The sequence below is a fragment of the Mytilus californianus genome, unplaced genomic scaffold (assembly GCF_021869535.1).
Source record: "Mytilus californianus isolate M0D057914Y unplaced genomic scaffold, xbMytCali1.0.p SCAF_2, whole genome shotgun sequence".
In the NCBI taxonomy this organism is placed as follows: domain Eukaryota; kingdom Metazoa; phylum Mollusca; class Bivalvia; order Mytilida; family Mytilidae; genus Mytilus; species Mytilus californianus.
The window spans coordinates 3,285,390-3,407,285 of record NW_026262668.1 but is presented as its reverse complement, the minus strand read 5'-3'; the positions used below and the strand labels follow the sequence as shown (position 1 = coordinate 3,407,285).

Genomic DNA, 121,896 nt, shown 5'->3' with positions numbered 1-121,896 from the left:
AATACCCTGACCGAAAAGCTTGACTCATCAGATCGGTACCAAGCACACAAAAATACCCTGGCCGAAAAGCTTGACTCATCAGGTATGTCCAAGACACGATGTATAGTAACGATATCGATAACATAATCACTATATACCCCATTCATCAGTTGTCCTGGTTCATCTGTATGTGTGGATATCGGCGATATCGATGTTCAGGTAACTACTATAAATTTCCATTTATCTACTTCATGAATAACAGTAAGTTGTCTTGGTTCATCTGTAAGTGTTGATATCAACGATATCGACTCGATATCGACATTCCAATTTCCCTCGTCATTTGTTGCTTTGAATCTTATAGGTTGTATGCATCTAAAACTAGTGTCGATATCGACATTTAAATTTTCCCTCGTAATGTGAAGCATTAATTCTGTACTTTAAATACATTTTAAACAAGTGTCGAATTTTGCCTTTGATTATGTTGTCGATATCGTCGATATCGATTCGATATCCACATTTAAATTGTCCTTGTAATGTGTAGCATCCATTCTTTACTTTGTATTAATCTTAAACTAGAGTCGATATCGATTCGATATCGACATTTAAATTTTCCCTTGTAATGTGTTGTTTTGATTCATAACTTTGTATTCATTTCAAACAAGTGTCCGAATTTTTGTTTCGCTTAATTCATATGTTTATGCTAAAAATTTCTCGTCATAATTTTTTCCTCTTAATATGCTTACTTTGCAAACATTTTATGCAAGTTTAGATTTTGCCTAGTTCATCTGGCAAAATCAGCATTGTGAAAATTCCTTCTTAATTTGTTCTTTTTATTTATCTAAAACGTTCCAATATCTTAATTTGTTTCATTTGTATCCATTTTTTTTTTGCAAGAGTCTCGTCAATAAATACATATGTAACATTATAGTTGCTCTTAGCTCGCTTACTTATATGTACGTTAAAGGCACAAATTCTACAACCTCAAATTTAATCAGTCAATATCACTTGAAAGCTGAAACATCTAGTGCTTATTCACTGTGATAGCAATGGTTTAAAAGTAATAAAACATTCCGCTTAAGAAGTTGACGACGAAAATTAACAGTATACTCATAAAGATATTATTGATATTTAGGCTAAAATTTCCTTCTACATTCAATCTCCACGTATATGTCTAAGATGCACATATCATCAGTTAAAAACATGAAAAATTTAACAAATGTTTTACCAGTTTACCTTTTTACATGTTTTGGTATATTCGTCGTTTTCAGTTATTATATCAACAACTCTACCTGAGACCAAATGACATAGAAGTTAACAATTATAGGTCACCGTACCCAAAACCTATACCGCATAGTAGACTATAAAAGCCCTGAAATAAAAAATGTAAAACAATTCGAACGTGAAAACAAACGGCCTAATTTATGTTTAAAACAAAAACATTAACAAACCACAATCACTAAATTACAGGCTCCTGACTAGGTACAGGCACACACAGAATGCGGAAAGGAGGGGGGTAAATGATGTTTGCAGGTGCCGACCCCCTCTTTTTTCCCTCTAAAAGGGTGGGGGGAGGTCAGTGGTGTTACAGTAGGACATATACGATCAATTAAAAAGGGCTAACTCATCAAATCAATACCAAGCATATAAACACCTTAATAAAACACAAAAGAACTGAAAGTAGTAGCAGTTACTGAAAGCTAGTTCAAAGCCATTACAACTAATAATTGGTGTTTCTCAGGTTAATGGCTCTTTTCTGTTGTAATCTCTATTATAATTAAAAGAACTGTCCTTTAATTTTTTTCAATAAACATTGTAAGAGAAAGTAATACTTGTATTATTTCTTTTCTAAAACATTTTTTTCCTAATGGAATAAATATTCTATTTAGTAACATATTTACATTTTCTGTTTTTCAACCAAATAGGTTTATTTCGTGTCTAGGATTCATATATTTTGAACATACTATTTGGTATATAGTGATTAAAATATAAATACAAATCCAATATACAAATGATAATGTTTGTTATAAGATCTTTACCCCTCTAAACTATCATTTTAAACTGTTTTCTGTTTCTTTGAAGGGCACAAAATATTTTTTCCTTAACGTCCCTATACTCCTCAAGTTTTACTTCAAATAAGTTAAGTTTTATGTAAACTCCATCGCAATGTCCATTGTAACATCCGACATATCAGTCTTTATAAAAGCAACTGTTGCCCTGCCTCCGACATATCGATATCGATTCGATATCATGACGATATCGACATCTTGGTATGTCTTGGTGTGTCATGGATGTTTAAAGCAAACATCGATATCGATTCGATATCGTGACGACATTGCAGATACCGACGATATCGACATCTGGGTACATCTTGGACATGATTGGATACCAAGCACACAAAAATACCCTGACCAAAAAAGCTTGAATCACAAATCGGTACCTAGCACACAAGAATACCCTGACCAAAAAGACAACAAACACAAGGTACAAATCTAAGTCAGGGGCGGATTCAGGCGGGAGCGTGGCGGCCGTGCGCCCTCCCCCTCCAAGAATATTTCGATAATTTTACCTCACGCCCCCCCCCCCCCCCTTTCCCCAACCTAAAATCCTGGATATGTCCCTGGGAAGGTGAGCGCAAAAGTTGTGATCAATTTTTTTGGCACCTGGCATATGTATGAAACTAATTATATTAAAATTATGTTTTATTCGTTTATTGTTTTCCCAATTTTCAGTCCTACGGTTTAAATTGTAGTTAAAAGTTCATCTTTCGTGCAACTGTATTCAGCCTGTTTCAGTTCCTTTACTTCTCTACAGAACCTGCAAAAGAGGTCATTAACAATAAAATATAAAACATGTATTAATATTTGATTTTATAAATGTCATTATAATGGATTATAAAAGAGGGGCGAAAGATGCCAAAGGGACATTCAAACTCATAAGTCGAAAATAAGCAGACAACGCTATGGCTAAAAAAGAAAAAGACCAACAGACAAACAACTGTACACAAAACACAACATAGAAAATTAAAGACCAAGCAACACGAACCCTACCAAAAACTGGGGGTGATCTCAGGAGCTCCGGAAGGGTAAGCAGATCATGTGGCACCCGTTGTGTTGCTCCTTATAACACATGTATAATCATTTGTTCTTTTTTTTTAAGTCTATGTTTTCTTCATTTATCAGGTTGTGTGTTGGGTTCCTTTTTGTTTAATAAAATAAAGTCAATTGTAGTTCTAGATTGCCAAATGTTTCCATCGACCTTTACTCCTACTACGAATTCATATATCATAACAAAATATTGTTCCATGTAAGGCTTGTAATTGCTTAAAATCTGAATCTCAACACAAAAGTCCATACATGAAATACAGGTTATGGATTCAGGTTTGAATCTTCGCTCCTATACACATGTGCAATCTGTTAAAAATACAGATGCTGTGTCCAAACTTTGCTTGTACGCGAAGCGTGGACATCGGATCTGTATTTCAATAAGATTGATTATACTGTGTACTAACAGATTAGCACTGTACAACTTATAAGTGACATGGCTGACAGTAACCGTCCAGAACTTGACAAGTTAATATTTGTAAATTCCAAAGGCGTATTGAGTATTTTACGATAGGAACCAACTCAATATGGGATATTTTAAACTTGCATGCAAACCGGGAATTTAATTGATGCCACTCAAACGTTGCATGAAAGGCAGTTTTACCTGTTAGTTTACACATTTCATAGAACATGTTTATAATTTATAGACTTACAAAAACTGCATTCCTCTTTGACACGAAGATGAGAACATCAATATTAACGAATATTTTAACCGGAACGAGTAAATCCAACTAACGAATAAGAAAACACCTGAAAAGAAGTTTTACCATTCTCAACTATTCAATTATGTGACTATTAAATTTATATTTACCGGTTTTGGTATGCAATAGAACTTAATTCTTTTCTATCTACAGACGTGAGTACGCTGGAATGTCTGCTTTAGACTATGTTCAGTTCATCCTACAATGTATACAAGAATATTCATGATAAAATACTGTCAGATTAAAATTTCTACTATTAGTAATGTAGACCGTATATTTCTAGGTAGGTTTACATCTGTCGAAAGAAAATATAGTATAGGATGGAGTCATTTTTGATGGCAGTTGGATTTATCACCCATAAATGTCAGAAGCGATCATAAGTGTATCAATTACAAAAAGGTAAAATAAGTTCATTTGCAGGATTTTACAGATTTGTGTATTGCTAATTTCAATATTGGTGGTGCTTTGTTTGATCGTGTTTAAGTACAAAGGGGATCAGAAGCGTATAATTCACCAAACTTGGGTAGCAAAATGTCGGTTCCGAATTTTGAACTTTAACTAGAGGCTCTAGAGCCTGTGTCGCTCACATTGGTCTATGTGCAAATAGACGAGAAAAGAGTTCATGACAAAAATCTGTTTTGTTGATCTTGCATTGCTGATCATCTAGTCTGTTTAGTTTCTCTCTATCTTCTTTAGTTTTTTGCTCAAAACACAAGAGGGTAAAAGAAATCCTCATTTAAGGGCAATCACTCCTATAAAGAGTGACAGTCTACTAACTATATCGTCAAAATTTGAATTGTTAGTAGAGCTTGACTAACTGATCATTTTTGTGATTTAAAGTGTCTATTTATCGATTACAATTTGTATCATATAAGGCAAAGCGCAAAAATAAATGGTGAAAATCGTCATTAAAGGGCAATAACTCCAATAAGGAGTCGTCGGACAATTTCCTCCATATTTTCTTAAGTGTAGATCTTAGTCCTGTTGATCATTTTTGCTTTTTTAAGTTTCTATCTATTATAATTTTTAAGATACAAGGCAAAAACGCAAAAAAATGGTAAAAAACGTCATCAAAGTGCAATAACTCTAATAAGGAGTCGACTGACGATTTCGACCATATACTTATTTGTAGAACTTGTCTTGCTGATCATTTTTGCAATTTAAAGTTTCTATCTATTATAGTTTTCAAGATAATAAGCAAAAATGAAAAAAAAGGTAAAATTTGTTATTTAAGGGCAATAACTCCTACAAGAAGTCGTCTGACAGTTTTGACGTATAAGGACGATTGGTAAAGCTCAACATTCTGAATATTTCTGCCCCTGTCAGATTTTCTCTATTCATAACGGTTTTCCAAACAATAGACAAAACTTGCAATTTACCCCTATGTTCTATTTTTAGCCATGTCGGCCACCTTGGTTTGCAGGCGGTGTCATCGGACAGTATTTGTTAACTAGATACCCCAATGATGATTGTGGCCGATTTTGGTTAAATTTGGCCCAGCAGTTATAGGCGAGAAGATTTTTGTAAAAGTTCGACGGACGACGACGACGGACGAAGTGATGAAAAAAGCTCACTTGGCCCTTTGTGCCAGGTGAGCTAGAAAAAAAGGCGTAGCCAAGGTATCTTTTTCATAAAGTTTTATAACTAAGATTTTTACAGAACTTTTTATATCGTCTTAAATGTTCGATTTTTTTTTTAATGTTTTGGAACATCGAATTTACATTTACAATTTAAAATCAGAGACAATAGTGTTGCAAAGCTTGGTTCAAACTGTCTTAAGTATAACCCCATCGAATAACTGACCGAGGAGGGTCAATAGACAGATGCAAATGGAGGAGAAAATTCCACAAGGGCCTTTCCTAGCAGCTGAGTTAAAAATGTCCTTAGCACCTCATTTGACAATAAAGACTTTTAGTTCAGACTCTATAACTATAAGTTTAAAATTAGCAGACACCAAAGTCGTCTTTCTACAGAGTGAAGTGTTACCAACAACTAAGCCGGTAATTTTGAAAACACAGCTTATTACAATCCCATTCAAAGTTTTATAAAGCGTCAGATTTCAAACCTATTAGGATGACATGGATACTATATTAAAATTAGTTTAGTATAGTATCTATGTCATCCTAAAAGGTTTTTAAATGACAAATGGTTTCAGTGTTTTTAAAAGTTTAACACGATGATTTATTGCATATGACTGCGACTGTGGATGATAGGTGGAGTTTCCGGTCCTCTCTGTCACTTGTCCCTAATAAGAAGAGGGAAAATAATAAAAAGTTGAGTTTTGAAACTGTATATTTGTTACGTTATTTTTTCCCTCATATTATGAACTCATATTCTCATTTTTGATTTATAACCCATGTAAAACATTTATCCAAATTATAATAAAATGCTCCGCTGGGCGCAGCTTGATACGACCGCAGAGGTCGAACCCTGAACAGTTGGGGCAAGTATGGACACAACATTCAAGCTTGATACAGCACTGAATTTGGATTGTGATTAAATATTTGACACAGCATAGGTTTCTGCCACAGAATGAATGTGGTCTAAGAACTTAAAAAATTTTAATTTACCTATTCAAACCATATTATTATTTGCTTTTATATATAAATCAGAAATAACCAATTTAAAATGGAAACTTTTAAAGAAAAAAAAATCCCTCCCCCCCAAATTTTTTGAACCCCCTTATGATTCATCACTCCCAAACTCAATCCCAGCCTTCCATTTGTGGTATGGTACCTTGCAGTACAATTTCAGAGAGATCCATACACTTGAACACAAGTTATTGTCTGGAAACTAGAAAAATGCTTGTTTTTGGCCCCTTTTTGGCCCCTTATTCCTAAACGTTTTAGGCAATTACCCCCAAACTCAATTCCAGCTTTCCCTTTGTGATATGGAACCTTGTAGTACAATTTCAGAAAGATCCATACACTTACACACAAGTTATTATCATGAAACTAGAAAAACGCTTGTTTTTTGCCCCTTTTTTGGCCCCTAATTCCTAAAATTTGGAGGCAATTACCCCCAAAATCAATCCCAGCATTCCATTTGTGATATGGAACCTTGTGGTACAATGTCAGAGAGATCCATACACTTATACACAAGTTATGTCTGGAAGTTACAAAAATGCTTATTTTTGTCCCCTTTTTGGCCCCTAATTCCTTAACTGTTGGTACCATAACCCCCAAAATCAATCCCAACCTTCCTTTTGTGGTATTGAACCTTATGGTAAAATTTCATAGAGATCCATTCACTTTAACTAAGGTTAAAGTGTGAAAACCAATGTGTCTTCGGACGACGACGACGACGACGACGCCGGACGACGACGACGCGGGACGACGACGACGACGCCAACGTCATACCAATATACGACCAAAAAATTTTTAATTTTTGCGGTCGTATAAAAAGTCTAAAATAAACAATTTACAGGGCATGGGCTCGATAATATGTAGCTTTGTTTCGTGTGTATTTTAGTCTTGACGCCATCTAATTAACTATCGAGTTGACCTCCGGAAACCTTCGATGATATAAACATAAATATAGATATAAATAGAAAGTAAACTCGTGCAATTGGATTTTTCTAGGCAGGGGCGGATCCAGGATTTTGGAAAGGAGGGGCTAAGTATGAAATTTTTTTTTTTTACCTTTTTTTGGCTAAAAAACATAAAATAAGTGTAAAATGCACTTTTTTAACGGTTCCTGACGTAAGGCATGTATATTTTTTAGTTATGTGTAAGGGTTGGACATATTTTATGCCGTATTCTCCCCATTAATTGTCTATTATAAAATGATTGGATGGATCCAAAGCTATGTAATAATATATTTGATGTGGGACTTGTCTGTAAAAAATTGACATGGACATTCTCGTTTGTTGTATGTTTAGTTAGTATAACGTCACGGATTTCTTGTTGTAAACAAGATATACGCCGGGCTATTCAATGAAATTTGCAATACGACCGACACGAGTTAAGAAAGACAAACAAGCAATTTTTATCCAAATGTTTGGTTGAAATGTTTCAACCAACAAGGGAAGTGAGGGGTTCCAAATCAACAAAAGGCTACGAATGAGTCTGAAATGACAACGAATATATCAATGAGGGTCGACAAATTGAGACATGAAAAGTTCTAGATCCGCCACTGAAACCGAAAGATTGAGCAAAACGAACCTCATAAAAATTTGGGGTACACTTAGCTGGTGAGGAAGGCAGTGGTGTAGCTTGCCTTCTGTTATAACTGAGGCAGGGGGTCGGGGGGGGGGGGGGGCGCAGCCCCCAATAAGCTGTTGAAGTTATGCAATTTGAAAAAAAAGAATCTATTAAAAATAAAAACGATAACAGTTCCAGTGAACGTCCTAGATTTTAAATTCTTTACGAATAAAAGGAAATGGGTATGGGGTTTATTTTAATGACATGCACAGCAAGTCAGCAATACATCTGAGAGTCCTCAAAGAAACCATATCAACTGACTTACAGAATAGTGGACTTAACAACAAGATTCAAAATGTGCGCTTTGCAATGCAGATATATGCTCTTGATTGGATTTGCTGTAAGCGGGTTTTAATGCCAGAAACATTACCAGACATCACGCTTGCAGCATTTCTTAACTAGGAAATAAACACATGCTACATGTGAAATGCACCACGGCACTTTTATTGGTTGTGTTTTGTCCTGATATTTTTTGGATGGTCTTCAAATTCTTATACGGTTTTGAACTTTTTCCCATTGTGAAAATCACAGCCGGTGAAGTACTAACGGAAAAATTTACGTTTTTTCTGAAGTCTTCATAATAAATGAAAACAGTATTTGGTTGGAAATTTTATATAGAAACTGATATATATTGTTTATGTCGCTGGAATTAATGACTCCTTCAATTATTTAAAATTCCCTGCTAGTGAAATAAAATGCTTCGCTGGGCGCAGCTTGATACGACCGCAGAGGTCGAACCCTGAACAGTTGGGGCAAGTATGGACACAACATTCAAGCTTGATACAGCTCTGAATTTGGATTGTGATTAAATATTTGACACAGCATAGGTTTCTGACACAGAAAGAATGTGGTCTAAGAACTTCAATTTTTTTAATTTACCTATAATGGTCCAATGTCCAAAATCAAAATACATGGTTAGATTCAGCATATCAAAGAACCCCATATATTCAATTTTTGTTGAAATCAAACAAAGTTAAATTTTGGACCCCAACTTGGACAAACTTGAAAACTGGTCCCATAATCAAAAATTTAAACACATGTTTAGATTCAGCATATAAAAGTACCCCAAGAATTCAATTTTTGTTAAAATCAAACTAAGTTTAATTTTGGACCCTTTGGACCTTAATGTAGACCAATTTAAAAAACGGGACCCAAAATTAAAAATCTAAAAACACAGTTAGATTTGGCATATCAAAGAACCCCAATAATTCAATTTTTGATGAAATCAAACAAAGTTTAATTTTGGACCCTTTTGACCTCAATATGAACCAATTTGATAGCGGGCCCACAAATAAAAAATCTAAATACAGGGTAAGATTCAGCATATCAAAGAACCCCATATATTCAATTTCTGTTGAAATCAAACAAAGTTTAATTTTGGACCCCAATTTGGACCAACTTTAAAACTGGGCCAAAAATCTAAAATCTAAATACATGTTTAGATTTGGCATATCAAAGAACCCCATATATTTAATTTTTGTTGAAATCAAACAAAGTTTTATTTTGGACCCCAACTTGGACCAACTTGTAAACTGGGCCCATAATCAAAAATCTAAACACATGTTTAGATTCAGCATATAAAAGAACCCCAAGAATTCAATTTTTGTTAAAATCAAACTAAGTTTAATTTTGGACCCTTTGGACCTTAATGTAGACCAATTTAAAAAACGGGACCCAAAATTAAAAATCTAAAAACACAGTTAGATTTGGCATATCAAAGAACCCCATTAATTCAATTTTTGATGAAATCAAACAAAGTTTAATTTTGGACCCTTTTGACCTCAATATGAACCAATTTGATAGCGAGCCCACAAATAAAAAATCTAAATACATGGTAAGATTCAGCATATCAAAGAACCCCATATATTCAATTTTTGTTGAAATCAAACAAAGTTTAATTTTGGACCCCAATTTGGACCAACTTTAAAACTGGGCCAAAAATCTAAAATCTAAATACATGTTTAGATTCAGAATATCAAAGAACCCCATATATTCAATTTTTGTTGAAATCAAACAAAGTTTAATTTTGGACCCCAACTTGGACCAACTTGAAAACTGAGCCCATAATCAAAAATCTGAACACATGTTTAGATTCAGCATATCAAAGAACCCCAAAAATTCAATTTTTGTTAAAATCAAACTAAGTTTAATTTTGGACCCTTTGGACCTTAATGTAGACCAATTTAAAAAACGGGACCCAAAATTAAAAATCTAAATACACGGTTAGATTTGGCATATCAAAGAACCCCAATAATTCAATTTTTGATGAAATCAAACAAAGTTTAATTTTGGACCCTTTTGACCTCAATATGAACCAATTTGATAGCGGGGCCCACAAATAAAAAATTCTAAATACATGGTTAGATTCAGCATATCAAAGAACCTCATATATTCAATTTTTGTTGAAATCAAACAAATTTTAATTTTGGACCCCAATTTGGACAAACTTGAAAACTGGGCCAAAAATCAAAAATCTAAATACATGTTTAGATTCAGCATATCAAAGAACCCCATATATTCAATTTTTGTTAAAATCAAACAAAGTTTAATTTTGGACCCTTTGGACCTTAATGTAGACCAATTTGAAAACTGGACCCATAATTAAAACTCTAAATACACGGTTAGATTCGGCATAACAAATAAATAAATGTGGTCAAAGATTTTACAAATCTAATGCGCCATACTGTGCAATTAAAGATTACTTCTTGAAATTTTTCAATATTTGAAATTTGAAAAAAAAACAATATTTGAAGAATAATTCTTTTTAATTTCTGAAATCTGAAATGAGAAAAAATTGACCCCCACAATTTCTTTTTACCCCCCCCCCCCCCCCCCCCCCCCCCCTCTTTCCCCCAAAAAATTCTTTCCCTCAAGATATGGTCATAATCTCAATTCAAATTTCCAATGGAATTTGCAGCCATAATTACCCATTTAAATTTACCATAGTGCTAACTTAATCTATTTTATAATAGAATTTAAAATATAGTGTCAAATCTTTCATATGGATTTTTTTGTAAAAAAAAAAGATGCAACATTTGCAGATATTTTTACTGGTCTTCCTTTATAAATATGCATTTCTTTAAACATAATTTTAAAGCAGTGTAATGGGAAGTAACCAAAACGTTGTATTTGGATTACCTCCCTTACACTGTTTTAAATTATCTTAATTGTTCATTAACCATTACTTTATACATAATTTAAAAGCAGTGTAAGGGAGATAATTTCAATGATGTATTTGATTTATCTCCCTTACACTGCTTTAAATTATGTTTTGTACTAAAGTATTTGTCCATTAACCAGGACAACCTTGTTTTTCCCCCTTTTTTGCCCCTAATTCTTAAACGGTTTGAGCCATAACCCCCCAAAGCAAATCCTAACCATCCCTTTGTGGTATGGAAACTTGTAGTATAATTTCAGAGAGATCCATACACTGTTCCACAGTTAATGTCTGGAAACAAAAAAATGCTTATTTTTGGCCCCTTTTTGGCCCCTAATTCCTTAACTGTTGGTACCATAACCCCCAAAATCAATCCCCACCTTCCTTTTGTGGTATTGAACCTTATGGTAAAATTTCACAGAGATCCATTCCCTTTAACTAAAGTTAGAGTGCGTAAACTAATGCATATTCGGACGACGAGGCTGGACGACGACGACGACGCCGGACGACGACGACGACGACGACGACGACGACGCCAACGTCATACCAATATACGACCACAAAAATTTTTTTGCGGTCGTATAAAAAACTATAAATTTTAAATAGTGATAACAAGGATTTGTATAGTAAGACACTATACTATACAAATCCTTGGTGAGAATAAACTTTAGAACAAAATAGCAAATTATTTTCTGTGCATGTTGATTAATATAAGTAATTTTTATTTCAATTGGTATCAAAGTTTAATGAAACTCAATGTACTAGCTGAAGTATTACACGTCGGGGGAAATTTCAACACACAACGAAATTTCAATTTTAGACGTTACCAATTATATATGGGGGTTGGTATGGGCGTCCTCAAATATTTGTTTTTAATTCTTTTTGTCCATAATGTGATTTTCCTTTCTTTTATATTTATCACCATTCAAATCTCTATTCTTTTAAGTTTAAATCAATTTCAGGATATTTTTCTGTATTCTGTAAACCTCACCCAGACCCTCATATACAAGAAATTATTCTTGCAAAAAATTAATAATTTACCTGAATGGTCAAGTGATTCGATTGGAAAAGGCTTGTGAGTTGGGTAATCATCTATTCTACTGATTTTGCTTGGGGTAGGATTATATAGATGTGTCAGCTTCAATTGTCGATTTCTTTGACTTCGACATATTGAGATTACTGAAAACTATCGCAAAGGGATCGGGATTTCCAATTAGAGGAGGAAAATGTTTTCATAAGTCTTGAACTCGCAAAGGGTATGAATCAATAACGGTAAAAAGACGATACAAGTCGGTACCTTAACGTTTAGTAGCGAGTCCGCTGCTGTGAAAATTGTTTAAAAGAAAAGTTTTTTTTTATTTTTCATTTTTTTTTTACCGAGGCAACTGCCTCGGTTGCCTCAACGTAAGCTACGCCAATGGAAGGGTTAGCAGATTCTAATCTACTAGTGACACCCGTCATGCTGCTGAATTCACAAATGCACTTCTTAGCATCGTGATTGGTAATATATTCTTGTTCAAAATCATAGAAAAGTGACAAATTTCATTTGATTATATATCCACTCATTGTGGTAGGCAATTCTACTAAGTACACTGCCGAATGATATTTAGAGAAAACGACTGCTTTCGGTGAATTAGTAATCTGCAGCAATTACATACTTCTTTGAATCTTTCATGGACAGACGGTTACGTTCGTAACCTCTTAAAACAATGACAGATTATGTGTAGTCATTCTATGGTGCATTGGATAATTTAAAAATTTGTTTATTATTTTTTTTTTAATTAGACATAGTATATAAGAAATGAAAATAAACCTACCTCAACACAAAAACCTTAACCTTAAGCCAGCCTATCCATGCTTCTTATGACTTCTTCTATACCTTTGAATTTGTACTCATTAATTGCATAACGTTATCAAAGGTATACCGACAGTGAATGGCAGTTACATGTTTATATTTCAAATCCAGGTCTTTCATCTTTTTTCTCTAAAAGAACTGTAGCAAATGATATATGATCCTTACAAAAAAAAAACACTAGCTACTGTCTTTCAAAAATACTTCAGGATGTACTCGGGTCAGGTTTTATGATTTTTTGTCAGATGTTCGGACTTCTTGGTTTTTTTTCCTACGATACAGGGTAAACTATTTTCACTACGGCGGTGGCATAAATATGTTTACACTAAGATTCTGAGCTTGGAAAGCGTTTATGCAGTTTGTGATAGTGAATGAATTTACTGTAAAAATCTATTGTTGTTTGCTAAATGAGAGTATTTCATATTATATTTAGGATGAAAACCAATGTATTGATTAATCTATATTGAGGTTTGAAAAGTGGATCACTATGCGTACATGAAATATAATACAGTCGGGGAATCTGACTTTCACCAAAATATATGTTCATTTTCAAACGGTCAAAGTATTCTCTTAATCACTCTCCTACGAATTGTTTAATGGGTTTTACAGCGTAATCTCTAATTACACCGGAGCGGGGCATAGGACTTAACTTCATTTTGATCGGCTGAACCTGTTCCTTTATATCTCCCAGAGTCAATGAAATAACATCATTATAGATACCAGGATTAAAATTATGTACGCCAGATGCGCGTTCGGTCAAACGGGCACCTGTCATGTGTTCTACTCACTGGTGGGGAAAACCAAAATAGCTTACCATTTTAAGCCACCATATTGCTATCAACACCTGTTACCCCAAGGATGTTTAAAATTTCGAATGTGTAATAACAAGAGGTCGTGTGAATCTTATAATAATGTATTTCCCATTTTTCTAACTGTTGGGAAATTGAATTTGAAGTTTAAAGTGCAAACAATTAAAGCTTAGTACAACAAAGATAATTTTGACAAATATTTTACAGCAAAAATACCTGAAAAAATAGTGGAGATACAACACTATAAAAATATTTGAATAAGCTAGTATAATCCAATGGGATGGTGATGATGATGATGATGGATGGCTGCTTAACGTACAGCGGCAAATTAATATGCATATTTAGGACGAGAACATGTGAATGCAATATGAATATTAACCCTTTGTACTAGACCGACACGCTGTCGCTGAGCCGGATTTTTTAACGTGCAATTATAATCCAATGGGTGGATGTAGAGATAGAAGTCTAGTTCAAACAAAATCCTGTATAGTGTAGAAATCGTGTATTATAGTTGTATAGGGAGACTGACCATTGCACTTGGATATCAAATACACTTAACTGCGGCCAAGTTTAGCGAAAGGTCGTGCGACATAATCAGTCAAACAAACTTTATTAGATTAACTCGTAAAGGAACGACCGTTTTCATTGGTCAATTCAAACCTTCGACCTCACACCGGCGAAAATAGAACACGCGTACTATAAAGTTGAATGGACTGATCAGTATTCACGTAGCCGGTCAAGGTTGTTCAAAACTTTCATCGTCGTATTCACGTATATATATGATTGTGTTCTATGACAATTCTAGCTTTTATACATGTGCATGTAAAATTCATTAATTTTATAATTTTGTTCAATAGTAAAATTTTAAACTTTAAATCTTAACAGTTTTTACGTCGAAATATTTAATTCAACTGTCTCCTCTCAGTTGGTTCTGAATTAAGGGAGCTACAATTTTATTTTGATGGGGGGGGGGGACTTGGATGAAACATGTCCAGTCTTTTTATTTTTCAGTCTATTCGGTCCTGCCTTTTTTTATTAGTTTATCCTGTTTTTTTACATAAATCGTCATCCTGCTTTTTTTTTTGCCAAATTGCTCATCCTGCCTTTTCTTTTACTCAATTGACTCGATGAATTAACGTTGTACTTGAAATGAAACCGTACTTAACTACGAAAATAACCAAATTACATGCTAAAGATATATTTTCGATTTTTATAGTAAATGGGTTTGTGTTATAAACTGTCATGTTCACTATTCATATTCTTTCGCAAGTTTTAGGTATTCGACTAAGGATAGTGTGATTTTTTTCTGATTCAGTTAACTTGATTTTGAAAAAAAAATCCCGAAATTCAAAGTAAATTCAGAACATGTAACCATCCATGCTTGAGTCATGCTTTGTTTGGAGAAAAGTGGAGATGGCAAACCATGGCACAGTGGAAAGAAATGTACTTTATAAACTCCAGCGATATACTTCATGAATTTATAATTAACTGTTTTGCTATTCTCGGTTGAAAAACGAACGTAAATTATATATTGTAAATTTTTAAATAGTTACATAGAAAACAATCAGTTTTAAAAACGTGTTTATTCATTATATGTATTGATAAAAAGGTGAGTCCCTTCTTAATGATGAAGAAGTCAAACATTCACCTTCATTCACGGGTACATGCATTTAGTCATCCTTAATTTCTTAATATTTCGTTTATCAGTTTATCATACATGTATGATTTTGTATTTCATTTTAAATACGCATGCATACTACACGTCACTTTGGCGGATAGTTCAACAATGTTATGCAAAGCTCTATTCTTACGGTATGAAATTAAAAGATAAATTGTCATCCAATTAAAATCGAAAACAGTACATTTATATTGTTCCTTATAAACTACGATATTTCTCACAAGTATTTATTTATTTTTTAGTTCCACACATGCAAAAGAAAAAAATCTTCGCCGATGTAACATTTCAATCCTTTTTACACCAACATGCCTTCACTGAATTCATTTCAATTTCGTGGTGACCATGATAGTACATTGCATACTACGTCATCATTCACGTGCACAAATGATACGGTTATTGTTGTTTTGTTTCTATCTTTCGGGGACAATTTGCTCCGTTTATGATGCGTTATTTCTGAATGACCAAACGCAACTGTGTGACGTTCTGTGTGATCGTTTCATAGCATGAAAACAATAAAAGAGGAATGTGCAACCCATCATAAATTATTGTAATGGATCAGTATTATAAAATCCTTTATACTATAAGTAACTACGACATTGTCAGGATAATAACCTAGCGTCAGTATGAAAGAAATTAAAAGTGGTTCATTATTCATCCGTATAAAAGCGGCACATGTATTTTAGTTTATCCTTCTATTTTTCATAATGCGGTACAAGATAATTGTGTTGCTGCAGTATAATATTTCGACCCCACTATTTGAAATTCACACTGAAACATTTATTTAATTCTTTTGACCAAAGATTTGTAAACTATACAAATCCTTGTTTTTACGTTCGTAGTAAAATAGTACATTCCATTGTCAGTCACCTGTGTCAATTCACGTGCACTACGATTGTTGTTGTATTTGAATCTTTCGGCCAATGAAATGAGACGTTACAAGTTGTTTGTTTGTGATACGCCAGAATGTCATCAATGAATTATCAAACGCTAAACTTGACTGCAGTTCAGTGTATATAGCTATCTCCATTTTCATCATAAGTGGACATATAACTTTATCAGATTAACACAACGAAATTATACATGCTGAAGAGTTTGTAATTTAAGAAGACAAACCAAAGAACTAGGAGATGCTATTTACCTTGTATTGCCAAAGTCACAAACTTGTGCTTGTGGTATGGATTCTCCATTTTTCTTCTCTTTTTAGATGTTCCAAGATTTTTTTAATTATTCTATAATGTTTCAACTCATTTTTCCTAATTTAATGTGATCATGCTCTTATCCATATAGTTTCACGATAACAGTTGTTTATATGTGCAGTAGAAAATAATAGTAGCGGGCAGCAAGTTGTAAACTAGTTATAGCAGGATTATATTGGATTGAGCAAGAATACATAAAATGAGTTAAAATATTTCAGAATATTTATAAAAATAACACATTAAATGAATTTTTTTTAAAATAAATAGGGATTGTGTCCATGGGACTCCGATGATGCCCCCGCTTGCATATAATGTTATAAAGGGATATAACTCAAGAACAGTAAAAGTGATGTCACACATATTCGTACTTGATCTGAGTTTTGGGGTAATAAGCATTGTGTAAAAGTTTAATAATATTTGGTTGAGGCAGACTGATGTTAGAGAACAGAAACGAAAAATTCAGCAATGCTTCCATCTGTAAAGGGGAAAACTCTAGAACAGTACAAGTGACGCCACCAATATTCAAACTTGGATCTGTGTTTTGTGGCTATAAGCATTGTGTATAAGATAAATATTTGGTTGAGGCAAACTTGTGGTTATAAATATAAAACAGAAGATGTGGTAGGATTGCCAATGAGACAACTCTCCACAAGAGACCAAATGACACAGAAATTAACAACTATAGGTCACGATACGGCCTTCAACAATGAGCAAAGCCCATACCGCACAGTCAGCTATAAAAGGCCCCGAAATGACAATGTAAAAAAATTCAAACGAGAAAACTAACGGCCTAATTTATGTACAAAAAATGAACGAAAAACACATAAACAAATGACAACCATTGTGTACAAGATTCAAAACATTTGGTTGAGGCAAACTAAGTGAGAGAACGGAAACCAATTTCAGGACGTATGGACGTACAGACGGACAAGGGTAAAACTTAGCATAAAAAAATGGGGGATCCATGCCCTAAGCGACTGTCAGAGAAACAATTAATATACTCATTACATAAATCATTATGTCATACCAAACCTTTGAGTTCCATACATTTGATGTTTTAGTCACAAAAAGATAACTCATTTTTCAGTCTCAAATGTAAGATCGGGTCCCCGCTAGCCGAGAGTAAAAACATTTTGAGAATACCTTACAACTTAAATAAACAGGCTAACAAAGTTAATTAGATAGTGTGTGACAATCTGTTTCGCCGATAAGCTAAAGTTACCACACTAGGTAATTACCTTACAAGAAATTATATATTTTGTTTCAATATGGCAAGAACAAAATTTTACTACAAATGCAAAACTTTGACTTATCATTTTTGTTTGAATGATTCAACTGTTTTCAATAGTTAGGCAATACAAATACCTATACATGTATGATGAATATCTAGAAGCTCTGATCATGATAGCCGAAATATTCCTTAGTTGGAAACCTGGTGTGTTTTTAAGTGTTTACAACTGACTGTTTGTATGTGGTGACAAAAGATCACATGGACTGGTCTTTATTCAAGTGACCATATATCAGACCTCAACTTTTTATAAAGAAGCTTGATATTTCTTAAGTAATGTTAGTTGATTCTATTTAGTAAAGATTTACTTGTTAATGGTAGGCTAACTCTCCAATTTGATGTGGCAGTGGTTCTACCTTCATTTTATATCATCTATTTTAAGTAAGTTGCCTCGATATAGCCTTTTCATGCTGTATGAGCGTAGAATTACACTCAATCAATTCAATTTAGCTGATTTTTTAGTTCTTGTGCAACAGGACAGAACCATGGTGCATCCTTTGAGGATACATGCAAGATGACAGTGATTTAATTACCTCACATAGTGTGACGATAGCCTTCAAGTTCTGTCTTATCTCTGATAGCTTACAAATGGACATTTAAGCCTCAAGAATTGCATTCTTTACGATTAACCACAAGCCCTACAGCCCAGGCCAGTAAAATTTTCAAGATAAGAAGCAATACAAGCCATAATAATTTACATAAATTTTATAAGACAGATTTTTGGTCGTGCAAGTCAAAAAGAAAATTGGTAATATCTCTGATTCCAGGCTTATACTTAGGTTTGCCAGATGCATGGTAAGACCGGAATTGACAGGGTAGGCTAGTTTTATTACATTAATGCAATAGTGGTTTTATGATGTGTACTTTCTCCATATTTAGTTCAACCTATTGCAATTGTTATATAGTAAAGTGCAAAGTATTTTGAAATCAAATCAAGTTACCTTAAAATTAAAAGTCTACATACACTGCAGTTTTTGTTAGATGTTTTTTCAAATGGTTACAATAATATCGTTCAAAAAAAATTGATTACTCCTCAATGGAACATTGTTTAGACAGCATGCTTTTAAAGATGTTCAAAGTATTCAGAATCATTACCTCAATAGACAATATTTAACAAATCAAAACAAGATTATTTTGATAAAACCAAAATGCAGTATTTCCGAATGATTGACAGGTTTTTTTTTTAAAACAAAACAAAGTCAATGAGTACTTGTCAGCAGAAAGGAGTAGGAATACCAAATATTCAACATTTTAAACTATTGAGATCAATTTTTTCATCATGTCATTAATTCAATAGGTGAATGGAAGAAAAAAATGAGAATTTCAGTATGAATGTACAGAGTATAATAAAAACTTGCATATATAAACCACATAAAGAGGAGTTCTATGTACAACGGTTTTATTTCTATGGTAAATAGGCGTCTATATTTGTCGGAACTAATCAAAGATAACAGGCTTATAATTTGGTACCTCTGACACGTTTCGTCTATTAAAAGAAAACTTATCAATGGTCCTCAAATCAAAACAGTGGGCTAAATTGTATACCTTCAAAATACCTTCCTACTTACAGTAAAATATTGATAAACTATAATGCATTTCTTTACCATTTGACTGTAGAATTTAAAAATTCAGTGATGCATAAATGAAGCGAAAGACTCTGAACTACAATCAATTTCAATCTGAACTACATGAACCTATGAGATATAGGAACATGCATGTAATTTTTTAAGAAAAATCTGTAAGGAAAAAAGAATGATGTATATCCTAAAAACAAAGGTTCCTATTCAAACCTGCAAATTGGAAATACACCATTCATTCACTAACTTGTTATATATTGATGCCTTCATCTCATGTGAATTTTTTAGACTGCACATGGGAAAAAGTATTTTCTATATTTCAATACATCTTTAGAAGCCAGTTGTTGACGTCATTAAATTTCTCTTCTATGATGCTTGATCCCAAAATAATGAAGGAAAAGAAATCCAAAACAAAGGTTGAAAAACTGTGGGTCAACACTGAAGATCAATTGTTCATGAAAATAATCCTATACTGACCAACCAATTTTGAGATGTTGCCACTCTAAAACAAAATTTCTGTAACATCACATAATATATGCAACATAAAAACACTCAATGTTCTGCGAATTTAGGATGCATTAAATCAGGTATGCAGAATTAATCAAAGTTTGTATAACTACTGTATGAAATAAGTTAATAACAATCTGATATCAAGTTGTAAAGTGGAATGAAACTAAAGTATGGTATATTCTATATTTTTATTTGACAGTTTTACTGGTGACAGTGAGTTATATATACAGATGAATGACATTTCTATAAAAAAACACAATATTTTCAATTTTATAACATCATGATGGACATAATAATTAACAACAACCAAATTCATGGGTATATTCAATTTCAGACAGGTATATTTCAAAACTAATGTTAAATGAGAAATTATTTCACTAGGAAATCTTAAAGCATCAACCTATGAAACAATGTATGAAAAAAATCAGCTTGAGATTCAACAGCTTTCCTTAACACCTAATATGATATAATCAGTTGAGGAATAGATAACTTAATTCATTTTTCCTTGCCTTACCTATATGGAAAATAAACTTCTGTTGAACTGTAATACTATCCCTAAACTACTTCTAAAGCAGTTTGATCCGTCATTTTACCACTTATTCAAAGTGAAGTATTTTATTCAGTTGGAAATGCTTCCCTTAACTGCTTAATTTGTTTACTTAAGCCATCTGCTGGAGTTCCTTCACTTAACCATTTAGTTAAATGGATGTTATTTCGTTCTGTTGTCCCTTATTTGGATAAAATACTTAGCACTTCTATTGAGTTCCTTCTCTTAACTAGTTAAGGGGTAGTTAGCCAGTTCTGTTATCCCCTAACATCTTACGGGTGGTAAAACAATTCCATCTAGCTTCCTTCCCTTAATAGTTAAACTGGATCGAATACAAAGCAGTTCGGTGTAGTTCTTTCCCTTATCTACTTAAGGGGTAGTAAAGCAGTTCTGTGCGGCATCCTATTCCTTCCCTTAATGACTTAACTGGAATGTTTATGTTGATTTTTCTGCAACCTAGGACCTCCTTAACAAAAGGATGCTTAACATGTGTCCTATTGATGTCTGCTGCCTATATACCTGCCTAATGTAATGTATAAGAAGAATATTATTATAAAATATTTAAAAGTACTATAAAATATAAAAACAAAAGTTTACATAACACATTGAATATTTCAAGTTTAGATATCAACTAGAAGAGAACGTGTAAATGTGACCAGAATTCAGGAAAAAGTGGTCCTTAATAGATGAATTAAATGACTTATATAGGCCTTCCACACCAGTCCAACTGCTAGTGTATAACATTAAAATTATCACAAATGCAAATGAATTTAATTTTACTTATTACTATAAGATTAAATAATCCAAGTTGCTCCTAAATCTAATTAGGAAATTTCCAGGTTATATCAGATTTTATTTTAAAGCATCTACCACTTGTACATTTTTCTCTCTTGAGAAGCCAAAACTCCACTTGTCAACCTTATCTTAACAATCAACCCACTAACTTTTTTAAGTTTGGACAAAATTTTACACTGTAAACTATTTATCAAATGTCTGGTACATATCAACACTGTTTTTTTTTAGGAAAATGAACAAGATTCATATCAATACAATTAATTATGTTAAAATTATTTCAGACAAAGAAAAATTATAACATCCGATTCCATTCACCAGACAACTGATTTCAAAGTGCCTACCCTGAGTGGATTTTAGTCCTTTAAACAGATTCGGACATGGTTTAGGTTGGACATAACTGGTAAAAAGTTTCAACATTTTGGGAAAGTTGTTCCTGGATATATTTGTTTATAACAGATGGGTTAACATTATTGTTTGAACAACACTTATTAAATAGTAAAGGTGATCAATCTTTACACCTGAATACAACATACATTCTTTGCGACTAGTAAATACTATTTACCTGAAATAATGAAATGAAGATGAAAACTTATCGATTGTATCCACCGCCTCCTCCCCCTCTTCCATAACCTACAACAAATGTATATGTCAGTTTTCAATTTTCATATCAGTGCTTCAGTCCATTTGATGACTCTCATAATAGAGAAATTAATGAATTATGAATAAATAAAATGCTTCGCTGGGCGCAGCTTGATACGACCGCAGAGGTCGAACCCTGAACAGTTGGGGCAAGTATGGACACAACATTCAAGCTTGATACAGCTCTGAATTTGGATTGTGATTAAATATTTGACACAGCATAGGTTTCTGACACAAAAAGAATGTGGTCTAAGAACTTCAATTTTTTTAATTTACCTATTATGGTCCAATGTCCAAAATCAAAATACATGGTTAGATTCAGCATATCAAAGAACCCCATATATTCAATTTTTGTTGAAATCAAACAAAGTTTAATTTTGGACCCCAACTTGGACAAACTTGAAAACTGGTCCCATAATCAATAAAATGCTTCGCTGGGGCGCAGCTTGATACGACCGCAGAGGTCGAACCCTGAACAGTTGGGGCAAGTATGGACACAACATTCAAGCTTGATACAGCTCTGAATTTGGATTGTTATTAAATATTTGACACAGCATAGGTTTCTGACACAGAAAGAATGTGGTCTAAGAACTTGAATTTTTTTAATTTACCTATTATGGTCCAATGTCCAAAATCAAAATACATGGTTAGATTCAGCATATCAAAGAACCCCATATATTCAATTTTTGTTAAAATCAAAGAAAGTTTAATTTTGGACCCCAACTTGGACAAACTTGAAAACTGGGCCCATAATCAAAAATCTAAACACATGTTTAGATTCAGCATATCAAAGAACCCCAAGAATTCAATTTTTGCTAAAATCAAACTAAGTTTAATTTTGGACCCTTTGGACCTTAATGTAGACCAATTTAAAAAACGGGACTTAAAATTAAAAATCTAAATACACGGTTAGATTTGTAATATCAAAGAACCCCAATAATTCAATTTTTGATGAAATCAAACAAAGTTTAATTTTGGACCCTTTTGACCTCAATATGAACCAATTTGATAGCGGGGCCCACAAATAAAAAATCTAAATTCATGGTTAGATTCAGCATATCAAAGAACCCCATATATTCAATTTTTGTTGAAATCAAAAAAAGTTTAATTTTGGACCCCAACTTGGACCAACTTGAAAACAGGGCCCATAATCAAAAATCTAAACACATGTTTAGATTCAGCATATCAAAGAACCCCAAGAATTCAATTTTTGTTAAAATCAAACTAAGTTTAATTTTGGACCCTTTGGACCTCAATGAAGACCAATTTAAAAAACGGGACCCAAATTAAAAATCTAAAAACACGGTTAGATTTGGCATATCAAAGAACCCCAATAATTCAATTTTCGATGAAATCAAACAAAGTTTAATTTTGGACCCTTTTGACCTCAATATGAACCAATTTGATAGCGGGGCCTACAAATAAAAAATCTAAATACATGGTTAGATTCAGCATATCAAAGAACCTCATATATTCAATTTTTGTTGAAATCAAACAAAGTTTAATTTTGGACCCCAATTTGGACCAACTTGAAAACTGGGCCCATAATCAAAAATCTAAACACATGTTTAGATTCAGCATATCAAAGAACCCCATACATTCAATTTTTGTTGAAATCAAACAAAGTTTAAATACTGGACCCTATCTTGGACCAACTTGAAAACTGGGCCCATAATCAAAAATCTAAACACATGTTTAGATTCAGCAAATCAAAGAACCCCAAGAATTCAATTTTTGTTAAAATCAAACTAAGTTTAATTTTGGACCCTTTGGACCTCAATGTAGACCAATTTAAAAAACAGGACCCAAAATTAAAAACCTAAATACACGGTTAGATTTGGAATATCAAAGAACCCCAATAATTCAATTTTAGATGAAATCAAACAAAGTTTAATTTTGGACCCTTTTGACCGCAATATGAACCAATTAGATAACGGGGTCCACAAATAAAAAATCTAAATACATGGTTAGATTCAGCATATCAAAGAACCCCATATATTCAATTTTTGTTGAAATCAAACAAAGTTTAATTTTGGACCCCAATTTGGACCAACTTGAAAACTGGGCCAAAAATCAAAAATCTAAATACATGTTTAGATTCAGCATATCAAAGAACCTCATATATTCAATTTTTGCTAAAATCAAACTAAGTTTAATTTTGGACCCTTTGGACATTAATGCAATTTGAAAACTGGACCCAAAATTAAAAATCTAAATACACTGTTAGATTCGGCATAACAAATAAATAAATGTGATCAAAGATTTTACAAATCTAATGCGCCATACTGTGCAATTAAAGATTACTTCTTGAAATTTTTCAATATTTGAAATTTGAAAAAAAAAACTATTTGAAGAATAATTCTTTTTAATTTCTGAAATATGAAATGAGAAAAAATTGGCCCCCCCACAATTTCTTTTTACCCCCCCCCCCTTTTTTCCCCCCAAAAAATTATATCCCTCAAGATATGGTCATAATCTCAATTCAAATTTCCAATGGAGTTGGCAACCATAATTACCCATTTAAATTTACCATAGTGCTAACTTAATCTATTTTATAATAGAATTAATAAAAATATAGTGTCAAATCTTTCATATGGATCTTTTTGTAAAAAAAAAAGATGAAAACATTTGCAGATATTTTTACTGGTCTTCCTTTATAAATATGCATTTCTTTAAACATAATTTAAAAGCAGTGTAAGGGAAGTAACCAAAACGTTGTATTTGGATTACCTCCCTTACACTGTTTTAGATTATCTTTATTGTTCATTAACCATTACTTTATACATAATTTAAAAGCAGTGTAAGGGAGATAATTTCAATGATGTATTTGATTTATCTCCCTTACACTGCTTTAAATTATGTTTTGAACTAAAGTATTTGTCCATTAACCAGGACAACCTTGTTTTTCCCCCTTTTTTGCCCCTAATTCCTAAACGGTTTGAGCCATAACCCCCCAAAGCAAATCCTAACCATCCCTTTGTGGTATGGCAACTTGTAGTATAATTTCAGAGAGATCCATACACCGTTCCACAGTTATTGTCTGGAAACTAGAAAATGCTCATTTTTGGCCCCTTTTTGGCCCCTAATTCCTTAACTGTTGGTACCATAACCCCCAAAATCAATCCCAACCTTCCTTTTGTGGTATTTAACCTTATGGTCAAATTTCAAAAAGATCCATTCACTTAAACTAAAGTTAGAGTGCGAAAACCAATATGTATTCGGACGACGACGCCGGACGACGACGACGACGACGACGACGACGACGACGACGACGACGACGACGCCAACGTCATACCAATATACGACCACAAAATTTTTTTGCGGTCGTATAAAAATCTAAACACATGTTTAGATTCAGCATATCAAAGTACCCGAAGAATTCAATTTTTGTTAAAATCAAACTAAGTTTAATTTTGGACCCTTCGGACCTTAATGTAGACAAATTTAAAAAACGGGACCCAAAATTAAAAATCTAAAAACACGGTTAGATTTGGCATATCAAAGAACCCCAATAATTCAATTTTTGATGAAATCAAACAAAGTTTAATTTTGGACCCTTTTGACCTCAATATGAACCAATTTGATAGCGGGCCCACAAATAAAAAATCTAAATACATGGTAAGATTCAGCATATCATAGAACCCCATATATTCAATTTTTGTTGAAATCAAACAAAGTTTAATTTTGGACCCCAATTTGGATCAACTTGAAAACTGGGCCAAAAATCTAAAATCTAAATACATGTTTAGATTCAGCATATCAAAGAACCCCATATATTCAATTTTTGTTGAAATCAAACAGAGTTTAATTTTGGACCCCAACTTGGACCAACTTGAAAACTGGTCCCATAATCAAAAATCTAAACACATGTTTAGATTCAGCATATCAAAGAACCCCAAAAATTCAATTTTTGTTAAAATCAAACTAAGTTTAATTTTGGACCCTTTGGACCTTATGTAGACCAATTTAAAAAACAGGACCCAAAATTAAAAATCTAAATACACGGTTAGATTTGGCATATCAAAGAACCCCAATAATTCAATTTTTGATGAAATCAAACAAAGTTTAATTTTGGACCCTTTTGACCTCAATATGAACCAATTTGATAGCGGGCCCACAAATAAAAAATCTAAATACATGGTAAGATTCAGCATATCAAAGAACCCCATATATTCAATTTTTGTTGAAATCAAACAAAGTTTAATTTTGGACCCCAATTTGGACCAACTTGAAAACTGGGCCAAAAATCTAAAATCTAAATACATGTTTAGATTCAGCATATCAAAGAACCCCATATATTCAATTTTTGTTGAAATCAAACAAAGTTTAATTTTGGACCCAACTTGGACCAACTTGAAAACTGGGCCCATAATCAAAAATCTAAACACATGTTTAGATTCAGCATATCAAAGAACCCCAAGAATTCAATTTTTGTTAAAATCAAACTAAGTTTAATTTTGGACCCTTTGGACCTTAATGTAGACCAATTTAAATAAACTGCTTCGCTTAGCGCAGCTAGATACGCCCGCAGAGGTCATACCCTGAACAGTTGGGACAAAAATGGACACAATATTCAAGCTTGATTCAGGTCCGAATTTGGATTGTAATTAAATATTTGACATATTATAGGTTTCTGAATAAATGTAGTCAAAGATCTTGAAATTGGTTATATGAATTGAATTTATATTCAATTAAAGATTTCTTGCTGTTGTGCAATACTTAGTAAATCTGTTGTCAGACTATAAACAAATAAAGTTCAATTAATTCTCAATGTCATATTAGAAATTTATGAAAATAAAAAGGGAGCTTACATCAATAGATATAAACAATTCACCAAAGTTTCTTGAGAATTGGTGACAGCATTTTTGAGTTATTGTCCGAAAACTGGAAAATCACCCCTTTTTTAATGAATAAAACCCCATAACTCAGAAGTGTAAAATGTAAAATTTATAAAATTCTAAAGGGAGCTTACATCAATACATACAAACAATTCACCAAAGTTTCATTAGAATTGCTGAAAGCATTTTTGAGTTTTTGTCCGAAAACTGGAAAATCCCCCCTTTTTTCATGAATAAAACCCTGCAACTCGGAAACGTAAAATCTAAAATTTATAAAAATTGAAAGGGAGCTCATGTCAATAGATATAAACAATTCACCACAATTTCTTGCAAGTTGGTGAAAGCATTCTTGAATTATTGTCCAAAAACTGGAAAATCCCCCTTTTTTTAATGAATAAAACCCCATAACTCGGAAACGTAAAATCTAAATTTTATAAAAAACGAAAGGGAGCTCACGTCAATAGATATAAACAATTCACCAAAGTTTTATGCAAATTGGTTAAAGCATTTTTGAGTTAATGTCCGACATGTTGACGACGGACAGACAGACGGACAGACGGACGGACAGACGGACAACGGTATACCATAATACGTCCCGTAAACGGGCGTATAAAAACGGGACCCAAAATTAAAAATCTAAATACACGGTTAGATTCGGCATATCAAAGAACCCCAATAATTCAATTTTTGATGAAATCAAACAAAGTTAAATTTTGGACCCTTTGGACCTCAATGTGGACCAATTTAAAAACGGGGCCCAAAATCCAAAAACTTAATACACGGTTAGATTCAGCATATTAAAGAACCCCAAGAATTCAAGAATAAAACCCCATTGAAAATGATCAAGAAATAAGCAATTTATACGAAGTATCTTCTTTTGCACAATACTGTGCAATTGAATATTTCTTGCTATTGCGCAATACTGCACAATTGACAATTTCTTGCTATTGCGCAATATTGTGCTATTGGATATTTCTTGCTATTGCGCAATACTGTGCAATTGAAGATTTCTTGCTATTGCGCAATACTGTGCAATTGAAGATTACTTGCTATTGTGCAATACTGTGCAATTGAAAATTTCTTGCTATTGCACAATACTTATTATATAATAATTTACACATCCTGTTTGGTGTGTATCTCCTACCATATCATTATTATTTGCTTTTAAATATAAATCAGAAATAACCAACTTAAAATGGAAAATTTTAAAAGAAAAAAAAAAAGGAAAAAAAGAAAAAAAAAAAAAAAAAAAATCCCCCCCCCCCAAATTTTTTGAACCCCCTTATGATTCATCACCCCCAAACTCAATCCCAGCCTTCCCTTTGTGGTATGGTACCTTGCAGTACAATTTCAGAGAGATCCATACACTTGAACACAAGTTATTGTCGGGAAACTAGAAAAATGCTTATTTTTGGCCCCTTTTTGGCCCCCAATTCCTAAACGTTTCGGGCAATTACCCCCAAACTCAATTCCAGCTTTCCCTTTGTGATATGGAACCTTGTAGTACAATTTCAGAAATATCCAAACACTTACACACAAGTTATTGTCATGAAACTAGAAAAATGCTTGTTTTTTGCCCCTTTTTTGGCCCCTAATTCCTAAAATTTTGAGGCAATTACCCCCAAAATCAATTACAGCCTTCCCTTTGTGATATGGAACCTTGTGGTACAATGTCAGAGAGATCCATACACTAACACACAAGTTATTGTCTGAAAGTTACAAAAATGCTTATTTTTGGCCCCTTTTTGGCCCCTAATTCCTTAACTGTTGGTACCATAACCCCCAAAATCAATCCCAACCTTCCTTTCGTGGTATTGAACCTTATGGTGAAATTTCATGGAGATCCATTCACTTAAACTAAAGTTAGAGTGCGAAAACCCATGTGTCTTCGGACGACGACGCCAACGTCATACCAATATACGGCCAAAAAATTTTTAATTTTTGCGGTCGTATAAAAATCAGTCTCTTCCTACATACCTTGGAGGCAGAGATATATATATATTTATGTTCATATGCATAAAAAAAACCTCATCAATGATATCAGGATTATAATCTTGTATGCCAAACTTGTAGAAAATCCTTAGGACTTCGAAATGATTATTTTTTATAATCTGATGTCAATTGTTAAACTTTGAAAACATTTTTGTAATATTCCATTTGAAAACAATAAAATATATGCTCTCTTATACCAGTGTTCTCCCCAGGATTTTTGGATAGCACCAGGGTAATGCGTGTGAACAGCTTGGTGAAATGATTCAAACAATCAGTTGTGTCGCGTTGCGTCGCTATATTTCTAATTACTGCATTTTTTATGTCTCTTGTTTAGTTTTAATACTGTGGTACTGTGTTATGTCAGAATATTATTGGTTAAAAAGATCAATAAACAGTTTGTATACTTTTAATATTTTTTAAAAATAAATAAAACATGATTCATTACATAATATTCATCTAAATTTAAAGTAATTAAATTTTTTTTTAAATCCATGATCAATAAAAATAAAATATCATTCAAACAGGAACATATAAATTGTTAGATATACTGTTCCCAGATTCAAAAGAGAACAAAAATGTTCAATTTAAAAAACTTTCTAGTTTCTAGAAAGAAAGTTGTTGTATGTGAAAGGATTCCTGTCATAAGGAGATTTAAAATTAACAAGAACAAAATTGTGTAATAATTTGAACCAGTTTCTATCTTAAATTTTAATAAAAAGAAATTTTTCATAAATTTTAAAACATTTTGCCATAGATTTCATAAACATGTAAATATTAACCTTTCTTGTGTTTGGTGATAATCAAACATAGATACAGACTTAATACTACACTGAAATCTAAATCTTTATTTTTCATGATCCATTTAAAAAGAATTCCTAAATCTATAAATTTATCTTAGGTCTAAAGATCTAGAAGTAGCATATTCAATGTCAACAACAAAGTCTCCCTATTTTCCCGCCTAAATAACAGGAGGTAGATATAAATAGATTTAACATGTGCTTATGGATTAAAATTGCAAGCTCACTTCTGTTATTCATTAATGATCATATGGATATATATATCCAGTTTGAAGGTACAGTCATGCATTTTATTTATAAAATAGAATAGATTGCAGTTAATTGTAAATAATCTTGAATATTCTACGTGAACTAACTGGGTCATGTGATCCTTCCCCTTTGAATTACTTGTTGACAGTTTGAAATCGGAATATCATGCAATAACTATGTCATAATTAAAGATAATTTTGGCCATGGCTTAATCAGAGACATATAAAACTATAATATAAGTATTGAGCTAACTTTATAATGTACAAAATATGTACCGTCGTGTGTACAACTATCGGGTCAACACCGTTTGTTTACAAAGTATTTGCCGACTTGTCAGGTGATGAGTGAAGCCTTAAAATAGTTATCTTTGATCATAAAGTTATCATCTCTAAATTAAAACACAAAAGAATCATGTAAAAAGTGTTAATTACATCGATTAAATCCAATCAACAAAGGTTAACCTCATAAAGGTAAATCGATCACGTGGTGTAAACAATCTGTGTTGAACTGGTCAAATTTCACCTGGAATTTTATACCGCACGGAAAAGATTTAACAAGTCGTTTAAAACTTTACCGATTTACCATTTTTTAACTGAAAATTTTAGCACCACGGAGAAAAATTATACATCGCGGTAAGAACGATACCACCACGGTGAAAAATTATACATCGCGGGCATGCGGTCCTTTAAGGGCCTGGGGAGAACACTGCTTATACATCGATCACACTTGTGGTGATCTTGTTTTTTTGTGTCTTGAAACAAATGTATCTCCATTTCAAGGTTTATATGCAAAAATCTGACTATGAAGTTATGTTTTGAAGATAAAACTTTTTCTTCCTCTCATATCATGTCAGGTAAAACTAGTCTTTGGTCAGCACCTGGTATTCAAAAATCTAAATTAAAATTTGATGCACATGATGTATACCCCCACTCGATATTAAACATTTACATGATTTATGAAAAATTCCATGTTTAGTGGGTATAAAAAATAAATAAAACAAGTTTGCATTAAATACAAAGAGAACTAACTCTGATAAGGTGTTCCCCCTCCTCCTCTCTGACTGCCTCCATACTGTCCTCCTCTCATTGGTCCACCTCCAGAATTACCACCATAACCTTGTCCAAACTGTTGGTTCCAATCTCCTTCAAAATAATAACCCATTTATTTTAAGAAAAAAAGTCATCATTAACAAATTAACAAGAAACAGTTACCTGATATTCAACTGGGACAAGTTCGAAAAGCATCATATGGAAAAGTAAATTTTTAATGTGCTCCCATCTTTTTGTGTGGGATGTGCGGGCCTCCAAAGTTAACACTGGAAAAATTGCATGCTTTTAATTCTTGTTACCAGTTTCAAACCATTTGTGTCGTGTCAATTTAGTATACATGTTAATGTACAAGAAAGGAACCAGAAATTTTTTCACACAACCGGTCATTTTCAGATAACTTAAAAGTTGGGACCCATCTTTCAAACTGTCAAAATTATTCACACTAGACTCATAGCATCAACAAACTTGTATTGACTGTTTCATCGCATTTACTTCATGAATTTTCTTACCGTTTTTCTAAAAACGTTCAAGAACAAATTATGGAATGCAAGAGTCTCAAATTGAAATGATTTTAATGACTCAAAAACGGTAAATTTCTCAAGAATTGCTAACGCTTCTTTCATGAAGACAAAATAAAAACTGGAAGTTTCACGTTAATACTAAAGTGCAAATAATTCCATATTCATTTCTGAAGTTTGTTCTGTTTATCAAATTGACAGGAAATGATCTGATTTTTTAATTCTATTACAGTCAAACCTGCTTCAACAGCCCCGCACTTCATCAGTCACCTGCCTCTTACAGTCACTTTCAGACCCTCCCAAATGTTTTCTCCGCATAATTTAACTCTTTTCAGCAGTCACCTGTCTAACACATTCAGTGTTCACCTTAGTTTTGTACTAAATTGTCCTTTTCAACTTCTGACGACGACCATTTTGATAGTTTTAACAACCAAAATATAACCATAACTAAAAACATGTGTTAAATATCGAGGTCAAAATGAGAATTGGAACCTGTTTACAACTGGAGATAGAGCAATAAGAGGTGAAATCCTTTCAGTTTCCACTGAAAACTTCATCATCGACTTATTTATACAAAAATAGTAACTATTTCGAATGTTTTCTTCACATTCAGAACACAGGAATCCGCCATTGTCTTGTCTTGATAAATATCTTGCCATTCAAAGGCACACCTCTGATTTCATAGTAGGTGTATCCAACACCTGATAAAAGTTATTTCCAAGTTTATATGTCTACTGGCATGAATAATAACTCTTATCAATTGAAAACACTAGTAAAATGCTCCGCAGGGCGCAGCTTGATACGACCGCAGAGGTCGAACCCTGAACAGTTGGGGCAAGTATGGACACAACATTCAAGCTTGATACAGCTCTGAATTTGGATTGTGATTAAATATTTGACACAGCATAGGTTTCTGACACAGAATGAATGTGGTCTTAGAACTTAAAAATTTTATTAAATTGGACATTCACCTATTATGGTCCAATATCCAAAATCTAAATACATGGTTAGATTCAGCATATCAAAGAACCCAAAGAATTCAATTTTTGATGAAATCAAACAAAGTTTAATTTTGGACCCTTTTGATCTCAATGTGGACAAAGTTGATAACGGGGCCCAAAAATCAAAAATCTAAATACATGGTTAGATTCAGCATATCAAAGAACCCCATATATTCAATTTTTGTTGAAATCAAACAAAGTTTAATTTTGGACCCTGATTTGGACCAACTTGAAAACTGGGCCCATAATAAAAAATCTAAATACATGTTTAGATTCAGCATATCAAAGAACCCTAAAAATTCAATTTTTGTTAAAATCAAACTAAGTTTAATTTTGGACCCTTTGGACCTTTATGTAGACCAATTTGAAAACGGAACCAAAAATTAAGAATCTATATACACGGTTAGATTCGGCATATCAAAGAACCCCAATAATTCAATTTTTGATGAAATCAAACAAAGTTAAATTTTGGACCCTTTGGACCTCAATGTGGACCAATTTAAAAATCCAAAAACTTAATACACGGTTAGATTCAGCATATTAAAGAACCCCAAGAATTCAAGAATAAAACCCCATTGAAATTGATCAAGAAATAAGCAATTTATACGAAGTATCTTCTTTTGCACAATACTGTGCAATTGAATATTTCTTGCTATTGCGCAATACTGTACAATTGACAATTTCTTGCTATTGCGCAATATTGTGCTATTGGATATTTCTTGCTATTGCGCAATACTGTGCAATTGAAGATTTCTTGCTATTGCGCAATACTGTGCAATTGAAGATTTCTTGTTATTGTGCAATACTGTGCAATTGAAAATTTCTTGCTATTGCACAATACTTATTATATAATAATTTACACATCCTGTTTGGTGTGTATCTCCTACCATATCATTATTATTTGCTTTTAAATATAAATCAGAAATAACCAACTTAAAATGGAAAATTTTAAAAGAAAAAAAAAAGAAAAAAGAATAAAAAAGAAAAAAAAAAATCCCCCCCCCAAATTTTTTGAACCCCCTTATGATTCATCACCCCCAAACTCAATCCCAGCCTTCCCTTTGTGGTATGGTACCTTGCAGTACAATTTCAGAGAGATCCATACACTTGAACACAAGTTATTGTCTGGAAACTAGAAAAATGCTTATTTTTGGCCCCCAATTCCTAAACGTTTCGGGCAATTACCCCCAAACTCAATTCCAGCTTTCCCTTTGTGATATGGAACCTTGTAGTACAATTTCAGAAATATCCAAACACTTAAACACAAGTTATTGTCATGAAACTAGAAAAATGCTTGTTTTTTGCCCCTTTTTTGGCCCCTAATTCCTAAAATTTTGAGGCAAATACCCCCAAAATCAATTATAGCCTTCCCTTTGAGATATGGAACCTTGTGGTACAATGTCAGAGAGATCCATACACTTACACACAAGTTATTGTCTGGAAGTTACAAAAATGCTTATTTTTGGCCCCTAATTCCTTAACTGTTGGTACCATAACCCCCAAAATCAATCCCAACCTTCCTTTCGTGGTATTGAACCTTATGGTAAAATTTCATGGAGATCCATTCACTTAAACTAAAGTTAGAGTGCGAAAACCAATGTGTCTTTGGACGACGACGACGACGCCGTCATACCAATATACGACCAAAAAATTTTTAATTTTTGCGGTCGTATAAAAAACAATTTGCCCTTATCCCGGACATATGCGATGTCTGAGTCAGATTTTATTTTTTGAAACCTTATTTAAGAAGTCACCTCTCTTGAGCGGTCACTTTTGATACTTCCCATAAATGACTGCTTAATGCAGTTTTGATGCTTCCCATAAATAACTGCTTGATGCAGGTTTGACTATACCTTTTTAATAAGGTATGGGAATATAACATATAATAGTTGCAATCATTAAATTGAGCATGAAATCATTTTGCATTTTACGATTAAGTGTCTAATCTGGTGAAGACAATTTCACGCATGCGTATTAACATAGTAAATAAAGTACACGTTTGACTCGTGAAAATTACTTTTTTCTAAGTAAATCTAACCAAGTTTTAATTTTTCAAATACGAATTGATGATTGTCTTTGGTGAAAAGTAATGAAATAACGAAGAAAGTTGTCATCAAAGTTTATAATATTAATTCTGAGCTGTGATCACTGTCAGGTGTAAATTAAAAACGCAGGCAAATATTTATTAGGGATCACTAGCTTATATTTCCCTGAGGCATTCATATGGGTAACCTGGTATAAGAAGAGCCAATAGTATTATCATACTATACCATTTTGTTTCATATAGATTTACTCTTATGACCAATTTTATATTTTCTTAAGATTAAAAATAAAACTAGAACCTGCTTCATAGTAGAGATGCTGAAATTCCTCCATCCCGTACAACAAAAATGCATCGTGTTTAATACTAAACATGAAAATGATACATAGGCCACAAGGATTGAAAAACTTAGATTTCAACAACTCTGTTTGATTTATAATTTTCAACTGTCCATGGAGAATCATATAGACAATTGACTAATTGACCAACTGGTGCATGATTTTAAAGTAAGTTGATAAATTGTTTATTCTGTCATTTGGTTCTATCAGTGACACTTAATTTTTTACTACTACGGGAGTGTTTAACGACCTTGACTGGCTATAAAGCCATCTCACGGTCATTGTTTAATTGTATATAAGAGCCATAATTAAATGGACAATTTTGAGTTTGTTTTTTGTCACATGTTACTGTGTACAATGGAATAAAAATCCAACCATGCAACATTAATAAAGCCAAGCTTTGTTTTATCCAAGGTGTTGGACCTTTTTGACATGAATTTGAAAACCCTCATTGTACATTCTTACTTTTGTTTATTTTATCACAAAATGTATGAAGATGACATGCGGTATGGGCTTTGCTCATTGTTGAAGGCCGTACGGTGACCTATAGTTGTTTATTTCTGTGTCATTTGGTCTCTTGTGGAGAGTTGTCTCATTGGCAATCATACCACATCTTTTTTATATTTGACCAGTCTAAAAAAAAAAAAAAAAAATACAGCAAAATCTGGTGTATTACATCCATATGCTATCTTGGCAAGAGATATGGTATCTCATGACGACAAATTTTTGACACAAAGCAGTACTATCTCAACTTTCCATTTTTCTTTTTTCCCCCCAGTTCATATTTTAGCGTAGTAAGCTTCCCAATACTAACCTTGTCCACCTCCATAACCACTGCTATATCCACTGTCACCATAACCTTGGTTATATCCACCACCTTGGTTGTAGCCACCTCCATAACCACCACTACCATCATCATATCCTCCACCATAACCACTGCTGAAGTCTCCATACCCACCTAGAAACACATTACATAATACAATCTATGTCATATCCACCTAGAAACACATAACATAATACAATCTATGTCATATCCACCTAGAAACACATTACATAATACAATCTATGTCATATCCACATACATGATGAAAAAAAATTAATAATGCAATCTTTAAGCAAAAAAAAAAAATTTTAAATTGTTTGAGGCTTTAATTAAAATATTGTTTGTTTGCAGTTTACCGACCGACCCTCGAAAATCCGCCCGACTGTGAAAATTTTATTGCTTTTAATTTGAAGAAATTATTTTTATTTTTCTATTGACGCAATCAGGAACTTCTAGTCGTTTCCGGAATTGATTTAAAGTCTGGGTCGATTACACGTTTCAAGTTTGGTTTTTCTTACCTTCTTGTCAAGCGTACATGGGACCGTTTAATAATAAAGCACATGGAGATTGTTTACAGGTATCGATGAAGACATGGAGGAGTACTTTGCGCTGTCGTTTTCTGTCAATTTTAAAACAAATAACCAAAAAAATTTTAATAGTAAACTGTTTATACAGATTCAGACAGATATCATTGACGATTTGAGAACGCATGATGCAGCGGATATTCATAAAACCGACACGATAACCGTTTCAATCTGAAACAGATCGGGTACAGAATCTCTTGAGCCTGACTTTATGGAACCAATATCAATTTGTTAAACAATTTGACAGCAGCCTGAAGTATGCCATAGTTTCTATAAAACATTGTGAAGACAACAAGGATGAAACCACTTCTCCATGACTTCATGGATACCTGTAAACAAGTCAGGAAGGGCGCATTTGAAATTTATAATCGATAGACAATGCCAAATCTATAAGAAGCCACAGAAACTACACAAAGATGTAAAGAAAATGAATGGTTGGCTTGTAAAAATAAATATACTTTCTCTATGTTAAATCTATCTTCTATTGCAATGAGTATGCTCCTTTAGGATAAGGGGAGCTACCCCACTCATTGCAATTCTTCTCCCTCTTACAATATTAAATATACCCAAACAGTGTGGCTTGTGTGAATTGAATTAAAACATGTCCTTAGGAGCTATGCTGCCATTTTTTTATGCAGTCAAAACATTTCAGTACAGACCATTTACTTTTAAAGGGGTGCTATTGATTTCACCCTGAAGTCTTAAGATTTTATTTTTGGTTTTAATTAAAGCCTGATCACATCAACATATCTTTCAAAATATAACCTTATTACATATAATTAAATATTGTTAGATTTATGAAAACAGTCAGATGTCAAATATATTTTTTCAAGTTTTTTTTTTTTTTCAATTGAAAAAGATTCAATGGTTAATTTTTAGCTCACCTGGCCCGAAGGGCCAAGTGAGCTTTTCTCATCACTTGGCGTCCGTCGTCGTCGTTAGCTTTTTACAAAAATCTTCTCCTCTGAAACCACTGGGCCAAATTTAACCAAACTTGGCCACAATCATCATTAGGGTATCTAGTTTTAATAAAATGCTCCGCAGGGCGCAGCTTGATACGACCGCAGAGGTCGAACCCTGAACAGTTGGGGGAAGTATGGACACAACATTCAAGCTTGATACAGCTTTGGATTTGGATTGTGATTAAATATTTGACACAGCATAGGTTTCTAACACAGATTGAATGTGGTCTAAGAACTTAAAAATTTTAAATTGGACATTCACCTATTATGGTCCAATATCCAAAATCTAAATACTTGGTTAGATTCAGCATATCAAAGAACCCCAAGAATTCAATTTTTGATGAAATCAAACAAAGTTTAATTTTGGACCCTTTTGACCTCAATGTGGACAAAGTTGATAACGGGGCCCAAAAATCAAAAATCTAAATACATGGTTAGATTCAGCATATCAAAGAACCCCATATATTCAATTTTTGTTGAAATCAAACAAAGTTTAATTTTGGACCCCGATTTGGACCAACTTGAAAACTGGGCCCATAATCAAAAATCTAAATACATGTTTAGATTCAGCATATCAAAGAACCCTAAGAATTCAATTTTTGTTAAAATCAAACTAAGTTTAATTTTGGACCCTTTGGACCTTAATGTAGACCAATTTGAAAACGGAACCAAAAATTAAGAATCTAAATACACGGTTAGAATCGGCATATCAAAGAACCCCAATAATTCAATTTTTGATGAAATCAAACAAAGTTTAATTTTGGACCCTTTTGACCCCAATGTGGACAAAGTTGATAACGGGGCCCAAAAATCAAAACTCTAAATACATGGTTAGATTCAGCATATCAAAGAACCCCATATATTCAATTTTTGTTGAAATCAAACAAAGTTTAATTTTGGACCCCGATTTGGACCAACTTGAAAACTGGGCCCATAATAAAAAATCTAAATACATGTTTAGATTCAGCATATCAAAGAACCCTAAGAATTCAATTTTTGTTAAAATCAAACTAAGTTTAATTTTGGACCCTTTGGACCTTAATGTAGACCAATTTGAAAACGGAACCAAAATTTAAGAATCTAAATACACAGTTAGATTCGGCATATCAAAGAACCCCAATAATTCAATTTTTGATGAAATCAAACAAAGTTTAATTTTGGACATTTGGACCTCAATGTGGACCAATTTAAAAACGGGGCCCAAAATCCAAAAACTAAATACACGGTTAGATTCAGCATATTAAAGAACCCCATGAAATCAAGAATAAAACCCCATTGAAATTGGTCAAGAAATAAGCAATTTATAGGAAGTATCTTCTTTTGCACAATCCTGTGCTATTAAATATTTCTTGCTATTGCGCAATACTGTACAATTGACAATTTCTTGCTATTGCGCAATATTGTGCTATTGGATATTTCTTGCTATTGCGCAATACTGTGCAATTGAAGATTTCTTGCTATTGCGCAATACTGTGCAATTGAAGATTTCTTGCTATTGTGCAATACTGTGCAATTGAAAATTTCTTGCTATTGCACAATACTTATTATATAATAATTTACACATCCTGTTTGGTGTGTATCTCCTACCATATCATTATTATTTGATTTTAAATATAAATCAGAAATAACCAACTTAAAATGGAAAATTTTAAAAGAAACAAAAAAGGAAAAAAAGAAAAAAAAGGAAAAAAAAATAAATCCCCCCCCAAAATTTTTTGAACCCCCATTATGATTCATCACCCCCAAACTCAATCCCAGCCTTCCCTTTGTGGTATGGTACCTTGCAGTACAATTTCAGAGAGATCCATACACTTGAACACAAGTTATTGTCTGGAAACTAGAAAAAAAATTGTTTTTTGGCCCCTTTTTGGCCCCAAATTCCTAAACGTTTAGGGCAATTACCCCCAAACTCAAACCCAGCTTTCCCTTTGTGATATGGAACCTTGTAGTACAATTTCAGAAAGATCCATACACTTACACACAAGTTATTGTCATGAAACTAGAAAAATGCTTGTTTTTTGCCCCTTTTTTGGCCCCTAATTCCTAAAATTTGGAGGCAATTACCCCCAAAATCAATCCCAGCATTCCTTTAGTGATATGGAACCTTGTGGTACAATGTCAGAGAGATCCATACACTAACACACAAGTTATGTCTGGAAGTTACAAAAATGCTTATTTTTGGCCCCTAATTCCTTTACTGTTATTACCATAACCCCCAAAATCAATCCCAACCTTCCTTTTGTGGTATTGAACCTTGTGGTAAAATTTCATAAAGATCCATTCACTTAAACTAAAGTTAGAGTGCGAAAACCAATGTGTCTTCGGACGACGCCGACGCCATACCAATATACGACCACAAAAATTTTTTTGCGGTCGTATAAAAATGTGTCCGATGACCCTGCCAACCAACCAAGATGGCCGCCATGGCTAAAAATAGAACATAGGGGTAAAATGTAGATTTTGGCTTATATCTCTGAAACCAAAGCATTTAGAGTAAATCTGACATAGGGTAAAACTGATAATCAGGTCAAGATCTATCTGCCCTGAAATTTTCAGACAAATCTGACAACCTGTTGTTGGGTTGCTGCCCCTGAATTGGTAATTTTAAGGAAATTTTGCAGTTTTTGGTTATTATCTTGAATATTATTATAGATAGAGATAAACTGTAAACAGCAATAATGTTCAGCAAAGTAAGATCTACAAATAAGTCAACATGACCAAAATTGTCAGTAGACCCCTTTAGGAGTTATTGCCCTTAATAGTCAATTTTTAACAATTTTTTGTAAATTTTTGTAATCTTTTACAAAAATCTTCTTCTCTGAAACTACTGAGACAAATTTAACCATACTTGGCCATAATCATTATTAGGGTATCTAGTTTAAAAAATTTGTCCGATGACCTCGCCTTCCAACCATCATGGCCGACTTGGTTAAAACTAGAACATAGAGGTAAAATGCAGTTTTTGGTTTATATCTCTGAAACTAAAGCATTTAGAGCAAATCTGACACATGGCAAAAATGTTCATCAGGTTTAGATTTACCGGCTCTGAAATTTTCAGACGAATCCGACAACCTGTTGTTGGGTTGCTGCCCCTCAGTTAGTAATTTTACAAAAATTTTGCAGTTTTTTAATATTATCTTAGATATTATCATAATATTTAATATCTAATACTATTAATTATGATTTTAACCTTATTTTACATGATTTCCAAAGCATCAGTAAATACAGGTGAGCGACACAGGCTCTTGAGAGCCTCTAGTTTTTATTGATAACACTCTTACATTGTCTTATGAATCTTTGATATCTACATTTTCCTAATGAAAATACATTGTACTCTACTCATGAAAACTTTCTAGTAAAGAAGCATATGTCAGTGAACAATTTCTTTAAAACAATTCTAGTCATTCCTTGTTTATAAGATCTTATAAGTGTTCCAGTACTTAGTAGTATTTAATAATGTCATAAATTGGATAATCACACCATGTTATAGTTTCAATTTTGGTTGAAAAGTTTTTATCTAAAAATGCCTGTTCATTTCATGTTGGTTTTCAGTGTTTGTTTTAAAAAAAATTTCTTCACAAGAAACTTGGTTTGTGTAACTGCTTGTTTAAACTTCATTTTGGCTGATAAAATAAAATATTTTTCCTACCTACCGACCCTTCAGTCTAAAGGTACAGTCGGAAAACTGCAAACAAACATATTTTTAAGGTTGGCCTGATGTTACTTTGCCTTCCTACCCATCTTAAAACCAACATGCCCGAAAACTTTCACGACACAAATCGTTACAAATTTTTTTAAAAAGATTTTTTCCTCCTTATAATGTCGCTTTCTGGTCTAAATAATGCATGTAACATACGTTATCGACACAAAAAAATAAAATCCCTTCAACCCTACCCAACCATACGAAGCTTGGGTAGGCAATATCAAACAAATAATTTTTAAGGTTGGCCTTACATATCCAACTAAAAACTCACTAAAAAATAACAATCTTTACATATCCACCTAGAAACCAGGGGTTTTCCTGGGATTTCATGTTGATGACCAACATGAAATCTTAGGGCTCTTTCAGTAAGGCCGGGAGCATGGGGCCACCGAGCCCCCCAGAAAATCAAGCATCCAAGAAATGCACAGTAGATTTGATAGGACAGCATTTGAAGAAATAATGCTTTAAGTCCACGTCTCAGAACAACCCCTGGAAACACATTAAATAATACAATCCAAGTCATATCCAGCTAGAAACAAAATTTATAAGACAATCTTTACATATCACCTAGAAACACATTCATATCGATCTAGAAACACAATAAAGTAATAGGTCAGGGGTTAAAATCATTCTCAGGAGTGATAGATTCAGGACTTTCATATACACAAATCATGTCCCTTATAGAAAGTGATAGGTAAGGTTTTAAAATTAACTATCAGGAGTGTAAGGTCCTGGACTTTTGGTTTACAAAATTAGAATTAAAATGTCATGGACCTCAGACATCCATTACTTTGAACCTTGTACAACTGTGGACAATCCTAAATCCTGTATTGTTCATGTTCAATATCAAGAACAAAAATTATTACTTCATCAATGAGTATACAAATAAGGCAGATTTTTTCTAAAATATGGGATTCTGAGTGTGTTCAATAGAAATTAAAAGTGTTTAGTAACTTTTAGTAGCAATCTGGTGATGGTATTAAAGGCTAAAATAGGTCATATAACGAACATTGGCCTGAGGAATCACGTTTTTCTATAATCACCTTGATTACCATAGCCTCCACCCTGACCACCAAAGCTTTGACCCATGCCACCACCATAGCCGCCATAGCTACTTTGTCCTGAAAATAAAACACCAGATACATTGTACTTCTTATTAAAAATCATAAAATTCTAAAATTTACACCAGATTAATTGTACTTCTTATTAAAAATCATAAAATTCTAAAATTTAACTATTCAAAAGAATAATTCAAAACTTTATAATGTTTATCTGTGTTTACAGTTACCTCCACAAAAAAGAAAGGTCTTACCTGGATGATTTTACAGTAATTCTCTCAATGAATGTCATATATTGGGAATTTATAGTGCAAGACATTTTACTGCAAATTTTACCCTACACAAACATCTTACTTTTCACTTTAATGCATTGTACAAGGATACAAAACACAAATAATGAACACTTTTGAACTTCCTCATCTTAGGCAAAAACCTGTTTGATAAAATACAGTATATTCATGAATAAACAGTTGCAAGTCGTATTTTAACAGAATATTGTAATAAAATGCTCCGCTGGGCGCAGCTTGATACGACCGCAGAGGTCGAACCCTGAACAGTTGGGGCAAGTATGGACACAACATTCAAGCTTGATACAGCACTGAATTTGGATTGTGATTAAATATTTGACACAGCATAGGTTTCAGACACAGAATGAATGCGGTCTATGAATTTAAATTTTTTTTTAATTTACCTATTCAAACCATATCATTATTATTTGCTTTTATATATAAATCAGAAAAACCAAATTAAAATGGAAAATTTTAAAGAAAAAAAAAGGAAAAAAAGGGAAAAAAAAATCCCTCCCCCAAATTTTTTGAACCCCTTATGATTCATCACCCCCAAACTCAATCCCAGCCTTCCCTTTGAGGTATGGTACCTTGCAGTACAAGTTCAGAGAGATCCATACACTTCAACACAAGTTATTGTCTGGAACTAGAAAAATGCTTGTTTTTAGGTCCCTTTTTGGCCCCAAATTCCTAAACATTTAGGGCAATTACCCCCAAACTCAAACCCAGCTTTCCCTTTGTGATATGGAACCTTGTAGTACAATTTCAAAAAGATCCATACATTTACACACAAGTTATTGTCCTGAAACTAGAAAAATGCTTGTTTTTTGCCCCTTTTTGGCCTCTAATTCCTAAAATTTTCAGGCAATGCTTATTTTTGGCCCCAAATTCCTAAACATTTAGGGCAATTACCCCCCAAACTCAGCTTTCCCTTTGTGATATGGAACCTTGTAGTACAATTTCATAAAGATCCATACACTTACACACAAGTAATTGCCCTGAAACTAGAAAAATGCTTGTTTTTTGCCCCTTTTTGGCCCCTAATTCCTAAAATTTGGAGGCAATTACCCAAAAATCAATCTCAGCCTTCCCTTTGTGGTATGGTACCTTGCAGTACAATTTCAGAGAGATCCATACACTTGAACACAAGTTATTGTCTGGAAACTAGAAAAATGCTTATTTTTGGCCCCTTATTCCTAAACGTTTTGGGCAATTACCCCCAAACTCAATTCCAGCTTTCCCTTTGTGATATGGAACCTTGTAGTACAATTTCAGAAAGATCCATAGACTTACACACAAGTTATTGTCATACAACTAGAAAAATGCTTGTTTTTTGCCCCTTTTTTGGCCCCTAATTCCTTAAATTTTGAGGCAATTACCCCCAGAATCAATCCCAGCATTCCCTTTGTGATATGGAACCTTGTGGTACAATGTCAGAGAGATCCATACACTAACACACAAGTTATGTCTGGACGTTACAAAAATGCTTATTTTTGGCCCCTAATTCCTTAACTGTTGGTAATATAACCCCCAAAATCAATCCCAACCTTCCTTTTGTGGTATTGAACCTTATGGTAAAATTTCATAGAGATCCATTCACTTAAACTAAAGTTAGAGTGCGAAAAGCAATGTGTCTTCGGACGACGTCATACCAATATACGACCACAAAATTTTTTTGCGGTCGTATAAAAAGCAGTGTTCTTAATTTCCAGTCCAGTTTTTCGGTTAAAGAACCCTGGCCTTCTCCCCCTCCATCCCCCCCACCCGAGGGTAAAAAAAGATGACTAGCTGAATTAGGAAGAGTTATGACATGCATACTTTTTTAAGTTTGACCTGATATGAACTAATGAAGATCATTTCGTGTTTAAGACTTTCAAAAGTCATATTTTCATCTTATTCAAACAAATTATGTTATCAAGAGTTTTATTTGGCAAAAATTGGCATAAAGATATATAGAACTTAATAATTAAATACATACCTCCGCCTCTTCCTCCCCTGCCTCCACCTCTACCACCTCCTCTGCCACCACCACCACCGCCTTCTCCCTCTTTTTTGTGAGCTTTCTTAACTTCTATCTTCTTGCCATTAAGGATAAATTCTTTCTTCACTGTAATTTGAAAATGATAAATTAAGTTTTTATGATAATCAAGGAGATATAAAGAAAATGAGTGAATGCAAAGCACCAGGTAGACTCCCTCATTGGTATTTATGTCTTTATCAAATTGTCTTGTAAAATTTGGTAATAACCAATAGCCGTCCATTTTCTCGTTTGAATTGTTTCATATTTTTCTTGTCTTGGCCTTTTATAGCTGACTATATGGTATGGGCTTTTCTCATTGTTGATGGTAGGCCGGTTACTTATAAATTACATCCGCTTCATTTGTACTCTTGTGGATAGTTGTCTCATTGGCAATCATACCATATCTCCTAATTTTTATATTATTTACAGAAAATATAAATGCATATTTTTATGTTTCAGTCATATTAAAAATAATTGGCCATCAAAATGACAGGAAATTTGTTTTTTCTAACATTTTTAAGTGTCATTGTTGAAGCAATCAGTGGTCATATCAACTCCTGACAACTGCAAGCAAAAGTGAAAATCATCAAATTTCTATTTGACCACCATTTTGTCATGAGAAACAACATATAAAAATTTGAAAAATGGTTTGATGAAAGGTTCTCAACTTATGAAAAGAAACAACATAGAGCCATATTAAAATCAGATAAGACCTGTAACCCCAGATCAGCAAAAGTGAAAATCTTCAAAAACCCAATCTTTAACATCAATTGTCATGATAAACAACATATAAAAAATAATCATGTTACACTTTGATTAATCTATTTTTGTTTTATTTTCATATTATTTTTGAAAATTATGGTGTAAATATTCTGCTTATTTTGGGCGCAATGATTTACAAATGAAGTTTTTGTTTTTTGCATAAATATAAAAGAATAATGTGTCCAGGGGACACAAATTCACCCGCTTATAAAAATGCAAGAGTCAATATATATACTAATTCAAGAGTGTGAAAATGAAACATTTTGTCATAACATACAACAGTTGGAGTGTGGACAAAACAATTTTCCATTTATAAAGGGGCACAACACGAGAACGTTGAAAAACGTTCACCACCAAATTTGAACTAGATCAGGTTATGGTGGTAATAAGCATTGTGTATAAATTTCAAAACATTTTGATAACGCAAACTAAAGAACCGAAACCAATTTTGGGACTTACAGACAAACAAGGTTAATTATAATCATGATAATGCCCCCCTCTGTCTGGCTCCTAAAAATTTGAGAAGGTTTGGTTGATATGTTGTTATTGTATAGAAAAGTTAATAATTAGTTCTCTATCATTTAATTGATCATAGCAATATTTCAGGTTGATTCTTTTCAACTTAATGTGTAGCCATATTTCCTAATAAGCTAGACGGTCAGACCTCATGTAATATAATATATATATTCTACAATGTATGTAAATAAAATCTAAATTTTACTACCTTCTCAAATTTTAAATAAGTTACCCTTACAAAAAATAGTTTTCATCCTACCAAAGGTGATAATAATACAACAAAATATCAACAATAAACAAGATTTCCAGTCTACTTGATGTATATGTATATGCTATACTTACAAACACACTTGTCAACTGGATCATAATCTTCAAACTCTACAAAGCAAAAGCTCTTCTGTTTGCCTGTAGCTTTATCTGTCACCATTTCAACTTTGGCAATTTTGCCAAACTCTTCAAAAACTTCCCGTATATCATCTTCTGATGTTCCATCTTTCATGCCACCAATAAACATCTTCTTTGCAGCCTCATGAACATCTGGTTTTCCTGAATCCTATTAAAATATAAATATATAAACTGTAGAAACATTAATTTTCGTGGGGTTAAAATTTCGTGGTTTTGTCTCTATATAACTATAAGATTTCATGGGGATTTAATTTCGTGGTTTCCAGTATTTGGAAGTGATCTTATATTTAGGTTAAATTTTTGAGGGGGTTTTAATTTCGTGGATATATTCTTTCCACGAAATAAACGAAATTAAATCCTCCACGAAAAAAATCTGCTTTTACAGTAGATTCTAAAAAATAAATCAACAATGGACAAATAGATGGTACTTCATGTACTTATACAAGTAATTTATGTACAATGTATACTTGAAATTGCAGGTAATACTTACAGGTACTTGAATACGAAATAAATTTGCTAGATTCAAATTTTTTAGTCAAATGTTTAAAAAATCTCCTCTCAAGCTTCTACAAAAAATTTGGCTGATAAAAGGACATTTAATTTTGTGACAACTTGTGAAACAGACAGTGTGTACATAATTTTAAGGTTCATTATAACCTTTTAGCAAATACATGTATGGCCGTATTTACACCACAAATTTCACTCTGGGTACAACCAAACCTGTGCATCTGGAAAAGTTTAAGAGCATGACTAGACCTAGATATATAACAGAATAATAAAAATTTAACTGGAATTTGCTATTCATTTTTTTTTTATTCCTGCAGAAGGTGCCAAAATAAACTAAGTTGGGAAAGAGTTACAAGAAGCGCCCCTCATGTAAAAGATGTAGTGAGTTGTATTGATTTGAAAGGACCATAGATGGACAATAGATATCTGGAAGCAATAGGTGATTTAAACTGTGAAACTGAGTGGACCGTATCAAATGAAACTCAAGTGTTTGTTTATTTTGCTATCTTCTGCAGACTGGAGTAAAAATGCACATCAAAATCCTGGTAAGGTTTTAATTTTCTGGAACATAAACTGCAACTTTTTTATGCCTAGGTACAGCCATGCCTTAAAACTTTCCTAGATGAATTTGCTTGTCTGTACTCAGAATAGATTTTGTGGTGTAAACACAGCCATATTTTTCAATTCCTTTTGATGAACCTTAAGATTAGGGTACAGTTAGAAGTTTGAAGCCATAGAGCACAAATGGTCATACTAACATTCTTGGTACTTTCAATTACAAAAACTTTTACCAATGGCAACATAAAATATTGTCCATCGGACAAAATTTCATATAAAATATTGTCTGCCTACACAATTTTATAATGAAATACTGTCCAGGACAATATTTCATTATGAAATAGTGTCCTTGTCCATGAAATTTTGTCACCTCCTTCTGGACAATATTTCACTATGAAATTCTGTCCATGACAAGATTTCACTATGAAATACTGTCTATTATGACATTATTTCCTTGTGAAATTCTGTCCATGAAAATATTTCACTGTGAAATACTTTCCATGAAAATATTTCTTGATCAAACGATTACAAAATTAATAAACTGCTTCGCTGAGCGCAGCTGGATACGCCCGCAGAGGTCCAACCCTGAACAGTTACGGCAAAAATGGACACAATATTCAAGCTTGATACAGGTCTGAATTTGGATTGTATTAAATATTTGACATATTATAGGTTTCTGAATAAATGTAGTCAAAGAACTTGAAATTGGTTATATGAATTGAATTTATATTCAATTAAAGATTTCTTGCTGTTGTGCAATACACTGTGCTGTTGCGCAATACTTAGCAAATCTGTTGTCAGACTATAAACAATTAAAGTTCAATTTATTCTCAATGTCATATTAGAAATTTATGAAAATGTAAAGGGAGCTTACATCAAAAGATATAAACAATTCACCAAAGTTTCATGAGAATTGCTGACAGCATTTTGAGTTATTGTCCGAAAACTGGAAAATCCCCCTTTTTTTAATGAATAAAACCCCATAACTCAGAAATGTAAAATGTAAAATTTATAAAATTCTAAACGGAGCTTACATCAATAGATATAAACAATTCACCAAAGTTTCATAAGAACTGCTAAAAGCATTTTTGATTTTTTGTCTGAAAACTGGAAAATCTCCCTTTGGAAAACCCCCTTTTTTTATGAATAAAACCCTGTAACTCGGAAACGTAAAATCTAAAATATATAAAAAACGAAAGGGAGCTCATGTCAATAGATATAAAGAACCTACTGTGCAAATTTCTTGGATTTTAACCTATTTGGAATACCTTTTGACATAAATAAAATGTTTTACTGGCTTTCTGTGCCAGTAGAAGAAAGTTAGATAAATAATTATGTCGATTAACAGAAGCCTGTGTCAAAAACAGGGTCGGTTGATACCAATTTTTATTTTTTTTTTAAAGATCCAATAAAAAAATTAGGGTCGGGGCTAAAAAAAACAGGGTCGGTCGGGTTACCGGAAACACAGATTTTTTTTTTCTCGGCCTAAAATAAATCTGAATAAGTACATGTACAATCAAAATTGTAACTCATACACTACTGGATACCTACAGATACAAGGTAATGTATATGTAATTGAAAAAAAATCAAACACATAAATTTGTATTCAGAACTAAAATGTTAATTATCATACCTCTCTTGGCATAGCTCTTTTTGTTTCCACCTCACGGCCATCAATTTTGTGGGGTCTGCTAGACTGAGCATCATCTAGCATGTGTGATTTCTTGTATGTGATGAAGCCAAAACCTCTTGATCTCTTTGTCTGAGGGTCTTTCATTACAATGTGATCCTCTATTTCTCCCCACTGTTCAAAATGTTCTTTAAGTCCATCATCTGTTGTCTCATAACTTAGTCCACCAACAAATAATTTTCTGTACTGTTCTGATTCTGGATCATTTGGGTCATTGAATGGTCTATTTCGACCTCCTCTCTGAAAAAAAATAAATGCTTAAGGTAGCACAATACAAAGATTTTTTCACCCCCAATCAGACAACTTAAAACTGATGTAATTTCTTTCATCCAACTTTAAATTTTATAAATGAGGTACCAAAAGAAAGAAGAAAGATTAATCTTTCAAATGGTGAAAACGTCAATTTGACATAATTATTACATAATTAATTATTATGTAATTAGTTGCTATATTTAGATGTCCACATTTGAATGAAATTAGCTTCTTTGTTATTCATAGCATCCCAAAATATTTTATAGATTCTTGTGTAACACAGTTTGACCTCCAAAAGGGTGTCTCAGATTTTTCCTATTGTATTTCATTCTCTCATAAACCTTCAATGAAGTTTGCAAACTAAATTCATAAGAGATCACTAAATTTAATTGGGTATAAAATTTGTTCTATTGATGTTTTTTTGAAATCTGAGACACCCTTTTGAAGATAACTGGTCAAGGAACAACATGTGTGAAAATCAGGCATATAGGGGCAACCATCTAGGAGCTAAATTCATTTAAAACTACATTTTCATGACAAAAATGAATGTGTCACAATTGCATAAATAAGGATTTTCCTACTTGTACCCCATTAACTTCAATATAATTCACACATGTACCATTGGGATATTTCAGGATTGACCTTCAATCATAAATCAATTAGGTTTTGACCAGTAAGAAAGCATTCAATTTCAGCAATTCTAAATATATAGAGAAAATGCACACCCTATGCATCAAAAACCAGATCTGGCGGGAGATGTTATATCATTATAGTCAGTTGCTACTGACAGTCAGGGGTACTACTTGTACAAGTAATTTTTATTTACTTGAAGAAGTAATTATAATATACTTATATAAGTAAATTTGTAGGATACTTATACAAGCGTATTTTATTTACTTGTATAAGTAAATTATTTTTTGGCCTAGTTATGTCCATTAGGCATTCAGATTTTTTTACTTATACAAGTAAAAAAGTCATCCTATCTTCTTTTCTTGAATTCTTAGAACTTCTTTGCTCTAACAGAATTTTGAATTGTCTGTCCTTTGCAGATGTCTTTACTATTCATTTAAGTGTAATTTCATGGACAATGAAAATCTCATTTGTCTTTTATCTTTAGAACACTGCTCATTTACAAGCCCCCAAGGAGCAATTTTTTAAGGCCTTGCGCAAATACTTAAGATTTTTGCTCAATCAGTTTCTTTGTTGAATTAATGAGATGAAACATTGAACTCTTATCAAAAATTATGAGCTAACCTGAGAAAAATTGTTAAAGGCATGATTTTACATCTCAAAACTTGAGAATTTTTGTGGGATTGTAAAAAAAATTTACTTATACAAGTAAATTTTTTAGAAAATTAAGGGGAGATTATTCAAACAATATAATTAACTTGTATAAGTATATTTTATTTACTTCTTCAAGTAAATAAAAATTACTTGTACAAGTAGTACCCCTGACTGACTGATATGGTCAAAACTCCGCCCACCATGATAAACCTTTACTACTAATGATCTCAGAAGTTTAATTGCACATTGCATTTACTTTTTTCAATATGGATTTTATTCACTTAGTACATAACATAATAAATTTTGTTTTTTTATTGTTACAAAAAGTAAGTTATGCATGTGTACACAAAATGATCAGTTGGTCAGTTTAGGGGATCCTTATGGGGCATTTTTAGAATTGTAATTGTATACAAGGACAATATGGTGTTTTACACAAAGTAGATTTTGTTCAATTTTGCAGTCTGAAAATGAAATATTTAATTTGTATTTTCTTTTAAAAAGAATTCATATCTAAACATTCTCCCCCAAGAAATTCCAGTACATTAATTGTTATACAATTATATTTGTTTAATTTCTGTACATTTATATTTTGATTCCCTCTATATCTCCAAATTGTTACTTTGTTTTTTTTCTCCTGGCAGCTCCATTAGTGAAATGTATTTTTATTTGGAATTCATTATCTTCATTTTTCCATTAATCCCTAATCCACCTCTTTTGCGTAACTTTTATTTGTATTGCTTGTCAGTGGTCATAAAGCTATCAAATGATTCTATTGATTAACCACAAAGTACTGCCCACATGTTCTTATCTTGTATCAGTCAGACACGTGCATTTGTTTATAAAACTAATTATCATCAAAACTCATTAACAGTGCAAGATATGTAAATAAATTTTTCTTCTTTGGTTTTGGAATATTAAGAAGTAACAAAAAAAGCTGAAAATGATATTTTGATAAAATTTAGTTGCTTTTGAATTGTGCTACCTTAAAACCCATGTTTAGTTTAAAATCTCACGATTAAACTACAAACATACATGAATTTATAACTTTTTTGTTTAATACTCATTAAATTATTAATATAGAATCTCGTTATAATTTGCGTTAAGTGCTCAGAAGCTGGATGAACATGTATGAATTGATAATACAATAATAAAATTTACCCAAATGTTTCATACTTCTCGATTTTCATTAAAATTGGCAACTCTACATGAAATTTAACATGTTATGCCTTCACTGCAATAGTCATTCCCTCATAATGGAACCGCGTGCGTTGTAATGCCCCACGCGGATTTACTTCGACATCGCCTGTGCACAAGAAGACTGTTTATATAGTTATGTATAATTGTATTAAATTTGCTCATGATTAGTGTTTATAATTAACCGATTTCTTACCCCTCCTCCACCACCTCCTCCACCGCCTCCCCCAAAATTTCCATAACCTGGCATTGTTGTTCCTTGTTAGCGGTAGAATGGACGGTTGAAAGAAAGACCACGTGATTTGTCCGTCGGAGGAACTAGATTGCGTTCGAATAATCCCTGTTGATGTTCAAATAAAAAATTAAGACATGTTTCAATGAAACGAACATTCAAATGTTAAATAAGAAAAAAGTAAATACAAATAAAAAAGAAGAATGAAAAGAAAAGAAAAGAGCAAAAACACATAGATTCCGCAAAAGATCCAAACACGAACCTGAAAGTATTCAAATTTATATAGATCTAGCTACGACTTTTTTTTTTATTTTTCAGCCAATTTATTTTCTAAACTTATGGATTTCCTTCTTCAAATTTCGATTCTACTAAAGAAAAGGCAAACTCCGAAACTGGACACGAAAGAAAATAAAAAGTCTTAAATAATGAACGTGAACACTTTCAAGATGTTTGTTGGAATTACTCACTGGGCAACACATGAAATATGATACTCTTTCCAAACCCAACAGGCAAATTGACTATGATATTATTTCCCTCTATGATATTTTATATATAGAAGATATTTGTTCAGGTTTCAGTGTCAACTGTGGATACAGCTGACACTGAACGTTCCGAATTGTCTCTTTTACATCCATATTGTGATAAATAAGTATTCGTACACCAAAATATATTTCCAGTTCAAAATATCATTTTCCCATAATGACTGATAGCATACGTTATAGCAGAAGTCCATTACTAGTGCTCTATTAATGGACTTCTGGTTATGGCCTTAGACATCTATGTTTAATCAAATAAACAGTATCGATATCTATAAAGATACAAATAAATTTAACACATTATATTTTTTTCAAGAACGTTGAAAAAATCCTCCGCTAACGTAGGGACTTGGTTGCAGTGGTTAAAGTCAACGTAGCGTAGCAAGAATGACGGTTACCACTGTTTCGGATTTTAATTGAAGAACAGGTTGATATATTTTTTATTAACCATTTACTTTAAGGACTAATTGTTAAAAAAGGCATTCAAAACTAATTGAAAAAAGATTTGTTTGAAATGTTTATCTTTATATTTAACAGAATCCAAATTAAATTGAATCCATTGAAAAAAATATTTAAGACATTTACTTATACACAGGGGCGGATCCAGGATTTTAGGTTAGGGGGGGGGGGGGGGCGCAAACTGAAATTTTGCGAGGCGAAAATTTTTTTGAGGTAAAATTATCGAAATATTCTTTATTAAGCTGAGGACAACACATGCTTTTCAAATTTTAGGGGGCGCATCACCCGCCACGCCCCCGCCTGAATCTGGCAGGATTTTAAGGTGCGGATAGCATATACCTTACATTGCGAATAAACGGTCTAATCTTAGTTTTAAAGCAGTGCTTAGATTTTAAACGGCAATATTCTGTCAGGTTTGCATGGATGTAGAAACTTATTCAAGTCCCGGTCTAGCTAAAAGATTAAACAAAAAGAGTTACAGGGAGAATGTTGAGAGGCAGTCGGTGGACTTCAAACTATACGCTTGAGGGTTCTCTGGGTTATAAAGATAGATATCTTAGGGTATAGGACTCACAAAATAATTGTTAGTTCGGCTCTGTGTCGTATTAAATTACGCAAGCACGTCCCGTCGAGATTGGTACGGTAAATCTTATGTCCCGCCATGTAGGAAAAGTATCACGTGTGTTTTCTGCCCTTATCCAACACATCTTCGTTTATTAGTATCAGTCCTAAGTTCCTTCATCCTAGTCGACCAATTAACTTTGTATAACATATCTATAAGATTTGCAGTGGCGGATCCGGGGGGGGGGGTTCCGGGGGTTGGAACCCCCCTCTTTTTTGGACGATCAATGCATTGGAATGGGGACATATAGTTGGAACCCCCCACTTTTATAAATGGCTGGATCCGCCCCTGATTTGTATGTTATTTGTTAACAGAATATGCATGCAACCAATCTAATTAAAATATAGAACTCGGATTTCGTTATACTACATCCGAGTTCTATATTTTAATTAGATTGCATTTTTTAAGAAATGGATGCTTGAAACATATTTTATTTGATCATTTTAAAAAAAAAAGACTTTTTGTGAACGTCGCATGCAGAAGTTTCCGTAGATATTACTTTTTCCAGTGAATGCTTCGTCTGTTGATATATACTGTGAACGTTTTGTGTATATTTAAATATATTTACCTATGTTGAAAGACGTGTAAAATGTCAAATCATAAAAATACAAATTGTTTAGTTTCAAAGAAAACTTGTAAGATTTCCACAGCTATATTTGTTGAATAGGTGCAATTTGGGTACTCGGTGCAATTTTGGTATTGTAACGTTATATCTAATTCTAATATGACGTTCTTTAAACGCTTTGAGTACACGTCCGTAGTAAAATATGAATATATTGTTTGGGCTGTTCCGATCATACTTCCACGTCATATGCGTTTTTCATGAATGAGTTACCCGACGACGGTCATTGAACGATGACGTAAGAATACAAGCATCATAGTTTTACGGGAAAATGCACGATTGTGAAACCGAAACAAGGAAACAAAAACAATCGATGATAAAATTGATATAAACCAATTTTTTTTTTTACATATAAGTAAAATTACCATTTAGATTCATCCATATGCCGATGCAAACCTATCAAATACGTTATTGCTTTGTTCCGTTCTTTTACGTCAATATAATAGTGTGTTTATTTACTGGAACGGCACTTGAAATATTTGCCTTCACCTAGACCGCTTCGATCCAAACTAATTGCCGTATTTGTTCTATTAGAATAGAAATAATTCATGGGGGCTTGAATTTATACTGATTCCCAACCCCCACCCCTAAATCCGCCTCTGTTAACGCTGACCAGATATTTTATCTACAAACAATGGGAAAATAGAGAACTCTTATTAGTCTGATCATCTAGCAAAAATAACAAAGAACAAACCATAAAAAATAAAGCCAGCAGAAGCCTTGGTTTCATCCACCGAAACCTACATATCTGCTCTATAAGCACCAAAGAGCAAGCATACAAAACTCTAGTAAAGCCCAAACTAGAATACGCCACAACAGTATGGGACCCCTATCATCAAAAACATATTGATCAAATTGAAAAAGTTCAAAGGAGGGCTGCGCGATACGTCACCAAGCGCCACAGAAACAGATCAAGTGTCACGGACATGATCAACGAATTGGGCTGGAAAAGTCTCCAAGAACGGCACAGAGAGGCCAGGCTCGCAATGATGTATAAGATCGTCAACGATAAAGTAGCCATCAACAAAGACATGTACCTCCAAAGGCCAACTAGACTATCCAGACACACACAACAGCATGGATACATGGTACATAACAAATACTGTAGGAAATGGTCCTTCTTTGTGAAAACCACCAAAGACTGGAACAAGCTTCACCCGGAGATCGCCACATTACAGTCACTTGAGGCATTCAAATCTCAAGCGACCAACCTTACCAACTAAAGATGAACATTTGCTATTATCCTGTTTTTAACCATGCAGAACCAATTTTGCCAGTTTGATTCAGAAAGTTGATGATGTGGGCAGTATATGGAACAAGATGGAAGAAGATAGTATTTGAGTCTGGTGAAGAAGAACCTGTATGATCCTATAACGGAAAACACCATTTAGTTAGTTTTTATTAGTAGAATTAATCTTGGGCATAATGTATTGATTAGAAATAGTCCCGGATTTAATCCGGTGTTGAAGTGACTAAAAATCATTTTCAGAACGCACCTCAAATTGAAATCATTTTATAATCCTAAAATATAATTAAAATAAAACGCATACACCGGAATATAAAGGATACATTTTCAAAAAGACTTTGCATGATTTAAAGTTAAACAAAATTATAATATGTCAAAACGATAACAAAGAATATTTGAAGAGTTTCCCGCGTGATCTTTTAAAGCACATGCGCATAATCCTAAAATCACCGGGTAAACTTGATACAAATTATTTTGTGCATAGAATTGCAGGTAAAAACAGATGCATGCACTTACGAGAACTTTATTTATGATGAAAAACTAAACTAATACATGGAATAAGTTTGCATGTCAGCTGGTATGAGATGATAAATACAAACAATAAGAAAAGAACGTGTACATAATGAAGTGAAAAACACAAAATGGCGCCCAAACATGATGTTGGAGTAAAACACATTTGCAAAACGCAATTCTTGTCCAATACCTAAGGCTGTAATTGATATTTTTCGCAATAGTTTTGGAATTTAAATGTTTTAATTTACGAAAAACTTAGTTACTCTTAAAATATGGTCCTCATACCTTGTTCTTTTTGAACAGTTGAATGGAGGAAAGCTATCTTTATTGTGTACCCTAAATATTGTAAAGTATTCATGCATCACGTGTGCCATTCTTTTTTGCATTGGCCTTGCTGAAGGCTGTTATTCAATATGTTTTGTCTTCATAGAAAGAAAAAGTAATGGAACATGACCCTATATCCCCTCTTGCAGGATCGAATCGCTTCACCACGCTAACCAGTGACACTACTACAAACCCAAAAATACAGACAGAAAGGATGATGACTGATGGTGTAATGAATAGGTAAACAGCTCTGAAATTGACCTTTACCGTGTTTGCTTCAGGAACATATGATTTAGTCATGATAGTGATGAATCTAAAGTCTTTGGGTGGCTTGATGAATCATTGCAGTTTATCTGACCAAACAGTTCTTTGAAAAACTTCTGGAATGCATCATTGCTACATGTACCTAACAACGAAAGGAATGAAGTAAAGCTTTCAAATAATGCATGAAAAGGTGTTTTGATGAAAGACCTTCAGCAAAGAGAGTTTTGAATACTGGAAGTTAACAAAACTTCTGTACTTCTATGTTTTTATTCAAATTGGCGCATTCAAAATAGATTTTTCACAATATGGTCATGTTACAATGTACTAATGTTAAATGTCGTTTGAAAGGTTATCACCTGTACTGAAATGAACTTGTAACTGATTTGCAAATCCTTATTTTTGTCTTCTCTCAGTATGCAGACCAGGGGGGCATGAAGATCTGGTCATCTGTTCATGTTAGCGCTCTCAAATCTACATTTCTGTAAGGATTTTTATCAAATTCATATCAAAGGTCCGATTATATGAGCAACATCTTGGACAAGTTCTTAATCAGTGCCTATCAACTGTTTTTCAGAAATAACATGAATAAGGCCCCTTAGTTTTTTGTTGATATATCAGAGGCTTCCTGTTCTGAAACATTTTCATCAAAGCAAAACTTTACAAATATGAAATAAAAACCTAGCAACTTGAACAAGAGTTTCTTGCATAATATGGCACATATTGAACAATGAAGAATATTATGAATCTGATGTGATTTTGTGTTTTGTGGTAGGCTAGCCAGTTTAAGGTCGTGGTACATGTTATAAAATAAATATGATATTGTAACTTCAAACATGAAATAACTAGTCTGAGAAGAGTGAATCCTCAATTAGTGTTCTCCGCAGGTAGTGATTTTCTTGCCTTTATTTTGGGTCCGAATATCAATCAAGTTGTATTGGAAAGGTAATTGATTATTTTATCGTCCGTATGATTTGGTTCTAAAATATAGGTTGTTGTACTGTTCCCGAAGAAAAACAAGTCGATAGACAGATGATAATATTTTGGGAACCAGTTTATCTTAGTTCTAGATGGTTTATCTGAAAACCTGAAAAACGTGAATAACCATGATCTAAATTTTCAATAGAACCAACTTTTTTTTAATTCTATGAAAGTTTGCTAATTTGGTTGATTTTTTTCCTTTAAATGATATAATTGAAAGTATGATTACTATTGATTTCGATTAAAAGAAACAGAACATTTTTCTAAATTTCGTATTCGTCTCCGTAAATGTGCTTAACTGTCTATGTTAACTTTTTGGTCTTAGGTTTATTTATAAATTTTGTAAACATGCCAAAATAAGTTATTTTCTTCTGTTAGTTGTGATGATAATATTAATAAAACAGGCAATCAAGCCAAAGAAATGCATGAAATGGCGTTAATTAAATACCATGGAAAGTATGGCAGTCCACTTAGACTCGGGAATTTCAGGGAAATGGAAACAAATCTTTAATTATCTCCTACTATTAAAAGTGGTTAAATCGGTTGTAATAATTTGAATGTGAATTGTTCTACTAGTCTGCATATCAAGATTTGATTCTTCTTTTTGTTGTCATCATTAACAGTATTGGATAGTACTTTCCTATTTTAGTATATACTTTTTATACGCCTGTTTACAGGACGTATTATGGTATACTGTTGTCTGTCCGTCGTCAACATGTCGGACATTAACTCAAAAACACTTTAACCAATTTGCATAAAACTTTGGTGAATTGTTTATATCTATTGACGTGAGCTCCCTTTCGTTTTTTATAAATTTTAGATTTTACTTTTCCGAGTTATGTTTTTTTTTTTTTAAATTCGTAAGGGTTCCGCGGAACCCAGGTCTCGCCTAATTTTGCTGTTAATCGCAGGCTCAACAAAAATGAGGAAAAAAATCAATAAAAATATTCCTTTAGATACTATCTTTTGATTGTAAGAAGCTTCTGTCAAAGTTTGGTATAAATCCAGGATAGTTTATGAATCTAATAAATGTTTTAAAAACTTTAACTGCAGAATGTTAACTGGAAGAAAAACTAAGTCCATTTATAAGTAATATACGGATAAACAGGTACAAATGTTATCAAAATTTACTTCTAGATACTAGCTTTTGATCATAAACAAGCTTCTGTCCAAATTTGGTACAAATCCAGGATAGTTTAAGAAAGTTATTAAAATTTTAAAAACTTTAACCACAGAGTGAATGTATTGTTTCCTGGCAGAAAAACTAAGTCCATTTATAAGTAAAATACGGAAAAAATAAAATTTTGTTTTTAACAAATTTACTTCTGGATACTATCTTATGATCATAAACAAGCTTCTGTCCAAGTTTAGTACAAATCCAGGATAGTTTAAGAAAGTTATTAAAATTTTAAAAACTTTAACCACAGAGTGAATGTATTGTTTCCTGGCAGAAAAACTAAGTCCATTTATAAGTAAAATACGGAAAAAATGAAATTTTGTTTTTAACAAATTTACTTCTGGATACTATCTTATGATCATAAACAAGCTTCTGTCCAAGTTTGGTACAAATCCAGGATAGTTTAAGAAAGTTATTAAAATTTTAAAAACTTTAACCACAGAGTGAATGTATTGTTTCCTGGCAGAAAAACTAAGTCCATTTATAAGTAAAATACGGAAAAAATGAATTTTTTTTTTTTACAAAATTTACTTCTGGATACTATCTAATGATCATAAACAAGCTTCTGTCCAAGTTTGGTAGAAATCCAGGATAGTTTAAGAAAGTTATTAAAATTTCAAAAACTTTAACCACAGAGTGAATATTTGTGGACGCCGCCGACGGAATGTAGGATCGCTATGTCTCGCTTTTTCGACTAAAGTCGAAGGCTCGACAAAAATCATTAAAAAAGGGGGAATTTTCCAGTTTTCGGACAATAACTCAAGAATGCTTTCAGCAGTTTTTATGAAACTTTGGTGAATTGTAAATATCTATTGATGTAACCTCCCTTTAGAATTTTATAAATTTTACATTTTGAATTTCTGAGCTATTGGGTTTTATTTATTAAAAAAAGGAGGGAATTTTCCAGTTTTCGGACAATAACTCAAAAATGCTGTCAGCAATTCTCATGAAACTTTTTTCCCAACTCACATGTTTTAAGACACATTTTTCCCAATTGCCTAGGGCCCAGGCCCCATTTGAAAAAAGTTAGGAAAATCACTGACAGACTGTTTAAGCTCTGTGGTATTCAGTGCTATCACAATTTTCCACTGTTCTATTGAACTGAGTGCAGTGCTATCCAAATCAATCACCTCGCTTTAGTTTTTTTTAGTCCCCTACCGACGAAGTTGAAGGGGACTTTAGGTTTGCACTCCGTCCGTCTGTTTGTCCATCCGTCAGTCCGGTAAATCAGTTTTCCACACAATTTTTCTTCAGGCTTGAAGATATTGATTTGATATTTGGTGTATTGTTTTATCATGACAAGTTACATATCAAGTTCAAATTTTGTTCCGGTCTGATGATTTTGTGCAGTTATGGTCCTTTGACTTAGAAAATTCACTAAAATAATCAGTTTTCACACTTTCTTTTGTTATTCTTGAAGATATTGATTTGATAATTGGTATATAGTTTTATCATGACAAGTTACAGTTCAAGTTTGAATTTTGTTCCGGTCAGATGATTTTGTGCAGAGTTATGGTCCTTGGACTTAGAAAATTCACTTAATCAGTTTTCCACATTTTTTTCATTCATGATGCTTGAAGATATTGATTTGAAAATTGGTATGTAGTTTTATAATGACAAGTTACAGATCAAGTTCTTATTTTGTTCCAGTCTGATGATTTTGTGCATAGTTATGGTCCTCAGACTTAGAAAATTCACTTAAATAATCAGTTTTCAACTCTATTTTTCGTCATGCTTGAAGATTTTGACTTGATATTGTTATATAGTTTACACCATGACAAGTTATAAATCAAGTTAGAATTTTGTTCCAATACAATGAATTGTTAACCAGTAGGGGATAATGTATTGCCATGCAATACTCACTAAATGCTTGTTTTTTTTAATTTCCCGCTTATCTTTTAAGTCGATCACTCCTGAATGTGTTATTTGCGCGGTACATGTATAAAGTAACATAGCGGGACCAGTTTAATAAATTTTTCAAAATGGCGTCTTTGAAAGAAAATAAAGAAATCAACATTATCATCCATTTTTTTGAATTAAAAAGAATATAAAGAAGCAAATATGAATGGAATAAGATGAAATTGACCACATTTACCAACAGTACTCACAAACTTGTCTTACGAATTTTGATTAAACAATTAATTTAGACAACGATCAAATTGGCTTCAATGTGCAAGTCTTTGAAGTATTAATTATCACCTAATTGAACTAATAATTGTTTAATCAATAATACTACAGTAATGAATTTTACCATTTGAAAACAATTGGAATGATATATGATTAGAAAAACAAACCCCAAGCTGATACTAGTCTGGAGAAATGCACTTTCTCGATGTCCAGCTCAGGCTAGGATCCAGCCATTTTTAAAAAGGATACGGGGTTAAACCATATGTCCCCATTCAAAAAGCATTGATCGTAAAAAAAAAAATGGGGGGTGTTCCAACCCCTGGGACCTACCAACCCCACCCTTGGATCTGCCACTGCTGCTTGGGTGAAGCCATAGGAATGTAATAAAATTGTGATCAGAAAAATGAGAAATCATAATGTTACAAAATGTCAAATGTCGTGATTGTGGGTCCTACATGTTCTTCATCACCTGTTAAGAAATCTCCACATCGCCAGTCTGGTGTTGACCCTTTATTGAATTTATTTCTGTACTTATTTTTGCTTGATTATCTGAATTTACAATGGAGACAAAAAAATGTTTCTTCATCTATTTTCAAACAATAACATTTACAAACAAATGGGTAACTTCCATCAGGACAACATTACAAGAGCAAACATCAGCAGCATATTGTATAAAAACATCATAACAAACCCATTACAAACGAACCGTGCACCACGACAAAGTTACTGAGAATAGTTGAAAGTCACACGCTTACCACAGCACTTTCAAAAAATTCTGGGGAGAACACTGTCTTAAGAAGTGGTTTATGAAACTGATAGCAAATCAAAAAATCCTGGGGAGAACACTGTCTTAAGAAGTGGTTTATGAAACTGATAGCAAAAAAAACTTTCTTACATTCAGGTATCTTAGTTTTATTAGAATGACTAATAACAGTATTAGCTTTGAATAGAAATGTTAATGTATTATGCATGTATCTGTTGCTGTGTTTTAGACCAAAGATGGCAACAAAAGAAAAAGATCCTGTTGAAGAAATGGAAGATGGTGAAGAAGAGGAGGAAGAATATACAGTGGAAAAAGTTCAAGATTCAAGGATGAAAAATGGAAAAAAAGAATATTTACTCAAATGGAAAGGATATCCAGAGTAAATTTTTTTAACATTAAATAACAAGGCTTTTTCTTCCCTAGATATACAGACCAATTACAGTCCAAAACTTCTGTTTTAAAAGATTTTTTAAATCCAGTTTCAATCATAAATTCTTTAAAGCAGACCACATTCCAACAATAAGAAATAAAATAGATATAAGATGTGGTATGAGTGCTAATGAGACAACACTCCAAGTCACAATTTGTAAAAGTAAACCATTATAGATCAAAGTTCAGCCTTCAACACAGAGCCTTGGTTCACACCGAACAGCAAGCTATAAAGGGCCCCAAAAATGACTAGTGTAAAACAATTCAAACAAGAAAACCATCGGTCTAATCTATTTAAAAAACAAGAGAAACTTGAAAACCACATCAACAAACAACAACCATAGGTGGAAGGCACTTTAATTCTTTTTGGATTGGTGGGGGCAAGTCACAAAGTTCAAATTGTGTGGTTATGTATGGTCGATGGTACTAAAAAAAAGGATTTTGTCAAAATCTGGAAAAAATTGTGTGTTCACCAGTCAGGGCTCGACATTTCTGATTGTCTGGGACAAGTGGACATAGGCGTCTGACAAGTAGAATCACCATACTAGTTGTGAAGACTTACAAATGCCTAGAAAATGAACTATTTTTATACGACCGCAAAAATTAAAAAATTTTTGGTCGTATATTGGTATGACGTTGGCGTCATCGTCGTCGTCCGAAGACACATTGATTTTCGCACTCTAACTTTAGTTTAAGTGAATGGATCACTATGAAATTTTACCATAAGGTTCAATACCACAAAAGGAAGGTTGGGATTGATTTTGGGGGTTATGGTACCAACAGTTAAGGAATTAGGGGCCAAAAATAAGCATTTTTGTAACTTCCAGACAATAACTTGTAAGTGTATGGATCTCTCTGACATTGTACCACAACTTTCCATATCACAAAGGGAAGGCTGTAATTGATTTTGGGGGTAATTGCCTCAAAATTTTAGGAATTAGGGGCCAAAAAAGGGGCAAAAAACAAGCATTTTTCTAGTTTCATGACAATAACTTGTGTGTAAGTGTTTGGATATTTCTGAAATTGTACTACAAGGTTCCATATCACAAAGGGAAAGCTGGAATTGAGTTTGGGGGTTATTGCCTGAAACGTTTAGGAATTGGGGGGCCAAAAATAAGCATTTTTCTAGTTTCCAGACAATAACTTGTGTTCAAGTGTATGGATCTTTCTGAAATTGTACTGCAAGGTACCATACCACAAAGGGAAGGCTGGGATTGAGTTTGGGGGTGATGAATCATAAGGGGTTCAAAAAATTTGGGGGGGGGGATTTTTTTTTTTCTCTTTTTCCTTTTTTTTTCTTTTTAAATTTTCCATTTTAAGTTGGTTATTTCTGATTTATATTTAAAAGCAAATAATAATGATATGGTAGGAGATACACACCAAACAGGATGTGTAAATTATTAAATAATAAGTATTGTGCAATAGCAAGAAATTTTCAATTGCACAGTATTGCGCAATAGCAAGAAATCTTCAATTGCACAGTATTGCGCAATAGCAAGAAATATTCAATTGCAAAATATTGCGCAATAGCAAGAAATTGTCAATTGTACAGTATTGCGCAATAGCAAGAAATATTCAATTGCACAGTATTGTGCAAAAGAAGATACTTCGTATAAATTGCTTATTTCTTGATCAATTTCAATGGGGTTTTATTCTTGAATTCTTGGGGTTCTTTAATATGCTGAATCTAACCGTGTATTAAGTTTTTGGATTTTGGGCCCTGTTTTTAAATTGGTCCACATTGAGGTCCAAAGGGTCCAAAATTTAACTTTGTTTGATTTCATCAAAAATTTAATTATTGGGGTTCTTTGATATGCCGAATCTAAATGTGTATTTAGATTCTTAATTTTTGGTTCCGTTTTCAAATTGGTCTACATTAAGGTCCAAAGGGTTCAACATTAAACTTAGTTTGATTTTAACAAAAATTGAATTTTTAGGGTTCTTTGATATGCTGAATCTAACATGTACATGTATTTAGATTTTTGATTATGGGCCCAGTTTTCAAGTTGGTCCAAAATTAAACTTTGTTTGATTTCAAGAAAAATTGAATATATGGGGTTCTTTGATATGCTGAATCTAACCATGTATTTAGATTTTTGATTTTTGGGCCCCGTTATCAACTTTGTCCACATTGAGGTCAAAAGGGTCCAAAATTAAACTTTGTTTGATTTCATCAAAAATTGAATTCTTGGGGTTCTTTGATATGCTGAATCTAACCATGTATTTAGATTTTGGATATTGGACCATAATAGGTGAATGTCCAATTTAAAATTTTTAAGTTCTTAGACCACATTCATTCTGTGTCAGAAACCTATGCTGTGTCAAATATTTAATCAAAATCCAAATTCAGAGCTGTATCAAGCTTGAATGTTGTGTCCATACTTGCCCCAACTGTTCAGAGTTCGACCTCTGCGGTCGTATCAAGCTGCGCCCTGCAGAGCATTTTATTTTATTTATCGTTCGAAATCTAAATTCATTGATTGAACCATGGGAGGGAAATCAATAATAAAACATGCTGCCTGACCGTGATAAATCCAGAGAGATCCAGGTCCTTGAAATTGCGATCTTCAATATGTTTTAATCAGATGGGATTCGCTAGGTGTTTTTCAAATGTATTTTGATTGTTTACCTGCGAGACAGAATCAAAATAAAAAATTATTTAAGAAAATACTTATTTACTATTGCAGCAGCACCCATATGACTATAGAATGGATATGTTCTTTCATCCTCATCCCCACCACCCCAGGAAATTTGATATAACCAGGTTATTAACGGTGAAAAAAGGACAGATTTCAGTCATTTTCATAATTTTGAAGGACAATGTTTTATAGTTTTGGGGGAAGTTAGAGAATCAGTTTATATGAGACACTATTTAAAAGATTTTGGGGAAATTTGTAGATCAGTAAATATAAAACAGTATCTCATAGTCGTGATAGTTTTGGGGGAAATTTAATAAGTATTTATAAGTCAATAGTGGAAAAAAAACATTATTAAAAAATAATAATTTCTTGAATATTATATTTATTGAAAACAAACAATAGTACAAATAACAGGTTCAGAAAATGAAATTTCCCACAAATTTGAAATCTGGTAGGGGGAAATTGAAGATATAGCCAAAAACTCACATGATAGTGATATTTAGTCAAAGAACTTACTTTGGAATGGAAAATAACCTTTAATAATAGTAATAATAAAAAAACACTTTTTGATGTGATATTCTTTATTTAGTTACAGACAAATCTATACAACACAACAAGTTACTGCCTTCATCAGGTTCTCTAAAAGCCCAATGTGTGACTCTGCATATTATCAATGTTTAAGATTTTTAACCTTGGATTCGGACAAGTGAGTTAAGAAGTCAAGCAAATTGATTTTCTTGATACATGTCTAAATGGACAAGTTAGAAAAAATGATAATGAAGAGGCCTGCTAGCCTTAATCCATTATTATACACGCCACTACCAGAAGTATAACATTTTCTTTATGTTTAGTTGTATAATAAACAGACATGTTGTGATTTTATGCCCCTGCCGTAGCGGAGGGGGCATTAAGTTTTACCCTTGACCATACGTACGTCCCAAAGTTGGTTTCCGTTCTCTAACTTTAGTTTGCCTCAACCAAATGATATGAAACTTATACACAATGCTTATTACCACAAAACACAGATCAAGTTTGAATTTTGGTGGCATCACTTTAACCGTTCTAGAGTTATGCCCCTTTACAAATGGAAAAATTGCTAAATTTTTTGTTTCCATTCTCTAACTTCAGTTTGCCTCAACCAAATGTTATGAAACTTATACAAAATGCTTATTAACACAAACTCAGATCAAGTTTGAATTTTGGTGGCGATACTTTTGCCGTTCTAGAGTTGTGCCCTCTACAAATGGAAAAATTGCTGAATATTTCGTTTCTGTTCTCTTACTGTAGTTTGCCTCAACCAAATGTTATGAAACGTATACACAATGATTATTACCACAAAACTCAGATCAAGTACAAATTTGGGTAGCGTCACTTTTACAGTTCTTGAGTTATATCCCTTTATAAGATTATATGCAAGCGGGGGCATCATCTGTGTCCCATGGACACATTCCCCATTTATTTTTTGTTGATTTTTTTTGCATTTTTTAGCCCTAGTGGATATTTCTATTGAAAATTCAGATGACAGAAGTCTGTGAATTTAATTATTGAAATTCACATTCCACAAAATGGGATTGTTCAAAATTTATTTTTCCAAAATGGAAAAAAAAGTTCTAGGGTCGGGGGGGGGGGGGGGGGGGGGGGGGGGGGGTGGGGACATAGAATTTTCTGGAACAGCCCTTACTAGAACCACACATATGTTTATTTGGCCTGAGCAAAACCCAAACCTATAATAAGCTATGAAAGATTGTTTCTTGATTTTTTTTTTGCATGGCATGTCTGCTTTAATATTACAGTTCAGAAAATACATGGGAACCTATGGAAAACCTAGACTGTCCTGATCTCATAGAGGAGTTTGAAGAAAAGAAAAAGAAGAAAGATTTGGAAAAGAAAAGAAAATCAACCAATGGACCAGATGAGGGAGCAGCAAAAAAGAAAAAAAAAGTGGCAGACGCTAAATCCACCGTAAGGAAGGTTGGGAGGTGTTAATACATTCATTGACATCATTCTCATTTTATCCATTTTAGTTTCGCTTCAGGGCTATTCTAGAAAAAAAATATGGGGGAGGGAGTTGGAAGGCATTTTATATTATAATATATGGGTAATGGGTTTTAGAACAGTTTTTACAATGGTTAACACCTCTTTTATATAAAATTGTATGGGTGGTCAGATTTTCTGGGTATTTTGGGGAAAAGGACCCTGGATAGTTTGGGAATTTTTTACACGATTTTCAATGAAATTGGGGAAAAACAACAAATATACCGGATGTGAGTTTTAATGTGTCTAGTTCATTTGAAATGATCTTTTTTGGTGAAAATAAAGTAAGAAATTACATGATTGCCATTTATAATTTTATTTTTCTGTCCATTTTATTGTTTTTATACGACCGCAAAAAAATTTTGTGGTCGTATATTGGTATGACGTTGTCGTCGTCGTCCGAAGACACATTGGTTTTCGCACTCTAACTTTAGTTAAAGTGAATGGATCTCTATGAAATTTTACCATAAGGTTCAATACCACTAAAGGAAGGTTGGGATTGATTTTGGGGGTTATGGTACCAACAGTTAAGGGATTAGGGGCCCAAAAGGGGCCAAAAATAAGCATTTTTGTAACTTCCAGACGTAACTTGTGTGTTAGTGTATGGATCTCTCTGACATTGTACCACAAGGTTCCATATCACAAAGGGAATGCTGGGATTGATAATGGGGGGTAATTGCCTCCAAATTTTAGGAATTAGGGGCCACAAAAGGGGCAAAAAACAAGCATTTTTCTAGTTTCATGACATTAACATGTGTGTAAGTGCATGGATCTTTATGAAATTGTACTACAAGGTTCCATATCACAAAGGGAAAGCTGGAATTGAGTTTGGGGGTAATTGCCCAAAACGTTTAGGAATAAGGGGCCAAAAATAAGCATTTTTCTCTTAGTTTCCAGACAATAACTTGTGTTCAAGTGTATGGATCTCTCTGAAATTGTACTGCAAGGTACCATACCACAAAGGGAAGGCTGGGATTGATTTTGGGGGTAATTGCCTCAAAATTTTAGGAATTTGGAGCAAAAAACAAGCATTTTTCTAGTTTCAGGACAATAACTTGTGTGTAAGTGTATGGCTCTTTATGAAATTGTACTACAAGGTTCCATATCACAAAGGGAAAGCTGGGTTTGAGTTTGGGGGTAATTGCCCTAAACGTTTAGGAATTTGGGGCAAAAAAACAAGCATTTTTCTTGTTTCCGGACAATAACTTGTGTTCAAGTGTATGGATCTCTCTGAAATTGTACTGCAAGGTACCATACCACAAAGGGAAGGCTGGGATTGTGTTTGGGGGTGATGAATCATAAGGGGGGTTCAAAAAATTTGGAGGGGGGGGGGGGTTTCTTTAAAATTTTCCATTTTAAATTGGTTATTTCTGATTTATATATCAAAGCAAATAATAATGATATGGTTTGAATAGGTAAATTAAAATTTTTTAAGTTCTTAGACCACATTCATTCTGTGTCAGAAACCTATGCTGTGTCAAATATTTAATTACAATCCAAATTCAGAGCTGTATCAAGCTTGAATGTTGTGTCCATACTTGCCCCAACTGTTCAGGGTTCGACCTCTGCGGTCGTATAAAGCTGTGCCCAACGGAGCATTTTATTAATCTTTACAACAAGGCATTGAAGTTTATTTTAGTGTCAGAATAATGTACTTCTTAAAGCACACTTGTGAAAAGATTTTACAGCCTTTTTCACCTTCAAAGACAGTTACAGATAAAAATAAGTTATGGGGTAGAAATAAGATTTTTTTTTTAACTGGCAAAGCAGGCTAACACTTTTCTAAATTCACTTGCCCTTCAAAATTGAGAAAAATTACCTCCTAGATTTGTAGTAATGTGTTCACATTATAAAAACATCCAATATCAAAATTTTTTAGTGATAAAGAAAAGTAATGAAACATTTTATTGAATTTTGAAATGAAAATTTGTGGACTAAAAATATCTTTAGAGTTTCTGTATAAAATATTTCCTGTTTATTCTTCATATATCTTTTGGTTTTCATTTCCAAAGTTTATATTGAAGCTGTATTTTGTCTCCTGCAGCAATTTTTTTGTTTTTTTGTATTTGATTGACAAACTTGGAATTAATTATATATCCTCTTCAGGAATCTGATCTGGTATTGCATTTGTCTACATTTCTGGTCTAAAGCCGCCATTTGTCAAAGTTGTTTTTGTAAGTCAGAAATGTTTTTTTACATTACTTGTTGGCGATTTTTGGCATAAAGCTAGCAGTTGAACGAAAAGAACATTACTGTCATAATGAAATAGGTGTAAATGTAATTTCAACAATTTTCTTTGAAACTTCTTCTGAAAATGAGATCATTTGGGAAATTTTCCTCCCTAAATTTGGAAAAATGTTGGGGTTTTGCCATTGGGAATGGCTCTGAAGATCGAACCCCGTGGAATGCTAGAAAAATCCATGTGTGGTAGGTCTTAACAAAACATGCCTTCTGATACCCCCGTGCATTTTTTCTTGTAATAGCACTCAATAGTTTATAGTCTGTATGCATTTTTGTTCATTTCTCCATTTACATGTGCATGTATAGAATGTCTATGAACCTTCATGAATATCAACGGTTGATGCGCAACATTTATCTAAATCCCTAAAAACATGTATTAATCATGGTTAAAAACATAATTTACTGACGCAGCCTTTTGAAAACGTCACTTCCTTTGAATAGTTATGCACATTTATCTGAGATCAGAGCAAATTTGACACCCACCAAAAATCTGGAGTGTTTTATAATATAAATAACTACAGAAAATAATACATAAGACACAAGGACTGACAAACTCTTAAATATATTTCTTAAACTCTGATAAATAGACATGTATATGCCATATTAAATCTTTTATTTGAACATAAGCATATGATATATCAAAACTTTGATTGATACCTTGTAGAAATTGAATATTTTCATTTTTTAGATAATTTTGCATAATGGTAATAGACGCATACTGAAAAAAGACCCATGACCCACATTCAGTAATTAAACTTCCCTTCCTAGCCTCTAGTTATATTTTGACAGAAATAATTAGGTGAGAAATACAGGCTTCTGGAGGTTTTTCTTTTTGGGAAAAATACATCAAACTGATAGATTTGGGCTCCTAGGAGCCTCTAGTATTCAAATCTAAAAGTTGTAGACACTAACATTGTCATTCTAACTTAAATACGACATAATGTATTGATGCTGACCATCAAAGTATTGTAGAAAGCCCTTAAATTAGACAAAATAGGTAGCAATGTGTTGGCATTTCAACAAGAAAGAGGTGTGTCAAAATTAGGGAGAAGTGATGCAATAAAAGACATATCAAATTTAAATTAAAAACATTGAAAACAGAACAGAACAGAAAAGTTCTTGGGGTGCATCAGTCATTCCTTGCACATGCATGTGACAGCCAAAAAGTGCAGTTTTTCTAAAGCACAACTATAAAAACTTCTTACATTCTGATGTCTCTATATTGCAAATAGTTCACTACACAACTCCTACAAAACAAATTCACCAATGGGTTATTTAATATTAAACTATTGTTTATTTTTTGATAGGAAGAGGATAACAAACCACGAGGATTTGACAGAGGGCTACAGCCAGAAAGAATTATAGGTGCAACAGACAGTTCTGGGGAACTAATGTTCTTAATGAAATGGTATGGTGTCATTTAACTCATTCGACCCCAAGAGATTTCTGGAAAATCAGGCATTTTCCAAAATTTGCAAACTTATGCAATGTATATGAAAATTAGTAGACTCTTGATGCTGTAACTGATGCTAATCTATTAAACTATGTATTGAGATTTGGGGGCAGATGGCATGGGTGGGGATGGGGTGGGAGGTGGTATATTTTCTGGTGGGTTTGAACCCATCCCTACTGAAAAATGGTCATTTGAGGGGTGAACATTGACTAAACTGTGTTTCTTTGTCATTCATGTAGTACCTTACAGTTACAGCAGTCTATCCATACTGACTGGAAGTAAATGTGACTTGAGAATCTTGCTGAGGAATTATTGGCTAGCCAAGTATGCCTAAATGTCCGTTTTTACCGATTTCTGACAAAACGGTGACCTAGATTTTACAGACCACATTTTTTTTTGGCCATATTATACCTCCTTGTGTTCCTGTACCATCTATGCATGTATTTATGATAATATTTGATACCTACAGCCCATACCAGTAACGTAGTGGCCATAAAAAGACGCCCATCCCCACCTGATTTTGGCTACTTTACACGTTTTTCCGATTTTGAACTCTAAAAAGGCCATTAGAGTTGCCATATTTTCATAATCACACAACTGAGAAGAGTTTATGGACCATGAATTGCATGGTTGAAGTCTCTGCTGTAAAGCCAGTTGAGCTGGGGCAGTTCTGAAAAAATATGGAGGGTCATACAGGCCATCAAAGAATGGTCGCCATCACGACTTCAGGCGGGATTGGGGGCGAAGGGGTTAAAAAGATATTGATGCAACATTTTTGAAATAAAACATATATTTTCCAGATTTTAATATGTATACCTATATATAAATGTATACCTCCTTGGTCATGTGATAGTGTTCCTGCCTCATTGGATCAATGCCGTGCCAGGTCAAACCATAGACTTTAAAACTGGTTTTTGCACCTTCACCAACTAGCACAGGGCATTAAGGAGTAACCTGTAGTAGTCTGCTCAGAGTCAGAGTGATGTGTCTGGCGCTTACATTTGCCACTCTATGTGCCATTTCTGTTCCATATGCGCAAATTTTTTCTTCACATGCTGATTTTAGAGTTGAATAAAATGCAGATGACCAATATAAGGATAAACAAGCAGTGGTGCAAATAATTTATTTTATTTTCATAGATATATATACATCTTCAATGGCATTTAACTTGTATTAGTCATAAAAAATCTGGATTCTTTGATAAATACTTTAAATTTTGTACATGTTTTTACAGGAAAGACAGTGATGAAGCAGATTTAGTGCCAGCACGACAAGCAAATGTTAAATGTCCACAGATTGTTATAGCATTTTATGAAGAAAGACTTACGTGGCATACACACAATGATAATGAAGACGAAGATAACAAAGACGACTCTAAATCATAAGGCTGTATCTTGTTCATTAAAGTAGGGGATCAGAACATCTCTTGTCAACCAGCAGATATTTTGCACATACTTTAGTGCTGTTTTTACATTCAGGTTTTTAAATACTTGTATGTGAGCTGTGGTTGTGGTAGCAAAAAAAGTTGGAATTTTTAAATTATTGGAAAAGTTAATATTAATTAAGAACCTTTAGTTATAGTTTGAACTTCAATTTTATGGGCATGAAAAATAAAAGGTTCAAGAAATTTTGAATGAATTTGAGTAGAAAGTATTATCCGTCTATATACTCTACCACAACCAGGAACTGATTAAATCAAGATGTTTTTTTATATTGTAAATATTTAAACATTGTAATTAAGTCATTATCATCTATCGTTCATCGTCTAGTTCATAAGGATAAATCACCCTCATTGAAACAAACTCTCAAGCTCAGTGTATTTTATAACGTGTTTTAATGCACAGATTTTTGCACGATAAAGTACCATAGGTCAATTTTTCTACAGTATGCCATATTTTGAGATTTTAAGAAATAATGTCTTTAGCAAGTGTTAGGTTTAACTTAAATCTCCAGACTTGCCGCTCATTGCTACGAAAAATAAAATCATCAATCAAGTAGCATGTACTACTACTAAGAACCCTAGATAGTTGTAAAGTCTGTTAAAAATATGACTGATTTAACATGGGAATCTTTGACCCGACATTATTTTTGAGTAAGTTGCTTGATAAGAAAATACTTACAGTGATTGTGTACATGTAGTTTGACATAATTGAAAGCTTTTGTTTATCATTATTTTATCGTCTAAAATTATACATATTAAAACATAAAGGTTAGAAAATCTAGTAGGTATAAATGGAGAGATGTCCACTTTCAGGTAAGATGGGTATCATGGTCCAAGTGGCTCTGATTCTAATAAGGGGTAATAAAGATCACTAAAACAGAATCCATTGGCTGATTTGGTTTGTATTGGTACATTTGCCTATATGATAACACTCATTTTCATATCAAACTTGCAAGACATCCCCTGAATGTTTTCTCAAATAATAATTGTTTGAAATGCATGAAAGTAAGTTATTTTAAAAAATGTATATTTCATTTTTTGTTGTACACACTATTGATCGAATTTGTCTTGTATGTCCATGTACTGTGAAAAGATACACCTGCCATACAGTCATTAAAAATGGCAAGACTATCAACAGCCAAGGTCAAAGAATACCATCTGGCCGTGAAAAATTCTCTTGTAAATGGTATCAGTCTAATGGCATAGTCAAATGTGATGTCTAATAAAGTAAATATTTTGAAAGAAAAGTTAATCTTTGTCCTTTTTAGAAGTCTATAACAAAATGGCTTTTTTTTTAAATGAGTATATTTATAACACTAAAAATCAGTCTATCTGTTTTTATACTTGTTGAATGACCAGGGAAGTTGTAGACATGCATTTCTACAAGCCATTATTGTAATGATTTGTTTATTATCCTATAGAAAACTAATATTCTGGTAGAATTCTACTGCAATGGATCCATATCCAGATCTCAAAACTGCTTTTTAAAGGATGTATTTGTCAGTCAATTGTTATTAAAATATTGTATTTTTAACAAATTTTGATCAGGTGTACGTTTTTAACTATGCTTTCAGTTCCATTACCATCTTTGCTTGATTAGGCAATAGATGAGTTAGAATCAACAGTGGACTTGGAGTTAAAACAGAGAATTTTAATAAAATGTCTTTTATCTAGTATTTCTTTGTTATTTGATTTTTCTAAAGGTCCAGCAGTTGTAACATGATTTGCAATGTAAATTGTTAATTTCTGGGAGTTATAAACTACCACCTCATCAGACCTGAGAAGGAGTTCACATATTTTTGTCGAGCCTGCGACTGAAAGCGAGACATAGTGATTTAGGTTCAGTATGTGGTTAAAGTTTTTTTAGACATCAATAACATTATCAAACCTTCATGGAATTAAGGAAATTTGGACAGAAGCTTGTTCATGACCAAAATACAGTATCTATAGCAAAATTTTGAACATATTTATTTTCATTTTGCTGTATTTTACTGATAAATGGACTTAGTTTTTAGTCCGTCATGCAACATGTTGAAGGGGGACGTAGAAATACAGTCCGGTCTTGTTAGCACTCTCGCGAGTTCAATTCTTGCCAGATTTTTATAAAACTTATAACATAGGTTTATATAGGCAATGTCTCAGATCATCACTTATCTATTATTTTTAGAGAGTTGTCCCCTGTGAAAATATTAATTATATGGAAAATTGCATTGTTAGCGCTCTCATGTACAATTCTTGCCAGATTTGTCAATTTTATATCCGCAATGTCGCGGAAAATTTAAAAATTCAGTGCAAATCTAAAATTTTTAAAAGATTTATGCCCCTTGGAAACATTAATTTTATTGGAAATTGCATTGCATTTGCTCTCGAGCCTTCATTTCTCCCAAGATATTTATTAAAAAAAACCAAATTAAGTTATTGTCCTTGGACAGATAAATATGTGCAACACAGGGACATTGGAGCTCTGTTCTTTTATTTACAGTTAACATTCAAGCTCTGACATTTGAGGTTAAAGTTTTTCAGTCATCAATAACTGTGTCAAACCTTATTGAATTTTATGAAAATTTGGACAGGAGCTTTTCTAATGTCTAAAATACAATATCCAGAGCAAAATTTTTGAAAATATTTTCATTTTTTTAGCTCAACTGGCCCAAAGGGCCAATTGAGCTTTTCTCATCACTTGGCGTCCGTCGTCCATTGTCGTTAGCTTTTACAAAAATCTCCTCCTCTGAAACCACTTTGCCAAATTTAACCAAACTTGGCCACAATCATCATTAGGGTATCTAGTTTAAAATATGTGTCCGATGACCCCGCCAACTAAGATGGCCGCCATGGCTAAAAATAGAACATAGGGGTAAAATGTAGATTTTGGCTTATATCTCTGAAACCAAAGCATTTCGAGTAAATCTGACAAAGAGGTAAAACTGATTATCAGGTCATGATCTATTTGCCCTGAAATTTTCAGACAAATCTGACAACTCGTTGTTGGGTTGCTGCCCCTGAATTGGTATTTTAAGGAAATTTTGCAGTTTTTATACGACCACAAAAAAAATTTTGGTGGTCGTATATTGGTATGACGTTGGTGTCGTCGTCCGAAGACACATTACTTTTCGCACTCTAACTTTAGTTTAAGTGAATGGATCTCTTTGAAATTTTACCAGAAGGTTCAATACCACAAAAGGAAGGTGGGGATTGATTTTGGGGGTTATGGTACCAAGTTAAGGAATTAGGGACCAAAAATAAGCATTTTTGTAACTTCCAGACATAACTTGTGTGTAAGTGAATGGATCTCTCTGAAATTGTACCACAAGTTTCCATATCTCAAAGGGAATGCTGGGATTGATTTTGGGGGTAATTGCCTCCAAATTTTAGGAATTAGGGGCCAAAAAAGGGCAAAAAACATGCATTTTTCTAGTTTCATGACAATAACTTGTGTGTAAGTGTATGGATCTTTATGAAATTGTACTACAAGGTTCCATATCACAAAGGGAAAACTGGAATTGAGTAATTTTGGGGGTAATTGCCCAAAAAGTTAAGAATTAGGGGCCAAAAATAAGCATTTTTCTAGTTTCCAGACAATTTCTTGTATTCAGGTGTATGGATCTCTCTGAAATTGTATTACAAGGTACCATACCACAAAGGGAAGGCTGGGATTGATTTTGGGGGTAATTCCCTCAAAATTTTGGGAATTGGGGGCCATAAAAGGGCAAAAAAAAAAAGCATTTTTCTAGTTTCAGGACAATAACTTGTGTGTAAGTGTATGGATCTTTATGAAATTGTACTGCAAGGTTCCATATCACAAAGGAAAAGCTGGGTTTGAGTTTGGGGGTAATTGCTCTAAACGTTTAGGAATTTGGGGCCAAAAAAACAAGCATTTTTCTAGTTTCCAGACAATAACTTGTGTTCAAGTGTATGGATCTCTCTGAAATTGTACTGCAAGGTACCATACCACAAGGGAAGGCTGGGATTGAGTTTGGGGGTGATGAATCATTTGGGGGGGGGATTTTTTTTTTCTTTAAAATTTTCCATTTTAAATTGGTTATTTCTGATTTATATATAAAAGCTAATAATAATGATATGGTTTGAATAGGTAAATTAAATTTTTTTTAGACCACTTTCATTCTGTCAGAAACCTATGCTGTGTCAAATATTTAATTACAATCTAAATTCAGTGCTGTATCCAGCTTGAGTGTTGTGTCCATACTTGCCCCAACTGTTCAGGGTTCGACCTCTGCGGTCGTATCAAGCTGCGCCCCAGCGGAGCATTTTATTGGTTATTATCTTGAATATTATAGATAGAGATAAACTGTAAACAGCAATAAAGTTGAGTTATTGCCCTTTATAGTCATTTTTTTAACAATTTTTCGTAAATTTTTGTAATCTTTTACAAAAATCTTCTTCTCTGAAACTACTAAGACGAATTTAACCCATACTTGGCCTTAATCATTATTAGGGTATCTAGTTTAAAAAATTTGTCTGATGACCCCGCCTTCCAACCATCATGGCCGACATGGTTAAAAATAGAACATAGGGGTAAAATGCAGTTTTTGGTTTATATCTCCGAAACTAAAGCATTGAGAGCAAATCTGACAGGTGGCAAAAATGTTTAACAGATTTAGATTTATCTGTCCTGAAATTTTCAGACGAATCTGACAATCCGTTGTTGGGTTACTGCCCCTGAGTTAGTTTTACAGAAATTTTGCAGTTTTTATACGCCCGTTTACGGGACGTATTATGGTATACCGTCGTCTGTCCGTCCGTCGTCAACATGTCGGACATTAACTCAAAAATGCTTTAACCAATTTGCATAAAAATTTGGTGAATTGTTTATATCTATTGACGTGAGCTCCTTTTCCTTTTTTATAAAATTTAGATTTGACGTTTCCGAGTTATGGGGTTTTATTCATTAAAAAAAGGGGGATTTTCCAGTTTTCTGACAATAAGTCCAGAATGCTTTCACCAACTTGCAAGAAATTGTGGTGAATTGTTTATATCTATTGATATGAGCTCCCTTTCGATTTTTAAAAATTTTAGATTTTACGTTTCCGAGTTACAGGGTTTTATTCATAAAAAAAAGGGGGGATTTTCCAGTTTTCGGACAAAAACTCAAAAATGCTTTCAGCAATTCTTATGAAACTTTGGTGAATTGTTTGTATGTATTGTTGTCAACTCCCTTTAGAATTTTATAAATTTTACATTTTACATTTCTGAGTTATGGGGTTTTATTCATTAAAATAAGAGGTTATTTTCCAGTTTTCTGACAATAACTCAAAAATGCTGTCATTAATTCTCATGAAACTTTGGAGAATTGTTTATATCTATTGATGTAAGCTCCCTTTTTTGTCGAGCCTTCGACTTTTGTCGAAAAAGCGAGACCTAGCGATCCTACATTCCGTCGGCGTCGTCGTCGTCGTCGTCGTCGTCGTTGTCGTCGGCGGCGTCCACAAATATTCACTCTGTGGTTAAAGTTTTTGAAATTTTAATAACTTTCTTAAACTATCCTGGATTTCTACCAAACTTGGAAAGAAGCTTGTTTATGATCAAAAGAAAGTATCCAGAAGTAAATTTTGTAAAAAAAAAATTCCGTTTTTTCCGTATTTTACTTATAAATGGACTTAGTTTTTCTTCCAGTTAACATTACATACAGTCTGCACTTTAAGTTTTTAAAACATTTATTAGATTCATAAACTATCCTGGATTTTTACCAAACTTGGACAGAAGCTACTTACAATCAAAAGATAGTATAGAGAGGAATATTTTTATTAATTTTTTTCCTCATTTTTGTTGAGCCTGCGATTAACAGCAAAAGTAGGCGAGACACTGGGTTCCGCGGAACCCTTACGAATTTTATTTTCATAAATTTCTAATATGACATTGAGAATTAATTGATCTTTATTTGTTTATAGTCTGACAACAGATTTACTAAGTATTGCACAACAGCAAGAAATCTTTAATTGAACATAAATTCAATTCATATAACCAATTTCAAGTTCTTTGAATACATTTATTCAGAAACCTATAATATGTCAAATATTTAATTACAATCCAAAATCAGACCTGAATCAAGCTTGAATATTGTGTCCATTTTTGCCCCAACTGTTCAGGGTTGGACCTCTGCGGGCGTATCTAGCTGCGCTCAGCGAAGCAGTTTATTTGTTATTATCTTAGATATCATTATAATATCTAATATCTAATACTATTAATTTTGATTTTAACCTAATTTTACATGATTTCCAAAGCATCAGTAAATACAGGTGAGCGACACAGGTCCTTGAGAGCCTCTAGTTTGTATTTTACTGATACATTTTTTAAACAATTAAGAAGTCGATACAGTTTGTTACACATCAATTACTTTGTCAAAGCTTCATAGAATTTTATGAAACTTTGGCAGAAGTTTTTTTATGGTTAAGAGAAGATGTCTGAAGCAATCTTTTGAAAGTATATTTTATTCATAAAAAAGTGGATTTTCTAGATTGCTGACAATAAGCCCCAAAAAGTGCTTTGAGCAGTTTTCATGATAATTTGTGACTGTTTTATATACATTAAAATAACTTCCTTTTAGTTTTTATAATTTCTGATATGACATTGAGGAGTTATGGAACTTTATTCTTTGAAAAAACGACTGCGGTATCATGCGCTCATGGCGCAGCTCTTTATTTATCATGGCTTCACCTTAGATGAGTTTGATTATCCCTTTGGTATCTTCTGTCTCTCTTTTGTATTAGTTGTTGCATTTTCTTGTTTTAAGCTCATCTTTAACCTGGTTATATGCTCATTTTTAGCTCACCTGACCCAAAGGGCCAAGTGAGCTTTTCATATCACTTGGTGTCCGTCGTCGTTAGCTTTTACAAAAATCTTCTCCTCTGAAACCACTGGGCCAAATTTAACCAAACTTGGCCACAATCATCATTAGGGTATCTTGTTTAAAAAATGTGTCCGATGACCCCGCCAACCAACCAAGATGGCGGCCATGGCTAAAAATAGAACATAGGGGTAAAATGTAGATTTTGGCTTATATCTCTGAAACCAAAGCATTTAGAGTAAATCTGACATAGGATAAAACTGATTATCAGGTCAAGATCTATCTGCCCTGAAATTTTCAGACAAATCTGACAACCTGTTGTTGGGTTGCTGCCCTTGAATAGGTAATTTTAAGGAAATTTTGCAGTTTTTGGTTATTATCTTGAATATTATTATAGATAGAGATAAACTGTAAACAGCAATAATGTTCAGCAAAGTAAGATCTACAAATAAGTCGCATGACCAAAATTGTCAGTCGACCCCTTTAGAAGTTATTGCCCTTTATAGTCAATTTTTAACAATTTTTCGTAAATTTTTGTAATCTTTTACAAAAATCTTCTTCTCTGAAACTACTGAGACAAATTTAACCATACTTGGCCATAATCATTATTAGGGTATCTAGTTTAAAAATTTGTCCGATGACCCTGCCTTCCAACCATCATGGCCGACTTGGTTAAAAATAGAACATAGAGGTAAAATGCAGTTTTTGGTTTATATCTCTGAAACTAAAGCATTTAGAGCAAATCTGACAGGTGGCAAAATGTTCATCAGATTTAGATTTATCTGCCCTGAAATTTTCAAACGAATCCGACAACCCGTTGTTGGGTTGCTGCCCCTGAGTTAGTAATTTTACAGAAATTTTACAGATTTTTGTTATTATCTTAGATATCATTATAATATCTAATATCTAATACTATTAATTATGATTTTAACCTTATTTTACATGATTTCCAAAGCATCAGTAAATACAGGTGAGCGACACAGGCTCTTGAGAGCCTCTAGTTTGTTATTATCTTAGATATCATTATAATGTCTAATATCTAATACTATTAATTATGATTTTAACCTTATTTTACCTGATTTCCAAAGCATCAGTAAATACAAGTGAGTGACACAGGCTCTTGAGAGCCTCTAGTTTACATTTTGTTCAAATCAGAATTAATCAGCATCAGTGCATTGATTTGTAATATGGCATTTATTATGATACTGTGAGTTGTAATGTATTTTCATTTTCTATATTACAAAATTTTCTCTTTTTTTTTTACTAATTTAAGAATTTGATCGATTTTTCTGAAGCTATGCTTTGGTTTGATTTGAAATTTGGTATTTATTATATTTGTTGAGTGTAAATTGACTCACCTGGAAAAGTGTTTCTGAAATTTAATATTTCCATAATTATTGTCTCGCTTGACGGAGTCAAAAAGCGAGACATAGGTATGCCGACGTGTGGTGGCATCAACAATGTATTAGTTTGTGATTAGGTCTAGTTTATGGTGAACCACTAGTGGTAAGTTAAAGATATTCTTATGCAGTTGTATTAGTATTGGCATATCTCATTTCCATGGAGATTATTTGGTCCCGCCCCCTCAGTCATGGTCTATTGACTTTGAAACTTTTGCTTAGTTTTCATGTATTAGTTTGTGATTAGGTCGGTTCATGGGGAACCACTAGTGGTAGGTCAATGATATTTGGTATGCAGTTGTATTAGCATTGGTACATCTCATTACAATGGAGATTATTTGACCCCGCCGCCTTAGTTATGGTTTATTGAATTTGAAATTTTGCTTAGTTTACATGTATTAGTTTGTGTTTAGGTTTGTTTAAAGGGAACTACTTATGATAAGTCAATGGTATTTGGTATGCAGTTGTATTAGAATTGGCACATTTCATTTCCATGGAGATTGTTTGGCCATGTACCTTCAGTCATGATTCATTGACTTTTAATATTTGCAAAACTTACATGTACAAGTGTTGCTATTTTAATTTCAACATTTGCATTATCGAAATAACCAAAAAGCGAGACATATCTCTGTGATAACAGTTTATAATTATATATATATATATATACAAGTCTAAATTGAAAACAACGTTTAAACCTATGATTGCGTTGGATAAAAACCGCAATTTTTATACGTGTGCATGTAAAACAAATTTCTTGGTAGAGGGGTCTAACTACAGCACACAACATTTTCCAAAAGACCAAAAAAGTGAAAAGTATATTTTAACATGGATCTTAATTATTAATTTAATACCAAACAGAAAACAATAAACATGCGGAGAAGATGGTATACCGCAAACATGAGGTGCAAAAATTTGTACACCATATCCGGATTTCGACAATTAATGTCTCTTCAATGATGTTAGGGATCGAAACAGTATTTGGAAGGCCATATAATTTACCTCAATTTAGGATAGACTCTTGAATTTTAAAGAATCGAAATAGGATGAACGGATCATATAAGCCCGAAGGAAAATATAATGCAATCCCAAACGAAAAAAATATAAACAAGTCTAAATTGAAAACAACGTTCAAACCTATGATTGCGTTGGATAAAAACTGCAATTTTTATACGTGTGCATGTAAAACAAATTTCTTGGTAGAGGGGTCTTACTACAGCACAAACAACATTTTCCAAAAGACCAAAAAGGTGAAAAGTATATTTTAACAAATCGCATTTGACTAACAGGTCGAACAACTGAATGTTCTTAAACCCTGCTGACTGCAATTGACGATTGCCAAATAAATTGAACATGAGATGTGACATGGATCTTAATTATTAATTTTATACCAAACAGAAAACAATAAACCCGCGGAGAAGATGGTGTACCGCAAACATGATTGCAAAAATTTGTACACCATATCCGGATTTCGACAATTAATGTCTCTTCAGTGATGTTAGGGATTGAAACGGTAATTGAAACGGTCACAGAAAATATATACCACCTGCTGTGCACACCGTGACAATTGATAGTCTGTTAACGTCTGTTCAAAAACCTTTAGGAATTCATCATATCAGAACTAAATTATACTCCATTCCATTGTCAAAACTTTTTTTACTATTTCAAGAGGCACAAAATACTTCCGTTACTGATTCTCTCGTTCTGTTTTGTATAGATTAGTTGCAATAATCATGGACATTGCTAACCATAGACTATTCAAACCCGTATCGACTACATCCAAAAATGAGGAAACACGTAATTTTTTTAAGGTAGAATTCGCCAATAAAGGTTTAGATGCTGTAAATATTAGCAATATTTTCCATCAGAAGTCTGTACAAAAAACTATACCTGATTACTTCAAAAATAAAGCTACACCTGTTATTTCTATTGCATCCAAGATTTTCAACCACAAGAGAGTTTTGGAGGCCTTTAACCTCAAAGATGTGAAATCCAAGCCTCCGGATTGCTCATGTGCATCGTCACAATACAAGTATAGTCCAGCTGGTCATGTTATTACTGGTGACCTTGGCATCGTTACCAATGAACAACTAAAAGAGTTGTTAGCCAAGGGACCAACATATAGAATTCCCCAGCCCATCAACTGGAAAAAGAATTTCAAGTTACTGATGAATGCAGTTGAGGACTATGCAAGAAAATGGGTAAAGCGCGAACCAGACGAACCAGAACTGGACACTTTGTCCGAATGGAGAAAGCTATTCGATCATGCATTCAGAAGCGCATTCAAAAACTACGATGCAATATGAGCACAAGAGTTACTAACCCTTTCAAACATCAGGATTTTGTGGATGCTTTATCCTCTTTTCATGACAAATATGTCGTTGTTCCAGCAGATAAAGCCTCCAATAATATTGTCTTCATATGTAAAAACCATTATGTCTAACAACAGAGCTTGGAATTAATAGAACTACTGGTAACCCTACATATTCTTAAACATCATTTACCAAGGACGAAATTTTACAAAATCACAAATCTGTCCTTCTTTCTTTTGGTATCAACATCAAAGAAAACGAAGAAAATTTACCATCATTATACTGGATACCAAAACTACACAAAACTCCATATAAAGAACGATACATAGCTGGGTTATCAAAATGTTCGACTAAACATCTTTCTAAAGTACTGACTACTATTCTTTCTACAGTTAAAGATGGGCTTCAAAAATATTGTGATGAGATATGTTCTACCAGTGGTGTTAACCAGATGTGGATTCTCAAAAATTCGAAAGATCTACTGCTTAATCTATGAATACAATCTTTGCAATTTTGCAGCAACATAAAAACTTTTGATTTTTCTACGCTTTGCACTACTATTCCCCATGCTCAGTTGAAAAATCGACTTCACCATCTCATTAAACAGAGCTTTTTGTATAAAAATGGGAATCGTAGATACAAATTTCTTGTTTTGGGTTACAATAATTCATATTTTGTGAAAAACCACACTGAATCTACCAAAAAATATACTGAAGATGATATTATCAAAATGCTGGACTTTTTGTTGGACAATATATTTGTTGAGTTTGGAGGATGTTATATTTCAACAGACAGTCGGTATTCCAATGGGAACTAATTGTGCACCCCTACTGGCCGATTTGTTTTTGTTCTCGTATGAAGCAGAATTCATTCAGAACCTTCTAAAAGACAAAAAGAAAAAGCACCTTGCGAAATTCTTTAATTTTACTTTCCGATATATTGATGATGTTCTATCATTGAATAACCCATATTTCAGCCAATACTTACATCTCATATATCCCAGTGAACTTGAAATTAAGGATACTACTGATACTAGAAGGACTGCTTCATACCTTGATCTTTTCCTCAATATTGACACAGATAGACGACTTCACACGAAAATCTATGATAAACGGGACGATTTCAACTTCCCAATTATCAATTTCCCATTTCTCAGCAGTAACATACCCTCTGCCCCTTCGTATGGTGTTTACATATCTCAATTGATACGTTATTCTCGTGCTTGTTCACACTATACGGACTTTATATACAGGAGTGTGCTCCTTACACAGAAACTGCTCCAACAAAGTTATGAGGACAGATTAAAAATGACACTCCGTAAATTTTACGGAGACCATCACGAATTGGTTAGTCCATACGATATGTGTCTTTGTCCAAACTAACTAAGGACATTTTTACCACGTGTTAGATTGTGGTTTGTCATTACGTCGTCTGATCTTTTAATTACCGAACGTGACTTATTCCCGATTGTGACTGTTTTGCTGAGTGTGAAACCGCATTGCTATAAGACGTGTCACGGTACCTTTCTATCCCAAATTCATGTATTCAATTTTGATGTTATATTTGTTATTCTCGTCGGATTTTGTCAAATGTCTTAACGTCTTTTCTGTTATATTCGTGTGTTATGGTAAAGATTATTAATCACCCCCTTCATTTATTAGATTTTAGTTTGGTTCAACGAAATTTATACGATATATTTGGTTTACAGTTTGATTCAGAAGAAACACCGACATAGCTAGATAATACAATTAATTATCTAATTACTACCACAATTTGATATTAATAAGTATTGTAATTTTCATTGTTATTAATAAATGTAATGTCAGTATTACAAATCTAATCTTAAATCAATCCTAATCCTATCTTAATTTTGGAAAATATTTTTACAAATTCAAATGTGACGTCACTTTGTGTGTTTTTTTAGAATTTCAAATGTGACGTCACTTTGTGCGTTGATGCTTTGGCTAACTCGGCTGTGTATTTTTATATGTTGGATTAAGTTGTTTTATGTAATGTATCCGTTTTTATTCTGTAGTTAGTCCCCACTTCGGTTTTATCATGTATATCTATTATATAGTCATTTTATAAAATTTACTGTTTGCAAAATTATAAATTATTCTAAATAATAAGGATGTTCTTGTCCCAGGCAGAAAACCCTGGCCGTGTTAGGCGCAACTTTTTGGAAGTTTAGGTCCTCGGTACTCTTCGGCTTTGTACTTGTTTTGGCTTTCAAGCTTTTTTCTAGTACCTTTTGTTAGCTATTATTCGTGTGTTTCTTTGTCCTATATGTTCTCCCATTTATTTGTATTGTGGTCCTGTCATGTGATGTTGTCGTTTTGGTGTTGTGTTTTACGTTGTTATTAAAGCGGGAGGTTTGGCATGCCACAAAACCAGGTTCAACCCACCATTTTTTTCTTAAAATGTCCTGTACCAAGTCAGGAAAATGGCCATTGTTATATTATAGTTCGTTTCTGTGTGTGTTACATTTTAATGTTATGTTTTTGTTGTGTCGTTGTTCTCCTCTTATATTTGATGCGTTTCCCTCAGTTTTAGTTTGTAACCCGGATTTGTTTTTATCTCTATCGATTTATGAGTTTCGAACAGCGGTAGACAACTGTTGCCTTTATTTGGAAGGCCATATAATTTACTTCAATTTAGGATAGACTCTTGAATTTTAAAGAGTCGAAATAGGATGAACGTATCATATAAACCTGAAAGAAAATATAATACAAATTTTTGCACCTCATGTTTGCGGTATACCATCTTCTTCAATTGAAAATGAAAATGCAGTCAGCAGGGTTTAAGAACATCAGTTTTCCGACCTGTTAGTCAAATGCGATTTGTTAAAATATACTTTTCACTTTTTTGGTCTTTTGTAAAATGTTGTATATATATATATATATATATATATATATATATATATATATATATATATAAGAGCCTATAAATAGCAGCACATGACATACAAATCTATGGGAGTGTGGATTAATCAGTACAGAGATTAATTCAATTACACAAATAAAATTATAGATTGCCTAACAATGTAATTTTAACACACTATTTAGTATGTAAATATAAGAATGTTTAAAATATTTACAAAATGATGAAAATAAACGCAATATTTCGCTAGACTAACTAGCTTTATCAAGCGTGCATCTATCCAGGTGAAATCGGATGTAGATGATAAGAAACTTTTGCTGCTCAATGTATATGTTGCACTTGAATTTAGCTGCCTTGAAAATAATACATAATTTGGATGAAGTTCAAGATTTTTACAAAATTGGTAGTTGAAGTTAGCAACGTCCATTGGCCAATATTACAGGATAAAAAGGACGATGCTGTGTACTAAATTATTCTTTATCTTTCCTGTATCTTTTCTCATCTTTTTCGTTAAGACCATCAGGTTCTAAAGTGTGGAGTTGGTGGATCCAAAAATTTTCTCTTCTCCTTCTCGCCGTGGTGTCCCACTCGGTGTTGACTTCTATGATTTGGAAGGTAACATTATCAAAAGAATGTTTCGTTGAACGAAGATGTCTTGTGAGAGGACAGTTTTTGTTGGTTTTGTACCATGAACGATGGTTATTGAGCCGAATATTAAATTTGTCCATTGTTTCTCCCACATACTGAATGCCACATGTGTCACATGTTAATATGTAAATTGAGTTCTCCGTTTTACAGTTGGAATTTGAGTAGATGGTATAATTTTGTTTAGTAACGGAGCTGATGAAAGAACTGCTTGTATTGGCAGCTTTACAACACAAGCAGTTCCTTCGACCACATTGTTTGTAGCAACCGGGAGATGGAGTAGGCTGCTTTGCTAATACAGATGTCACTAATTTGTCACGGATGTTTTTAGGTCTTCTGAAGGCCATAACTGGTGGTGAGGAAAATACTTTTTTAAGATTTGAATCATTTTCATTTTCTATAATTTTCCAATGCTTCTGAACAATGGAAAAAATTTTGTAAAAATCTTGAACTTCATCCAAATTATGTATTATTTTCAAGGCAGCTAAATTCAAGTGCAACATATACATTGAGCAGCAAAAGTTTCTTATCATCTACATCCGATTTCACCTGGATAGATGCACGCTTGATAAAGCTAGTTAGTCTAGCGAAATATTGCGTTTATTTTCATCATTTTGTAAATATTTTAAACATTATTATATTTACATACTAAATAGTGTGTTAAAATTACATTGTTAGGCAATCTATATATATATATATATATATATATATATATATATATACAGCACAAACAACATTTTCCAAAAGACCAAAAAAGTGAAAAAGTATATTTTAACAAAACGCATTTGACTAACAGGTCGAACAACAAATGTTCTTAAACCCTGCTGACTGCCATTGGCGATTGCCAAATAAACGGATCACCGATGTAATAAATGGATCTTAATTATAAATTTAATACTAAACAGAAAACAATAAACTTGCGGAAAAGATGGTATACCGCAAACAAAAGGTGCAAAGGTTTTTGTACACCATATCCGGATTTCGACAATTAATGTCTCTTCAGTGATGTTAGGAATCGAAACGGTATTTGGAAAGCCATACAATTTACCTCAATTTGGGATAGACTCTTGAATTTTGAGGAGTCAAAATAAGATGAACGGATCATATAAACCCGAAGGCAAATATAATACAAGCCCAAACGAAAAAATATAAACAAGTCTAAATTGAAAAACAACGTTCAAACCTATGATTGCGTTGGATAAAAACCGCAATTTTTATACGTGTGCATGCAAAACAAATTTCTTATTAGAGGGGTCTAAATACAGCACAAACAACATTTTCCAAAAGACCAAAAAAGTGAAAAAGTATATTTTAACAAAACGCATTTGACTAACAGGTCGAACAACAAATGTTCTTAAACCCTTCTGACTGCCATTGGCGATTGCCAAATAAACGGATCACCGATGTAATAAATGGATCTTAATTATAAATTTAATACTAAACAGAAAACAATAAACTTGCGGAAAAGATGGTATACCGCAAACAAAAGGTGCAAAGGTTTTTGTACACCATATCCGGATTTCGACAATTAATGTCTCTTCAGTGATGTTAGGAATCGAAACGGTATTTGGAAAGCCATACAATTTACCTCAATTTCGGATAGACTCTTGAATTTTGAGGAGTCAAAATAAAATGAACGGATCATATAAACCCGAAGGCAAATATAATACAAGCCCAAACGAAAAAATATAAACAAGTCTAAATTGAAAAACAAAACTCAATACTCAAATATACGTGACTGTGTATATTTACATCCCAAAATGAGTGAAAAATAAAACTTAGTATTTTTTATTGATGCCGTTTGGATGATGTACATTTAGTTCCTTTATCCAAAAGCTTTCCCGAACCTGTCGCTGGGCATCACTCCAGTGAATGTTCTGTTCAATCACTAGGATCTTCATGCGGTTAAAGTCATCAAGTGTATGACCAGACTGTCTGAAATGCTGAGAAACTGGGAGAAGTGGCTTCTTAGAGATATCACTCCTATGGCCATTGAGGCGTTTGTGGAAAGGCTGCTTTGACTCACCAACATATTGGAGGCCACAAACCGAACATTCTAGAATGTAAATAACATTCATACTTTTGCAGTTAACATTGCAAAATATCTTATAGTTATTTTCGGTTGCCTTACTGTGAAAAGTTGATGAGTGATGCATCTGTAGGCAGCATTTGCAGCGTTTTTCATCACACGAACGACATTCTCCAGAAGTACTTCTATTATCAGACACTTCAGCCCGCACCAGCAGGTTACGCAGACTATCGGGTTGCATAAAAGCTATCATGGGAGGCTCGGGAAAAATCTTGGATAGTTTGGAAATCTTTTCAACTGTTTTCCAATGCTCACGAATGACACCGAAGCTGTTTTTGAGAGATGGGTGGTAAGTAAGAACACATGGAGTCCTTTTATTTTTCTTTTTATATTTGTATTCTAACAGTTTACTCCTTGGAATAGTTTCCGTTTTCTGAAAGCCTTTTTGGATAGTTCTGTGTTTGTAGCCCCTCAAGCTTCAAGCGGGTTTCGAGTTGACGTAGTTGTTTTTTAGTTGTTTCTGAGTTGGAACATATTCGCTTGACTCTGAGTGCCTGACTGTACGGGATGCTCTTAGTACAATGAGCAGGATGGCAACTTTTAGGGGACAGATATTGGTGAGTGTCAGTAGGCTTAGAATATAGATCAGTGGATATGATGCCATCTGTGAGCGAGCTGGAGGTATCGAGGAAGGTGATTTTGGATTTAGATTTCTCATGAGTAAATTTGATACTTGGATGTATGTTGTTGGCATGAGTGATGAATGTATATAAATCCTCGTCACTTTTATTCCATTTCATATCCACATCATCTATAAATCTAAACCAGGAAAGCGGTTTTTCGATGGAAGATTCAAGGAGTTGTTTTTCTAATTTGCCGATAAATATGTTGGCATATGATGGAGCCATTTTGGTGCCCATAGCAGTTCCATTAACTTGCAGATAATGGTCTCCATCAAAAGTGAAGTTGTTGTTTTTGAGTACCTGCGTGAGCATTTTGACCAGGCATTCAGTAGGTGGATATTTCACTGGTCGGGAATTCCAAACTTCTTTACATGCATCAATGCCATCTGCATGTGGAATATTCGTGTAGAGAGAGGTGACGTCCATAGAGACAAGTGTCGTGTCTATCTCTAAGACTTACCATCTCACATCAAAGATACTACCGATTATCTTAGAAAATTGCAAGCCTTAAATCCACTCCCCTCCGACACGACACTTGTCTCTATGGACGTCACCTCCCTCTACACGAATATTCCACATGCAGATGGCATTGATGCATGTAAAGAAGTTTGGAATTCCCGACCAGTGAAATATCCACCTACTGAATGCCTGGTCAAAATGCTCACGCTGGTACTAAAAAAACAACAACTTCACTTTTGATGGAGATCATTATCTGCAAGTGAATGGAACTGCTATGGGCACCAAAATGGCTCCATCATATGCCAACATATTTATGTGCAAATTAGAAAAACAACTTGAATCTTCCATCGAAAAACCGCTTTCCTGGTTTAGATTTATAGATGATGTGGATATGAAATGGAATAAAAGTGACGAGGATTTAGATACATTCATCACTCATGCCAACAAAATACATCCAAGTATCAAATTTACTCATGAGAAATCTAAATCCAAAATCACCTTCCTCGATACCTCCAGCTCGCTCACAGATGGCATCATATCCACTGATCTATATTCTAAGCCTACTGACACTCACCAATATCTGTCCCCTAAAAATTGCCATCCTGCTCATTGTACTAAGAGCATCCCGTACAGTCAGGCACTCAGAGTCAAGTGAATATGTTCCAACACAGAAACAACTAAAAAACAACTACGTCAACTTGAAACCCGCTTATAGCTTGAGGGGCTACAAACACAGAACTATCCAAAAAGGTTTTCAGAAAGCGGAAACTATTCCAAGGAGTAAACTGTTATACAAATATAAAAAGAAAATTAAAAGGACTCCATGTGTTCTTACTTACCACCCATCTCTCAAAAACAGCTTCGGTGTCATTCGTGAGCATTGGAAAACAGTTGAAAAGAATTCCAAACTATCCAAGATTTTTCCCGAGCCTCCCATGATAGCTTTTATGCAACCCAATAGCCTGCGGAACCTGCTGGTGCGGGCTGAAGTGTCTGATAATAGAAGTACTTCTGGAGAATGTCGTTCGTGTGATGAAAAACGCTGCAAATGCTGCCTACAGATGCATCACTCATCAACTTTTCACAGTAAGGCAACCAAAAATAACTATAAGATATTTTGCAATGTTAACTGCAAAAGTATGAATGTTATTTACATTCTAGAATGTTCGGTTTGTGGCCTCCCAATATGTTGGTGAGTCAAAGCAGCTTTTTCACAAACGCCTCAATGGCTATAGGAGTGGTATCTCTAAGAAGCCACTTCTTCCAGTTTCTCAGCATTTCAGACAGTGTGGTCACAAACTTGATGACTTTAACCGCATGAAGATCCTAGTGATTGAACAGAACATTCACTGGAGTGATGCCCAGCGACAGGTTCGGGAAAGCTTTTGGATAAAGGAACTAAATGTACATCATCCAAACGGCATAAATAAAAAATACTAAGTTTTATTTTTCACTCATTTTGGGATGTAAATATACACAGTCACGTATATTTGAGTATTGAGTTTTGTTTTATATTATGATGTTCACGATTTTGGATTAAATCAATAGACCGAAACTTACTTGTATTACTGAGCTATTTTTGCGTGAACCCCTAAAATATTTATTAGTTAGAAATATAGTCTATGGAGGAATATTCGGAAGCTAAATTACTGTTCATTCGGAACACCTATTTATCTTATCTGTATTAGCTTCCTGCAATTAAGAGCACCTCCATACGGTGTATCTAAGATATTTATAACATGGCAATAAAGAATTTTCACAGATCGCTAATTCACTTATCTGATATATGATAATAAACAATCTATAGATCCTTTTCAAACATGTATATTTATTGTAAAGCTACATTTTATGCATTGCAAGGGTTTACTGACTTGGGCAAAGTTGACAGTTGTACCCTTTGATAAACAAGTGAAAGTAACGGTTAAATGGTCAAGATTTAATTATAACGACCTATGGTATCAAACATCTGTGTCTAGATATTCACAGAGAGATATTTTAAAATAGTGCTGTGGTTTCTACATAATGAGTTATAGCTATAGTGGGCTTTTGGGATTTGATTTGTAACAATAAAATCATTATGCACACTTGTCATTTTGACAAATCAGATAAAAAAAAAATCTGTTTCAAATGAAAATAAAACAAGTAAAATGAAGACTGTTCGTTAATATACATTTTTACAACTTTTACTGTTTCCTTTTTACAGTATTCTCTATTAATTAAGTTATCTTGTAAGTTAGTTAAATGTTTATTTAATTCATTGATGTCACTATTATTTCAGTGACCGCTGCAGAAAGTCTTGACTCGTTCATGAGACTACTGCATGCACATTAAATTTCAAGTCCCATGTTTTTATTTGCACCATGTATAAATGTTATGTACAGCACAAATTATTTCCTTTCTGTTGAAATCATTTTTGGACTTGTTAAGTATGCAAGCGCACACCAAACAGTGACAGGATAGTCAACCAAATGACGGTGGTCACTTAGTGGTAGAAGTAGAAATTTCTTATATTATTCACACACTGTAATGCTCTTAAATTTATGTGTATTTTGGATATGCACTAGTGATTGGTAAATATTGATACGTTTCTGTGTTTTTAATACATGTGACTTAATATCAAGAATTCCATTATTATGGAATCGTTCACTTTTGTACACTTCGGTATCTAAATAGAGGATGGTATAAGGGAGGGTCTGAACACGGAAACACGTGAAATAACAAATCGCAAAAACGTTGCACGGAGAAAAAAAAACACTCTGGAAAATCTAAGCCAAGGAATAAAATCGTAAATATTAAGGAAAAAAGTACCGACAGTTTTTACACAGCCGTTCTTGGAGATCATGAAGTCATTATAAATGGACATGGCGATATGCATGAAGTCACCTTTTAGCGTCCGTTAGTTGCATCCGATTTATCATAGTAATATAATAGGCTATTAATAAATATCTTGGGACCAGTTAATTAGTTTATAATTTAAAACAATATTTGGGCTGACATTGAATTAGTCCCGGTTTACTTTTTAATCAAATGCGGGACAAGCACGAGAAAATAAGAGTACCGACACGAAACACGGAAAATAATTAAGGGAAAACACGAAGCACGCACATCGAACCAAACACGAGAAACGAGAAATAAAACGTCGAAACACGGAAACACGTGAAATAAAAAGGCCGAAAACGTTGCACGAAAGTAACCCTTTACCACCCTCTAAATAGGCCATACTAGATGTCGACACCTCATATTAGAACTTAAGTAGATGGTCAATTTCGTTTGCAAGGTTAAAGAAATCTTCAACTTGCTCTAATTTGCCTTTGAAGACCATAAAACCGTCATCCCTATTGATAGTGTAATTTGATGTTTTCTCTCCATTGGAACTTATCTAAGATTTTAATGAGTACAAATTAATAAGACTGGTTGGTACGCTCCTATAATGTTTTTGTACAACAGTCCATTAAACTCAAATTCATTGTTTCTAAGAATTAATTTAACAAATGCAGTTAAATCTGTTTTGTTGAGCATCTTTAAAGTATATTCTCCTGTGTGTCAATAAATTCTAATGCATTATTTTGACAACAATTTCTTCTAAATTGACAATGATCATATTTGTCTACATTGACGTACATCATAGGCAATAAGAATGCATACTTTTTTTACCTCGTGTGACTCTATTTTATTAATGAATTTTTTTGTATCTTGAATGTAAAAGTTATGCCTCTTCAATAATTGGATGTTGGATGTGTACTAATTGATAATTTAGTCTTAGATGCATGATTTTTTAAATTAGTTGCTAGTGGCTTTGAACTAGCTGTCAGTAACTGCGAGTACTCTCAGATCTGTGCTTAGTGTCTATTTGTTGTTGGGATATACAAGTACCCGGCCACGTCCAATCTGTGTAGTATTTCTGTTTGTATCCATCTGATGAGTTAAGCCTTTTTCAACTGATTTTTATAGTTCGTTCTTATGTTGTACTGTTACACCACTGTCCCATGTTAGAGGGAGGGTTGGGATCCCGCTAACATGTTTAACCCCGCCACATTCTGTATGTATGTGCCTGTCCCAAGTCAGGAGCCTGTAATTCAGTGGTTGTCGTTTGATGTTGATGTGTTACATATTTGTTTTTCGTTCATTTTTTGTACATAAATTAGGCCGTTAGTTTTCTCGTTTGAATTGTTTTACATTTGTCATTTCGGGGCCTTTTATAGCTGACTATGCGGTATGGGCTTTGCTCATTGTTGAAGGCCGTACGGTGACCTATAGTTGTTAATTTCTGTGTCATTTGGTCTCTTGTGGAGAGTTGTCTCATTGGCAATCATACCACATCTTCTTTTTTATATTTATAATTAGATCAAGTAAGTATCACTTATTGATGATTGGTCGGTAACGAACATTAATGTGTCCTGCTAGCTGACCAGTTCGCAATGCCTCATTACTTATTTCTAGATTAATTTAATGAATTTTTGGAAGAAGGTACATGTGTCCTCCATGTTTTGAATTATTATTATTCTTTAAGAAATTATACGTCTGGGAATCTTTTTTTTTTTTCTCTCCTTGCTTTAAATTTAACACTTCTCTCAACATGCCAAAATTGTAATGATTTATAATAAAAAGAAAATATTATCCTCCACACACATGACCAAGATAACACTGATATATAATTTCTTATTCAGTTGAATTAATAATTAGAATAAAAAAAGTTCTAAGGTTCACGTATTGTCTTCTTTTTTTTTTTAAAAAGCAACTTGTTATACATATAATCAGTGGTTACATCCTGGTTTGCCCACTTTTAATTACCGCAATTATGAAATGGTTATATAAACAAAAAAGACAAAAGGTTTACTGATTGGAAAATGGTATAGTCTTTTCCAGTTAACATATGTTGCTATTTTATATGTACATATATCTCTGTAAAATTCTATAGGATAAGTTTGTATGCAATTGATGCATACTAAAACGTATTTTTTGCTTCAAACATTTGGGAAATTGTAAAATTTTCATTGAAAAAAATAAAATAACAAAAAAAACCAACTCCAAGGAAAATTAAAATCGAAAAGTCCCTTATCAAATGGCAAAACCAAAAGCTCAAACACATCAAATGAATGGAAAACAACTGTCATATTTCCTGACTTTGTACAGGCATTTCCTTATGCAAAAAATGGTGGATTAAACCTTGTTTTATAGCTGGAATAAGATAAACCTCTCACTTGTATGACAGTAACATAAAAGTCCATTATACTGACAATGATTTGATTCTTTGAAGCAGAAAAATGAAAATAAATAATAAATTGATTTTGATATATATTTTTAATAGCACTAAAACAATTAACATTGTCAAGATTACATAAATATTATTGGCACTGAAATTTATCATTCATAATGCATTTAAAGCATCAAATATGATATGCAAACATAACATTGGAAACAATTACAAATTTCATGTACAAGAATGTCTTAAATTTAAGTGCAAAACTATAACATAAAAAATGTGTTATAATAAATCAAGATAAAGATGATAGATAGAAGTCTGATTACAAGTATTTTTTTATTAGTTTATAAATATGTTTTTTATTTTATAATCTCATTTAAAATTCTTATGACATTTATCTCTTTTTTAATTATATTTATAGTTTTTATTATAATATTTTGTCCTTTTTTAAATCTCAATATTAATATTCTTATAACATTTATCTCTTTTTGAATTACAAAAATGTATATTTATAGGTTTTGTTATAATATTTTTCCTTTTTAAATCTAAATATTGAATCAATTTTCAATAATACATATGTATTCTTTTAAGATTTTACAGGTAAATTTCAAGTAAATAATATGCCTAAATTAAGAAACAGACTTTAATTGTTAAAACAACAATTCCCCCTATGTTTATATATGCATGTAATTAAAAGTGGGCAAACCAGGATGACACCATAATCAGTATTGTTAAAATTTTTGACACTGAAGAAGGCTATTTGTTAAGCCGAAATATTTGTCAACACGATTTAATAACAACATCTTCGTATAATACCATCTTATATTAGTATCGTTGTGCAAATCTCTAGACTTATATATATATATATATATATATATATATATATATATAAAACGTCTGAATAATAGTCAACGATTTTTCCCACGAGGGCGCTGGATCGCTACGAGTAACGATACATGTACACAATAAATAAATTATATAAACGCCTAAAAAGTATACACAACAACACCAATAACAAAAAAAGGAACTATAAATGTAATTATTTATAAATATTTCGGAAAACAGATATCCTTCATCAGTAAATATGATTGTGATGTTGAATGAATCATATATCAGTCTACTTAGATTAAACTATAACAATCTTGAAATTTATACAATAAAAAAGTCAAACCGAACGTCAGGTAAGACGCTTGCGCAATTCTAAATATGTGTTAAACATGACATAGGTTATATGACTAATTACAACAGAGAGTTCAAATATATGCTTTAAATAAAAATAATAATGTGCGATATGAACTAGCACAATTCTAAAGCTTTAACGGTGACGACAGTTATGATGTTACAAGAACGATTGCTTCAATAAGAATTCCAAATAAACAGCACTGAACGATCTAAATTTGTAAATATTTCAAATTTGACAACGGTAGAGTAGTTACAACAGAGTCTGCGTATTTAAACATCGCAAACAAACGGCCGTTAAAATATAATAATAAATTTTGATAGCGCTGTTGTCGTCATGGACAAATGTGACTACATTCAAGAGGCAGAACGTCAACTCTCTGATGAGAGATTTTATAAGAAATTAGACTTTGACCCCACCCCTCAATTCAACAAAGAGATCACCACAAACCTGAAAAAACATGTGTGAACAGGGTCATATTGATGAAGACACATTTAAATATCTAAAACCTGAAAAATCAAAGCCGGGGCGTTTCTATCTTCTGCCCAAAATACATAAAGTCAATAATCCAGGTAGAACAATTGTTTCCGCCAATGACCACCCTACAGAGAAAATATCAGAATTTATTGACTTTCATCTGATACCACATGTGGAAAATTTACCATCCTATATATAAGACATAACACATTATCTTAAGAAAATGGAATCTTTGAACCCTCTCCCACCTGAAACGATCCTTGTCTCGCTTGATGTTACCTCCCTCTATACTAACATCCCCCATGACGATGGTATTGAAGCTTGTAGGGAAGTCTGGAACTCTCGTAACACCTTTAATCCGCCGACTGAATGTCTCATCCAGCTCCTAACTTAGGTATTACAATGCAATAACTTCACATTCAATAGTGAACACTTTCTCCAAGTTAATGGAACAGCAATGGGAACAAGGATGGCCCCGTCTTATGCCAATATTTTTATGGGGAAATTAGAACAGAGAATTTTCAATTCTTCTCTTTATCAACCCCTCTCTTGGTTCCGATTTATCGATGATATTGACATGAAGTGGGATAATACTGAACAAGAACTAAATTTGTTCATTCAACATGCCAACGATGCCCATCCCTCAATAAAATTCACATATGAAATCTCTGACTCTAAGATCACATTTCTTGACACTACAACGCAAGTGAGGGATGGAAACATATTTACAGATCTGTATTGCAAGCCCACAGACAAACATCATTTGCTCCACCAACGATATTGCAAAAAAACGACTACAAGAACTTCGCGGTCACCTAAAACATCGGGGCTACAAAAGAAAAGACATTGATAAAGGATTTTCTCGTGCTAACAACATCAGCCGAGATGAACTTTTACAATATAAAGTCACAAAGTTCAACAGGAGGGTGCCTTTTGTGTTGACTTACCATCCAAAATTTTTACAACTTATTTCACCTAATCCGCGAAAATTGGAAAGAAATCGAAAAACATCCTAAACTATCCAAGATCTTTCCCGAGCCACCTGTACTGGCTTTCCGTAGGCCCAAAAGCCTTAAAGACTTGCTGGTGAGAGCTGATTTATCTTCTCAAGCAGGCTCTTCGTCTGTGGGCTCTTGCAAGGGTTGCGGAAACAAACGATGTCTGACTTGCAAACAAATACTGGTTACCCAGACTTTTAACAGTCACTCCACTGGTACAGAATACACCATATTTTGCAATGTTAATTGCAAGACTACAAATGTTGTGTATCTCCTACAGTGTAAATGTGGTAAACAGTATGTTGGCGAGTCAGAACAGCCGTTTCACAAACGAATGAACGGTCATCGTAGCGACTACCAATGCAAGCCAGACCTCCCTCTCAGTCGACATTTGAGATACCCTGGCCACACTAAGGCAGATCTCAATCGACTGACCATTACAATCATTGACCACAACTCTGCTTGGTCTAAGGAGGATAGACTCACTCGGGAAAGATTTTGCCGGGATAAGAAAATTAACAACTTTGGCACCAAATGGGATAAATGAAAAGATGTAGTTCGACTCCATGCAGTGCTTCACATTTGGGTTATATTACTTATTATTACAGTCTCTGTTTCTATTTCTTTACCTTACTCATCTCTAAAATAAATCTGTTGAATATACCAATTTAAATTTCTTAATTGTTTGAGGGATGTAAAAGAACCAAGCCACGTTCAACTAGTTAACCTTAGTCAAAATTTATTATTATATTTTAACGCCCGTTTGTTTGCGATGTTTAAATACGCAGACTCTGTTGTAACTACTCTGCCGTTGTCAAATTTGAAATATTTACAAATGTAGATCGTTCAGTGCTGTTTATTTGGAATTCTTATTGACGCAATCGTTCTTGTAACATCATAACTGTCGTCACCGTTAAAGCTTTAGAATTGTGCTAGTTCATATCTCACATTATTATTTTTATTCAAAGCATATATTTGAACTCTCTGTTGTAATTAGTCATATAACCTATGTCGTGTTTAACACATATTTAGAATTGTGCAAGCGTCTTACCTGATGTTCGGTTTGACTTTTTTATTGTATAAATTTCAAGATTCTTATAGTTTAATCTAAATAGACTGATATATGATTCATTCAACATCACAATCATATTAACTAATGAAGGATATCTGCTATCCGAAACCAAAGGGCCCCATGTGAGCTTATGCCATCACTTGGCGTCCGTCGTCGTCCGTCGTCTGTCGTCGTCGTCTGTTGTCGTCTGTCGTCGTAAACTATTTCAAAAATCTTCTCCTCTGCAACTACTGGGCCAAATACCTTCAAACTTTAACTACATGTTCCTTAGGGTATCTAGTTAATAAATTGTATCCGAAGTTTTGATCCATCGACAAACATGGCCGCCATGGCTAAAAATAGAACAAAAGGGTCAAATGCAGTTTTTGGCTTATATCTCAAAAACTAAAGCTTTTAGAGCAAATGTGACATGGGGTAACATTGTTCAATTGGTCAAGATCTATCAGCTCTGAAATTTTCAGACGAATCGAACAACCCATTGTTGGGTTGCTGCCATCGAATTGGTAGTTTTAACAAAATTTTGCAGTTTTTTGTTATTATTTTGAATATTATTATAGATATATATAAACTGTAGGCAGCAATAATGTTCAGCAAAGTAAGATCTACAAAAAAGTTAATTGACCCCTTAAGGAGTTATTGCCCTTTAAAGACAATTTTACACAATTTGTTCATCATGTTTGCTAACATTTTTACATCAGTATAAGGACATCTTTCGTAAATATAACTCAACATGCAGACATCTTATACGTTCGGGTATTTCTCATCCAATCTTTTATGGTAATATTCTTTACAAAGCACAAAAATGTCAGTATTCACCTCAATAGCTAACAAAACCTTTAAAGAGACTTATTAAGAAGGAATATAGTTACGATACTGTTGTCAGGTCATTAAAGATTGCATATTTTGGCTTTAATATTGATTCACTTATAGGGTCTTTGCATCGGAATTAAACACATTTATTCTAAAACCAGTTGTTGGCATAACACGGGTTATGTTCTTCTCATATATTTTATGACGGTATAATACTAAACCCCTAAAAGGAGGGATTGTGCCTGATATTCATATGATGAAGACATAATCTTTCAATCAGTTAAATTGAGGTCTGGAGCTGGCATGTCAGTAACTGCTAGTAGTCTGTTGTTATTTATGTATTATTGTCATTTTGTTTATTTTCTTTTGTTTCCTATTCTGACATCGGACTCGTACTTCTCTTATACTGAGTTTTACTATGCGTACTGTTGTGCGTTTGTTTTTTCTACATTGGTTAGAGGTATAGAAGGGGGGTTGAGATCTCAAAAAACATGTTTAACCCCGCCGCATTTTTGCGCCTGTCCCAAGTCAGGAGCCTCTGGCCTTTGTTAGTCTTGTATCATTTTTAATTTCAGTTTCCTGTGTATAATTAAGAGTTTAGTATGACGTCCATTATCACTGAACTAGTATACATATTTGTGTAGGGGCCAGCTGAAGGACGCCTTCGGGTGCGGGAGTTTCTCGCTGCATTGAAGACCCTTTGGTGGCCTTCGGCTGTTGTCTGCTCTATCTATGGTCGGGTTGTTGTCTCTTTGACACATTCCCCATTTCCATTCTCAATTTTAACATTAAAAAATCTTCTCCTCTGAAACTACTGGGCCAATTACCTTCAAACTTTAACTAAATGTTCCTTAGGGTATCTTGTTTATAAATTGTATCCGAAGTTTGAATCCATCGACAAACATGGCCGCCATGGCTAAAAATAGAACATAAGGGTCAAATGCAGTTTTTGGCTTATATCTCAAAAACTAAATCTTTTAGAGCAAATGTGACATGGGGTAAAATTGTTTAATTGGTTAAGATCTATCGGCCCTAAAATTATCAGACGAATCGAACAACCCATTGTTGGGTTGCTGCCACCGAATTGGTAGTTTTAACAAAATTTTGCAGTTTTTTGTTATTATTTTGAATATTATTATAGATATATATAAACTGTAAGCAGCAATAATGTTCAGCAAAGTAAGATATACAAAAAAGTTAATATGACCAAAATTGTCAATTGACCCCTTAAGGAGTTATTGCCCTTTAAAGACAATTTTACACAATTTGTTCATCAAGTTTACTTACATTTAAAAATCTTCTCTGAAATACAAGTGAGCGATTCAGGCTCTTGAGAGCCTCTTGTTTGTTATTGGTGTTGTTGTGTACACTTTTTATGCGTTTATGCTGCAGTGTTATCTGAACTTGGAAGATTTCCAATATATTTTAATATTATAAAAGGAATGTTATTGTACTGGTATAGATTAGAGAATTTAGGTAATAATTTTCCTCTATTAAAAGAGGCATATACACAATCAAAGACACTACATCACATGAATATAACATCATGGTATGGTTCAATAAATGTTGTTTTTAAAATACTTGGTATTGACTATACAAATGCCATAAATGCTCCATTTTGTGAATCCTTATACAAATTTAAGAAATATATACAAACCAAGCTATCAATATTGTTTATTAGCTGTTGGAAAAAACAAATAGATAAATTTTCAGACAGTAAACTGAAAACCTACCTTTTATATAAAACAAATTTTGGTTTTGAAAAATATCTAACATTGATCAAGAATTTTGAACTTAGAAGTTTTACTAAATTACGTGTATCTTCTCATAGATTACAAATAGAATTAGGTAGATATCAGGGTATTCCCCGAATTAACAGAATATGTAATAAATGTTCTTCCAATACTGTCGAAGATGAGGCTCATTTTCTATTTGATTGTAACAAATTTGAGGATGATAGAAATTGTATGTTAGCTAGTATTGCAAAATATAATTCTTATTTTAATCATATGAGCAGTCAAAGCAAAATTATCTGGTTATTTAGTGTAGAAAATGTTGAGTTACTTAAAATAATATGTAATTTTATATACAAACATCTTCCTTAGTGAAGATTAGTTAAAGGAAATCTATGTGTGTATATACATTTGATTGGACATAGAAAATTATATTCATCTGAATATCACAAACATACTAGCCGATTAAAAAAAAAAAATAATTGTTAAGATATATTATTTATTCAAATGTTCTCTTATATCCTTGAGGCATCGTCCCCTGGTATCAACTGCATTCAAGTTACCTATGATGCTTCCTTGTTTGCTTTTGATACAGGTAGGAAAGAGACATTTACACACATTTTACATGCCTATGGCCCATAAGGTATCGCCCCCTGGTGTCATCTGCCTTTAGGAAACCATAATGCTTTCCTATTTGCTGCTGACACAGGATGAGTCATGGACATGCTTAATTTCTACTTTCTTTTTGGCTAATTATTATATGTTTAATTGATCCAACCTTTTGTGTACTATACATATATGGATATCTATTTTTCTTTTTTTCTTTTTGGGCTGCTTGTTTGTTTTCTATATCAACCACACTTGCAATAAAATGCATTAGTATTAAAAAAAAACATACTATAGATTCTTTATCTACGTATTCTTTAAGAACTTAAATAGTTCTCGTTTAACTTTTTTTTTTTTTTTTTTATCTCATTGTTTGTATTGTATTATGAAAAATTATTGATGTTGTAATGTTTATGCCCTTTGGGGCCCATAATTGGAAATAAAATATCTTATCTTATCTTATCTTATCTTATATATATATATATATGGCAGTCAGCAGGGTTTAAGAACATCCGTTGTTCGACCTGCTAGTCAAATGCGTTTTGTTAAAATATACTTTTTCACTTTTTGGTCTTTTGGAAAATGTTGTTTGTGGTGTATTTAGACCCCTCTACCAAGAAATTTGTTTTGCATGCACACGTATAAAAATTGCGGTTTTTATCCAACGCAATCATAGGTTTGAACGTTGTTTTCAATTTAGACTTGTTTATATATATATATATATATATATATATATATATATATATATATATATATATATATATATATATATATATATAAGCGGGTCGATGATTATATAGTTGTGTAACGTGTACACAGGGTAAACGTGTCTATTTCTATTTTAGAATAGGTTCGTTACCAGTTTGATACTGGATCCAAAATGTTCTATTTACAAAATATTAAACAAGTAAACTTTTCATAAATAATTTAACATCAATGAACTAAAATATATACAACTGCTGCTCTTTGCGTTCTCTAATGAACTATCTATAATCTATAAATATATACACCTGGTACTATTACTAATTTGTCCTCGGTCAGGAACAAACTTGTCCCGTCGTGGTACAATTATGTACCCTAACAGTTAACACACTTGTCCTCTTGGTACAATTATGTACCCTACAAGTTTTAAAACACACTTGTCCAATACGGTACAACTTGTAAACTCCAACTTGTACAAGTCCGTATTTCTAACAGGCACAAACCTGTTCTTTATTACACTTAATGTAATAGTATCCAATATATCTAATACTAAGTATATAAGAGACAATTAACGATCTCGAATATTCACGTACCGTACCTTGGTCTTATGTCTCCTTAAACTTATGACAATCGACCATGAGCTTACTTATGGGGGTTTTTAACGACCTTGGCTGGCTATAAAGCCCTCGCACGGTCGGACCATGAGCAAGGAATCACTCCTTCTTATATACCCTAATGGTAGCCATACCATTTTTGAAGGAGGTGTGTACTACCAAAGTGCCTCATTACTCGTATTACAGTTTCCTTTGGAACACCCCTTCACATTTGACCTGACCCAAGGTTTACCCGCCAAATATCTTATTCTTTTCTATGTTTATTAAAGTATATACAAATACATAAAATAATTCTACCGAACTGTAACGGGTAAACTATCTAACCTAAGATACAAAATAGACCTGTTGGTGGCCTTCTGCTGTTGTCTGTTCTGTGGTCGGGTTGTTGTCTCTTTGACACATTCCCCATTTCCATTCTCAATTTTACAGTTGTATTGTGATGTCATGAAATTTTTAAACGAACGTTATCGTACTATTGACATACAACATTGAAACATACACATGGTTTAATTATCGTACTTCGCATTATAAGTACAAATAAAACGTATGATCTGTTTGAACACTTTAACAGTCAAGTAAATTATGTCACTTCGGCAAAATGGCTGTTCGTATGGTTATACTTTTGTAGATGACTGTCCAGTCTTTACGCTTCCATACGATCCTCAGTACACCTTTATGTAAAGCGTAATTTGCTCTCGTAGAAGAATAAACATATTTTACATATTTCATGGCACGTATATTATCATAACCACAACACGCATTAAAATGCTGAATGCAACACGGATACAATCAATGTGTTATTTACATTCCGTTTTATTGTGTGCAATATTTTCCAGGATAATAAGGGCGGATGCAGCAACTGCTAATACAATTGAAACTACTTCCAGTTGGATTGACAACCCAAACTGTTGAGTAAAAAATGCTGGCATACTGAACATCCACATCATTAATCCAACCAAACACAGAAATCCTATAGAAAAATAGACACAAAATAACAAAGTTATGAACGAACAAAATATAACTGGTCATGGAATATGTAGGAGACTTTATAGTGTGATAAGATTACCGTACCTTACATCTCTTTAACGTGAGCCGATGATTCCAATGCAGCAAGTAAATAGACATTAATTTTCGAAATGCGGGTTTGGTGCTGTGAAATTTGTACCGTTAATGTTAATACTACCATCATGCATGCTTTCGATATTCCAATGGGTACCTCCTACTGCCCGACTTGTTTTCATGTCCATACGAAGCAGAATTCGCACAGAACCTTCTCATAGACAAAAAAAAAGCATTGAAAAGTTATGTTATTTCGCCTTTAGATATATTGATCTCCTGTCACTCAATTAACAACATTTCAGTAAGTGCTTGCGTTTCATATATCCCAGTGAACTTAAGATTAAGGATACATGCAACCGAAACGTAAACGTCTGCTTCATATCTTGATCTTTTCTTAGCTATTGGCACAGATGAAAGACTTAAAGCTAGAATCTACGACAAACGTGATGATATAAACTTTCCAATTGCCGCCTTCCCATTTCTCATCAGTAACATACCCTCTGCCACATCGTATGGCGTACCCCAACTAAAACATTACGCTAGTGCATGATCACACTTTACGGATTTCTTTAATAGGGGTGTGCTCCTTACACAAAACACTGTTCTGAGGAAGAACGACTGAAATCGAGACTACATATTTTTGATGGTCAACATCAGGAATTTGCTTACGGATACGATGTGTCTGTGTCTGAACTCACTAGCGAAATGTTTTCGCGTTCTTAGATCTTTAGATACCGGAATAGTCATATAATCTGTTGTTTTGACGATTGTGTCCTTTTTTCCGATATTTCATTTTGTCTGAGTGTGTATTCGCATGGCGGTTACCCTGTCGATTCACCCGGTCTCGCTTCTTTTGGAGTTCATGCGATTCCCTGAGTTTTTGTTCGTACCTTGGTTTGTTCCCTTCAGTCGTTTTATGAGATTTGAACATCGATAAACTACTGTTGTCTTTTATTAAAGTACATATCATTAACAAGTTTCAAGTTGCATACATTGGCCCAATGTTGCACAATAATTAAATCCGGAAAAAATAGCGCATTATTTGTTCTATGTAATTTGTTTCACGACTTTTCTCGTGACCGTATTTTCATTTTTTTTTTATTTTATTCAATACCTTATATTTTATAAATAAGTTATACCTACAAAACAAATGTATGTACCTGCTACTAACAAAAACCCAGCACCAATAAACTGTACACAAGACCTTTGATTTAAAGACTGCGCTCTCCAATTCAGCATAAGAACACCTAAACCATAGGGCAATAGACCAGCTGCTGAAATAGCTTGTATGACATGTATCAATGCTGAAATGATAAACACAATTATAAACATAGTGCGAAGCTATCTTATTCTGTTTTAATGAACAGTATTCTTAATAGACTACATTTATAGAACAGTATCCTCGACAGACTATGTTTTAGGAACAGTGTCCTCGACAGACTCTGTTTTAGGAACAGTGTCCTCGACCGACTCTGTTTTAGGAACAGTATCCTCGACAGACTCTGTTTTAGGAACAGTATCCTCGACATACTCTGTTTTAGGAACAGTATTCTTGATAGATCGACTCTGTTTTTGGAACAGTATCCTCGACAGACTCTGTTTTAGGAACAATGTCCTCGACAGACTCTGTTTTAGGAACAGTATCCTCGACCGACTCTGTTTTCGGAACAGTATCCATGATAGACTCTGTTTTTGGAACAGTATCCTCGACAGACTCTGTTTTTGGAACAGTATCTTCGATAGACTCTGTTTTTGGAACATTATTTTTAATAGACTGTTTTTGGAACAGTATCCTCGACATACTCTGTTTATGGAATAGCACCCACACAGACTCTGTTTTGGAACAGTATCTTCGATAGACTCTGATTTTGGAACATCTTCAATAGACTCCAGAATACTAACCTTTTGGCGGAGAAGCATTGTTCCCAAGAACTACAGAGCCAAGAATAAGCACCCTCTTCGGCATTCCATACGAGGACTTGTAGACCAGATTGTTTTCTTCCTCTTTTTGAATATAGCTTGGAGTTCGATATTTTGGTTATACTTGTTTCCCTTCTTTTCTATTAGTTTAATTTTCTAGTAATATCTATTATATATTCTACTTGCTAATAATACCATTTGAAGTGAAATATCTGTTCATGTTTTTGTGTAAAAGTCATTCCGCGGAGGTAAATCGATACATTTAAGAGTAAAATATAGTTTTTTTTTTTCAAAGGAGCATCTATCTACTTCCAGTGACTTCCATAAACTAGTGAAAGGTAGCTAACTCAAACTCATGGGAATTATCCTTCCAATTGGCATTATAATATCTATGATAACTAATTTTAACGTGACCTCGAATAGATACAAGAACCATGCAGAAAGTTATACCTGACAAATGAGATATAGCTATTTTCTTGATTCACAAGATCCGACAGCTCCAACTCCCACACAATTTTGCACAACCCAAATTTGTTAGACCCTTTAAGAGCACACAGTTCATGATGAAACGAAATGGCAATTTGTTTCTCTATTTTGATGTTTTTCGAATTATACTATTTTTTATGCGTTAGCTATCATTGCTATTCAAAATCGTTGTTTTTCAAATTTGAAAAACAAGATCTTCAATGTAACGTTACGAAATAGTTCTGGATGCAAATTTTAAAGGGTCAACCGATAACATGTGCTAAAGTATTAAAAAATTTTCCAAATAACTTTTCTATCTTCATTCTTAGTGAAAGGCCATACAATCATGTGTCCATGATCATTATTTCGAGATCTAAAATATGGCGTAAAAGTGATATTAGGTTCTCCGGAAGAGCAGATCGTTCTCAAAAAGTAAAATAAGCACAAAAAAAAAATGATAATGCGGATATGATTATCAAATCTTGACTGAATAGTTTTTCAATTTTCATATGAAATCTGTACATCTATACAGGGTGACGGACAAAGATATATGTAATTTAACTGTACATCTGTACAGGTTGACGGACAAATAGATATGTAATTTAACTGGACATCTATACAGGGTGACGGACAAAGATATATGTAATTTAACTGTACATCTATACAGGGTGACGGACAAAGATATATGTAATTTAACTGGACATCTGAACAGGGTGACGGACAAAGATATATGTAATTTAACTGTACATCTTTACAGGGTGAAGGACAAATAGATATGTAATTTAACTGGACATCTATACAGGGTGACGGACAAAGATATATGTAATTTAACTGTACATCTATACAGGGTGACGGACAAAGATATATGTAATTTAACTGTACATCTATACAGGGTGACGGACAAAGATATATGTAATTTAACTGGACATCTAAACAGGGTGACGGACAAATAGATATGTAATTTAACTGTACATCTATACAGGGTGACGGACAAAGATATATGAAATTTAACTGTACATCTTTACAGGGTGACGGACAAATATATATGTAATTTAACTGTACATCTATACAGGGTGACGGACAAAGATATATGTAATTTAACTGGACATCTATACAGGGTGACGGACAAAGATATATGTAATTTAACTGTACATCTATACAGGGTGACGGACAAAGATATATGTAATTTAACTGGACATCTATACAGGGTGAAGGACAAAGATATATGTAATTTAACTGGACATCTATACAGATTGACGGACAAAGATATATGTAATTTAACTGTACATCTTTACAGGTTGACGGACAAAGATATATGTAATTTAACTGGACATCTATACAGGGTGACGGACAAATATATATGTAATTTAACTGGACATCTATACAGGGTGACGGACAAAGATATATGTAATTTAACTGTACATCTATAAAGGGTGACGGACAAAGATATATGTAATTTAACTGTACATCTATACAGGGTGACGGATAAAGATATATGTAATTTAACTGGACATCTATACAGGGTGACGGACAAATAGAAATGTAATTTAACTGTTCATCTATACAGGGTGACGGACAAAGATATATGTGATTTAACTGTACATCTTTACAGGGTGACGGACAAAGATATATGTAATTTAACTGTACATCTTTACAGGGTGACGGACAAATATATATGTAATTTAACTGTACATCTATACAGGGTGACGGACAAAGATATATGTAATTTAACTGGACATCTATACAGGGTGACGGACAAAGATATATGTAATTTAACTGTACATCTATACAGGGTGACGGACAAAGATATATGTAATTTAACTGGACATCTATACAGGGTGAAGGACAAATAGATATGTAATTTAACTGGACATCTATACAGGGTGACGGACAAAGATATATGTAATGTAACTGGACATCTGAACAGGGTGACGGACAAAGATATATGTAATTTAACTGTACATCTTTACAGGGTGAAGGACAAATAGATATGTAATTTAACTGGACATCTATACAGGGTGACGGACAAAGATATATGTAATTTAACTGTACATCTATACAGGGTGACGGACAAAGATATATGTAATTTAACTGGACATCTATACAGGGTGACGGACAAAGATATATGCAATTTAACTGGACATCTATACAGGGTGACGGACAAATAGATATGTAATTTAACTAGACATCTATACAGGGTGACGGACAAAGATATATGTAATCTAACTGTACATCTATACAGGGTGACGGACAAATAGATATGTAATTTAACTGTACACCTATACAGGGTGACGGACAAATAGATATGTAATTTAACTGTACATCTATACAGGGTGACGGACAAAGATATATGTAATTTAACTGGACATCTATACAGGGTGACGGACAAATAGATATGTAATTTAACTGTACATCTATACAGGGTGACGGACAAAGATATATGTAATTTAACTGTACATCTATACAGGGTGACGAACAAAGATATATGTAATTTAACTGGACATCTATACAGGGTGACGGACAAAAAGATATGTAATTTAACTGGGCATCTATACAGGGTGACGGACAAAGATATATGTAATTTAACTGTACATCTATACAAGGTGACGGACAAATAGATATGTAATTTAACTGTACATCTATTCAGGGTGACGGACAAAGATATATGTAATTTAACTGTACATCTATACAGGGTGACGGACAAAGATATATGTAATTTAACTGTACATCTATACAGGGTGACGGACAAATAGATATGTAATTTAACTGTACATCTATACAGGGTGACGGACAAAGATATATGTAATTTAACTGTACATCTATACAGGGTGACGGACAAATAGATATGTAATTTAACTGTACATCTATACAGGGTGACGGACAAATAGATATGTAATTTAACTGGACATCTGTACAGGGTGACGGACAAAGATATATGTAATTTAACTGTACATCTGTACAGGGTGACGGACAAAGATATATGTAATTTAACTGTACATCTATACAGGGTGATGGACAAAGATATATGTAATTTAACTGTACATCTATACAGGGTGACGGACAAATAGATATGTAATCTAACTGTACATCTTTACAGGGTGACGGACAAAGATATATGTAATTTAACTGTATATCTATACAGGGTGACGGACAAATAGATATGTAATTTAACTGTACATCTATTCAGGGTGACGGACAAAGATATATGTAATTTAACTGTACATCTATAAAGGGTGACGGAAAAATAGATATGTAATTTAACTGTACATCTATACAGGGTGACGGACACATAGATATGTAATTTAACTGTACATCTATACAAGGTGACGGACAAAGATATATGTAATTTAACTGTACATCTATACAGGGTGACGGACAAATAGATATGTAATTTAACTGTACATCTAAACAGGGTGACGGACAAAGATATATGTAGTTTAACTGGACATCTATACAGGGTGACGGACAAATAGATATGTAATTTAACTGTACATCTATACAGGGTGACGGACAAAGATATATGTAATTTAACTGTACATCTATACAGGATGACGGACAAATAGATATGTAATTTAACTGGACATCTATACAGGGTGACGGACAAAGATATATGTAATTTAACTGGACATCTCGTGAATGTTCTGTAGTAAGAACATCCGTTTAGCTTTGTAGGATATACTGTATAGCCCCGCCGATAGAATTATTTACGTTTATGTCAATGAATCGTGTTTGGAAAGTGCCACGCTCTCTGCACGAGAACAGGCCTTGTCAAAAACTCGTCGAGTGTAATTTAACTGGACATCTCGTGAATGTTCTGTAGTAAGAACATCCGTTTAGCTTTGTAGGATATACTGTATAGCCCCGCCGATAGAATTATTTACGTTTATGTCAATGAATCGTGTTTGGAAAGTGCCACGCTCTCTGCACGAGAACAGGCCTTGTCAAAAACTCGTCGAGTGATCTGCTGCAAGGCAAACTCTGTCCATTACCAACATTTTTTAGTTTTCTTGTATTCTAAAAGAAATAGCGAACTGTCAACACAAGACAACTATCTAATAACGGTAAAATCATTTTTAACATATGATCTTCCTTTTTTATACTTATCTTTAAAAAAAATCGTATCCGTCTTTTGGTAAATATTGTAAGTAACAATTATTATTGTTTTTGTTTTATCCTTACACAATGCCTAGGTTGTAGGTATGCATAAAAGATGTTCGGTATACCTCAATGAGACAACAACCCGACAAAAAATTATCAAAAGACTTCTCGAGGTCTTTGACAATAGACAATGTAAAAAGTATGTGTCAAGTTATAAATCGCACCGAGACTCAAAAATATACCATCAACACAATATTCCATAGATAAATAAGATGAAGATATATCTAAAGACCAAATCTTTTGGTATTTTGTTGTTGTGAGATGACTGTTTTATTGACGTTTACTCCACAACTACTCATAAATAAATCTAGTAAGTAGGTTTTGCAAAATTATGTATTCTGGAATGAAGGACGGGACTGTAGACTGCTATTGAAGAAAAAAAAAAGATGTGGAATAGGGGAAGTAGTTTATCTTGCAACATGCCACAGCAGGACTGGCCACCTACAGAACATGCAACGGGTTAAGCTAGGGTCTTTTAGCGTGTAGAAACCGTGGCATTTTCGCTACACGAATAATTGATTTAACGCTTACATTCCGACCGAACAATATGTGTGTATATGTATTGCATAAAGCAAGATGGACGAATCTAGTCGAGAGAGAGGAGGGGTCGTGTCGTACCTCGCAAAAACGTGTTTCAATTTATTTGCGCTGTTTATTATACATTTTGAATAAAGATTGAATTTGAACAAACTTTGTCTCAATTTGAACACTTAATTTTTTTTTAAACCTTTGAAAAGCATTTTCTGTATGAACCAAACCCGGACAAATATTCTCTTACTTAAAATGATACCCTAGGTTTGATAAGCAGCAAATTTTAATAAAACCATATCCGTATATATTTATACCAGTACCGACGTACTGAGCTACGTGGTCGGTGATACCCACGTGGACTAACAAAAAGAGGGTTTTCAATATGCCCTCTTTTTCGTGTGATATTTTGCAGTCCGTTATACAGGTAAACCCTCTTTGCAGAATCTACATATTTTATGTTTTATTTATTTGTTCTCGTTCTGGATATACATAAATCATTTGCCACTGGACATTAAGCAAACAAGAATCAACCAGTCAGTCGAATTCAACATTTAATTTTACATAAAAAAATTCGAATTAAACATTTGAATTTATTATTTAATATATTTGTGATCAGATATTCAACTTTCAGTCAAACCACAAGGATTGACTAAGGGTATAAACATATGGTAATTCCAAGATGTCTGCAATCACAGATTTAAAAAAAAATCATTCACGTTCGATCGGAATGGGAACGTAACTTAGCCAGGTGCCCTTTGTAAGGAGACTGTATGTTGAAGAACCCTTGCAACAACTTTTTGAGGGGTTGGTGATGGCCTATTGCAAAATTTCCTACTCTATTCAACATAGCTTCACTTTTAAGTGGCAGTCAAAATTCCCGCCGTCCATCACTCCGGTTGATACAATTTGCAGAAACTACCTTTGTGATTTATGATTATTTTGTTTTCGTCTTTAATTTGCCCAAAATATTTGCCATTGGGCAATACTCAATCATATAATTTCAGCAAACGATTTCAATATTCAACATAGGATTTTTGAAATTCCATTTAGATACAGATTGGGACAACTTATTCAAATTAGATACATGATTTTTTATTAGTTGTTTTTGGATTTGAACTATCTGTCAGTAACTGCGAGTACTCTCAATCTGTACTTTGTCAATATGTCTTTTTTGTTTTTAGGGATTGATAAATACCCTGCCACGTCGGGTCTGTGTTTTTGTTTGTTGTTTTTCTGCTTTGTATTGATCTGATGAGTAAAGCCCTTTTCAACTGATTTTAATAGTTAGTTCTTACGTTGTACTGTAACACCACTGTCCTGGGTTAGGGGGGAGTGGGGGGGGGGGGGGGGGGGTGTGTTGGCGCCTTCAAACCTGTTTAACCCCGCCACATTCTATATGTGCCTGTTCCAAGTCAGGTGCCTGTTTATTACGTTTAATGCTGTTTATTGCTGTTTCTTATAATTGTTTTTCGTTTATTGTTTTGAATAGTTTGTTCCTGTGTTAGGGGAGGGTTGGCGCCTTCAAACATGTTTAACCCCGCCACATTCTATATGTGCCTGCCCCAAGTCATGAGCCTGTATTTCAGTGGTTGTCGTTTGTTCATGTCTGTCATATTTGTTTTTCGTAAATTGATTTGTTATAAATTATGCCGTTAGTTTAATCGATGGAATTGTTTCATATACTATACGGTATGGGTTTTATTCATTGTTGAAGGCCGTACGGTTGCCTATAACTGGTTAAATCCACTTCATTTGAACTTTGTTGGATTGTTGTCTCATTGGCAATCATACCACATCTCCTTATTTTTTTAAATAAACTCATTACTCATTAGTGATTGAATATACCAAATAGGATATATTTTTAAAGTTCAGAAAATATAAGTTTTGGATTTTATCGAAAATATTCAAAAGTACATTTAACAAGATCAATACTTGCAACTTGGTTACGGACTTTTCCAGAAACTTAAAACCTCCATTTTCCTAGGGATCAATCTAAAATAAACAATCAGGTATTTAGAATAATTGCTAACCAAACGTTTTTGCATTTTAATTGATTAATTGCACTTTGCAATATTTTCCTCAAAATGATTTTTTTGTGCACAGTATATTTACATCAGATTTCGGATATTATATACCTCAAAGTTTATATCGGATACGGGCAAGTAGTTCAGACCTACTAATGTTTTCATATTCGATTTCTACTGTCGACTTAGTCATACAAAGTCTGAGTTGGACATCTAATTTTAAACATTCTATGTAAAAATTCAGCATTTGATTCCAACAATGAATGAATAAATCTGTACTTCCTTCGCGTATTTAAATATTTTGCCTACGTAGAACATATAGAAAAGAGTGCTTTTTTGCACAATAAAAGCTCATTTAAGATATCAGGCTTATAATTTGGTACGCCAGTCTCGCCTTACATCTACGATCATCTATACAAGACACACCCAAATCAAATCTGTTGGAAAGCCAAATCAAATACGATATTAAAGAGCATCAAAACCAAAAATTCCAAAACAATAGCAACTGTGTAAGGCCACCGCGCAACTGATGTATGGTGGGGGTCGTGTTTCTTAGTCTTTACTGATGTTTGGTTTTTCGTCGTTTTTCGTTTTTATTCCTCCATTTGTCGGTCTTTCTTGGACTCGTGAGTTTTATTTCTCACTTTGGTTTCTATCGTTTTTTTTTCAATGCCTGGGGATAGAAAAACCTTAACATTTCAAATAATTCAATATTTTCTTAACATACAATGGACAGAAAATGACCGTATGAAGGATATTTCATGTCAACACAGGAGTGCTGAGTACTGGTCTGGCGATGCCCTCGCGGAGTAACATCCACTAGCAGTTGCATCAAAGATGCCGGACTTCAAATTTGGTACACGTGTTTTGTCTATATATGGCTCACCAGTGACGCTCGATTTAGAACAGTTGGAAGGCAAACTCAACTAGTACGAATGTGACTAATAAAAACTGGGTGTATCTTGTGACTGGGTTATATGTTGACCTGCAACCACACACACACAATAGACAATAAGAAGAGTCTGCACGGACTCTGACTCTGGGACTAACTCTTGCAACAAATGATGACTCTGGTTTCCGCGATATATAATTTAATAGTTCAGCATGGAATACAATTGTACAGAGTTGGAACTGCTCGGTGTAATACTAAACCCAATCTGCCATATCGAAATAATAAAGACAGAAGACAGACAGACAGACAGAATATTTTATTATAGTGTCACATACCAATACAGAACAAAATAAAACAGTTCATATAACAAACCAAAAATTACTCGAAAAGACATGACAAATATTTCTCTAAATGAGTGACAAATACGATTTTCGGATTAAAGAAAAATAAGCACATAACTCATAATTAACAATAAAACATACAGACTTTTTATCGAATTAAATAGATACAAAAATACTAGGTAAGATTGAAGTAAATGCCGCTAATTGAAAAACAAATTGAAACAGCTTAATCTTCCAAACTTGATCTAAACCTTTCACAATAAAAATAACAAAATTCCTTAGTGAAATATTGCAAAAATAAGAAATACAGTGATTTTACAAAATCTTTTACAAAAAGTCCGAAAAGTCTCAAAATCAAATGTTGTCCATTTTTCCACTGTGACACGAAGTTAAAAAGAACTGAAAACCAAAAACTCCAAATACTTGTTCCAAATGTGTCCATGGTTTTACATTAAAACAATATCTCATGCATTTTACACCATAACTTGTTTTCGCTCAGAATCTGCGTGAAATATTTTTCACTGGACGTTTAGTAAACAACAATCAATCAATATAAAACAGAAAATTTGAATGAATGTTCATCAATCAATGTCTATGTATGGAATTTGCACATCATTTTCTCACGGTATAATGGGGCATTAGCTACGATATAGACTGTAAAAAAAGTTCCTTTGATTCAATTTTGTCAAAATAAACTCAAAACAATGGTTTGCAGGTCAATAATTCAGCCTCATTTGAATCCGTATTTATGCGACCATTAATTTGACCCTGTATCTGGCGATGGGTTTCGTATGAGCTATTTAGAGCATTGCTGCTCACAAGGAAGCTATTAAACCAAGAGTTCCAAATGGTGAAGTTGAAATCATCCCATCGTAAATTTTACGGACGCCATCACGAGTTGGTTGATCGTTATGGAATACCCGTTTCACAGATGATATCGGATATGTTCATTATGTCGTAACTACAATAACCTTCCCTTTTCACGAATGTGACCTACCGAATTAGACTATTTACCGGATTTGTAATAACATAAGCAACACGACGGGTGCCACATGTGGAGCAGGATCTGCTTACCCTTCCGGAGCACCTGAGATCACCCCCAGTTTTTGATGGGGTTCGTGTTGCCAAGTCTTTAGTTTTCTATGTTGTGTCATCTGTACTATTATTTGTCTATTTGTCTTTTTATTTTTGGCCATGGCGTTGTCAGTTTGTTTTCGATCTATGAGTTTGACCGTCCCTCTGGTATCTTTCGTCCCTCTTTTAAGCATGTTCTTTTATCAAAAAGATAAGAATGTGAAAGTGAAACAAGGAAGAATAGAACAAACTAGTTGACAAATTCGGTCCACAAAACTATCATTCTTATACAGGTAAAAAGATGATTTACATATTTTTTAAATCTATGACATGAACTAGAAAAATCGTCAGGATACGGTTGCACGTGCTTGTCTGTGTATTTATATGTATATGTATATGTATGTTTATATCGGGGCATTCTTCGGAAGTCATCTCGATGTTTAATAAGATGGCGTCTAGTCTAAAATACACAAGAAATCCTGATACATTATAACGAGTCCATACATAATCAATTGCCTCTTTTTAACTCTTAGAAATTTGGATATACGTTTTATTATGTCATAAATAAAATATGAGAACTCCAGTCAAATTGGTGAACCTGAACTAGACAGATAATACTCCTTTAATTGCTTCTTGTTACTTTCATATGCTAATTGGTTTAGTCCCTCGAATTCAGTCCGTGCATTTACCTTAAGTTAACTTAGTTTGTAATTTGCGTCTGAATGCACACGAAACAAAACCAAGATTAAGGGAATAAACCTTATTAGTATATGTAAGAGAATGATAATCCCTTTCTTCATGAATAAGTACGAGCGTTAGCGAGTACTTATCATGAAGTAAGGGATTATCATTCTCTTACAAACTTAGAATATTGTAAAGTGCTCAAGGCTCAAATGATCTATTCAAGAATTAGTTTCATTGTCAGTGCAATGTTTATAATTGATGCATGACTTCCTTTATCGGCATGTCATTTATGGATAAGTTTTAGTGATGTGAGGACTTTCTTATCATTTGGGAAATATTAAAAAAAAAAAAATGCGTTATAGATATTAGGTGACACAACAGTAGAAAGAAAAGGTAGGAATTGTATGTTTCCTGATTCAGTGATTGTGAGTATGAATGTAATCATGTAATATTTTAGTGAGGAATTATCCTGTTTTATTTACAGTTTAAATCAATTAATACATTAGAGTTACAACTAAATTTTATTTCACAGCCAATAATTTGGTCCGGCTTTTTACATCAAATACTGTTTCATTATGTCAGGGAAATGCTAAAAAATAATGCCCTTAAAAGTTTTTATAATATGTTTAAAATTTAATTCCTGTTTTTTTATTGAAATAATTCTATTGGAAATAACTATTCTCCCCAACCGCTGATCAAGTAATCAAAGTTTTGGAAAGCTAAAGATTTAGGTTATTTTTTATCTGAAAGATATTTTTTATTTTTTTTTTTTTGCATTGCTTTGGTATTGTTTAATTTTATAGTAATTTGAAGTTATTAATATTTTCATAATAAAATTCACAGTACCAATTTTACTGCACCAGTAAACTTCAACTTATTTAAAGATTTTTGTTTGTTTCACAATTCAACTTTTAGTCAGTTTCAATCACTGTGTGATAAATCCTTTCAATCTGATAAATGTGCTTCGGGGCAGTTGGAACTCATTTATAGAAACTCTTTGTTTTGAACTGTAAATAGACCCAAATAATAGGATAATCCCTTACTAAGAACATGATGTACATTCATTCTTCACAATTAAGAGGCATCCAATTCTACAATTTCATTGGTCGAGAGTACTTTGCTATATTCTAACTTTAAATAGAGCCGATAAGATTCTAATCCGGTTTTTCAAACTTACGTAACGAGCTATTCAAACAGTAGTCAAACTTTTATATAAGCTGAGCCCTGATTTAATTGTTATAAACATTGTAAGGTTTTGTCCATTTCACGTTTTAATTTGGCGTCAAGAATTTGTAAAAACAAGTATTTCAAGTTGATCAAATTTAAGAAAAAAGTTATTATATTTCAGTAATTTTTTTGTATTCTATATCCACGGTACATTTACACAAATTTTAACTTTACTTTATTTTCATTTACACTTTTACCTCACTTTCCCTAAGGACCATGTGAGTTTTTGCCATCACTGCGTCCGTTGTCCGTTAACTTTTCTCTCCCTGAAACTGTTTAAAGGATTGAACTAAAACGTTGTGGGATTCATCTATGTTTATTGTGAATTTTGAGATTTTTGTCTAGGTTGAGCAACAAACATGTTCACCGTGGCTAAACAAAGAGGGGTCAAACTACAGTTTTTGTCAAATATCGAAAACTATAACAAATAAAGAACTATCAGTGTAACAATTGCAAGCTCTACCTTATTTGATTTTTAACTTTTTTGGCAGTTATTGGCTATTGATTCGGAAACTATAGGAGCTAGGTTAAAGTGTGAAATGCGAAAATGAGTTCTATCTACTCTGAACTGAATATTCAAGAAACATGTGAACCTGTTTTGGGGTTGTTGCCGCGTAAATGTTGATTTTTTCCCCCTCAGAAAGCACAGGGAAAATTTAAAAACACATCATGTATATGGAGTTATTGTCCCCGAAATGTATTTTTTTTACCAATTAAAATTTCACATTTTTTACTTGTATTTTTAAATATAGGAGCTAAGTTAAAAGTGTATATCACAAACAAATTTGTCACGACAAATGGCTTTTCTCACCAGGGGAGTGATACAGGAACAGGTGTGCCTCTTGTTTCACAAAAGTTATTATTCATTATAGCACACAAAATACATTTTGGTATTGCTATTTGGGGTTAAACTCCATTAAAGTCACTTTTCAATTAGAGTATAAGTTGACAGATTACCATAATAAAGAACGGTTTCAAATACGGTTTTACATTTATAAAAACTGCAGATAGAGATACTAATTTCTCTACAAGCATTCAGTTTGGTTCAATTTAGTCAAAATAAGGTACAAAACATCGCTGTTGTATTATTGACTTGCAGGTCAATAATATAACTCAGTTGAAACCATATTCATGCAACCTTTACTTTGACCTTAAGTGGAGATGGCGCATGCGGCCAGCATTTTCATTCATTAAAAAGAAATAAATGTCAACCGTTAGCATTGAAATAAAAAAAAACAAGGGAAACACTAGGAATAACCAATTCGCTGACTGATCTGGCCCACAAATAATTATTCTCAGACAGGCAGAATAATGATTTACATACATTCAGAATAATGATTTACATACATTTTTAACCTATGATGCCTGGGGACTAACCCTGTATATTCAAATCATCTTGGCATGACAAACCAGAATATATATGGTTTAGGGGTGGGGATCTCGACCATTTACAACTTACTAGAACATTGGGGGTGGGGGGAACCCCTGGGGACTGACCCTCTACGTCATTCAAATGTTTGAGACATGACGAACAGGAATATATACGGTTTATGGGTGGGGATCTCGACCATTTACAAGATATTAGAACATTGGGGGTGGGGGAACCCCTGGGGACTGACCGTATACGTCATTCAAATGTTCGAGACATGACGAACAGGAATATATATGGTTTAGGGGTGGGGATCTCGACCATTTACAAGATATTAGAACTTTCTCAAATGGCAGGGGGTCGGGATGACCCCTGGGGACTAACCGTGTATATCATTCAAACCATCTTAGCATGACAAACCAGAATATATATGGTTTAGGGGTGGGGATCTTGACCACTTACAAGGTATTAAAACTTTCTTAAATGGCAGGAGGTGGGGTGATCCCTGGGGACTAACCCTGTATTTCATTTGATTTGCATTATCATGACAAACCAGAATATAGATGGTTTAGGTGTGGGGATCTTGACCATTTACAAGATATTAGAATTTTCTCAAATGGCAGGGGGTTGGGATGACCCCTGGGGACTAACCCTGTATATCATTCAAACCATCTTATCATGAAAAACCAGAATATATATGGTTTAGGGGTGGGGATCTCGACCATTTACAAGATATTAGAACTTTCTCAAATGGTAGGGGGTCGGGATGACCCCTGGGGACTAACCCTGTATATCATTCAAACCATCTTAGCATGACAAACCAGAATATATATGGTTTAGGGGTGGGGATCTTGACCACTTACAAGGTATTAGAACTTTCTTAAATGGCAGGGGGTGGGGTGACCCCTGGGGACTAACCCAGTATTTCATTTAATGGGCTTTATCATTTAGAACATTTTCAATTAAAAAGATTGTGTCTATCACAAACGGTTTTCAATCTATAATCATTTGAAAATTTTAAAAAATAAAATCCCATAGGGTTCTATAGTAAAACCCTCTTTTCTTTTTGCCCCTCAAAGTACCCCTTTATAAACCCCATTGCACAAACAAAACCCTGATTGCACCACTAGACATGTTAGTTTAACATACTGTGAAACCCTAAGTTAATCTGACAAGCGGTTTTGGAGAACGGGTGCGGACAAGTTCAAATTTAAAAGCGGCGGAAGAGGAAGAGGAAGAATAATAATAATAATAATAATAATAATAATAATAACTGAGCAAAAACAATAGTCTTCCCAAACTTCTTTTGGGAGACTTAATTAGATGATGCCTAGTCTAAAAAACACACGAAATGTTGATACATTATAGCGAGTCCATGCATTGTTAACTGTTTCTTTTTGTAAGTTAGATATACGTTTTAGTATGTTATAAATCAATTATGAGAACTTGGGTCACATCGGGGAGAATTTATTAGTCAGCTAATGCCCCTTTTCGAGTCACCAAAACATCATTAAACGTTATTACTGATAAAAAAAAGTGTTGGACATGCAAATGTCAGAGGGACAGCAGAGGCACAAACATATCGAACGTTTTAAATAAAAATATATGTTCGTGCGCAATTTTTTGCCTAATCTTAGTAAATATCTAGATTAATCCGACATCTATACCCAATAATTTATATTGTTTCTTATATTGATTAATTCATCAAAATATTTGGTCAGTTCGTTATGGTGCAAGTATAAGTTTGGACCATATAAGACTTAGTATAGGTCTGTACTTTACACACGAGTTATTTAACAAGAATCATCTTAGTTCCGATATGTCGCAATAAAAAAGCATTTTTAAAAAGGGCCCCTGTTCCATAAAGTTTGCTACCGAGGAATCAGTCAGATGCAAGAGATTCAAAGCCGTTTAATAGGTTTTCATGCACTAAAGAATAGAATGTGAAAGGCAAGGTGGAATTGTGTCGCTTTAATTTTATTTGTGTTCATGTAAGTGCAACCTTTATGTATTATGTCAAATTTGTAAATTGACACAAAAACCTTTGCTTCTTCATTTATAGTTTTTTTTTAAATCTCACCACCCGTCTTGTCTATTCTATAGTTATTGTGTCTGCATATGCAAATTGTTTAAATTGAATTTCAAAGGATATTGGTCCTTGCTCATGTATGTTTTTGTGTTTTTATTGGTCCAAAAAGGCGAAACAGTGCAATGGCAATTATAAAGATAAGAAAAGAATGCACTGGTCTAGTCTCCTTCAATTCTTTGTTTTTTCTATGAAAAATGTGCATAGGTATATGCAATGCCATAAACTGTGCAATGTTAATGCACACAACTTTGTATAACAAGATCTAAATTAAATCAAGGCCAATAGAAAAGCTACAATTTATATTACTGCAACACTAATCATTGCGAGTTTACACTTTAATATTTTAGGCAATGTTGAATGGTAATTTTTTTTTTACCTTCCCCCTATACATTAACTTTTCAAATATTACATGCTTTTGATTATCTGTTGCGTTATTTGTCTTTATCATTATGGCACCCTCAACGGAGTTGGGGTGACATATTGTTATTCTACGTATCTTTTTTTCTTTTTTTTAATTTTTCTTCCACTTTTTTTTTGTCCAGCTTATATCTCGGAATTGTATGAACCAATGTCAATGGAACTATACAATAATTTTAACCAGCATATGCAGATTTGCAATCGGGGTATGGCATTTCCAAGATGGCCTCCGTTTTCATGGAAACAGCAAAAATGTAAAAAAAAAATCAATATGCTCCAAACATGCCTAAGTAAATGAAACTTCACACAAATATTGACTGGCATATGCAGATGCTCAATTTGACTTTGGAATTTCCAAAATGGCCACCGTTACCATGGAAACAGCAAAAATTTCAAAAATTTCAAAATACTCCAAACTTAGTAAAACTTTACAAGAATGTTAATTGCCATGTGAAGATGCGCTGTTTGATTTTGATTTTTTTTTAAATGGCTGTCGTTACCCTGGCAATAGGAGGACGAGGATGCCATCCGTTATTGCTAGCAATTACAAATCTAGTTATTATTGGTTTTGTATTTTCTAAAGATAGTTTTATAGCTTTATATTTATGTTTACAAATACTACTATCACTTTGCAGTAATGTTGTATTGTAATTTTGAAACAGTCATTCATTCAATTTTAAAACAAATATAAGTGATATGCTTACGTAACTCTGATGCATCATGGTGATGACATTTAATCGGTAATCCAGGTATTACAGAACACGCTTTCCACATTCCATGGTAATAATTTTCTGATCCATATTTTGAAGAATAGTGTTCATGGTACCAAAATGGTGAAGCAAATCCTATTGCATGACACATGAGACCTAACACTGGAATCATAGTACATATCAAAGATATGTAATGTTTTTTCCAGAATATTTCATTTATATAGAATTGATTCAAATCTATAAGAAATGTATTTTCAACACGGAAATGTACGAAAATAAGAAAGTTACAAAGTGAGATTTAAATCCGAGTTTAAATGCTACTTACAACTACTGTTATGCATTTTTTGAAGGTCAGGTGACTGTGTATATTAGCCTATTCATTAGAACAAACGCTTCTTAAATCGGTCGCTGTAATAGCGTTAACAACTTTATTAAAGTGCTCGTTTAATTTGATTAAGTTATAATTTACTCTATTGTTCCATTTTTTTATTTACAGGGAAAAAAGTATTGGAATTATGTGGGACAATCGGGAAGTGGTTTGATAGTAATTTGTATGGATAAGTGTATATGAGATTATTACAGGTAATTAATCAATTCAATGTAATTTGAAATAAAATGGAGAAACGTTTGTATTTACATGTTTTATTTATAGTACTTTGTATGAGTAAGTGTATGGGGTCGGGCATAGGACATTTGAGCGAAAATAAAAAATGCATTTACGGTCATTTGAGCGCCGACATCATAAGACATTTTAGCGCCGGAATATTAACCTTAC

At 33.4% G+C, this 121,896-nt stretch overlaps 2 protein-coding genes and 2 long non-coding RNA genes across 9 annotated transcripts; 2 read left to right on the top strand and 2 right to left on the bottom strand.

Annotated features, from left to right (window-relative positions):
• Window positions 1-2,660: 2,660 nt before the first annotated feature.
• Window positions 2,661-51,767, bottom strand: LOC127729072 (heterogeneous nuclear ribonucleoprotein 87F-like). Of its 2 annotated transcripts, XR_007994488.1 has the most exons (10): window positions 51,656-51,745; window positions 48,673-48,969; window positions 45,912-46,122; window positions 44,250-44,378; window positions 41,970-42,047; window positions 35,669-35,812; window positions 30,936-31,049; window positions 21,955-22,022; window positions 3,892-3,980; window positions 2,661-2,793 (listed from the first exon to the last, which is right to left on the bottom strand). XR_007994488.1 is itself a non-coding variant. In XM_052236723.1 (9 exons), the coding sequence occupies exons 1-8, from the start codon at window positions 51,707-51,709 to the stop codon at window positions 21,982-21,984; spliced, it is 1,068 nt and encodes a 355-aa protein (XP_052092683.1). In that variant the 5' UTR covers window positions 51,710-51,767; the 3' UTR covers window positions 20,222-21,120; window positions 21,955-21,981. The 2 variants fall into 2 exon arrangements, 1 of the variants encoding a protein (XP_052092683.1); XM_052236723.1 differs by lacking the exons at window positions 2,661-2,793; window positions 3,892-3,980 and adding an exon at window positions 20,222-21,120 and having other exon boundaries at window positions 51,656-51,767.
• A 3,799-nt stretch (window positions 51,768-55,566) lies between these two features.
• Window positions 55,567-73,235, top strand: LOC127729078 (chromobox protein homolog 1-like). Of its 5 annotated transcripts, none has more exons than XM_052236736.1 (6): window positions 55,579-55,668; window positions 56,163-56,253; window positions 61,552-61,701; window positions 66,184-66,361; window positions 69,973-70,073; window positions 71,353-73,235. In XM_052236736.1, exons 1-6 carry the CDS (start codon window positions 55,605-55,607, stop codon window positions 71,501-71,503), a joined length of 735 nt encoding a protein of 244 aa, XP_052092696.1. In that variant the 5' UTR covers window positions 55,579-55,604; the 3' UTR covers window positions 71,504-73,235. The 5 variants fall into 5 exon arrangements, with proteins under 5 accessions (XP_052092701.1, XP_052092696.1, XP_052092697.1 ...); XM_052236737.1 differs by having other exon boundaries at window positions 55,580-55,668; window positions 66,184-66,352; XM_052236739.1 differs by having other exon boundaries at window positions 55,595-55,668; window positions 56,120-56,253.
• Window positions 73,236-75,992: 2,757 nt separating this feature from the next.
• On the top strand, window positions 75,993-79,344 carry LOC127729090 (uncharacterized). The gene is made up of 2 exons (XR_007994515.1): window positions 75,993-76,092; window positions 79,053-79,344. It is a non-coding gene; the product is annotated as an uncharacterized LOC127729090 (long non-coding RNA).
• Window positions 79,345-102,408: 23,064 nt separating this feature from the next.
• Window positions 102,409-104,523, bottom strand: LOC127729088 (uncharacterized). Its single transcript, XR_007994512.1, has 2 exons — window positions 104,381-104,523; window positions 102,409-103,131 (listed from the first exon to the last, which is right to left on the bottom strand). It is a non-coding gene; the product is annotated as an uncharacterized LOC127729088 (long non-coding RNA).
• Between the last annotated feature and the right edge of the window lie 17,373 nt (window positions 104,524-121,896).

Coding starts and splice junctions, on each gene's coding strand:
- LOC127729078 (XM_052236736.1), top strand. CDS start 55,605: ATGCGCATAATCCTAAAATCACCGGGTAAACTTGATACAAATTATTTT. Junction 56,254..61,551: donor ACTGATGGTGTAATGAATAG/GTAAACAGCTCT, acceptor GCTGTGTTTTAG/ACCAAAGATGGCAACAAAAG. Junction 66,362..69,972: donor CTAAATCCACCGTAAGGAAG/GTTGGGAGGTGT, acceptor ATTTTTTGATAG/GAAGAGGATAACAAACCACG.
- LOC127729072 (XM_052236723.1), bottom strand. CDS start 51,709: ATGCCAGGTTATGGAAATTTTGGGGGAGGCGGTGGAGGAGGTGGTGGA. Junction 48,970..51,655: donor GAGGAGGTGGTGGAGGAGGG/GTAAGAAATCGG, acceptor ATTTTTTTTCAG/AGAGGAGGTCGAAATAGACC. Junction 35,813..41,969: donor TGGAGGCTATGGTAATCAAG/GTGATTATAGAA, acceptor ATGTGTTTCTAG/GTGGGTATGGAGACTTCAGC.